At 45.6% G+C, this 121,896-nt stretch overlaps 1 protein-coding gene and 1 long non-coding RNA gene across 10 annotated transcripts; one reads left to right on the forward strand and one right to left on the reverse strand.

Annotated features, from left to right (window-relative positions):
* Nucleotides 1-10,610: 10,610 nt before the first annotated feature.
* IRF2 (interferon regulatory factor 2) lies at nt 10,611-93,137 on the reverse strand. Of its 7 annotated transcripts, XM_067022546.1 has the most exons (11): nt 90,907-91,215; nt 89,495-89,540; nt 55,866-56,029; nt 50,082-50,177; nt 41,358-41,457; nt 39,952-40,128; nt 39,587-39,633; nt 30,487-30,604; nt 19,629-19,793; nt 13,578-13,624; nt 10,611-12,110 (listed from the first exon to the last, which is right to left on the reverse strand). In XM_067022546.1, exons 4-11 carry the CDS (start codon nt 50,166-50,168, stop codon nt 11,802-11,804), a joined length of 1,050 nt encoding a protein of 349 aa, XP_066878647.1. In that variant the 5' UTR covers nt 50,169-50,177; nt 55,866-56,029; nt 89,495-89,540; nt 90,907-91,215; the 3' UTR covers nt 10,611-11,801. The 7 variants fall into 7 exon arrangements, with proteins under 7 accessions (XP_066878647.1, XP_066878646.1, XP_058905345.1 ...); XM_067022545.1 differs by lacking the exons at nt 89,495-89,540; nt 90,907-91,215 and adding an exon at nt 92,910-93,091; XM_059049362.2 differs by lacking the exons at nt 55,866-56,029; nt 89,495-89,540; nt 90,907-91,215 and adding an exon at nt 92,910-93,137.
* Nucleotides 93,138-93,309: 172 nt separating this feature from the next.
* Nucleotides 93,310-104,281, forward strand: LOC131747497 (uncharacterized). Of its 3 annotated transcripts, none has more exons than XR_010838465.1 (8): nt 93,310-93,398; nt 96,312-96,446; nt 99,795-99,857; nt 100,152-100,257; nt 102,677-102,822; nt 103,104-103,269; nt 103,529-103,689; nt 103,805-104,281. It is a non-coding gene; the product is annotated as an uncharacterized lncRNA (long non-coding RNA). The 3 variants fall into 3 exon arrangements; XR_010838466.1 differs by having other exon boundaries at nt 93,374-93,554; XR_010838467.1 differs by lacking the exon at nt 93,310-93,398 and adding an exon at nt 93,576-93,962.
* The last annotated feature ends 17,615 nt before the right edge of the window (nt 104,282-121,896 follow it).

Here is a 121,896-nt window from a genome sequence, read left to right on the forward strand (position 1 = left end):
CAATTCTAAGATGCCCTTGATTTTAAGATGCTCTAGCAATGAATAGAAGCTTTTCAGTGGGAGAAAGAAATAAGAGAAGTTAGAAAGAAAGAAGGAGGGGGAAAAGAGAGGGAGAGTGGCTGAATTTACTATGCATAGTCTTAAATAACTTCAGTATTCATTTACCCATGCCGCCTTTGCTTTCCTATACACCAGCAATCAACAGTGGAGTTTGGAATTAAAAACACAATATTGTTTACAATTAGCGTCCCCCAAAAAGAACTACTTAGGTGTAAGTCTAACAAAATATGTAAAGATTTATATAAAGAAAACTACAAAACTCCAATGAAAAGTATCAGAGAAGAACTAAATAAATGGAGAGATTATTCCACGTACAATACATGGATAGGAAGACTCAATAATGTCAAGATGTCAGTTCTTCCTAACTTGATCTGTAGATTCAGTGCAATCCCAATAAAAATTCCAGCATGCTATTTTGTGGATATTGATAAACTTATTCTGAAGTTTATATGGACAGGTAAACGATCCAGAATAGCCCACACAATACTGAAAAAGAAGAACAAAGTTGAAGGACTGACACTACCTAGTTTCAAGACTTAACTACAAAGATATGATAATCAAAACGTGTGGTATTGGGAAAAAAATAGACAAATGGATCAATGGAACATAATAGAGAACGCAGAAACACACCCCAATAAATATAGCAAACTGATCTTTGACAAAGGAGCAAAGGAAACACAATGGAGAAAAGATAGTCTTTTCAACAAATGGTACTGGAACAACTGAACATCCACATGCCAAAAAAAAAAAAAAAAAGATTCTAGATACACACCTTCCACCCTTCACAATTATATGCTGATTTTATTACCAGAGTTTAGCTGTAATTTATTTCCTAATCAGAGACTAAATATTTTTCCAAGTCCTTTTGGACACCAACAGTTATTCACAGCCTTAGGAGATGCTGCCTCGAGTCATGCTAAAGAGCTTGGCGCACTTGAAGTTGACAATGTAATTTGAAGGCATCACAGAGAACCCTAGGGGTTTGATGGCATTTCCTCTTTGTTTAAACATAATTCAGTTTTTCCTTTTTTTAAAGTTAAATGTTATGCAGCTTCTATTGAAAGTCACTAGAAACTTTTGAAAGATTTTGAAGCCTAAATAATAGTTTTTTCATGAAGCATGAAGTGGTCACACCAATTTTCCCCGGTTTTGAAAATTTTCATAATTTACCCTGTGTGATGGGGCAATTTGTAATGCTTTTGCTTCGATACAGTAAAGCAGTGTAAGCTTTGTGAAGACATTTTCTGTGACCATTAGGGACACAAATCAAAGTTAACCGTGTGTGGTGCCACCAATGCAAATAACGAAACCGAAGTGGCAAAGTGGAGGGAGAGAGACTTCTACACCGGCAAAGCCTGTGGCCATAGGCAGTGCCAACCATACTGGCACCTCACTTGTCTGCCCAGCAGCAGGCAACCATTTTGACAGGGCGTGCGCTACAGTTCCCAAGTTCATAAATGTTAACATATGGGAACATAAAGTGAGTGTTAAGCTAGAGAAAATAGGGCAGTGTCCAAAAGTTACAAGGCCTGGAGAATTCTGCAGAGCTGGAGCTGTGTCCACCAGCTCAAAAGTTGTGTCTGGGGGCTTCTCTGATGGCACAGTGGTTGAGAGTCCGCCTGCCGATGCAGGGGACGTGGATTTGTGCCCCGGTCCGGGAGGATCCCACATAACGTGGAGCGGCTGGGCCCGTGAGCCATGGCCGCTGAGCCTGCGCGTCCGGAGCCTGTGCTCCGCAACGGGAGAGGCCACAGCAGTGAGAGGCCCGCGTACCTAAAAAAAAAAAAAAAAAAAAAAAAAAAAAAGATGCAGGTTCCTGGAAGGAATTTACACAAAGCTCTGGGAGAAAGGGTCACCTTGTGAGGGCTCAGTGCCCCCCTCACCCAGAGGGTTAATTTACTGAGACCACAAAAGGAGTATATGATCAATTTTTCAAAATGATCCATGTTCATTGCATTTGAAAAGAAGGCAATCTTTATTATTAGGACATAGTGTTGAATATATATGCATAAGATCTACCTTATTATTTATTAAATTGCTTAAAACACTTATATCTTTATTTTCTTTCCACTAGAACTGCTATGCTGAGTGTGGTGTGTTGAAGTCTCCTTTTACTAATGTGTTTTCATCTATTGCTATTCTCATTTCATGTAATTTCTGCTTTATATTGGTGGTTGCTGTATTATTTGGTGCATAGATGTTTATAATTTATCTTCATTGTGAACTGCGATTTTCAGGCTTATATATTAATAGCATCCTTTTCTCTCATTTAAAGCTTTTTTTTTTTTTTTTTTTTTTTGTGGTATGCGGGCCTCTCCCTGTTGTGGCCTCTCCCGTTGCGGAGCGCAGGCTGCAGACGCGCAGGCCCAGCGGCCACGGTTCACGGGCCCAGCCGCTCCGCAGCACGTGGGATCTTCCCGGACCGGGGCACGAACCTGCGTCCCCTGCATCGGCAGGCAGACCCTCAACCACTGCGCTACCAGGGAAGTCCTCATTTAAAGCTTTTCGGCCTGAATTCACTGTGTCTAATATAAGAATATAACCTTTCTTTCTTATTGTTTTTATTTTTCTGGTATAACTTTGCCTGTTTATTTTTGGTCTTTTGAATCACTGTGATTGAGGTGATTAAAATATAACGTTGTCTCTAAAATATAACGTTGCCTTGTAAGCTAATTTGATAATTGGCTCATTTGTCACTACAACAAGAAAAGAGAAGAAACCAGTAAAGCCTGTTCCATGTATTGATATGACTCATGTTTAGTCTCAAGGCTGTCATATTATTTTATGTTATAATCACTGCATGTTATGTTTACTGTATTTCCTTCTTTGTTTGGCACATTTTCTTTGCTATTTCTTTTTAAAAATTTTTTTTAACTTTTTATTTTATTTTGGAGTAGAGTTGATAAACAATGCTGTGTTAATTTCAGGTGTACAGCAAAGTGATTCAGTTATACATATACATGTATCTATTCTTTTTCAAATTATTTTCCCATTTTGGTTGTTACATAATATTGAGCAGCGTTTCCCTGTGCTATACAGAAGGTCCTTGTTGGTTATCCATTTTATTTTATTTTATTTTTTAAAAAATTTATTTATTTATTTATTTTTGCGGTACGCGGGCCTCTCACTGTCGCGGCCTCTCCCGTTGCGGAGCACAGGCTCCGGACGCGCAGGCTCACGGCCATGGCTCACGGGCCCAGCCGCTCCGCGGCACGTGGGTTCCTCCCGGACCGGGGCCCGAACCCGTGTCCCCTGCATCGGCAGGCGGATTCTCAACCACTGCGCCACCAGGGAAGCCTGGTTATCCATTTTAAATACAGCAGTGTGTGCTATTTCGTACATCTTTCTTGTTTCAGATGACCTGCCTCTGCCCTCTCCTGGGTAGTTCCTGTCATTCTACTGGATCTGCTCTCCAGGCTCAGGCCAACCACTAAGAAAGAGCTAGGGACGTAGGAAATAAACCTCTGCGTAGAAAGGGGTGTGGGTCCTGAGATGACAGCTTACGTACCCTCAGCCATTCTCTCCTCAGGCTACCCACCCCTCAAGGGTGATGGAGTGTCTTTACACTCCAAGGGTGATGGGCTCAAGCAGCGGTCAGAACACTACTGAGAACAGCACCCACCATCTTCAGCATCTTACTGATTGCATTCTCAGGCTAGACTGTCTTCCCTGAATCTAGTGTCTGACACACTCTTCTTGCTCTTTGTGCAGGAGGCGTCTCAGCTCCAGTGTTAATCCGTTGTGGCAAACAGATGCCCTGGAAGGGAGTTCTCCTGCCCTCACATCTGGTCTATGTCTAGCCTCTATCAAAGCATCTGCCACACAAGCCCCCTCATCCTGTGCGTGACCTAAAATAACATTCTAGGATAGGGTAGGAGTAGAACAAGAAACACAAAAGCCTAATAGTTTGTTTGTCTGATTTATATGTGTGTTGAAATGCACCTAATTTCAAAATTGCTGAGTCAAAATGTCATGCATCCCATGAATCTGGTGGGAATTACCGTGCCAACTGGCCTATGATGAAAATTATATTGCTGACCCAGAACGAAGCAAATTAGGAGCAGCACAATAATCAAAAGTTAATTAAATTCCACCTGGTGGTTTTAGAAAGCATTTAAAAAATGCGTTTGAGTCCATGTTGTTAAAAATAAAAGTCACTACCAGCAGATTTTGATCCCCTTCAACTTCTACCAGGAAGGAATATTTTCTTAGTTCCTTCTAAGCCCACTCAATAATAAAAATAGCTTTGCCCAATAAAGAATGGCCCAGGATCTAGGGGTGAAAAAAAGACCCACTAATTTTAGCTACTTAGAAATTGGGGTCGGGCTTCCCTGGTGGCTCAGTGGTTAAGAATCCGCCTGCCAATGCAGGGGACACGGGCTCGAGCCCTGGTCCGGGAAGATCCCACATGCCACGGAGCAACTAGGCCCGTACGCCACAACTACTGAGCCTGCTCTCTAGAGTCCGCGAGCTACAACTACTGAGCCCACGAGCCACAACTACTGAGGCCGCGAGCCACAACTACTGAAGCCCGTGTGCCTAGAGCCCGTGCTCCGCAACAAGAGAAGCCACTGCAATGAGAAGCCTGCGCACCGCAACGAAGAGTAGCCCCCGCTCACCGCAACTAGAGAAAGCCTGCGTGCTGGAACGAAGACCCAACACAGGCAAAAATAAACAAATAAAATAAATTTATTTTTAAGAAAAACTCATTAAAAAAAGAAAGAAATTGGGGTCACATGTCTGAGCTCTGAGATCCTCAGTGATAAATTCTTGAATTAATGTAAGTCTGGGAGCGGCTGGGTAATTTGGAAGCAGTGCTCCATAATATGGATCCTAGCTATTTTATATCCAGATTACACGCTTGATAAAACTGAGTGCATACAACACAGCCCAGACTCTAATAGCATGATCTTAGTTCTTACAGCATTCTTGCAAATACGATGTTAATACCCTATTTTGTATACAAAAACCCTGCTTCTTATAGATATTAAGAGATTTCCCAAAAGTCATCAGCAAGTGAGAACTGAACCCAGGTTCATCTGATTTCAAAAACCCCATCTCTTTCCACTCTACCATGTTGCCTTCCCATATACACTAGGGCGTACAGGATGAAGATTCTGTTCTCTGGATGTTCTTACTTTGGAGTTTTCACTTCCTTTGTTGTTATTGGCAGAGTGGATTCCTTGAGATGCATGCATGTCCCAAACAGGCACTCAGCAGTCTCCACGACCATCTTTTTCTCGTCTGGCTTCCTCTAAGGCCAAAGCTGGAAATCGAGAGCCATATTTCCTGGTCTTTCTTGCCCGGGGCTTCTAACTGTGAATTAGGTTCCCCTAGTTATCTGCGCTTGCGTGAGACTAGGAGTCAGGATGGAAGCAGAAGCCATGTTCCCGCGGATTCTCCTGTAACCACTGGCCAAAGTCACTGTGCGACACTGGGACTCTCTAAAGCTGCATCCTCAAGGCTCTGTCACTCATTTAACGGGTGTTGAGAGATAGTTAGGGCGGGGCTGACAGGGACCTCCTGGCTCTCGGATCTCAGCTAAGGCAGCACAGCTAAGGCAGCACGTCCTCACGATCAATGCCTCCAGGGCCAGCCTCCCAATCTCCGACCTTCACAGTTGGCAGAGGGGGAGGCAGCCCTGCGGTCGGCCCTCCAGCCTTTGCAACCACGCAGACACCTGCTTCCCCCTGGTCAATGCCTCTCTGCCGAAAAGAGCCAGAGTGGGTTCTGTTTCCTGCAACTGAACCCTGCGGATACACGCTGTTCCCCATCTTTCCCACTAACTGCTGGCCTTTGCAACTGTCAACCCTTCAATGGATCCTTTAAGCTCTAAAATAAGAGCTTTGAATATCTCCATCACTCCCCGTCTCCCTTACCCAGCTTTAGTTCTCTCCAGACTATTTATTGTCTCTGAAAGATTATTTATTGGTTGGATGCCCACCCCTACTAGAATTTAATCTCTATTCAAACAAAGACTTTGTTTTATTCACTTCTGTACAGCCCTCTAACACGCAGAACATTATTAACAAACAGTGGGAATAAATAAATAGTGTTGAATGAATGAGTCTACTTTTCTTAACAGAACACGACCACCAAATTAATATGTTAGTAGTAGAGTCACCAACAGTATACCCTCAATAACGCCTCCTCATGAAGCCCTCACCTGGGTTCAGAAAATCCTCAATGAACACAAAATGACATACGTTCTCTGGATCTCAGCATTAAATTTAGGGTGACCAACTCCTTCTGCTTTGCTGCAGACTTTCCCAGTTTTAGCACTAAAATCCCACATCCTGGGAACCTCATCAGTCTCGGGCGGACGAAGACAATTGCTTTCCCTAGTTAACTTCATGAGGTGCTCAAGAAAGGCATTTGGAATTATATTATTTTAAATCAATCTTGCAAATAAAAGTTTGCAAACACAAATCTTTTAAGCCAGCCTGTGGTTTCCTTCCCATGTCACAGCTGTCTTGCAAATGATCCCTGAAGCCCTCAGGATGAAATCTGAGCAATGGCCTTGGCCTGCATTCTACACATTTACTAATATTCCTGTTTGGCTATATGTTGAATATGCTACAGCTCAGCATGTGAAATATAATTAATAGCATATTTCATAATTAAATTAAAAAACATGATACAGGAGCTTCCCAGAAGAAAAGCTATAGCACTAGATCCTTCAGGGAAGGCAAGAGAAATCTGTTTACAATCTCGTTAATTCTAGGGATGAATAAAGGCTTAGCTATCACGAACCATGAAGAACTCACACTCTCTAGCGCTAACACTATCCTGAAACTTCAGACAGCGCATTCAAGTGTAATTTGTGGATTGAAAACAATGTCTTTGATCTGGTGCATTAAAGAGAACTGGAGAATATGAGCATTTTCAGATCTACGACAACGCAAGCTTCCGGTAGATGGATCGTCTTGGAGATTCTTTTGCCCTGATGATTCACGGTGTTGAATGTTTGGATGTTTAGACTTAAAAATATTCTTCTCAACCAAAACCAAAACTTAGTGATGCAATCACCCAGGAGTTTGTTTTGCACATGCAAAAACAGCTGGGTTACTAAAATCAACTGTTGCACACGACGGGTGGCGTTTCTCTGGCCGTGTGTGTGAGGGGTTAACAGAGCCAGAGTTGCACAATCCAGCACAATGCATTCCTCAGAGCCAGCAAGCTCTGTCTGAACGTGTTTACAAAGCAGATACAGAGAAACTGACCAAGTCTCCCAAGGGCAGCGTGTTTAGAGGAGCCGAAGCACTCACTCATGCTGCTTTTCTTCTTAAGAAATTGCCTAAAGGACTCCAGAAAATGCTCTTTTCTGACTGTGTGAACTGACATGTCCTACTTCTTGATCCTTCCACCGTATGACTCAAGTTCTTGGATAGACTTCACATTTTTGCTCACACCGGCTATTAGGCTGGCCACTTCCTTCCTTCCTTCCAGGCACTATTTTCGGTAGCAGAGCCCCTGCACCTGTTGTCAGTGTGGCCACAGAAGAAAACCTCAAAAACCCTTGTCTGTCCACCCAGCACGGCCAGCACTGCCCAAGCCAAGGCAGGGGATGGTGCCAGGGTCCAGAGGGCCGGCAGGGGCCCAGAGGCCTGGCAGCCTCAGGAGGGGACATCTCACCCACCATCTTCTTGTGTCCCCTGACCCAAAGGTTTGCACAACCTGGGGCGCTCCTCTCCTGGTCTGTGGCTGGCCACCCTCCAAAGGGAGACAACCCAGGGGCCTGGCCCTGTTCTTTGGACACTGGTATGCGGATCCCAGGGGAGCAGGAGGAGATCCTGGGGGTGACTGCCTGACTTCCCCAGGTGGGATGCAAATGTGCCTGACACACTACCTCGAGAAGCTTCCAGTCCCACGGACTGGGATCTCCTCAGGGAGGGGTCTACTGCAGCCTGGGAACAAGACGGAGAGCTGGCTCCCAGCCCCCTTGGCTGGTCAGGTTCATGTCCCACTGGCTCTGACCATCCTGGCCCTGGAGGCGCCAGGGTGTGGCATTTCAAGATGAGGTGGCCGGAACACCATCAGGTAAAAACCGGTTTCTGCCTCCTTTCTCTTTGTAAACCAAAACTGCTCCCGAGACACAGGGTACCTGACACTGCATGCCAGGACCCATCTTGGCTACCTGCTTGCAAACGTCTTCCTAGTGTGCTTTTTTTGCCTTGCCTCGGTAGAGATTCTGCAGAATAGCGGGCTTCTTATTCTCACCTTTTATCTGGGTCTGTGTGTCCATAGCTAGAATAACAGGGGGGCTTTTAAAACCTAATGAATTCAATGTTCAAAGAATGGCCTCAAGCAAATGGAATGTCTAATGTTCCATTAGGGCAGGAGGCCATCTGGGGCTTAACATCGTTTTCATTCACATGCAAAATACTTCCAAAAGCTCAAATTTGAAAACTCAGAACCCTGAAACCCAATCACATACCTTCCTCATTCCTAAAATTTTGATCTCAGTAGTGGTTGGTTACCTGATAGTTTAGTACACTTTAGATCTGGGAGGGGAAAAAAAAGAATACTATTTTGGGGTTTTGATAGCCAATGGATTTGTGTGCATTTCTTTTCCATGTGTATTTCTTGTTCTCTATAAATACATTTAAATAGACTAAACACCTCCTTTGGCAGTTACTTCATCAAAACATGGAAAAAATGTTACGGTTGAGCATGGATTTATTTAGAGACTTGCAAACAGCGTTCTGGAAGCCCTTTGTGGTTCAGGATGTGCTGGGTTCTCTCAACCTTCTGAGTGGGCGGGAAGTTCCTGTCACTGGATTCACAGTTCACATCTGTACCGGCTCCTTCTTACCAAGGGGTGACCTAGGTGCTGCTTGCAGAGAACAAGACGCTGAACCTACCAGTTACACACACACACACACACACAAAGGGGGGTGACCTAGCTGCTGGCTGCAGACAGTAAGACGCTGAACCTGCTAGTTATATACACACACACACACACCCAAGCCCATCATAAAAGCTATCAGCTCACACAGACGCCAGACGAAAGCAGCACGTGTCCCCAGCACTTCCTGTAACGGACAATAAGGTCTGAGGCTGCAGTCCCCGAGTCACCCCATCTCATTTGTTTGTCTTCCTCAGGCCAACCCTAGGCGTGGGCTGACTAGCTTCTTTTCCTACACTCCTGGTAAGTAACACTGAGAAACACGACAGCCTTTCTCAGAAATAATTTCAACATGATTCTGTTTTCCGTGGCCTGCCTGGCAATGGATGGTCACCTTCAGTCCCTCAGGGGTGCATTTCCAGTTCCCTCGTCATCTCTCACCTGGTAAGATGCTGTACTTCCGGTCATAACCCTGAAGGAGGAAGCGCGTGAGGTGGCGTCTGGGCCCCGCAGAGCTGCTGACAGGGGTGAGGAAGTGAGGGGGCGGGGTTTCTCCAGGCCACGTGATTAAGAGCCGCCTTCCGTGATTGGTTTCCAATTTATTCTAAAACAGGATGACTAAGTAGAAGGATTTAGATACAAGTCGCAAAGAACTGGAGCCGTTTATTCAGGATCCGGGAGAAGGGTAGGTTTTCAGTGAAGAGCACAGAAAGCGAGGCTTTCCGTCCAGCGCAGAGGTAAACCCAGAGTCACCGAGGCGCTCCTCGCGGAAGCAGCCAAACATCAACCCTGGCATTTCAACCACACAGCACAGCAACTAGTAAAATGCTTCAGTTAATTTTTGTTCAGGGCTGGATAATTTTATGGCCACGAATGATATCTGCAGCCACCCACAGAGAGAGGCATTAAAATTAGCCCTTTGTCCTTTCACTGAAGGAACCTTTTCAAATATTAACCTAGCAATCCCCTCCGTAAGCCCCCAGAGGTAGTAGGGAGGCGGCTAAGTCTTCGTAGGCTGACTTTTTGGACACCGTGGAAGTATGAGGGGTGCGGCCTTCTTTCCCAAGGTCAGAGACTGGGTGGTGGGGGGAGTCTGGGGTGTGGAATTCACATTTGTCACTAGAAAAGACATGCCTTAAGTTCTGAGGGCAGGGCCTAGGTCTGAGGCCCCAGGTCTTAGAAAGAAGACTGGCTTTGACCAGAAGCCCAACAAATGTCTCCTGTTCTCAAAAATGTCTTATCTGTGAGCCGGGTGTGTGACATAAACACAGAATTTTAGTCCTATGTTTCAGAACAAGAAAAACACAGATATGGGTGGAATTTGCTGACAGTAGAGAGTAGTGGAAAGGGGAAAAAAAGACTCCTCCAGAGTCACACCGGCCTTGGATTCTGACTCCCTTTGTGACCTTGAGTAAAGGCATTTTCCTTTTAAGTCTCCATCTCCTTCCTCCCTGTGAAACGGGAGACAAATCTCCATCCTGTGCACAACCTGAATGAGTGACCGGGTGAAATCATCACGTAAGACACGCAGCACAACGTCCAGCTCCGGGCGAGCACCGAACAGAGGAAGCCATCTCACAACAGAAACCTCCAGGGTCGAAAGGGGGAAAGTTCTGGTCCAGCAGAAGAAACGATATCGCAGCAGTCCAATGCCATGACTGTGCTCTAAGGGACACACACACAAAGCCAGGCGTGATGCCCATTAAAAATTTAACTATATATCATATTCATTTATTATCAATCCACAGGATAATTTGATTGCTACATGAGCTCATAAAAGCTTTTTCACCTTTACAAAATTAAAAAAAAAATGTGCCACAAGGATGTAATAACAACTGCCGATAAACAAGAAAAGGAATCTTAAAATTATAAATTTGCTGTAGAAAAGATAAAAAACAATTATATTTTCTTTAGAATTTTACCTTGAATAAAATATTCCCCGGTATAAAAAATAAAAAAGCTTGCTCTGGTTAGAATTAGAGTATTTTTCTCTTCAAATCTGGGAATTTGCATAATCTCTCCATGATAGTTTTCCTTTGTACCGCGCGTGGCATTCAAGCATAGCAGATTAGAAAGATTTTCTTTTTTCTTTTCTTTTTTTTTTTTGTTTTGTTTTGTTTTTTAAAGCAGTCTTTTAAAATGGGACATCTGTGGAGAAGTTCATTTTCTTCTCCTCCTCAGGGATGTGGAACACAGCCTTTGAGGGGAGGAAAAGGAGGAAAGAAAATGAAGGGGATAGAAGGGCGGGGTGGGGGGGGATGAAGGGGAGGCAAGCGAGGGGAGGGGGTGGGAGGGGAGGGGAGGGCATGCAAAGGGAGAGGAGATGGAAAGGGAGGGTATGCAAAGGGAGAGGAGGAGATGGGAAGGGAGGGGCTGAGAGAGGAGTGGAGGGGTGGGAGGGGAGGGGGGGTGCTGACTGTGCTATGAAACAGAGCAGGGTCACAAGAAGGTCTATCTGTAAGTGCTTTAAGATAAGGTGCAGAAGCAGACTGCAACGTCGCTAGTACTGCCCTATGTACATATTCACAAGAATAAAAAATTCCAGCTAGTTCACATTTTCTCCTCCATTCAGAGGCATCCGTTCCACCATGCTGGCCTTGACCGCAGGCAATGCAGCACCTCACCGCCCGTGTGGGTGTTGGTCCTATGACGTCCTTGAAGTTGAGGGAGCAGCCCTGGGAGATCCAGCAGGCTCTAGAGATATGCGTCTACCAAGGGGCTGGAGTCCTGAGTTAAAAAGAAGCTCCAGTACTGGAGTTGGACACAGCAATCAAAGTTCTATTGTCAAGGCTTTTTCCCTTAAGATTCATCTAAAATAGGTGTCAGAAAGAAAAATATAATACAAACAAACAATAACAAGAAATCCCCACAACCACCAGGGGACGTCGAAGGCTTAACAGCTCTTGACGCGGGCCTGGGTGATGTCGGAGGTCTTCTTGATGACGCTGGCCCGGGTCTCCCGGTCTGGCCGGCTGCTGCTGGGCGCTGGGGTCACGGAGGGGGCGAGGGGGAGGTCTGGGAACGGGGGCCAGGAGCTGTTGTAAGGCACGGGACAGCTCTCCTCTTTGATGGTGACCTGGAGGTCGGGCTTGTTGGAAGTGACGAAGGTCGCCATGCTGGGTAGCAGGTACGTGCTTCGTGCCCCCATGTTGCTGAGGTACTGTTTGCCTTCAATGTTCCTCTTCCGCCAGTGTGGTCGGCCCTTTCAAAGAAAATAATTATGATATACATTTCCTTTGCCTTCTCTTGAATGGCTTTTAAAAAAATGTGCCCCTCCTCCCATGTGCTGGTGTCTGAATTTCGTAAGAGGCACGGAAGAAACGAGAATCTTAGTGACTCCACACCCCTGAACTGAAATCCATTCCCAGCCATGCATGCCCCAAGCACAGTTTCTCTTCCCTTTTTACTCCATGCCCATTGGCTACCTCCCAGAAAATGTAGCCAAGACTGTTCTATGAAGGCAGGAAAACAAGGCAGCAACTTGGTTTCTGGTTCCCCTCTATACCGGCTGCCTGGCCTCATGGTTAGGTAGCTTTGGGCCAGGATGGCTGGTGTGTCACGGGTTCCCCTAAGTCCTCACAGATGGCCCGATCTGATCTTTGAGTCATGCTGCATTTTCAGAGTGCGGGAAGCGAGGAACCCAATAAGAGACAGGGAACGCCCCTGGACTGCTTTCAAACGGGTACAGCTTAGAGCTCCAGAGGGCATGCAAATAGCTGGCTTCAAGGGTGGCATCATTCAGAGAAGGAGCTAGGATTCTGACCTTGAAGAAACAGGTTCCGAATGTACGTGCACACCCACACCTACTGTCTTTTCAGAATTCCTGGACTATAGAGTATTTAGTACGTTGGGAAATTACTAATTCAGACAACCACTAGTCAGTCAGTCTCTGTCTGTCTCACTCACTCACTCACTCCAACACAGACACAAAGCAGGCTTCGCAGGAATGCTTCCCTTCACAGTTCCAGCCATTTCCTGCCATTGTCTGAGCCTAGCCAAGAGGAGGGAGATCAGAAGCAAAGCCCCTTGGAATCTGGACTGAACACATACCTGGCCTGTGGGCAGGGATCACAGGGCAGGCGGGGGTGGGGGGGGGTGGGGGGTGGAGGGGACACTTCCGGTGTCTGGGGAGCTACTTTTGCTTTGCCCTTTCTTTCTTTCTTTTTTTTTTTTTTGTGGTACGCGGGCCTCTCCCGTCGCGGAGCACAGGCTCCGGACGCGCAGGCCCAGCGGCCATGGCTCACGGGCCCAGCCGCTCCGCGGCATGTGGGATCCTCCCGGACCGGGGCACGAACCCGTGTGCTTTGCACTTTCTGACACTGACTTCTCATCATCGCCTTGGGCCACTTGGACCTTCTATTTCTGCTTGTGAATTAGGATGTTTACGGTGGGAAGCATATCAGTGTTTCTTGGCCTTTTCCTGCCGTCCTAGCCTCCTTTCTCACAGTAACATCTTACTCCCTTCCCTCCACTTTACTTCCCAAAGCTTCATTTTGTAAGTCAAAACCCAAAAGCTCCGTAAATTTTATGTGATGTATATTTTACCATCACCAAAAAAAAAAAAACCTCCAAAAGTGAAACTCATGGTCCAAAGAAAAGAAACTTCACTAGCGGCAGGGAAACCAACATGCCAGCCGGGAAGGCTCTGCCCCGGTGCCATCATGCTTACCTCCGAGCTCTCTTCATCACTGGGCACACTATCCGTAGTTTCGCTTTCTGTTCACAGAGAGAAAAACACAGGCCCATCATTCCTGCCACTCAAACTCTTTCGAGGCTCAGGCAGTGTTTTAAAAAAATACATCAGCACGTCTTTCTTCAAAAGAGAAATGCATCACTAAACTCATAACCTCCGTCAGACGCCTGTGCCTGGGAGACGCTAGGGCGGGACTTAAGAGTTGAAGGGTGGCTGTTTTTCCAGGGCCAGGCTATGTTTATTCATGGCCTCTCCTCCCAGGATGGGGTGCTGGGCCCCCGGCTGCCCATCTGCGTTCTACCCACCCCCGCCCCCCACCCCTCCGGCCCTCTGCTGGCTCCACGTCAGGCCCTTGCCTCACAGCTGCTCCATCACAAGCCGCTCACTGGCCTTCTTTTCCCATTCATGGCAGTTGGTTCACTGAAGTCCCAGCCCAGCCTCCCCAGATGGGCCCCATTCTCCTCAGATCCCTCCTTTCCCTCACGGCCCTTCAGTACTTATATCCTGGGTTAATAAAGTGGCATCCTCCCCCTGGGTCACTGTGGGTGCACAGATTTTAGGGTGGCTCCCGTGAGCCTCAGCTCCTGGTGTTTACCTTCTTGTGGGGTTGCCTCCTCTGGAGGGCAGGCGGGGCCTGTGACTTGCTCTGAACCAACAGAACACAGTGGAGGCGATGAGATGCACGTGGTTACGTTATGTAAGCCTGCAAGCTGTCTAATGAGGAGACCATCTCTCTTGCTGGCTTTGAGGAAGCCAGCAGCCATGGCGGGGAGGCTCACGTGACAGACAACTAAGGACCGCTTCCAGCCACCAGCCAGCAAGCAACCGAGGCCCTCGGTTTGACAACCTGCCAGGAACTACATTCTGCCTCAAACCATGGGAGCCTGGGAGCAGACCCTCCCCGATCCCATCCTCAGATGAGACAGCAGCCCTGGACCAGACCTCAACTGCTGGTCTGTGCAGAGAATGCCCTGAGCAGAGGACCCAGCCAAGCCATGTCTGCTCTCCCGACCCTCAGAAACTGTGGGATAATAAATGTGTGTTGTTTTAAGGCACTAAGTTTGTGGTTACAGGGGGCAGGAGAAGCCCGGAGAAGGCCCAACCCTACTTGTCAGGGCCAACTGGCAACGCCAGGCACAAGAGAGGTTTCCACACGAAAACAAATGATACACAACAGCAAGGGGAAAATGCCCCTCCTCACTCAACCTTCAGGCCAGCCCAGGACCCTGAGGAGGTAGCAATCGGCGCTGCCACTCCCAAGAAAAATGCGGAACAGAGATGTTGAGAAAGCAGCCAAAGTCGTGGTGGACTGAGTCAGCACAGAGGAGGGAAAACAAAGCAAGCTTCTGATTCCAGGGCCCCGGGCGCTGAAGCTCTCCTGCTGCCCCAGCCTCTGGTGAAACTTCAAGATCCCCTTTCCATGTTTATGGCCAGCTTTCTTAGTGCTCTGAAGTCAAGGTGTCTCTTCCCTTCCTGTAGGTCTAGGCCCCTCCGCTCCTGATCACCCTCCATAAACACCATTATCTTCTGTCCCTCTCCCCTGCACGGAAAAACCAGATGCCACCGGGCTTGCTCTGGGCGCTGGAAATCGGCAAAAATGAGCAGGTTAGACCAAGGTACTGGGATCCCACAGCCCGAGTCACAGATGCGGGAGGGGTGGGAAGGCACAGCCTGGGGAAGACTCCTTTGTAAGGCCTGGCACGAGCCATGAACAGAATCAGAACGTTAATCACCCGTAAGCACCCAGTTTTCAACTTCAGGGAGACAGTCAGGGACAAGACCAGTTCACATGCTCTGAACTTCTGTTTTCAGCCGACCCAAACGTTAGCTGGAGAGCACCGTTTCTAAAGGAAGACCAACTGCCTCTGAAGTAGTTTTGAAAACTCTCCATATAAGCAAACTGGGAGTTCTCATTTCCGTGGTTTAAAAGAATGGCCTTGAGCGCCTTCAGCCTAGGAGCAGGAGATGCTTGAAGCTCTAGCCTGAGGACCCCAAACCCTTCCCTCTAGAAGAACAGTGGCGCTCCTGGCTACCCCAGGGTCACTGGCTCAGAGTGCTTTGTTGGGGGCACTCATGCCCATTTTCCTCTGTTTTCTTGGTTTTGCTCCACCATGGCCATTTTCAAGATCGGTTCTTATAGAACAAATGAATTCCTGCCAGCTCCTGCTTCCAGATCAATGTTACCACCCACACAGCAATATCAGTGGTTTCACTTTTCCTTCTGATTACTTTGGATTTGGTTTCGTATTTGCTTTGTGTAGCATGGAATTTAAAAAAAAATTTTTGTTGGAGTTGCTTCCCGAACACGGTCTGAGGTAAGTTGCAAGTGTTTACAGAGTTAATAACAGGGTACCTAAGCAGTTTGTTTCATCTTTCTGATCTCCGTTTCCCGGAAGGCAACTGGGGTGAGAGGGAAGGAAGCGGTTTGGATTAGATGACCCCAAAGATGCTTCTCCCAGAGCTGCAGTTTTACCATGAGGCTAGGCTCAGGCTCAGACTCCGCTCAGCCCAGGTTTTTATCGTCAGATCATCTCAGAACATGATGGGGAGGGAGACGTCTTCTGTCACAGCCTTTCTGCACTACGACATCCTGGTACATTTTCTGGAAGGCTCTTGTTCAACAAGTTTTATTAATAAGATTGACAAGGATTCCTTTCCCTCAATCATTTCCTTAATTACTTTCCCTAGAAGCCTCAACGAAGAGGTTCCAATCAGTGTCCTCTTACAGCACTTTTATCTTTGCCGCACCCAACAAAATGCAAGCCTCCTATGGTTTCCAGAAGGACCCAAAGTCTTTCCCGCTGGTCACGGTCAGAAGGAAATCTCCCTTCTCTCAGTTATCACCGTCAATCCTTCGTCTTACACTTTCTTCTCCATACTCTCGTCCAGCCTTCCCCAAAATACTACTGTGGCTTTCTTTCACTAAACCACCCACAACCTAATAAAATCCTGGTGCCACGCAGCAGGCAAGAGGCCACTCCGCGGTAGATCTTTAAAAATAAAAATGACTCGTCTCTAGAGTTTCCCAAAGTTGGGCCTTGGGACATCCCTCCACAGGACATAGTTTTATATGTCCATATAGACCATGGAAAAGACGGACCTGCAAAAATGAATGTGGTTTTTGTAATACTACTGGGTTATATTTCAATGATCAGTAGGGGGGAAAAATAGCCAACAACAGCTTCCAAATACCGGTTTCTAAGTGAATGAAGTGGTTTGAGGAGGCTGAAATTCAGTTCAGTAGTCCACACAAAGGGACTCTGTCATGAAAAACAGGCAAACAGCCTATTCTCGTGGGGAACGTAAAGTTAGAAAGTGAATACCACCAAAGAGCTGCCTTTCCTAGTAGCAAGCTATGGAATACCTGACTGAAAGATTTTAGCTACCCATGGTCAGTAACAGATAAGTTTCTTATGTGTCATAGGCTCTAGAAAAGTAGCAGCGATGACTTGTCTTGACTCTATCCAGGAAGCTTCCGTCCACAGGGTTCTAGAAAATTCAGACAGTGCAAACAATCAAAAGAACTAAAGGCCAGGCTGAAACACCAGGCTCCAATCAAACCCGCACTGCCCGCCCGCCTGGCACTGAAATCCTTCTTTTCAGATCTTGCAAATGTCCTGAAAAGGGTAATGAAATTTTCATTTCTCTCTGCATGAATCAGCTGTTCTTGGGATTCTTCTGCTAAAGCAAAATGCCAGTGCTGGCAGAACAGCAAGAAGAGGCCTTTCCAGAATCCCCAAGAAGACTTCAGAAAAGTCTGAACTCAATAGATAAATAGAAAAGTCTATTCTAAAGCTCCAAGCCCTTAAGAAAAAAACAAAAACAAAAAACACTTGGGGTGTAATAATGCCTGCAGCAGCATGATATAGAGGAAAGTCCCACATTTTCAGCCGTTGTCAGTGAAATGTAAGCCCAGTGGCTTAGTGTTTCACGTTTCAGTTGTGTCTCAACTATAAAATTAGGGCATAAACATTCTGCTCTGCCTCCTCTGGCTGGTCCTTGAGATTCTGGGAGGTGGACCATTCTGAATGGCAGAGCCGACACGGTCCTGCAGGGCAGCTGTGCAGTCAAAGGGCTAAGAGCAAGCCTTTGGCACCAGCCACATATGGGGCTGACTGTGCTACGGGCTGTCCGTTTCTGGACGCGCTGCTTCACCCCACTGACCTCAGATACCTAATATTTTGTTGGGGGGGCCTCTCACTGTTGCGGCCTCTCCCGTTGCGGAGCACAGGCTCTGGACGCGCAAGCTCAGCTCCGCGGCGCGTGGGATCCTCCCGGACCGGGGCACGAACCCGCGTCCCCTGCATTGGCAGGCGGACTCTCAACCACTGCGCCATCAGGGAAGCCCAGATACCTAACTTTTAAAGACAGAATGATGACGGCACCCAGGCTGACGGGGCTATTCTCATGATAATTAAATAAGCCAATCGATTTCAAGCACTTAGCACAGTACCCTGGGTACAACAAACAAGCAACAAACAGTAATTATTACAAGGCCCGGCAGATAGCCAAGAGAGACTGGTGCACGCAGGAGTTCAAAATATGTTTCATGAATAAATAAGTGATGAGAAGCTTATCCTGTCTGACAGATTATAGGCTTCTCGTAGCCAAGGTTCGTTCTCACTTTCCTTTTATGTTCCCAGCACGAAAGAAAGTCAGGACCTTGAAGACATTCTGCAAAGTGAAATAAGCCAGTCACAAACGAACTAATACTGTAGGATTCCACTTATACGAGGTACCTAGTGGCCAAATTCAGAGAGACAGAAAGTAAAAGGGGGCTGGCCAAGGGGCTGGGGGGAGGGGGAGGGGGAGTTACTGTATAATGGGCTCAGAGTTTCAGCTGTGCGAGAGGAGAAAGTTCTGGAGACGGAGGGTGTTGCCAGCTGCACAACCATGTTAAAAGTCACTTAATGCTGCTGCAACGTGCACCGAAAAAATGGCTAAAAGTGGTAAATGTTATGCTGTGGGTATTTTACCACAATTGAAAAAAGTAAGTTACAATGAAAGAAAGTTGGGGTTCAGGAAATACGAGGTTAATTGAGGGGCGGATAATTCAAAGACAACTTGTCATCTGAATCAGTCTAATTCTAATGCTGACTCTGTGCCACTCACTGGGGTGGCGTCCTCACTGAAGGACACGCTATTTGGCAACACATAAAGAATTGCTGAACAATGTATTAGAGCAACTCTGGTTACCCATGATAGGGCCTCTGCTTTTTATTTGTAATATCTGCAAGCAATAACCCTGACTCAGAACTTATATTTCATAATTATAATTGAGCCACCAAAAGTTAAGTGGAGATCCTTGGGAGGAGGGCATAAGGTGACGTAACGTTGGTGGGAAAAAGGAGCCGTCACTTTATCCTGCAAGGATGGAAGAACCCACTGAAACCCTGCGGCTGTCGGGGCCAATTCCTGCCATTCTGCGGCCGTTCCCTGGGGAATCTGCAGTGGGCTCAGTCCCTGGCCCAGCTAGAAGCTGTATGAAATGGAAAAGGAAGAGGAAAATACGTGGAAGTGACAAGTAAACTTGGTGAGCGACACAATGGAACTTGGGGTCTGAAGGTTTAGTTTGAGTCCTGACCCAAACACTTACTGGCCGTGTGGCCTGGAGGAATCCCTTCTTTTCCAAAAGGAACCGGAAGACGTGAACCCTAAGGTCCTATCCAGCTGGGTGAAACTCAGATTCCATTAAAAACATCCTCCCGAGTTTCCGTAACTTGCGCAAATAAAACAGACTCAGATGAACGACTTCCCCAAAGAAGTCTTCTCATTCGTTAGTCATGCATCAACGTGTTATGGGTGATCAAGCAAAATGCTCTGAGTCTCCGAATTGAGACCAAAAATATCCAAGAAGATGTTGGTTGAGAACATTAAAGAAAGGACTAGTTCCGGACAGAATAATCCTTAGGACACAGGAGAGGTTCTCTGCTATGCTGGTGAAACCAGTGACCCTAGACTAAAGGACCGCCCTCCCTGGTTCCTTGCTCAGTTCCGGAGTTTCCGACCGCCCCCCGCCCCCCTTACCTGCGTAGGAAGACACGGGGGAGATCTGCAGGGGGTAGAGCTCGCTCATGCTGACTGGCTGCTCGTCACTCTCAGTGGTCACTTCCACAACCTGGCAGATGTCCGGCGGGTTCGTGACAATCTCTTGATGCTCAATGTTGCTGTCCAGATGTGACTGTCCTACGACTTCAGAGAAAAGACACCCATCATGCGCCAACATCACCTGCCTTCACCAGCCTAGCACACACTCCCGAGAAAGAGTCATCCGCCATGAAACAAGAGCAAGCCTTAGCTTTGGGTTAACGTCCCTGGAGAAGCAACTTGCCAGGGCTATTTCCAGTGTGCCCGCCAACGGTGCTTACACGTGGCAACATCCCAAACTCAACCCAGCCACAGCCAAGGCTGCAGGACGAGAGCTGCATCCAGCCCCAGCCCCAGGGCCAGAGAGATAAACAGTGCTTTGAACCTGACCCATTTCTGTTCTCTGCTCTTTCTCTAAAGGAAGCTGCTGTGCTAGTTTCTGGGTCCTGGGGTCCAGAGAGACATCATCAAACCTTAAAAATGAGGAAGGACCACCAAAATCCACCCTGTTGTGTCATTTCTAGCTGTGGGATGCTCCGTTCATACCCCCAGCCCTCCTCCTCCTCCTCCTCTGCAGACAATGCATGTCATATCAAAACAACGGAAAAGAATGCTTTCCCAATTCTAACACACCTTCGGAGCCTCAGCTCCTCAAAACGCTGATAATATGAATTCTGACCACCCTGCCTCTGAATCCTGTCTCAATTTTTTTTTTTACTTAAACCTTTCAGTCTGAGATCATTGTAGATTCACGTGCAGTTGTAAGAAATAATACACAAATCCCGCGTGCCCTTTACCCGTGTGCAAAACTATCATACAGTATCAGGATATTGACACTGACAATCGATGCATCTTGTTCAGATTTCCTCCGTTTCACTTGTACTCCGTGTGTGTGTGTGTGTATGTGTGTGTGTGTACTTAGTTCTGTGCAATTTCATCACATATGCGGTTTCATGTACCCACCCCCGCAGTCAAAACAACAAAGAGTCGCATCATCACAAGCATCTTCTGTAACTGTATCCACCCTCCTTCAGCCTCCTCCCCTTGTCTCTAAGCCCTGGCAACCACTCACCTGTTTCCCATTTCTATAATTTTTGTCATTTCAAGGATGCTTCATAAATGGACTCACACAGTAACCTTTTGAGATGGGCCGTTTTCACTCAGCAGAATTCCCTGCAGATTCATCCAAATTTTCGTGTGTATCAGTAAGAACTGTAGGTTCTTTCAATTGGAGGAACCCAATTCAATTCACCCACTGAAGGAATTGTAGGTTCCTTTCCACTCTTTGGCTATTACGAATAAGGCTGCTATGAACATTCATGCACAGGTTTTATCCGAACATAAGTTTCCATTTCTCTGGGACAAACGCCCAAGAGTGCAGTTGCTGGATCACATGGTAATTGTATGTTTAGTTTTACAAGAAACTGCTAAACTAGCGTCCACAGTGGCTATACCGTATTACGTTCCTACCGGCAATGTATGGACAAGCTAATTTATGCACATTTTCGCCAGCTTTTGGTGTTGTCACTACTTTTTGACTTCAGTCATTCTGATAGATGTGTGGTGATACCTCATCGTGGTTTTAATTTGAATGCCCCTAATGCCCTGTCTTACTTTCAAACAGAGCTGACCTTATAATTCTGCTGACAACTGATTGGATGGAATATCCCTGAAAACTGGCACCCATAAACAAATGGGACCAACAACGCTTTCCCAAGGGCCTCTCTCAAAGCACTTTGCCCTCATAATCAATGTTTTACTCACGCCTGTATAAGTTATTTTAACATTTCAACACACGAGAATGACAGGGAAAGCATCATTGTCCTGTTATAAATGAAGAGTGTCAGGCACAGAGAAGTACACTAGCTCATCCGAAGTCACACAGCGTGGATATATATGGGCAGTGCTCTACGTCCCCGGCCACCTGTAAGATGTTGATTAGGTGGGAAGGCGGCCACATTCCAGTCTCCTTGAGAAGTTAGCATCATGGGTCAGTTCCTGTTTTCACTGCTTAAAGTATAATATTTTGATTACTCAAGTATTTCTGTTTATACGTGGGTTTCTGTTTTAATTGCCTGAAGCGGGGTGATGAAGTAACTAGCATTAAGGTAGGGAGAACATTACCTGATTTCTACTCAGGTAAGGTTTCAGAAGGCAGTGAGAATTCATGGATTTTCTAGCAAAGAAAAGAAAAGCACCAAAAAGGCTGGGAAAGGAGATTTGGGGATGTGATAAAAGACTCCACAAAGCCACAGCATACAGAATGGAAGGGAAACTGGATGCCGTGTGGGTTTTCCTGGAGGGGATAAAATTAAAGAAAAGGAAGGCAGGCTAAATATGGCAGGCTGACTCCCAAATTCTTATTTTATCCTTTGGACTATACTACTTGAGCCTGAGAGCATCAATTATGCAGCTCACCAGGCACAGACTGAGCGCTGACACTGACCTCTCTCAAGTTTCTTCTGCCTCCTCTCCCAAGTAAAATAAGACGGCAGGAAAACAAGATGGGTCCTGTCCTTTCCCAAATTGGTGGGTGGAGATAGAAACCGAACAGGACGTGTGTGTGCGTGCGTGGGTGCGTGTGTTGGATGAGGGGGTGGACAAAACTGATACCTTACATACTAAGAAAATGAAGACCTTATATAGATTTGATTTAAATCAAGGCCCCTTTAACTTCCAATCCTCCAAAATTCATTTCTCCCTTGCACCGTCATTCCCGGGAGTATAAACTATGGCAGCCATTCAAGCATCCTCCTAATTATGTCCCTTTGTTCTGACCAGGAATTCTCTCCCTGAGTGTTTTCCCCCAGAAGTCCCAACTCAGCCATTCAACTAACAGAGATTTCTTGAGCATCCTCTTTGTACAAGGCACTGTTGTCAGGTAGGAAGGGGAGAGGAAGTGTAATCTAGTCCAGGATCTGGTTTATAAGAAGTCCAGTGGGGCTGGAGGCCAGCACACAATGATCTAGAGAATAAACTGAGGACAGTAGTGAAAAGGAAAAGCGGGGAGGGCGGAGGGCCCGTGATGAAAGTTCAGGAAGTGGGGTATTTTTTTTTTTCCAGTTCCAGGAAATCAAAGGCTTCGGTGGGGCGGCAGCGCGGTGGGCGGAAGGGGAGGGTGAGTAGCAGGCAGGAGTCAGATGCCTCTGCTTTCGGGGGGCCTTTTCCTGACCCCCCGGAACAGACTGCCCTCTCCTTCCTGCAGGCCCCTAGCTTGCTGTCTCCAGGGCTTGGCCAGAACGACAGCATGACACGACGTTGTGCTGTGCCTTCACGTCCGGCCTCGCGTGCCCAGTTAACGCAGTGTCCCTTTATTTAACTCTTTATTTGTGCGTGTCGTCTCACGGCCACCCTGTGGCTCCCGAGAGAGTTGAGACCCTGCGTTAGAACTTTTCGTCTCAAGTCACAGCACACGTTCACGGCTTGTGGCGGAGAGGGGCTCAGTGAATCTCTGCTGAGTAAAGAGATGAATGAACAGAGCAAGGCTCCCAGACCGCAGCCAGAGGCCTGCAGGAGTTCAGGACCACTTGTGAATACCAAATGGAACGACGAATGTTTTCTAGAAAATTTCAAGACTCCTGGCAAGCGGGCTTTTTAAAACCTGGGTGAAGGGATGAAGACATAGCATGCCAGAGCTGCCAGGGGCTGGAAGGAGGGAGAGGAAACATTTGGGGGTGAGGAAAGTGTCCTATGTCTTACACGTACTGGTAGTCACACAACTGAGGATGTCTGTCAAAAATCATCAACCTGCACACCTAAAGGGGGTTAGCTTTACGGTATTTCACTTCACATACATGCCTTAGGACAAAAAGTAGATAAGCATCTCTATTCAAATCTTAAGTGTATCCCGAATGCTGGTGACCAGGGTAGAAAAATAAGTTTTCGTTTTCTGGGCTACATCTGGATATCCAGTTAATAAGATTACATGATCTCTAAGGCCAGACATTGCCCTAGGAGTATGTGGCTTTGTGCCTGGCACAGGGACAACCACCGCTCTCCATCTGAACACGACTGAGGGCACTCTAGAAACTTCTGAACTCGTAAGTTGCAAGTCCAAGAGAGAAGCTGGGAAATCCCAACGTGTGAGATGCTCTCTGGAAGGGCTTTACGCACCAGCCCTAATCCATATCTCTCTCTTTCTCCATCAACGGAGATAGATGAGAGCTGACTTCCCCTGAACCACCAAACTTTGCCCTAAGGGACAACACAGACAGTGCCGCTGACTCCTAACAAATGAAAAGTCACAAGAATAGCAAGCTTAGCAAACTGCTACAGCACATAAAGTCAGAAGTAGGAGCCCACTAGGTGCTAGAGTATCATGACTGATAGAACCGATAATAACAAAACCTAGCATTTCCTGGGCCCTGAACTTTGTCTTTCCCACCTGCCAGACCTCACAACTCCACCGGCAACACACAGTCGCCACCCCATTTTAGACAGGAGGAAAAGCATCGTGGAGAGTTAAATAACTAACAAAGAGTTCAATGACTAATTCAAGGTCAGACAGCCGGAAAGAGGCAGCCTCAGGAGGCAAATTCAGCTTTCCCTGTCAACAGCACCGTCTCCCTGAAAGAAAGAGTTAAGGAAGTTCAAACTGAGTTTCCCTGGGCTTTCTAAGCCCCTCTTAGGATAAAACCTTTCAAATCTCACCTTAATAAGACTCTGGGCTCATAACCAATAGTGAAATTGCTTTTCAACAGTTCTATATTGGGTGCCAAGGAAATTCCTGAACGGTTAGGGAACTAGAAATCCACTAAGCTTCTCCAGATTATGAAGGTCAGTGCATCGGGAAAAGAGTCCCCCGCAGGCATGTAATTTTATCTGGACCTCGGTGCTGAGGACTTACAACAATATTATTCATGGCTGGTTACTGATGAACCGGTTTGATTCCTAAAAAGGTCATTCTTACCTTATTAACAATTGTTGACAATGCAGGGCTCCACCTGAGCAAGCAGTTGCCCCCATGCCTCAGAGAAAGCTCTTAAAAGTAGACTATTAGGAACGGGAAAGTTCTGTGAAGGTGGGCTGCTCCTATCACTTTGCAGCTGAAAAAAGCTGAAACCCAGGGAGGTTGGGTAAATTGCCAAGGTCACTCAGGCAGCTGCAGGGTCAAGATAAAAGCGTATAAAAGCCGGCCATCTGCATGCTGCCATGGAGAGGAATTTCTTCTTGCCCTGATCTGAAACTTCGAGAATTTAAACTGTGAATACCAGCCCTGATGACGCAGCACAGATGGAGGCAATGTCTCTTAATCAAATATATTTTAATATGATTTGATAATACCACAATCATAATATTAATCTTACCACCTTCTAACCACACAGTGAGTTTTCTGTTACACCCACATCTGGTTCTCACAACAATCCTGTGTGGTAGGTGGGATCAGTTTCATCATTTCCACTGTATTTAATTTTTTTAAAACATTTTGTTTCGATGTGGACCATTTTCAGTCTTCAATGAATTTGTTACCACACTGCTCCATGCCTTGGTCCCTTGGCCGCGAGGCATGCGGGACCCTAGCTCCCCGACCAGGGGCTGAAACTGCACCCCCTGCATTGGAAGGCGAAGTCTCAACCACTGGACCTCCAGGGAAGTCCCCTCGTTTCCACTCTAGATAACGAGGAAATTGAGTCTCAGAGAGGGGAGGGAGTTTGCCTAGGATCACGTGATAAATAAAAACCTGCAGGGGCTTCCCTGGTGGCGCAGTGGTTGAGAGTCCGCCTGCCGATGCAGGGGACACGGGTTCGGGCCCCGGTCCGGGAAGATCCCACGTGCCGTGGAGCGGCTGGGCCCGTGAGCCGTGGCCGCTGAGCCTGCGCGTCCGGAGCCTGTGCTCCGCGACGGGAGAGGCCACAGCAGTGAGAGGCCCGCGTACCACAAGAACAAAAAACAAACAAAACCCCCCCCCCCGCAGAACTAGGTCTAGAACCCCAGTCTTTTAACTTCTAATCTGGTGCTCTTTTTGTTTTCTTTTTTTAAATAAACTCTGGCCATGATTCGGTTTAGGTATCCAAGGGCGACGGTGGGAGACAGAAGTCTCTACCGGGTTAGTACTTTCAGAGAAGGGGCCAGACTGCCTCAACAGTGACAGGTCGCCGTGGGTGCAGGGTGTGGTACACACACTGCATTTCCACAAGGAAACAGCATCACGTGCTGCTCTGCTATAAAGGGGGGCAAATAATATGTTCTAGTAAAAATGCAGTTGAGTTCATCACCGTGTCTCGAGGGTCAAGGGTCTGGCAGCAGAAATCTGGCTAAGACCTCATGGGTTGGCAGCACACCCTTCCCGATGGACCTGCCTAACGCCCCTTCCTTACTCTGCTGGGTTGACAGAGCTATAGCGTCCACGCCACAGTAACAAAAGCCACAGCCCAAACCTCTCTTTCTCGCTGGAAAGGCACATGGAAGTCCAACTGTTCAGAGTAATTCGAGTTCAAAAACAAGTATAAAAGAGGTGGACAGGGGCCAGGACACCGGGGACATGCGGGTCTTTGTCCTGGGGGGTTGGGGGCAATGGTGACATGGTAAGACTGGCATTTTTCAACAAATGATTGTGTGGAGAAGGGGCAGCACAGAAGCAGAGCTGAGGCAAGCGCGAAGGTGACTGGGAAAGTTGTCAGCTTTCTTGGGTAAATAAAAACCTCTTAAAGGTTGAAAAACCCTCCATGTCCACCGCCCAGGGTTACCGGTGCACGTGGTGACCGAGGGCAGATCCCATGCAGCCTCACCTCTGTGACCCTGGCTTTTCCAAGGTCCAGTTCACCAAAGAAAAACAAGATGTACTATCGGCTGTGTCTGGGTTTACTGTGAGATCTGGGTTCACACCTCACACGGACTTTCCTATTGCTAAGAGTTTTCTAGGGGTCCTGATAAAACTGGATGCCTTGTCGCTGGCTCCCGTTCCTGAGGGGTGAACCAGCGTGGAAAGCCTTCACTCGCTCCTTCTCAGGAGGGGTGCCTTCCATCTAAAGAACCATCCCAAATCTACTTTTTATCTTGTAGATGGAATTTTTCATATCTTAAGCACCAGAGGAAATGCCAAAAAACAAAAGCAAACAAACAAAACAGGGAACAAAGGATCTGGAGAAGTTGAAGACAGTTCTACAGTCTGGCGTCACCTTTGACCATCCTCAAGTCCTTATGAATTCTGGTACCAGAGGCTGCCAGGCTTGAGTTCTAACGGTGAGGCCCTGGGGGGGGACCCTAAGTTTGGTCTCTTAGTTATGAATCTGTTTTGCTCCTTTTTTGAAAAAGAACTTTTTTGTTGTTCTGCTCCTGTATTCAAGTTTCTAAGCTTGGCTGAAAAAAAGCTACTCAAGGTTTACTTTAGATAAAGTTGGTCAAATTTGGAAGCAACTACCAAGAAAAGGTACGTCCTAGAAGGTGCATTTTGGGCCACCCAAATCGACAGAATGCAAATTACATTATTTCCTAACTGTCTAGGTCTAGTCACCTAAGGCCAGCTTGATTTACTTCAGGGTCATAAATAGCCTCCCTCCTTTCACAGCAATCTTTGCTCTTCTTGAAGGGTGGGGTTACCTTTTATCAAGAAACACAGTGGGGTGATGAAGCCTCGCCTAGGCCAGGAAGAAAGAATGTCCGCACCTGCTAACTTCTCACACTGGCCTGGAGGCGATTTCAATACTGCTCAGCAGAGGCCCTGCTGACCTGGGCAAGAGGCCAGCAGGGTATTATCAGAACAATCCAACATGTTGCTGGCTTCTTCCGCTTCCTAAAAACAGAAGTTGCCGCACACACAAAATAGTTCAATGTGAAAGAAAAGTAAAAATAAAAATGAGTCTTTTTCTCCCTCCCCTTAAAGGGACAGCAGGGAAGATCTTTGGAGGTGCTGACCTGTGCATTTAACCGGGAGGGAGAGATGAAACGTGAGAAGACCTGGTTTAAGTAGTGAGATGCTGCCCTCCCTGCTTGGAGTGCACAGCCTGCTACATCTGGACGTACATTCAGCCGTTCTGGACAAGAAGGCAAGACCAGGACACTGCCCATTGACCCTAAGCGCGTGCACACTCGTGCGTGCGTGTGCGTGTGTTTTCCTGCCATGATTTGCCACAGAAATAAAAGTAAAACACAGCAGCAATCCAGCAGGAGTTCATCTGTCAGGGTAACAGTACATTCCGTGCTTTACACCCTTACTGGATTCACTTACCAAACAGCACCCCTCCGCCAGAATAAAAATGTACTGGGTGGCTGGCCTCCACGGGATTAAGATATTGATTTTCAATCTATTTCCCTAGTGACAGAGCCTACTGACAACGAGAAAAATGCTCTCATAGTAAGCACTCGTTTCAGCTCCCATTTTTAATCTTATAAACATGGGCTTATAAGAGTAGAATGAAAACATCTTGAGGTTTTCATCTTGGTGCCTGGATACAAAACTGGCCGGAACTCTGGGTTTAGAGACGAATGGAAAGCAAGAAGAAATGGTTTCGTTTTTAAATAAAGCATTTTTCAAAAAAGTAAAGAGAGACCGAAAGAGAATCTCTCAAATATGCCACAGTGGCCTTGGAATCAGAACCCCTGTGCTTCTCATCTCGGTCCACACATCGTGAGGCTGGGATGGCTAATTACTGGTCGCTTGGGAGAGTGTAGACAAAGCTCTGAGAAGGTTTTAAAATCTGAGCTAGTGCTACTGTTAGCAATAATCACAAATTACCCACTTCTTTAAAATACTTGCATGGATCCACTTCATGTATCATTACATACCTTCACAAGGGTCACTGACTAATTAGAAAGAGATATTCAAACGCATTGTAATGCCATCCATTATGATTTTACTGTTAGGAAGAGAATCATTTAATCCAGGAGGTGGTTCTCTAACCAAACCTGGCCTTCGTCTCTGCCCCAAGATAATGACTCATTAAATTAGTACCAACACCATGTAGCGCCAATCATACCATAAGGGCGATGAACAATCGATCTGGCAGAGAATTTACATACTGAAGGCTCAACCAAAATGTTTAAAAAAAAAGGTAAAGAAAACTGGTCCAATTCTGGCTTTTGTTTGGCATTTTATCTGAGGCTGAATTCACCTCCTTAATGAACGGGGGGCCCCGAAAGCCAACCAGCTGCCTCGAAATAAGCTGAATCTTAAGAAAGCATGCCTGGGAGATTGGCAAATATCTTCCTCTTTAAAAAGGGCTCAGTGGGCAGAGGCTTTCGGAGGACAGCCTGCCGAGAAAGGGAGATAAAAACCCAGGTGCCGGGGAAGCAGCTCTCAGCCGTGGAAAAAAGGGCCCAGGAGGGAGGAGAGCTGGGCTTCCGGTCAGGCAAGTGGCCTCACTCCAGAGAGGAAGTGAGAAAGATGCTCCCTCTCCGACAGTTCGCTCGGCTCAAAATGACTGTAGGGCCATCTGTCTCTCTGCAAAAGTGCCCCATTCAGACGTGAGCCCTGCGAGGAAGGCATGGCCATCCTGACATGAGATACAGCACATGCTGAGTCTCAATCCAGGCTTCATTCTTTCTTCACGCTGCACGCTGCTGGAGACACCTCAACGCGCAAGGGAGACCCTGCACATGTGACTCTACTTCCAAACTCCACAGCCCAGGGGAAGCAGCAGCGGCTGCGGCCTCCTGTCCCTACTCAGCTGAGAACCCACAAATGAAGGTCCTCAGATGTGAGGCCTGCTCTTTGAACAGGATTTTTCCTGTTCTTACCAGCATCAGCAGCCCTAATTGTTTACAAAATGGAACAAAATGTAATGAACCAAAAGGTATTGAGGGCAGAGGAGCCGAGGTTCTGGATTCCAGGGCTGGAGTCAGAACACAAGGTCAAGCCTGGGCCTCCTCCACGCTTGCAGAGTCCCCACCATCCGTGCTTGGCAGTATCCCAGCGGGACTTCACTGACATGTAATTCACACTTGTCACCCACCTGCCTAAGAGCCTCCAGGGGTGGTGTTTCCTTGGTGTGTGTACGTAAAACATTTGGGCACTTTACTATCTGCTATACTTCAATTTTTAAAAACTTAAAAAAAACCCCCAACCAACCCACACTCTCCAGGCGTCTGGGGATAAAACCCAACCTCCTTCCCAGGGTCTTCAAAGGTCCCCAAAGGTCCCCATGAGCCCGCCCCGCCTCCCTTCTCCCAGGAGCACTGGCCTTCCCGCTAGTCCTCCAAGCGTGTTCCTGTGTCGCGACCCGCGCTCAGGTCCTCACCCACCGGCGTCACCTCCTCTCTCCACTCTCTTCCTCTGGCACATTTATCACAGACGGTAACGTTGTTGTTACGTGCGGTTTTTGTTTATTATGTGTCTTCTTCCATGAAACTAGGGATTGGGCCCGCCTTCACAGCGCTACGTCTGGTATAGAGAAGGCACTCAGCACTCTTTGTGGGATCACAGGGTGCCCTCTGGCCACGTGCCTCTGTTTCCCCATCTGTGAGATGAGCATCACCTCCGTGGCAGGCCCATCAAGGAGCAGATGCTGAGAGGACTCATGGGGACAGTCTCCCCCCTCCTTGTTCCCAAGTTAAATAAATGACACTCTTGTCCATGTGACCAATTATTGAAAGATTGAGAACCGCTAATCGTTAGCCGCTGGGGGGGAACATCCCCATCTCATCTACCTATTTTTTTGAGGCAGATCTGCCTCAGTTCCTTTATCTAATGCTCAAAGGCCTTTATTCTTCAGCCCTGAAATCTGGGGGCCTGAGCTTGCATTTTGAGATGGTTCCAAGACCTCCTCCCACTGACTACGTTATTTCAAATCACGTTTTACAAATTCTCAACCCCAGGGAGCTACTCGTGTGTATAAAAAAATGAGATGTCAAAACAGTTTACCTATGATGTTCACCGTACTATCCACTTCATTTTTTATAGCTGAAGTCAGGGCCGCATACTCAGGAGAAAGATCACTTACTCCATTACTAAGCCCCAAAGATGACTCAACTGGTTCTTGCTAGGAAGAAGAAAAGAAAAAAGAATTGAGAATACTTCCTTTTCCCTCCCTGTGCTTAGCTTAAATACTACCCTCTGTCCACTTTCTTTAATGCCAAGGTCATGTTCGTCTCCCAAACGCATTCCCTACGTGTCTTAAATCAGCCTGGAGCTTAAGAAGCACATTTCTGCGTAGAGTGTCCCGCCAAGGGTTCCCTTTCTTTCCTTTTCCTTGGAGGAGATGGTATCCGTGCACCTGGCTTGCCCTCCTGAAATGCTTACCCCTGAGCAAGGTAGCCCTGGGGTTAAACGGAGCTGTGTTACCGCCTAGGTAAAGCACCTTGCTGCCGAGATCCCAACTCATCCTCCTCTGAGGGAGGGGTGCATGTAAGACTCAGCTCCTGGCTTTCTCTCCAAGGGAGGAATCTTACCACCTCTTTTATAACTTCGGAGGAAAAGCTCTGTCTCAACTATCAGCTCAAGGACGAAATCCAGAGGACGTGGTGGATGAATTCTTCTTGAATAGGGTTTGCTCTGGATTCTGGCCACTTGAGCATCCTGCCCCAGGGTCGGCGGGCAGGTGGCCGGTCACACGGGCCAGACTCATAGCCAAAGCCCCCGCCACCCCGTGGCGTGCAGTGAAACAGCCCACACCCATGGCTCCACAGGCATGCCTTCCGAATGCCCATGCAGCCCAAGAGGCTACACATTCATATTAATGAAAATAGGAGAACAAACTCCTCTTCCTAAGCTTGGCTCTCTATTCTGCTTTCTTCAAGTGCATCAGAGCCCTCCAGCCTCTGAACGCGCCAACAGCTCTGGGAGAGCCAGCGCTGGAGTACAGACTGACTTTCAGCGTTTTGATGAGCGAGCTTCTCCTCAAGGGGAGGTGACACTGGCGTCTATGACAGCAACAGAATCAGACAAAAAAAGCCACACGTGACAACTCCTGGGGAGACCAAACTGGAGAGGAGGGTGGAGGGGTGGAAAGAATAGAAGACAGGAGCAGAAGATCATGTGAGGTGGATATGACTGTGCTTTGAAAAATTTAGAGTGGATGCTCCAAGGCATGCAGGGTGTTCTTATCAATTTATGTGCTGCTTGGAACCAATGACAAACCCCCTCAAATCTTAGGGAAGCCACCTAGGGAAGGAAGGGGAAATGACCCCCTCCCTCTCAATCCCACCTGGCAAATTCCCGCCGTGATAACCATGGCTTCAAAGACATCACCTCACTGTATAGCTCAGTTCTCAAAAAAAACCAACCAACAAACAAAAAGCACACATGGCAGGGATGACCAGATGTACCAAAGGTTGAATCCAGGAAGGGCCCAGGACAACCCCTCTGGGTGGAATGTCTGTCCCTTTCTCCTGCAGAGTCTCTTTCACAAATTCCAAAGAGTTTATCCTTTCTGGGAAGAAACTCCCTTGCCTGTGACTTGAGTCACCACTTTTCTCTTCCTTTAGAGGCAAACTCCTGACTGTGCACCTGCCTTCCCACCATCACCTCCTCGCTGCACCACCGTGAAGCCTGCAGTCTGTCTGCCACGCCACTGGTGGACTCAAACTCCCAGCTCCTGGGGTAGGGGTGGTGAGACAGCCTGGATTTGGAGTCACATGAGCCTGGGGTCCAAGTCTTCCTCTAGTTATAGGACTTTAGCCTCTCTAGTGGTCTCTTAGGATGCTGCGGACAGCTGTAAACTGGGGACTGTAATAGGACCCATGTCATGGGAATAATGGGAAGATTAAACGAGATAAATATGCACCTGGCACCTATTATTAAATAAGCACTCAATATTATCTAAGGTCACCAACAAAACTCTACTATCCCCAATCCAGTGACCTTTCTGCAAGTCTCTTTCCCTCAACCCCACACTCTGACGTCCAACAGGAAGGCCTGTACTCTCCCTCCTTGGCAACACGATCTATCTGTTTTTCCACCTTTCTGACGGCATCCTTCTCCCTGGCTTCCTCAACGGCCCCCTTCCCACCCGTCCGCATCATGCCCCACGTGTCGTCTTCTTCCCCTTCCATCTCTTCAACGCCCCAAAAGGAACTAAGAACATTTTAAGGAATTATGGAAAGAACTGCTCGTTTTCATGGGTTTCTTCTGTTGCCAAGTTATTATTCACTCATTCTGCTTCTAGGCTTCTTATAAAGGTAATGAGGCAGTCAGACTTGCATATATTTAAAAACCTAAATTATTCTGATTTCTCAGTTGGAGACTTCAAAGAGTTTCACACGATCTACAGTGTAATTAGTGGCAAGTGATACTTCTATCACACTACACTTGAGAAAACTATGACTCATAGACGAAATTAGTTTCCCAAGATCACACTGCTTTTACTCTGAGGAGATGCAGGAACTGAACTCACATCTCTGGTCAGGCAACATGGTCCAATTCCAGTAGTTTCTGTCTTAATGAACCCTTGGATCCTGTACTAATTCCAATGGAGACTGAAACGGAACTATTTTCAACACTGTTCCTACTCCCCAGATCCCCCTCCCTTGCCTCTTGCACCCCTTCTGTAACGAAACAGAACACTCTACCGCTGGAGGCCGAGTTGGACTCCACTGAACATTGTTTTACCTCCTCCCATCCCCACTTCCAAAATAACCTGCCGATCTCCAAGTGTTCAGTGCAAACCTTCTCACTGGTTTTATTTATTTTTAAAATTTATTTATTTATTTATTTTGCGGTACGCGGGCCTCTCACTGTTGTGGCCTCTCCCGCTGCGAAGCACAGGCTCCGGACGCGCAGGCGCAGCGGCAACGGCTCACGGGCCCAGCCGCTCCGCGGCACGTGGGATCCTCCCGGACCGGGGCACGAACCCGCGTCCCCTGCATCGGCAGGCGGATTCTCAATCACTGCGCCACCAGGGAAGCCCTCTCACTGGTTTTAGAAGGACAATATGGCAGATTGTACAGTGAAATGTAGCCAGCACCTCCCTGAAAGGTCCCTGTAGCATCCAGAATGCAGAAAAAACAGGGATCTTCACTATACTCAGTTGAAATTTTTGAAATGACTAGAATAGGAAGATTGAAACCTAAACTATGTATTTTTTTTTTTTTTTTAAAGCAAGGAACCCAAATTAAGAAAATGGGTGAACATTTGTCTACGGAACATGTACAGAGATCCTGCAGGTCACGAACGGCCTCTGCCCACAGCATCTCCTGCTTCTCTGTGATGCCCCACTCCTGCCCTGTCCCCCGCCTGGCTGTACCATGACCTGGCCTTGGTGAATCCTGAACTAGCCTCCTCTTTCTGTTCCTTTCTTACTTTAGATCTAGGCTCTCCTGTAAATCACCTTGCCCCAAAGAAAACCAAAGAACAGATTGTACTTGGGTTCAGACCGCTCCATGATCTATTAACTCTGCCAAATATTTATGCCCAAGAACCTTTCTTCTCATTATAGAATCCAAGGTTTGTTCTATAAGGGATTTTAGGCAATAGCAAACCAGCACAAGAGAGCGTTCAGGGGCAGGGGCAGCCTTCCTTAGACCTCTAAAATAATATTCCTTTGGTTGGTCTCAAAGCCATGCTTGCTGGAGGGGCTTGGGGGTGGGCCGCACAGAGGACGACCAAGGCCACTCCTTCTGTCTCGTCCTTGTGCCACAGCCCTTGTCTAGCTGTCCCCTCCTTTGAGGTCAAAGATAATGGCCAGAAGACCATTTCCCACCCCCAACCTCCAGAAATGCCCTAATTCATCTGTGCAAAGCCAGTCTCCTCAAAGCCAAATTTAAGGGCATCTCTAGGTCTCTCTACCAACAAAAACCTCAGGCTGACAGCTGGGCTTCATGAAAGTCAAGTTGGCCCGGGGAACTGCACACTCTATACCTCGGAGAACAGGAGTGCAACTGAAGCAGGCTGCGGCCTCCTGCCCAACCCGAGGAACACCTTCCTTCCTTGGAACTAGGCCGTCTTCATTCTCCTCGCTTTCCCCACTGCAACCTCCCCTTAGACTTCTTTCTTTTCTTTGCCTGGCTTTTCTCCTCGTCTTCTCCTTGGGTCTCCGTGTTCAGTTCATGTAGCTTCCCTCCTGGGGAAGGCATCTGTTCCCACGGCCTCCAACATCGTTCTTGGGCAAATGACCGCACACCTGGCCTCCAACACTCACCCGAGCTCGGTGCCTTGTAGATGCAACTGTCCGCCTGGTGTCTGCTTTAGAGGGCCCTCTCTGCCCTTTCTAGCCCATCATGTCCACAGTTAAACTTACCCTCTTCTCCACAAAACATGCTCCGCTCCCGACATCCCCCCCAGGACGCGTGAGAAGTCAGGGCCACCTCTTAGCTCCACACCTGGCTTCCTCCTCCGCCTCCTCTTCCAGAGAAATGTCTCCTCCTCTCCATTCCAACTGCCACCATCTTCATCTAAGCTCTCTACTGCAGTCTCTCCCCTCATCTGCTGCTTCCCATCACGGTGAGAAAAACCTCTCTTCAATATCAACTCCTCCATGCTCCAGATCCTCCCCAGGGCGTTCAGCTGTGCCTTATCTCACAAAAGCATCCACGGAGGTTATTCAGCCAACCAGTTTGCAGACTGTGCTCTGAGCAGTCCTCTCAAGAGCCACCAGGAGGAAAGGGAGGCGCCAGAGTGGGCCGGGCAGGCCCCTCACCTGCTCCCTCCAGGGCAGCTCTGATTTCATCTCCTGAAAGTTCAGGTGGGTTGCCGGCGTGAGGCTTAAAAACTGAAGACCCCTTGCAAGCCATGGAAAGATCACTCCAGTATCAGCCCTGACAGGTGGTCGGGCATTCAGCCTGTCTTTGGACAGTGACAGAGGGCATATTGTTTTGTATTCCAGCTCAGGTCACTGTTGGCGGTGAGAGCTCTATTAGAAAGTTCTGCTCAGCCAATACCTGCTTTTCTGTAACTTCCACCCAGAGGCCTGCACTCAGAACTAATACAGACCAGTCCTAGTCTTTACCAAGTGACCTTAGAGACAGTCCCTGATTATGTTTTCCATCATCACACCAATGTTTTAATCTGGAAGCACTTCACAGTTTCGAAGCATGCATATGTCCTCTGCAAACAATCCTCTGAGGCAGGAAGTAGTAATTCCGAATCCTCCCTACCTACATGCCTTTGTTTCCCCTTGTACCCTCACTCAGGCTCTGGCTCTAATGAAGCTGGTGTCCTAACTCATCCAGCGAAGACCAAACAGCAGCTCTGATCTCCAGGGCTTCATGTCTGATCTGGTGCTGGGGAGTGTCCACCAATATACTGGAGAGTCCCCCAAGGCCTGGATCAGAGCCCACAGCTTCCGAGAGGCTGAGACGCACTGAGGGCAATGAAAGAGCACAGGTTCTGAGGTTGGACTAACCTGGAATCAAACCCCAATTCCATAAAGTGGAGCAACTCTGGGAAAATTACTCAACAAGTCTGTGCCTCCATTGCCACATATGTGAAAGAGAGAAAACCTGCCCATTGCAGGAAGAATTAAATGAGATAATAATTAGAGCTGAGAACCAGGTAGGGGCTCCAAAATGTCAGCTACCACCTCGCTGTTTTATCCACCTCTATCCTTACTGATCTTGGCCTTGTGACATTTTCTGAAACACCAATATGCTCTGATGATGTCCCATCTTGTACTGCTCACCACTGTGTTTCTGACTCTTATTTCCCTAGACAGCCAGTTACCTCCACGCAGGCAGGGCTTAGCTCAAGGAAAAGATGGCTCACTGAGTGCACAGCATACACTCCCAAAGAGAACATCAGGGGATACAGGGGCAGCATTTCTGCACATATTACATGGTCAATGAGCCTTGGGTCTCCCAGTTTCAGGGACGCTATTTAGGGAGGAGACAAAGAACATGGAGATAAATTGCCTGAATAGACCAAGAAATATTCTGACAGTGGGCCTGCATGCTCTAAACGTCCTTTGCTAGTTAAAACTTCAACTTGATCAACTCTACTCCAATGAAAAAAATTAATTAAAAATAAGATTAGGATTTCTTCAGGTATCTTAAAAAAATTCAACTTGAATTAAAGGAAGATTGGGAAGAGCTTGTTTTAACAGCCAATTTTCATACCTAGTTACTACTTGCAAGATAAATTTTCTCTGTGGAAGAACCAACCCTAGTCTATCCAGTTGCATATATATATATATATATGCACAGAACACAAAACTCAGAGCTTAGGTGTTTGACAAACAATAAAAAGTAATGTATTAATAACTCAGTAAGGATAAGGTCCTTTATATATATAATTCCAGACAACCTAGAGAATTAACTTTGAACCACTCTACAGAAACATCAACACTATGCAGTCATGAACCACAAAATTTGGGGAGCCCGCCCGCCTCATCCATGTTCCGAGGCTTCATCACAGGACAGATGCGAGTAGATTTAAATTCAAAAGTTAGGCTGCTCTTATTTCCAATGGATCGCCTGCCTTCTGCTGAAGGAACAATGTCTCTATGAGGGCCGTGTTTCGGATACTGACCATATCTACGTCACAGGAGGATTTCTCACTGTACTCTCTGCTGGGACCCACGTGGCCGCACCTAAGAGGAAATCTCTCACTTGCCTCCCTGGGTCAGTGCGGGCCTGGCCATGTGGAAGACATTACCATCGGTGATGTGACTACAGATGTCCTTTACTTACAAGAACACCATGTGTCACCAACTCTAAGGTGCACACTCCTCACATTTCCACACCCCTGAAATGGGACGTGCCTTCTAATCACTTCTGTGTCATGATGTCACTGCAAGCAGTTTTTTCTTGCTTTTACAGATACATAAAATAATGGTGCATCTTCCAATCGCTGGCATCTGATATTCAGTGAAGTCTGGTGGTTATGTTTGAGCAAAGCTGGTTGAAAAGTGAACATCTGTCACTCCATTTTCATTTCTCCATTAACGGAGATTGTGAAATTAAATCTGCATCCTAACCCCCCCGCTCCCTCCTCCCCATATATTACATTTATTTATGAATCTATTTAGTCAACAAATACTCATTCATCTATTCAGTGGTCAAATATGTATTAATTATCTGTTCTGTACCAGGCACTGAGCTAGATGCTGTGAAACTAGTAGCAAATATGATACAGTTGTTCTTAAGATTATAGCAGATTCTTCAAAATCACATATTTGTGGAAGTTACACTTTTCTGACTAAGCAACAATAATCAGAATGTAGGCCCTAAAAAAATCCAAACTGTGGGGAACTTGATACAACAAAAAACAGGGTTTTTTCATTGCAAGAAAAAAATAAATTTTTTAAAAGTAATCTAGGGGAAACTTATAGGCTAAAAAAACTTAAGAGACATATCCAAAAATCACAACATGTAGACCTTATATGGATCTTGATTCAAGTAAACAGACAGTATCAAAATCATGACACTTAAGAGACAAATTGGAAACCTGAACACTGACTGGATATTTGATGTTTTTGAGGAACTACTGTTTATTTTTTCAGATGCAATAATGACACTGTTATTTTTAAAGTGTCTATCTTTTAAAGATATATACTGACATAGTTATGAAAGAAATAAGATGTTTGGAATCTGCTTTAAAATATTGGGCTGAACCACATGAAATTGTTTTTGTACGTCAAAAATGGTTGAACATCTGCAGTTTCATATTGGATGCATGGAAGTGCAGGGAGGTACTAATGAGATAAAATGGCCACGAGCTGATTAACGCTGAAATCGGGGTGACGGTCTATGAAGTACGTCTGACTCACTTGCCTCCTTCCTGTGTATAAAGTTTTACCATAATAAAAAGTTATAACAAAATGAGGCCTATACTATGCTATATTTAAAATAAGTCACCAACTAAAAATACTGGAAGTGGAAACTGGAGGTCTCACTGCTAAAACACTCTAGCTAAAAAATTTATTTTCCATTGCAGGGGTAAATGTGTCTGAAACTTTAACAATTTACCTAAGTTTTCCCTCTACCTTCACAAGTCAAACTGAAGTAGATTTTTTTGGTATTTTTTCCGATTATTTTGACTAAGTGGCTTGCTTTTAAACGTTGTGCTGTCTGGGCAATTTGTTTTTTCCTTCAAGAGTTATTCTAGAGTAGAAACCAGAATGCCTGGCATCTCTTTTAAGTTCAGTTCTAAATAACCGTGTGAACTTGGCCACATGTTGCACTGCCCTTGGGTCCATGTCACTCAACTCTCTTGAGCCTCTGTTTCTTCATCTGCAAACAGGGCGCGGTGAAACAGACAATCTTCTCTCTGATGGTCTATCAGTCTGGACTGTAGTGTCTGCTCTTTGCTTAGCAACTTGAGCTCACCCTCGATTTTGCATGGGCTATTTGGCAGTTCTCTGGCTATCGAACAAGGGCCACCTAATCTACACACAAAGACCCTCACACTGCAGTGGATTTCAGAGTACACAGCCCACTGAAAAGCTCACACACACAAACGCATTCCTATGGAAAACTTTTGGAAGTTATGAAAGCTGGTTCTATAGTGGAGCAGGAACAAACTATTCAGATCCACACAAATAGAGGGCTTGAACAGACCTCTGTGTCCCCAAAGTAATGGCTTGTCATGGAATATACGCATACATACATACATTCATACATACATACTGGGTTGGCCAAAAAGTTGGCCAACACAATGCATATATATAAATATAGGTAATACATTCTAATGTAAGTATATACTATTTAATATACTTTAAAAAATATTTAATGGCCTGAAAATATACTTAATATTATCGGATAGTAGCTGGTTGCTGGAGCTTAGCTGGAACGAAGTGACATGCTGGCAACTGTTGCGGGGGCCAGATGGAGGCTTGAGACTGTCAAGCTCAGCATGGATTTGTGAGTTCATTCAGAAATTGCTCAGGGAAGTTGGATGAAGTGAGGGATGTGTGTACTTGAGTCTACAAGTGGGTGCATGCCAAAGAGGAGACGTGCAAAGCACATGAAACACAACAGCAAAAGGAGCAAGACTGACTACTTCACAGAGATCACATCACTTATTGTTCTGAGACAGAATATGAATCATTAGTTTGATCACAACTTCAGCCTCCTCTCTGAACAAAGGTTACCTTGACGTGCTTCACTCTGTCTTCTTTTTCGGTCTTTGGTTTCTTTCCTGTGGCGACAAAAACAGTCCTGGATTAATTCACGAAGAACAGAGAGGCATTTTCCCTAAGTTACATTCTTTCTGAAACTCTCAGTGAGCTGATTGCTTCAATCTGTACATGGCCGAGATCCTCAATGCTTCTGTTACTGCTCTGGGGGGGCCCTGGGAGTCCTTTTCCCCAGCCAGGTAAGAGCAGAATTATCATCCACAATGGGAACAAGGGTTGTATCCTTGCTGTGACTACGGATGTGGAAATAAAGAAATCACAAAGGCACTATAAGGTATATTAAGCGATCATTGTTTTAGTCAGTAAATATCTTTATCTACCTTTCTTAGAAGGTCGTTCAGATAAAGGCAACATTCGGTAGACTCTGAAGGCATTGTTTCCTTTCTTTATGCTTTTATCCTTGACTTCTTCAATGTCAGGCAAAGAGTTCATGGCACATCGAAAATTCGCCTTCCATGTTTTTGGGTCAGGTTTATCTACTCCTGGTTGATGCTTTCCTAACAAAATAGTTGAAGAAATTAAGGTTAAGAAAAAGAGGGGAAAAATTATTTCTAGAGTAAAAATTTCTGGAAACAGGATTGCTGGCAGGTAGTACAGAGAACCGTTTGAATTCTAGGCCACACCTCCAGTGAGCAAACCTCCTGGTTTATTTGGGGCTGAGAAGGTTCTTGGGATGCAGGGATTTTTGTTTTAAAACCCGACAGTTCCAGGCAAACTGGGACAAACTGGTCACCCTGGCTCTACGAAATAGCTTGAGAGAAAATTATAATGGTAGAAGAACGGAGAATCAAGGTAAGGGAAAGACAAAGGTAGGAGGCCAGTAGACGGACAAGCACAGGTAACTGGAAGGTCGCTTTTCCATCTGACTCTCAAACATTAAGTAAAAGTCCGTTCCTGCAAATAGCTCGCTAGTTAAATTTTGTTATAATATAACCTTGACTACCTTTGGGGGAGATAAATTTGACCCAAGTTTATACAACGCAAAACAAATAAGTTCTATAGTCCCCTGGGGTACACGCATGGGGAACTTCATCAGAAAACCACATTTACAGGAAATTTAAGGACTAAGTTTTCTATAGAATGGGTTGAGCATCACTTCTTTTTTAAAAAAATACATTTATTTATTTGTTTGTTTGTTTGTGGCTGCATTGGGTCTTCGTTGCTGCACACAGGCTTTCTCTAGTTGTGGCGAGCAGGGGCTACTCTTCGTTGTGGTGCGTAGGCTTCTCATTGCGCTGTCTTCTCTTGTTGCGGACCACGGGCTCTAGGCGTGCAGGCTTCAGTAGCTGTGGCGCACGGGCTTAGCTGCTCCGCGGAGTGTGGGATCTTCCCGGACCAGGGCTCGAACCCATGTCCCCTACATTAGCAGGCGGATTCTTAACCACTGTGCCACCAGGGAAGCCCGAGCGTCACTTCTGAGTGATGCAGGCTGTACCCTACGTGTCCTAGATGTGCCTGGGAACAAGTCTCAGGCTTATCAGAGCTATTTTCATGAAGTCGTAAGCCAGGAGATTTTATATATGTAGTAAAAATAAAAATAAATGATAGCTAACAGTCTACAGTATAACTGAAATTGGCCAAGAGAGTGGAATTTAAACATTGTCACCAAAAAACAGTGTACACTTTAAATATTTTGCAATTTAATTCGTCACTTATACCTAAAGGCATGAAAACAACCACAAAAAAGCAACAGTGCTGGGCTCTATAAACAATGCGGGGTTAATACCTGTATGGATGGCCCAGTTTCTAAAGAGCGGTGCATCTTTTTCCACATCCCACCCGTGTCTAGCTGCATGCATCCAGGGGATCTGAAAAATCTTCTTTTCCTGTAAAAAAAAAAAAAAAGAAAAAAATGTAAATAAGCACTGCAGCCCTGGGTTTCAGGCCACCATTGCAGAGGATTACAGCTAGTTCTAGCTAGTAAGATTCCCTGCTAAGTATCACTGGGTTTGCTGAGTATCTACCGCAAACCAAACCCACTTCCCCACTGGGCCCCAAACCTTGACAGTCTACCAGGTGAGATTGAGAGGCAAGTTGAGTCTGGTAGGATAAAAATAAATTCCAAGGTCAACGGCGATGATTTGGGAAATGCCAACGTGCCTCCTTTCCTTTATAGGAACACAGGTAACTGGCCACTTACTGAAATTTCTAATGTTTACTCTTTTTTTTTTTTTTTCTTTTTCTGGTACGCGGGCCTCTCACTGCCGTGGCCTCTCCCGTTGCGGAGCACAGGCTCCAGACGCGCAGGCTCAGCGGCCATGGCTCACGGGCCCAGCCGCTCCGCGGCACGTGGGATCCTCCCGGACCGGGGCACGAACCCGCGTCCCCTGCACCGGCAGGCGGACCCTCAACCACTGCGCCACCAGGGAAGCCCTAATGTTTAGTCTTGTGATCTACTCCCATCACTAGGTAAAGAGGAACTCCTTCTGCCTTAGGTAAATTAAAAATTAGGCAACTCTCCCAATGAACACTCATGTTGCTGCTAAAGGGAAGTTGGGGGTGCCTGAGGCCACGGTCACAGAGTCTAATTATATCAATCTGCTCACACAGCCAACAGAAATAAAATATTTTGTTCTAATCCCTATGTGTCTACTACCCTGCATGAAATAGCAATAAAGACAAACAAAGATGTACCAATTATATATGAAGATGATACTCCTTTTCTGGAGAAAAGTCCCTCAAGTACAGTTCTTCTTATAGCAGACCCTCTCCGTCTCTCTTATATGCCAAGAGGTAACTCAAAATTGCTTAAATCAATCCTGGCAAACATATGATTAGAAACCAGTGCTTTGGAAACAAAGTCACACTTGTAGTAAAACTACTTATGTGAAACTTCGTTCACTTGGCATGTTCACATGGTCTCAGTTTTGGTTTTTGCAACACCCTAACGAGCTGCAAGCTGCGTGTATGTTATTTTTTCCGCTTTACAGTTGAGGAAACTGAGAAACAGAATTAAATTTTCTAGCCGAGGAATTTATAGTAGTAAGTATCTAAATTCGAAACTGAGGTCGTGTAATCCCATATTCAGTCACTTATTCATATCACCCACTGTCTCCCAGGGTTTAGATTTAGAAGATTTCCTGTCCTACAACAGATCTGTTGACTTGGACTCCATGGAGATTAAAACCCAGGAAAACCGTATTTTTTTAAGCTCTCAAGGTAGGTCTGATAATTTCTAGGTATGCGGATCTCTGCACAATACGCTTTCCCACCACTTCGGTCTCACACAATGAAAGATACAAACGGTCCTCACCCACCCAAAAGGGACTTGGCCCTCCCCATAGAACACATTGCAAAGCCTGAACCAAAAATATGTCAGAACGTTTGAGATCCCCCCAGAACTGTTAAAAGGGAAAATTCTATGTATTTAAAACTTAGTCAGTAAAGCAGAACTGAAAGCGAGAGATTTTTCATAAATCCCTCCTTGTTCATGCTGTATCATCCACCGAGAGAGAGCAGGGTTTTAGGTTGGCCAGATTCAAAAGGGCAGTGATCAGAAGAGGGCTGAGAGCAACTTTATTTCTTACTGTAGATGAAAATAAGAGGGCAGGGGCTTCCCTGGTGGCGCACTGGTTGTGAGTCCGCCTGCCAATGCAGGGGACGCGGGTTCGTGCCCCGGTCCGGGAGGATCCCACGTGCCGCGGAGCGGCTGGGCCCGTGAGCCATGGCTGCTGGGCCTGTGCGTCCGGAGCCTGTGCTCCGCAACGGGAGAGGCCACAACGGTGAGAGGCCCGTGTACCACAAAAATAAATAAATAAATAAATAAGAAAATAAGAGGGCAAAATCACTTAATGCAGTATCTGACGTTCACATGAAAGCGAAATACATGCAAATGAATTTACCTCAGGTGAAAGAATTTTTCCTGAACTACACAACCAGAATCTAAAGGTTAATGCTTAAAGATATAGATCCTTAAAGAATCTGCTGTTGTACTTTCTGCTAGGACAAAAGAGATCTGGGGTGACACAATCTGAAATCTATCTCCTAAGACACAAAGTTGATTTTATAAGGAGATCTTTTCAAGCATTTGCGTGTTTGCAGGCACACACACACACACACCCCTCCCAAAACTAGTCTCCCAGAAACCATGCTCAAACCTTGAAACCACAAAAGTAATGATGACTGAACCTAGCAATTATCCACCATGGATCCTCTTTAAATGGGTAAAGGATGTGAACAGACCTTTTTCCAAAGAAGATAAATAAATAGCCAATGAGCACATGAAAAGATGTTCCACATCAGTAATCATCAGGCAAATGTAAATCAAAACAGCAATAAGATACCATTTCATATCCTCTAGGATGGCTAGAATTTTTTAAGAAAATAAACAGAAAATAGTAAGTGCTGGTGAGGATGTGGAGAAACTGGAACCCTCACACATTGTTGGTGGGGATGTAAAATGGCACAGCCATTCTGGAAATCAGCTTGGCTGTTCCTCAGAAAATGAAACACAGGGCTTCCCTGGTGGCTCAGTGGTTGAGAGTCTGCCTGCCGATGCGGGGGACGTGGGTTCGTGCCCCGGTCCGGGAAGACACCACGTGCCACGGAGTGGCTGGGCCCGTGAGCCGTGGCCGCTGAGCCTGCGCGTCCGGAGCCTGTGCTCCGCAACGGGAGAGGCCGCAACAGTGAGAGGCCCGCGTACCGATTAAACACAAATTACCACATGATCCAGTAATTTCACTCAAAGAATTACAAACAGCTGTCCATGCAAACATTTATACATGAATGTTCATAGCAGCACTACTCACAATGGTCAAAAGACTGAAACAACCCAAATGTCCACCCACTGATGGAACAGATAAAGAACGTGTTATACATGCAGAAAATGGAATATTATTCAGCCACAAAAAGGAACGCAGTATGATACGTGCTACAACAGGGATGAACCTTTAAAGCACTGTGCTAAGGGAAAGACGGCTTCCACCAAAGGCCACATGTTGAATGAGTCCATTTATATGAAATATCCAGAAAAGGCAAATCCAAAGAGACAGACAGCAGATCAGTGGTTGCCACGAACCAGGGAAAGGAGAATGAGGAGTGAGTACTTCACGGTACACTGCTTCCTTCTGAGGTGATGAAAAAGGTCGGGTGGTGACGGCTATATAATATTGTGAATGTACTGAATACCACTGAATTGCACATTTTAAAATGGTAAATTTTGAAAAAAACTACATATAACTTTTAACTAGTTTTTCAAATTGCAAAACTATGTTGAAAGATAAAGATGTCAAAACTCATTTTAAACCTGAAAGAGATTCTGACCAGTAAACATTCTGGTTCTATGGGACAGGGAGGGCGTTGCTCTGTGTAGACTCTGTGACATCAGGCTGTGCCGTCAGAATCCCAAGCGCCAGGTCCCCACCCGTGGTGTGTACACACAGCATGTATGGAAGGACTAAATGCAGTAGCGGAGCTACTCATGTTTAGACACATAGAGACCTCTGCCCACCTGCAGGCAGGAGAGAGAAGCCCGGCTGGGGTTGAGAAGAGGAGATAATCTTGAGCAAAGCAGAGCAAACATAGCTTGGCCCCAAATGGAAACTAGTCCTCTTATCTCCCTGTGCCTCTTCACTCCCCCAATATTTAGAAGATGTTCCAATGTCGTTTGCTACTTTTGTTTGGACTTCTTCCTTTGGTCTGAGATGGCCTGATATTTACACAAGCACAAGCCTGCTCTCAAAGTGCAGAGCAGGAAAAGGTCGGGAGCTACCTGATGATCTCCCAGGCTTGGGGCGGGGCCTTGGTGCCCGGTCCAGGCAGATCTCCGGTAAGAAATAAGAATGTCAATAACCAGGGTTGGGGAACTTCCCTGGTGGCACAGTGGTTAAGAATCCACCTGCCAATGCAGGGGACATGCAGCCCTGGTCCGGGAAGATCCCACATGCTGTGGAGCAACTAAGCCTGTGAGCCACAACTACTGAGCCCGCGTGCCACAACTACTGAAGTCTGTGCACCTAGAGCCTGTGCTCCACAACAAGAGAAGCCACCGTAATGAGAAGCCCGTGCACCTCAAAGAAGAGTAGCCCCTGCTCACCGCAACTAGAGAAAGCCCGCGCACAGCAACGATGACCCAACGCGGCCAAAAATAAATAAATTAAATAAAACAAAACAAAACCAGGGTGGGAGTCAGTCGAAGCGACGAGAAAAACGGTGAACCTGAATGCGGCCGCCTCCTCCCCTCCTCAAGAAACAGCCCAGGGAAACCACAAGCAAGCATGAGGACAAATCCAGAACTGACCCCGTCTCTTCAACAAGCCAATGGAGAGACGGAAAAAAGGGAGAGGACACAGTTCATAGTCAGGAACCAAACACAACCTGTGCGTGTTCTTTGGATTCCGATTGAACAGATCAATTGTAAAAAGATATCTGGGGAACACTCAAGGCATTCTGAATATGAACAGGGCAGTAATGACATTCTATTTTATTTATTTATTTATTTATTTGTGCTAGGCGGGCCTCTCACTGTTGCGGCCTCTCCCGTTGCGGAGCACAGCCTCCGGACGCGCAGGCTCAGCGGCCATGGCTCACGGGCCCAGCCGCTCCGCGGCACGTGGGATCTTCCCGGACCGGAGCGCGAACCCGTGTCCCCTGCATCGGCAGGCGGGTTCCCAACCAATGCGCCACCAGGGAAGCCCAGTAATGACATTTTAAATGACGATTACTTACGATTAATTTATGATTACCTAATTGATAGTGGTATTGTGGCTCTATAAGAAACGTTCTTGGATCTTACAGATGTACAGTGTCAGGGAGCTGCTTTACCACACACCCCACAGATCCTTTTTAAATGTTAATGATTGTTCAACCTAGATGTGAGTTTTAAATCTAGATGGGAACTTAATGCGCTATTCTTCCTAGTCATTAGATCATTTAAGCACACTATGTCTATTTGCAAATATTCATAATAAAAAGTAACTGGCCCAAGCCACGACCCCTTTCAAGAACTAGTTATACTAGTTATAATATTGCTTTGCCAAACTTCCTCACCGCTCCTCCAGAGGAAGCCAGAGGACCCGTTCCATCACCCTCCACCCCTCATGTATTGAAAGGAGGAGGTGGAAACAAATTTAAGGCATTAATTAACCACCTATTTGTCTCTTACTAAGAATGCACTGGGTTTGACAGTGTCCCCATTTGAGAGACACGTGACAGCTGCCAACCCAGTGTTCTTAAATCTAATTATCTTAACAGAACAAAAACAGAGTCGCTGATGTTTCTTCCCTTCAAGTGCCCATCATTCATCCATTCATTCTCAGCATGATGTTACTTCCTGAGTGTCGGGCACGAGGCCTGGCACTGAGCTCGCAGCAACAATCAGGACAGCCCTGGTGCCCACCCCCTGGCACGGCCAGCCTGGAGTGCCTCACCGTGAGGACAGACACTCGGAACATGGCTAAGTGAATGACAAAGCGCCGCAGACAGCACAGGTTTTCCAGGAGTCACTACGGGCTCCAGTGGGAGAAGAGAATTTGGAACGGCCTCAAACCACTCAAAATACGAACAGGGATTTTCTTAGGCTTATGAATGGGCAGAAAATAATAGTAGGGTCTGAGTGACATACTTATGTGGACCGATGAATGCCAGCCAGCCTAAGCTGGCACAAACCTGTAAATAGATGCCCTGGGGAGGTGTGGGTGAGGAGAGGAAATGCCCTGAGGTCCACCTGAGGTCTACAGGGACAGGGAGGGCTCTGTCCGCACTGGGCGCTCAGGCAGTTCCACAAGCTCCTGGGACAGCGCCGTCCTGAGAGGTGCCGTGTGCTGTAGCCACAGCACACCCTCCTTCCTTCAGCCTGGCCCACACCCAGCCCAGCAGAGGACAAGGGGACAGTCTCCTGTCCCTCTGTACCAGCGAAGGGATCTCACGAGCCAAGAGCCAGGTGTATGAGGCTCGGCAGGAAGGGGCGCTGGAGACGGGTCAAGCGTGCACTTGCAGCAAGAGGCATCCATGCACTTTCCGGTCCTCTATCCGAAAAACACGGGCACAGTGGCCCGAGGAAAAGGTGTCTCAGTGGAGAGTACCGGTGAGGAAGCTACCCTGCGAGGATGTGTAAGTTTCCTACAGCCGTCGTAACCAACTGCCACCCACTGGGTGGCTTAGCACCACAGAAACAGATTCTATCACAGTTCTGGAGGCCAGCAATCCAAAACCAAGAAGGCAGCAGGGCTGCATTCCCTTCAAAGGCTCTGAGGAGAATCCTCGCTTGCCTCTTCTGGCTTCCGGTGGTTCCAGGTGTTCTTGGCTTGTGGCTGCATCACTCCAGTCTCCGCCTCCTCTTCCATGGATGTGTGTCTCCTCTTCTGTGTCTTGTAAGGACCCTTGTCATTGGATTGGCCCAACGGGATAATCCAGGATGATCTCATCTGCAAATCCTTACATTAATTACACCTGCCAAGACTCTTTTTTTCCAAATAAGTTCACATCCACAAGTTCTGGGGGTCTGGATGTGGACCTATCTTTTGAGGGGGCCACCATTCAACCTACTACAGAGAACAACAAACCGTAGCACATCAAGCACCCACCTGGTGCAGGAGACGCAGTGCCACCGCATCAAGCCAGCCAAGATGGGTGGGTGGGTTTTAAAAAAAGAAAAAGCAAAACCAAACTTACTTCTCTTCAGAAATCAGCAACATCTGCTTTAATTTCACACCCTAAATCAATAATAGACAATGTTACTTTGTTCTTCAAAATAGAATCCTACTAAACCTACAAGCCTTCCTTTCCTTGTCTGCAAAATGGAAAAAAAATAACAGCATCTACTCCATGGTGGGGATTATGTGAGGGAATGCACAATCTTGCTTAGAGGAGTGCCTGCACTTCATAAATTAGTTTTATTATGATCATTATCACTATCATTATTCTTGTTCTTGAGGACCCTATGTCTCTTCAACTCTCCTTTGACTATCATCTCCCCTTTACTGACACCTCTGCATGCACCACTGCTGACCCAGCAGGACAGGGGGCAACCCGATTTCTTGTTTGTTTCTTTGGAACAGGCTAATTACAAAGCCCCTCCAGGATATAAACCTAAAACACTATAGATACTGCAAGCCTACAAAAATATATTGTTTGCCATTAGACCTTAAAATACATGACAGGTCACGTGAAGTGAGCATATGCTTTACTTAAAGTATTTCTGTTTACTTCTACCCCATCTTGTTTCAGAAGGGACTCAGATACATTCAAATACATACACTGTTACACTTAAAATAAGTGAAAAAATAGGTAAATGAGGGGAAAAGAACAAAAAGAAGTAAGATTTGAGAGATATCTGAAAAAATAAAATGAAGCAAGGAGTAATATTAGTAAACAAAAATATTTTGTACACTGCAATATTTTGTACACTTGTTAGGAGCGGCCGCAATCTGGCTCTAAGCTCTGGAGCACGTGACACAAAGGTAAAGGCTGACCTGCTAAATTATTCATCGTGTCCTTAAGATTCAAAACGCAGGGGGGAGGTAGAAGAGGAAAAAGACATTTGCTCAGAAGAACTGCAATATTCCTGGTAGTTGGGAGAGCAATCTCTCTCTTGGGCCATCTCAAAGAAAGCATGATGTATTCGTTGCTTTTCTAGATTATAACTAAATGTTTTCAGGTGGTCTTTATTTTTACATCCAATGTCTTCCTGGTTCCTCCCATGAGAGGCAGGATCAACTAAACTGAGAATTTTCAGGTTGATAAAAGTCAGGAAGTATTTATGTATAGACGGGGTGTAAATGATGGAATACTGCTTTTTTAGGACAGGTAGGCACACAAACAGTATCTCATGATAAAAATAAAACCATTTTTTAAGACAAAAACAAAAGTTTTCTTTACATAAAGAATACTGAGGGCTTCCCTGGTGGTGCAGTGGTTGAGGGTCCGCCTGCAGATGCAGGGGACGCGGGTTCGTGCCCCGGTCTGGGAAGATCCCACGTGCCGTGGAGCAGCTGGACCTGTGAGCCGTGGCCGCTGAGCCTGCGCGCCCGGAGCCTGTGCTCCGCAGTGGGAGAGGCCACAACAGCAAGAGGCCCGCGCACAGCAAAAAAAAAAAAAAAGAATACTGAAAAGAAAATCAATATGTTCCACTCCCAACAGAAAGCTCTACAGTTTCCATGTCCTCTAATCCTCGCAAACCAGAAACAAGAAAGGAATTTAGAGAAGGAAAAGGGTAAGAATTACTGAACAGAAAAATAGCAAGAAGCTTGCCATCAACAGTCATCCACGAGACCAGAGCCTGACCTCGGGGTCGAGGCTACAGTCTGAGAGGATGACAAGTCTTCCTTCTATGATAATTTCATATTTTCACGATCCTTTTTGCTTGGTTGTTTTTGGTAAATAATAAGCATAATATCTTGAACATGAACAGTTTCACTTGCGGTGATCCACAGGCACCGGCTTCGAAAGCATCTCTCTCACACAGATACACGCACCCACGCGTGTACAAGCAGACGCGCGTGCGCGCACTTACCTTGTTTAGCCACTTTAGCCCTGGTATCGTGTTTGAGTTGATCTGTTCTTCCAGCCATGGGCGCATGCGCATTCTCTCCACCGGCATGGTGCCCTTCTGCAGAAGAGAAGCACGACATCAGGCATTTCTGCTACCCACTGCCATGTCTGCACCGTGAAGTCTGACTCCCCTGCCTGACCCTCTTCTATTTTCCTCTTCCTCAGTACTGCACAGCTGGGCTTCCCTGGTGGCGCAGTGGTTGAGAGTCCGCCTGCCGATGCAGGGGACACGGGTTCGGGCCCCGGTCTGGGAGGATCCCATGTGCCGCGGAGCGGCTGGGCCCGTGAGCCGTGGCCGCTGGGCCTGCGCGTCCGCAACGGGAGAGGCCACAACAGTGAGAGGCCCGCGTACCGCAAAACAACAACAACAACAACAACAACAAAAAAAAAAAAACACCGCACAGCTTAGGCGTACATGGGGGCTGGGAAGCTCTGAGAACGTATCAGGGGCTTTGCCCTAGAGCCCCGGCCCCTGCTTGAGCGTACTGTTCCTTCCCCAGGGGCCGTCTCGGTGGGGCGGTGGTGCAGGCCACCCCTGCTCTCAGCTGAGAGGGTCCCATGACGCATAAACTCAGCCAGGCACAGGGCCCGGACACCTAACGCTAGGCTGTGTTTACGGCAGGCGCCTTCAGTGTATCAGGTACTCAGAGGACCAGGGTCTGACACATACCTTTGGGTATTATCCTTCCAAGAGCCAAGGGTGGACCGAGTAACCAAGTCATTCCTTGAGGGTATCTGGGTTACAGACACGCGTCGAAGCCCCGGCATGGGCCCTTCCAAGAGCTTACGGAATCAATTCACGCGGTTCCAAGGCCTTTCACCCACTGGCCACCCCTCCTGATGTGGTCTGTCTCCCTGCAGAGTGCACCAGCCTCTAGCTCTGGCTTCAGCATCGCTTTGACGTGAAAGCGTCTCTTATTTGGAGTGTTCCCTCAAGGGTCTTTGCTCACTGCCACCCGCCTCCTCTGACCTGGGGTCACCTTTCCTCCACCAGCCCACCTTTCTCTCCCCTCCTTCCAGATGCATTTCTAGACAGTCTTTCCCTTGTCCAGCTAAATATACCCAGAGCGGGATCACTAACACAGTGCAGCCTATGACTCATCTTCAGCCGGTTTACACGGAAGTTTAAATCCGATGCAGGATTCAAAAGCAGAGACAATGGCGACCAAGAATCCGTTCCACAGGACTTCGTGCACACTGGGACACGATCCTCTTTTCAACCCTTGGCTGCCTCATCTTTCCTTCATTCATTTTCTCCTCCAAAAACGAGCTCTGAATATTCTGTTCAGATGACTTCAGGCTGAGATGGTCAAAGTCTCAGTAATCTCCTCCTCCGGCTCACAAAGGCCTTCCCTTCTCCTCGCACCAGAGGGCAAGTGCCACTAGCAGCCACCTGGGGCCTCGCCCTCTGCCTGTAGAGCCTGATTCAATTCTAGAACTAAATTCTAGCCCCTGCCTTTCCCTTGGACCTCCGACCCACTTCTGACCGACTCGCTGTCTCAGACACCGCCTGCCCCTGACTCTCTGCTCCTTCCCGGGCCTTGCCAACCCCCAGCTGTCCTCCAAGACGCAGCCTCCGCCCTCCTCCACCACAAGGCCTCCCCAGGCGCTCCAGCTGAAGGAATCTCTCCTCCTCCATGCCCCACAATACCCACCAGCCCGTACTGCTCATTTGAAAATCAAACATTGCTTCAGGGCAGCGATTCCAATGTTCTCTTTATTCTTACGGTACGCGGGCCTCTCACTGTTGTGGCCTCTCCCGCTGCGGAGCACAGGCTCCGGACGTGCAGGCTCAGCGGCCGTGGCTCACGGGCCCAGCCGCTCCGCGGCACATGGGATCTTCCCGGACCGGGGCACGAATCTGCGTCCCCTGCATCGGCAGGCGGACTCTCAACCACTGCGCCGCCACCAGGGAAGCCCGTAACTCTTATCTTAAATGTAAACTTTTCAGCTGTGCTCAGCCTCTCCTCCTAACCAAAGTGTAAATTCACTGGCAGCCGGAACTCTACCTCTTCTAGGTCTTTGGATAATCCTACAAAGCCTAAACGCGGCCATCCCCACCAGAAATGTGCAATACAAGGACCAGGCCAGCTCTGAAGATCAGCCGAGGTGTGGTCACCATTGCAGGCTGGCCCCGTCCACTCATCTGGTGGCTTTAGGAGTGACAGGAACTGCAGGGACAGTCCAAAAGGACATGGACCGGCCACAGGGAGCCCCCACCACAGCTGCTCGGAGGGGGTCTCAAGTTGTTCCACCCACTCACTCTTTCATCCACCCACTCGAAGATCATATATCAAGAGTGATGTTCCAGGAATAGGCAGAAAGAAGCCAGTCCCTGCCATCTAGGGACTCCCGGTCTAGGGGGAGACAGGGGAGAAGATAATTCCCACAGCCCACGGAGCATGCTGTGTCCAGGATGATAAGGAGTCATGGAGAGTTCTGGGAGCGTCAGGAAAGGCTGTCCACATCGATCCAGTGGGGGAGCGAGCTCTGTGAGGTCTCCGCCCAGTCAACCCGGTCAGATCCTCCTTCTTGAGAAGATCGAAAGACACAGAACAGGGCTTCCCTGGTGGCGCAGTGGTTGAGAGTCCGCCTGCCGATGCAGGGGACACGGGTTCGTGCCCCGGTCCGGGAGGATCCCACGTGCCGCGGAGCGGCTGGGCCCGTGGGCCATGGCCACTGAGCCCGCGCGCCCGCAGCCTGTGCTCCGCAACGGGAGAGGCCACAGCAGTGAGAGGCCTGCGTACCACACACCAAAAAAAGTAAATAGGGCTCCTACCCCGTCTACAGGTAAAGGAAGGTGAGGGGGGTAGGCAGTGCAAAGGTCCTGGGGCAGGAGGACCAGCTGCAGAAGGCAACCAGCAATAGGGATGATGCCAGAGACAGGCTGACCCTGCAGGCCTGGGAAACCACGTCTAGGATTTTGGTCATCAACCCAAGACTAAAGAGAAAACTGGAGATTTATACCAATGATCAGTGTTGTATGATCAGTGTTGTTAATAGCAAAGATAAGAGCTGATTACAAAACCTAGACCAGTGCTTTGCCAACATTAACGCACATACAAATCTCAATTCAGCAGGTTTTTTGGTGAGCCCTGGGATTCTCTATTTCTAACAATCTCCTAGGTCCTTGGACCACACTCTGCGGAGCAAGGCTCCAGACTCACCTGGCTCTTCTGCGACTCGCTACGAAGTCTAGTCATCCTGGCAGACAGGCCTCCTCTACCAGTCTCAGTGTGGCAGGTTCTGCTGCATCATCTACCCGTTGGCCCAGCCCCTATTTACATCCTGTGTGTTTCTAACAAGGATGCAGCTCAGCCAAACCTCAACATTTATCGCTCACCTAGCCAAAACACTATGGAAATCACACGTGTAAAAACTGTTCTGAATCAGTCATCGGGGCTGTCATTAATTACAAGCAGATTTTTAGGAAAAGCAAATATAGCAAATATCTGATCCGAGTAGGGAAAACCCTATTATCAAGGGCCTCACTTATTTCAGGTTCTATGGTGTTGCCGTTTTTAATAGCTACGACATCCCCGATGACACACAATGAAAGGAAACCCTTTTACCTGGAGGCGCGTCCTCTCTCTTACTTGATTTTACAGCCTGCTGCCCGGCCCCCTGCCACAAACACACGGGACAGGTAATGAATTAGCAGCGGTCTTGCCACACAACCCAGAATAAAAGGGTTGCCATTTGACATCGATTTCTCATGACTATCAGAGGTCAAGTATGCATCCTCTGGTGAAAGACAGGAAAGGTACAATTCTACATGCAGCTAGCACCAGAAACTCATGCCTACGTGCCATGTGTTTTCTAGCTTCTATCAGTGAAATTCAAGAGGACAGACTGGTCGTCCTTCTTTAAGGCAAGTTTCCCATGGGCAGCAACACCCAGGCCAGTGTTGCTTGAACAGAGCTGAAGAAGGCATGGAACTCGGTAGAGAAGACAAAGAGGGGCTATTTTTGCCAAGAGGACCAAAATACACCAGAAATTGGAACGCTCGTGTTCCAGTCCTGGCTTTGTCATTACCACTGTGTGTCCTTGGGCCAGTCACTCAATCTCTTTGGTGGATACTTTGATCATCTAGAAAAAGGACAGGTTTCACAAAGATAATTTATGAGCTTATCTGTGATTCTAGGAATCCGTTTGTAACATGAAGGCTCATAATCTGATTTATCTTTTTTGTAAGCTTCATTTCTTGTACACAGTGCTGTTTTTAAAAGTGAAATCCCTAAATTTATGGTTCTATAAACCTAAAATAGGAAGCTTCTACCCTCAAGCCTGCCTTTGGAAAATCAGCTCTCCTTACATCTTTGGGATTTGGGGCTGGGATCATCTTCAAAACCATGGCATTGGCTACAAATCAATTCAGTACATGGCAAGTATTTAGAATATTACTGGCACCAGGGCTGCTGCATAAAGGCACATGAGCTGTTCACTGTGATACACGGGACATAAATCGCATCCCCCATGAAGCTGGCAATGCTAACTGTGGTCCTGATTAGTGTCATTAACAGTGATCTTGAATTCTAACTGAAATAATTGAGGTTTGGGTCTTGGAATAGTAACAGCAAGGGCTACTACTTACTGAGCACGTCCTATATGCCAGGCATGAAAACCAGGGTTCTCTGTGAGTTTCTCACTTCTCTTTTAACCCTAGGAGGTAGGGACTTTATTACCCCATATTTCAGATGAGGGGATCGGTTGGGGAACTGCCCAAAGGCAACCTGCTGGTCAGTAGGGGAGCCCAGACTCTCGTTCAGGTCTGTCTGCAAGCTCCAGGCTCAGAAACCATAATGGCTGCCTTCCTCTCACTTCAGAAACTTTATTCAGTTTTGATGGTCTTTTAACTGTTCTTCTTATGGAGATATTCCCACCCCTCTCTTTTTTGCATACCACTGACGTATCAATCATCCTAAAATACCACTTAAATCATGTTAGTGTTCTGTATTACAGACTTCTAAACATCTCTGCTAGATTTTAGATAATAAAATCCTTGGCTGACAGGGTGCTGCTTCTGGTAATAGCACGGTAGGTAATTCAGACCTAACTCTCCTGATGAATAACTAAGAAACGTAAACAAAGTGCGTGTTTTTTGTTTTGTCTTGTTTTTTTAGCTGCATTGGGTCTTTGTTGCTGTGTGTGAGCTTTGTCTAGTTGAGGCCAGCGGGGGCTACTCTTCACTGTGGTGTGCGGGCTTCTCGTAGCAGTGGCTTCTCTTGTTGTGGAGCATGGGCTCTAGGCATGCGGGCTTCAGTAGTTGTGGCACGTGGGCTCAGTAGTTGCAGCTCATGGGCTCTAGAGCGCAGGCTCAGTAGTTGTGGCGCACGGGCTTAGCTGCTCCACGGCATGTGGGATCTTCCCGGAACAGGGATCGAATCCGTGTCCCCTGCATCGGCAGGCGGATTCTTAACCACTGCGCCACCAGGGAAGTCCCACAAAGTGTGTTTTTAAAAATATGTTTAGAAACATCAGAGAACTAAGATGGTAGTAAAGAATTAGGAGGGCAAGATCTGGGAGAAGAAAGAAACCCAGGATGGTGAGCCTGATGTTTGGGGCAGCTCTTCTCCTAGCCTAGGGGCATCTGCTGAATCCAGAAGAGGAGGCTTTAGGGCATCAAAGCTGAGCAGAGCTGTTGACACATTCAGTGACTAGGGGGATAAGAATTGAAGATAAAGACCCAGGTAGGAAAAGGGACGCAAGCTTTGTAAGGGATAAAACTAAATGGAAATAGACTAACCTTAAAGACTCAATCCTTGACCAAATTAAAATGATCTGGAACTACCAGAAGTTAATTTAAATCATATCTTGAGGAAAGATAACATTATCCAAAGATTCATATTCTCTCTGCTGTCTTTCAGGTACAATGGCCAGCGTTCAATCAATACAGCTAGGAATACAAGGCTAAAAGACAACAAAATAGAAAACCAAGGGAAGTAATGAACAATAGAAATGCACCCATAGGGATACATACACAGATTTTATACAGATATAATGAATATACACATACCAAATGTTTCCAGTCGTAATCTTTAAAACAGCTATGCCTAATACATTCAAGGAAATAAAAGACAAGATGGAAAATTTTTTCAGAGAACTGGAAACTATAAAACAATAGAAATTCTACAACTAAAGTATAAATAATTAAAATTAAGAACTCGATGGATGGGTTTACCAATAGATTAGACGTCATTAGGGGAAAAAATAGTGAACCAGAAGAGAGGTCAGAACAAAACAGACAGAATGAAGCACTGAGACAAAAAAGTGGAACATGTAAAAACAAACCTAAAGTCCATAGACTGTATTTTAGACCTAAAAAGGTCTAAACATGGGTAGCTGGAAGTACCACAAAGACAAGAGAAAGAATGAGGCAGGAGCAAAATTTGAAGAGACAGTGATCAATGACCGTCTAACCACAGGTTTAATATTCACTACAGACCCCAAACTGACAACTATAAATAAAACCACACCTAGGCATACTGTAGTACACTTGATAAAAACCAAAAATATAGAGAAAAATCTTAAAAACAGCCAGAGGAAAAACAGGCTCATAACCTTCAAAAACCAAAAATCACAAAACCCAGAAGGCTTACAGTGACTACTCAACAGAAACAATGGAAAACAGAAGACAATGGAAAGATGCCTTTAAAGCACCCAAAGAAAATAATTGCTATTTTTAAATGTTATAGACAGTGAAAATTTCCTTCAGGAGCGAAGAGGAAATAAAGGCATCTTCACTCAGAGGAAAACGTAGAGAATTTCTACCAGAAGCCCCACAGCGCAGCAGTTCCCACTTACAGCGTCACAGGAGATAAGCCACAACCGGGCAAGAGGGAAAGCAAAGGGATGGGAGCTAAGTTGCGAAGCACAGGGTCTAACTTTGAGGCTGTGTCACAGAAGCCAATGACAGCAGTGCTCAGTGCCATCTCTTCTGCAGCTGCATCATTTGTTTTAAACATGTCTGTGCAGGCTCCTGTCACCTAACAGTTCTCCCCACATAACCATGCGCCACCCCTTGTATCAACCTACATAAATGTTACCCTCCCAACAAAAGCCAGCTCAAGTCTACTTTCATCCATTAAACCTTCTCTCACAACTCTAAGCACTGGACCCTATCCTCCCGTGGATGTGCTGTCTGCAGTATCCAGTCATCCAGTGTACCAACAAATATTTATTAAATACACGTTATTACAAGGAACTGTGCTAAGTGCTGTGGAGGATTCAAAGACGTGTAAGACAGGATCGCTACCCTCAAGGAATTAATAAATTACCTGGGGGCATGAGACATAAATCATATAAAGCTAACTGGTAATACTATAATTATAATAATAAAAGACTGCAGTAGAGATCCGAAGGCAGTATATGATTAATTGCCAACTAGGTGAACTCGTTCCTAAATCATTATTAGATGGGTTTGTAAGCGAAGGCTTTACGGTAAAGGAAGAGCTTATAAGGTAGGGAGGAATCCTTTAGGCAGAGAAAAGGCTGCAAGTCAAGTCAGGCAAGGTAAAGGCTGGTATTAATGGCCAAAGCAGACCTGAGGAAGATGTCTTTGCTGATGTGGGCAGAGCAACTAATGCATGTACCGACATGGGAGAAGCTTCATAAGAGCCAGCCAGTGTGTGAGAAGCACAGACTGGATAGAGTTTACATATATCATCACTAACCCTCACAACAGCCCTACTCAGTCAAATATTACTATCCTCATTCTAGAGATGAGGAAAAGTGTAGCTTGAAAAGGTAACTTTAAAAAAAGAAAAAAGTGTCCAAGTCACACAAGCCCCCAGATGGGGAACCAAGATTTGAGCCCAGGTTTTTCTGGAGGGTCTCCAATGCCCAGCTAGATACTCAGGTTGTTTACAGGGGCTACTAAAAAGTTCTGAATGGCCTCGTTTCATCATGAACCAAGCAGCACTCTATGCAGGAACACATGGAGGCAAGGAAGCCAGTAGCCAGAGCTACAGCTCCATCCAGGATGGTGGCTATGGGAACACACAGGAAAAGAAAAACACACGCACAAGTGGCAGTACATTTGTAGGAATATAATAGCAATTTTTAGTGGTGATTTTTCCTGAATATGCAGTAATCCTTCCCAAAATATAAGTTCCTCTTACATAACATCCTACACTCCCCACACTGATTTTTGTGTACCTTTTTGAAAAAAATAAGAACTTCAGTTCAAAATTATGTGAATTGAGAGGAAGTTGTAGTTGAGAACTGAGTATCACCACCACCACCATTATCAACATCATCTTTCTCTTTATCCCTGTCACACTGGCTCAGGCCCTTACTAAGAATGAGATAATACCAATGCTTTTCGTGCATTATTGCATTATTTCATTCCATCTTCAAACAATCTATACGAGGTGAGGTATAGTACCTTATCTCCATTTCTACAGATGAGGAAATGAAGCTACTTCCCAAGATGCAGAGCTGTCAAGTGGTAAAGCTAAGATTCAAATCCAGATCTTCCTGACTGGAAGAATATGCCAGAAACCTCTAAAACAGTTTTTTTTTTTTTTTTCCAAACATCCAGTAGTAACCCATTAGAGGGTCAGGAAATCAATTTATTGGATTAAGATCCGAATTACAGGATGAAGATCAGCACTTTAATTTTAATGTATGAGAATACAGAATAGAAACTATGAGAGTTCCCCAAATAAGAGTAAGCATTGTTTCATTAAACTTTTGTTTCAATTTTATATTATTATATTGGTACTGTGGCCAAAAAAGTATAAAAAGCATCGTACTGTGCTAGACTGGTTCCCAGCTGTGTGTACAGATGTGTGTGAGCATGTGGGTGGTGGGGGGAGGCAGAGGTCATGGTGGAAAGTAGAAAATGGAAGAGAAGGATATAGAAGAGAAGAAGCAGCAAACCCTTGCAGCGGTAACTGATTCCCAGGAGACAGAAGTGAAATGTACAAGAGAAGTTCAACGGCATGTGCTTGGCATGAAAATACCATGTTCAGAGCTAAGATGGAAGGACTCTGTGCATTATGGAGGGGGTTTGAGACTTACCCATTTGGCTATACTTAATACTTCTCTGCCTACAATATTCAAATCACTCTACATAGTCTGGTGGGACCGTAGGGCCAAGTCAACAATTAGCAGTCAGGAAATCAGAAAGACATTCAACATTTGGATGGAGGGCTCGACACAGAAAAAAGCTTGCCTCTCAGCATAATATTATCCACACCAAGGCAAAACCAATTTTAAAGTTTTGTTAAACTTCAGGAGACTTAGTAAGCAATGGAAATCAACTGTATGCTATCCATTGTATCACGGATATAATTTCATTCATTTACTGTTTCACTTTATTGAACGTTCAAAAGACACATGTCATAGATTCATTTAAGTATTTTAGTCTCTAGCCCAGTGTTTCTCAGGTTTTAAGCAATTCAACCATGAGTTCTCTTATTATATGGATTTTTTAGGAACCCAACCTTGAATGATGTGGCAGGATTGCTATAAATAGCTCAATATATCATAACCCAGTATGGCTCAGTATATCATAAGCATACTTTGCTATACTTTCTTTTCACCTATACCAGCATCCCAAAACTGCCTGTGTAACGTTATTACCTGGGGAATCAAAAAAAAAAAAAAAAGGTTCCCTGGCCCCATCCTAGAACTACTGAATAAGAATCTCCAGGGTTTAAGAAACAGTTATTTTTAATTATCCTAGGATAAGTTTTATGCAGCTAAGTGTAGTTATCACTGCCATTTAGTACCATTAGCCAATGGCCTTCCAGGTCTCATATGTTTCATGAATATCTCCAGTTGAGTCATGGGAAAACAGGGAGGCCAATGGGGAATAGATTTCATCATGAACGGAATATAAATGCATATGCAATTAAAAGTCTAAATACTTCTAAATACCACAGAAACAGTTTCCCATACTGAGAATCATCCCAACTATAGTTTTTGCATATTTGCCATTCTACCCACAATTTTCTTATTATGCATGTTTTCTATACCCTTTTAGGAGACATTACCATAGCTCCTTTTCAAAAATTTCCCTGTCTCTGACCACAATCTACCCTGGTAGATTGAAACACTATGAGTTAGCCTCTGAATCACAACCATAAGCTGAAAGAGAAATTGACTTATGGCCTCCACACGTGTGCTCGAAAGACACCAAAATATCTCTGGCTTTCAGTACTGCAGGTGAGCCAACGGTCATTCTAGAAAACAGTTCTCAACGCAGCCTGAAGAGAAGAGAAGTTCTCCACACAGGGAGTAAGCCTTAGAAATATATGGCACACGTCGCATCTGTGCACTTTTCCAAGAGAGGATCCATCCCTGCCCTTCAGGCTCCACTTCCCCACTTCCTCTCCCTAGTATGTCCACTCTCTGGTCCCACTCTTCCCAAATACAGCTGGTCAAGCACTTTACTACATATGGGTCTCTCCCTCGTGTTTGCTCCGGTGGCAAAAATTCCGGACTGGGCTGAACAGTACCCAGTCATAATAATAATAATAATACCATTATAGATTTATGGTTTATCACCTCACCGGAGCTTTCAAAAAGTCTCTGCAGGTCTTTTTTTTTTTTTTTTTTGCTTCTCCCTCATCAATGCTTCCTGTTCCCCATGGGAGCACTTTCAGATTTTTCCAACCTCACTTCCATACTCATCAGTCCCAGCAAAGGATCTTGCCTCCAGGTCCAGAGAAAAAAACAGAGGCCACCACTCTTCTTTCTGAATGTCTGACTCCCTTCCTTCTTCAAACTTATCTGTGACCTCCTTTTGTCCTTCTTCAGAGCACTCTGCAACAGGGAGTGTGGAAGGTTTAAGAGGAGAAATACTTTGTATGATCATCTTTGGGTCCATCCATGTTGCTACAAGTGGCCTAGAGATGATCAAACTGAGCGAAGTAAGTCAGACAGAGAAAGACAAATCTCGTATGATATCACTTATATGGGATCTAAAACAATGATACAAATGAACTTATTTACAAATCAGAAATAGACTCACAGACACAGAAAAGAAACTTATGGTTACCAAAGGGATAGTGGGGTGAAGGGAGATAAATTGGGAGTTTGGGATCAACATATACACACCACTGTATATAAAACAGATAAACAACAAGGATTTCCTATATAGCACAAGGAACTATATTCAATAACTTATAATAACCTATAATGGAAAATAATTTTTTTAAGTATATATATATATATATATGTAAGCTGAATCACTTTGCTGTACACCTGAAACTAACATGATATTGTAAACCAACTATACTTCAATTTTCAAAAAACGAGAGGAGAAATACTGAGATTGGTTTCAGGTCTTCTGAATTTGAGATTCTTTGGGATAGCCCAAGAGACGTTGGATGGGCAATTAGATATCTGAGGCCAGAGCTCAGGAGAAAGGTCTTGCCTGGCAATAGTCAGGCACTCCTTTATAGACTGTTCAAATGCATCTCTTCCACAAAGCCCACCCTGGCCAATTCACAACTGCCCTTGAATCCATGAAACACACCGCCTCTAACATGCATCTTAAGCTGCCTTCCATTCTTTGCTGCAACTTTATGTGCCTTTTTCCACTGAAACAAACCTCTGCTAACATTGCTACATATGTGAACATGTAGAACTAGCTAGCCTTGCACTCTGCACCCAGCAGGGAGCCAATAAATGCAGACCAGTCCCACCCAGCGATACTGGACATGTTCTATATGCACACAGCTCAGCAAGGTAGCCATGGACACACACTGCTACCAAACACCCAAGATGTGGCTGGTGTGAATGGGGAGCCATTTGTTCCCAAAGACAGACACACAGTCTCAAGGCAGGTTCTAGTCTTCCCGTAACACAGTGAGTTGTCCAGTGTCAGGTAAAAACAAAGTATCTTCAGAAGACACCCCTGTGGGGTTCCTGAAAAGGCAAGTTACCTGAAACTGCGCTATTCTGAGTTTTTAGTCAGGTCAGTTTGAAAAGGCCTGACTCACCCTCAGCAAGCTGAATTAACTTTGGGAAGCCAGCCTGATACTACGTGGGGAAGCTTCTGTGTGAGCCATCCCTCTCCCTGCCTAGACCTGCGAGCCCTGGAAAACAGGGGCTGTCCAGAGTATCCCCTGCCACACCACCGTGACACTAACACTAGATAACAAGGATGAAGAGTTAGGCAAGTTCTAAGCTGGCCAGGGGTATTACTTCACTTGATTCACAGCAACCTTGTAAGGTAGGTACTACTAAAATCCCCATTTGACAGATGAAGAAACTGAGGCACATAAGGTTAAGTAACTTGTCCAAGCTCACAGAAGGTGGTAGAGCTCAGATTTAAACAGGAGTCTTAGGCCCTTACTAGCCTGTGGAGTATGAGGCCAAACTGGGGGCTACATAAAGAGGCATTGAGAGCCCAGTGCCTCCCAGTCTCACCCGGCACCCGCCCTAGGAGCCCTGCGGCGGGAGCGCTGCTCAGGCTGTACTCGCAGGGCCTAATGAATAGAAAGCAGCGTCCCAACCTGGTTACCCAGTCCACCCCCTTCAATGCACACTTCCTGCCCCTTTTAGTACCTCCCTGGCTGGTGGAAATCAGCAAGACGCACTGCATATCCTGTCCAGCTGGAGCTTTATTTTTGTAATTGGTACTAGGAAAACAGTATTTCTCTATTCCCTTACTCCAAAATATAAATATTTTTCCACTCTCCACCCCTTTACCTCCATCCCCTCTTTAGGAAGCAACAGGAAAGAATTAGAGGGTTTTTTTTTTTTAATTTGAGTCACTGGGTGTATTCTCCAGTTGTTTCATTTTAGTCTCTGCCTCTGCCATAAAACAGGGTCACCTGGCCCCAGCACTGGCCACCTGGGTCCTAGAGGGGTCCTATGAAACCAGGCAAGGAGGAAAGTGTACCCTGCCCGGCTCTGCTTATTACTGATTAACCTGGAGAACTATTTCAGGAACACAAATAAACCCCATGGAAGCCGAGCACCATCTCAGAGTTAATTTCACAGGAACACTTTTGTAAGGTACTGAAAACCAATAAAGTGCTAGGCATTATGGGTATTTGTCAATTTCCACACCCTTCCGTATGTATGAAGAGCAATCGCTTGCCCATGAGGCCCTTTTTCTTCTCCCTCATTTTTAGTTTCAGGACCTCTGAAAAGTGCCAAACCCCCAGTCCACAAATTCCACCCCAACCAGCTTCAATCTCTCAGCGCCACTGTGTCCTACACGCTCTACACCAGCTCACTTCTCTCTTGGAATTCAGGGGCCAGTTTTAAATCTACCCTTCCAAAAAAGCTTTCCCTGACCAATGCAGATTCAACTATTACCACAAGGATCATGTTGTTCACACTGATATGACAGCCCCAAGAAATATCTAGATATTAATGATAATCGATCTTGTCTGACTCAGCTAATTAATTTGACCTGGAACTTCTGAATAAGTGATTAGATCTCCACAGGGCCTAGCACTGTCCTTATTTAACTTGGTGGCCAAGATGCAGGACATCATTGGAGGTCTGACTGCCACTGTGACTCTGGGACAGCATGGCCATCCACAGGTAGACGGAGACTAGGGATGGCCTCGGCAGCTCCTGTGTCCACAACCGCTGGGCAAGGAGTGATCTGTGGCTACTGCCACTTCTTTCTCACCATACCTTATGTGAGACGAGGACTGGGTAGTTGTGCCCTTAAGTGAGAAGTCGATGTGCTATTCCCCTAAAACTTCAGAAATTCCTTAGTCTCTGCCACTATCTCCACTCCCGTAGGAGCCCTCCAGGTCTGGAGGGAGTATCTCCATCGTTAACTAAGGCCATTCCCCAGGGCAATGCTTCAGGAACCCAATGCAGAGGGTAGCAGAACCCAAGATCCTTATGCCTCGGTTTTCTCATCTGTAAAATGGGGATAATTTCCTTAGGGTTTGTGGCAATGCTTAAATAAGACATGCAAAGCGCCCAGTCTACTATCTCGCCCTCAGAATGGGAGAAAAATATTTGCAAATGAAGCAACTGACAAAGGACTAATCTCCAAAATTTACAGGCAGCTTATGCAGCTCAATATCAAAAAAACAAACAACCCAATCCAAAACTGGGCAGAAGACCTAAAGAGACATTTCTCCAAAGAAGGTATACAGATTGCCAATAAACACATGAAAGGATGCTCAACATCACTAATCATTAGAGAAATGCAAATCAAAACTACAATGAGGTATCACCTCACACCCATCAGAATGGTCATCATCAAAAAATCTACAAACAACAAATGCTAGAGAGGGTGTGGAGAAAAGGGAACCCTCTTGCACTGTTGGTGGGAATGTAAATTGATACAGCCACTATGGAGAACGGTATGGAGGTTCCTTAAAAAACTAAAAATAGAACTACCATATGACCCAGCAATCCCACTACTGGGCATATACCCTGAGAAAACCGTAATTCAAAAAGAGTCATGTACCACAATGTTAACTGCAGCTCTACAATAGTCAGGACATGGAAGTCACCTAAGTGTCCATTGACAGATGAATGGATAAAGAAGATGTGGCACGTACATACAATGGAATATTACTCAGCCCTAAAAAAAAACGAAATTGAGTTATTTGTAGTGAAGTGGATGGACCTAGAGTCTATCATACAGAGTGAAGTAAGTCAGAAAGAGAAAAACAAATACCGAATGCTAACATATATATATGGAATCTAAAAAAAAAAAAAAATGGTTATGAAGAACCTAGGGGCAGGACAGGAATAATGATGCAGACGTAGAGAATGGACTTGAGGACACGGGGAGGGGGAAGGGTAAGCTGGGACGAAGTGAGAGAGTGGCATGGACATATATACACTACCAAACGTAAAATAGATAGCTAGTGGGAAGCAGCCGCGTAGCACAGGGAGATCAGCTCGGTGCTTTGTGTGGATAGGGAGGGTGGGAGAGAGATGCAAGAGGGAGGAGATATGGGGATATATGTATATGTATAGCTGATTCACTTTACTATAAAGCAGAAATGAACACACCATTGTAAAGCAATTATACTCCAATAAAGATGTTTAAAAAAAATAGTGGATATTTGATCATAGTTTCTGCAGACACAAATTTAAGGTCAAGAATGTTTGGTGGAGCATTATTTACAGCAGCAAAAATTTTAAGTTGACCCAAATATCAGACAGTAGGAGGATGGTTAATTAAAATGTGGTAGGACTCAAATAATGGAATATTGTAACTATGGAAGAATATTTCATTGGCATGGGAAAATGCTCAGAATATATATGTTGATATAGTTAATAACATAATTATATATTCTATGTATGTATTTTTATATATTCTATACAAGTAATATATAAGTTAATATAGCTCAGAATAGAATACGAGGTAGTAGTTGAAAAGAAGCAGGTCGGTTTTCAAGCATCGGGGCAGTAAACTTCTAGGGCAAGCTGGGCAGTGGTGGCTTCCCCGGGCTGCTGGGTCCCAGAACGGACACTGGTCCCTTCTCGGCCAGTGCCGATGACAGTCAGGGCTCACCCTGCCCAAGTGCTCCAGCGACTCTTCAGAGACAGCCAGCAGCACCGCCTAGCACGGGACTGACAAGGGGCACCAAGACACTGTTATTTGGAACTGGGCAGCTAGGGGACCGGGGGTCGGGGAGGGGGCACCCCAACCCCAGGCAGCAGCATATCAAGCTTCCTGAACAGTTAGAGTAACGGGCTGCAATGCTTTCCAGCGAAGGTATCTTGAGGGGTGCAGTCCCCGTGGGGACTTGTAAAGTCCCACGACATGACAGTGAGTGCCGTCCTGTGCTCTCTCCAAGTCCTGCTTTTTCCAAGAGTCCTGATGTCAGCAGAGTGCCCTAATCTTAGTTTAGAAAATAAGAATATGGCAACAGGGAACATTCTTCTCAAAACTACTAAGAGAGTTCCTTCTACACCCTTCTTTCCTCCCTCCCTCCCTTTATGAACGGTTTAGTCCAAAAGCACATTAGGTGCAACTGAGCAAAGCAGAGGCAATGGAAGAACAAAAAAACCAGAGCATCACGACTGAAATATCCTTGCAGAAAATGCATAATCTGAATCTAACCATGAGGAAACCACCAACAAACTCAAAGTGAAAGACACTCTATGAGATAACTGGCTTATAATCATCAAAAATGTCAAATTCATGGACGTTAAGGAAAGGTGACAACGGCATGACACCTCAGCCTGGATGGGATTTTTTTTTTGCTACGAGGGACGTTATCGAGACAACTGGCAAACCTGAATGGGGTCTGTGGGTTAGATGGTCCGCATGTCAATTGCCTGATTCTGATGGTCACGTGGAGTGTGCCCTTGTCTGCAGGACAGACACGCTCAAGGATTCAGGAGTGATGGGACTTCAGGTTGGCAAGTTACTCTCCAGAGGTTCAGGAAAAAAAAAATTCTTTACAAATATTTTTGCAACTTTCGTAGCAGTCTTAAACTAGCTGCAAAGAAAAAGACTCGGCACGAATCGGCACGAAAGACAAAAGTGAAGCATGGCAAGTGATTTACAGTCCAGAGGGAGAAACGACAGCATTTCTGCAAATACGACAAACTGTAGCAAATTCCCCTTGTGGTTCTTATATTAAACTGTTGATAGTTTTTTTCTTAATCCAGGCACGGCGACTGTATTAAGTACATGCATCAATCACTTTATCCATCCATCCATCAGGGGCCGCACAATTAAGCGACAAGGATCTGAACAAGGAACCTCGAAGCTTCATTTCCTCTGGAAGATGGTCCACAAATCATTTAAAGTATCGGGTGTGTAGAAAACAAAAAGTGAGATGACCCAAAAGCCCACCTGCATATTTTATTTCACTTTTTAAAATAAATTTATTTATTTTGGCTGCATTGGGTCTTTGTTGCTGGGCACGGGCTTTCTCTAGTTGCGGCGAGCGGGGGCTACTCTTCGTTGCGGTGCACGGGCTTCTCATTACGGTGGCTTCCCTTGTTGCGGAGCACGGGCTCTAGGCGTGCGGGGTTCAGTAGTTGTGGCTCGCGGCCTTAGTTGTTCTGTGGCATGTGGGATGTTCCTGGACCAGGGCTCGAACCTGTGTCCCCTGCACTGGCAGGTGGATTCTTAACCACTGCACCACCAGGGAAGTCCCCTGCCTGCATATTTTAGAAGGCTCTCAGATTTTAGCATCAAAGATTTACCTCCAGTTAAACTTCTGAACTAATATTTACATGAAGTTATTTAGATTCTAAAACATGAGGTTGGCTTCCAAGTGACACTGCTTCACCCCTAAGTTAGCAGCGGGAGAAAGAAGTCATAAGCACCGGTCCCTGGGCTGCCAGTGACGCAGGGTTTAGATATTCAGTCTTCAGAGGCCCCACGCCACAGGATTCTCTGTAGGGCATTTCAGGCCAGTCTGAGTTGTCACCAGAGCCCCCAAAGCTGGCATTCCTGGCATAGTTTCATTTTCTTTCATGATAATAGTTCCGGATCCCACAGCTTTTCCACCACTTGGCTCAAGAAAAGCCCACCATGAGTAAGGGTTTTGCTTTTTGTTTCTTTTTTTCTTTCTTTCTTTTTTTAACAGATCTTTATTGGACTATAATCGCTTCACAATACTGTGTTAGTTTCTGTTGTACAACAAAATGAACAAGCCATATGCATACATATATCCCCATATCCCCTCCCTCCCACCCTTCCTATCCCATCCCTCTAGGTCATTGCAAAGCACCGAGCTGATCTCCCTGTGCTACGCTGCTGCTTCCCACTAGCTATTTTACATTCAGTAGTGTATACATGTCGATGCTACTCTCACTTCGCCCCAGCTTCCCCCTCCCACCCCATGTCCTCAAGTCCATTCTCAATGTCTACATCTTTATTCCTGCCCTGCAACTAGGTTCATCAGTACCATTTTTATTTTTATTTTTTTAGATTCCATATATATACGTTAACATACAGTATTGGTTTTTCTCTTTCTGACTTACTTCACTCTGTATGACAGACTCTAGGTCCACCCACCTCACGACAAATAACTCAATTTCGTTTCTTTTTATGGCTGAGTAATATTCCGTTGTACGTATGTGCCACATCTTCTTTATCCATTCATCTGTCGATGGGCACTTAGTTTGCTTCCATGTCCTGGCTACTGTAAATAGTGCTGCAGTGAGCATTGTGGTACATGACTCTTTTTTAAAAAAATTTTGAATTTTATTTTATTGCTTTTTGTTTCTTATTTACAACTCTTCCTCAACTTGGCGAAAACGGAAGCCTGAATAACCTGCAGTTCTTCTTGCTCTCACTTGGCTGATCATTTCAGTTACCGCTCTGGCCTCCAAGTAACAAGCAGAGCACGTATTTACTGTTTCCCAAGAGAGTAACTATAACACTGGAAGAACAGAGAGTGAAACCAGCGGGTCCAGAACAATTCCTTCCTTCAGCAAAGCCGGCACCCAGCAGCCATTCTCCCCACCACCTCCCAGCCCCGGTCTGCTATCTGCCGGGCAGCCGGAACGCGCTCTCGTAAAAGCGTAAACACGATCTGTTTAAAGCCCGCTGTTGTCACCCACACTGGTTCCAGCTTCCCCTCCCCCTGCTGGCCTTACTCCCTGACCCTCCGGCCAGCAGGGCAGCCCAAGGCCTCTGTACCTGCCGTCCTCAAGGGCATCGCCTTTCACTGGCTGACTCACACTGTTCAAGTCTTAGCTTCAAAAGCACGTCACTGGCAGGCCAGGCCAGGCCTCAAATCTGTCTGCCTTCCTAGACGAGAATCTCCGTAAAGGCCCAAGACCAATTCTATCTGCTCGCCACTCTGTTCCCAGGGCCGAAGAGTATGGCAAAGACTGATGCTAAGTTAATAAACTATGACCTGACTGTGGATGCCAGGCATCAAAGATAATGTGAGGGGAACAGAGAGGGGGCTTGCAGCCTCGTGAAAGAAGGCTGGTACACAAGCAATTACGATAAGGAAAATGATGATTTGCCCTTAAAAAAAAAAGTGTATATATAAATATTATGGAGAATTCGTCTAAGAAAGCAGTGGATATGTATTTTTTACATTTAAAAAATTATTTCTTATAAACACTGCTTTACATTATTTTTGGCTTTCAAGATATAATCTGGAAGCTTACTTATTTCAAAGTTGTACATATGGAAATTCACAAGAAACTTATTGATGCCATCAGCATTCCGTTACCCAGAATGCATAGATGGTCAGTATGGTGGCCAATCAGTTATTGTCCAAAATGGAACACTTTTGAGCGTGAATGGGGCCTTATTAATAATTATACCTTTCCTCTAAACAGATGTAAAGAGAAACTGTCCCTGGAAAAACCAGGATGAGGGGATGTTCAAGTCACGGGAGATGACTGCTCTTTTATTCAAAATCCTTGGACCAGATGTTTCAGAATTCAGCAGCCTGGGGGTTTTAGATAGATAATATGGTGCCTAAATCATACAGAACATAACACCCCCGGCAATCTCCAGAGCAGAACCCCTTAATCTAACACAGTAATATTTCTGCAATAAAACGTGAGCATTCACACTGATTGGGATTAGTAAAAGCTATAAATAGCTTCATGCCAATTCGAGGCAGACTCTACTGACAAGTGAGTCATGATAAAAACGTTCAGTTTTCAGGGCTCTTTGGATCGCAAAAAAGGGATTTGGGATCTGTAATTAATTTCAAGTTATTTCTATCCTTGGAATATATTATTGTTCCCATGTTATACAAGAATATCAGCATCTTCTTCCTTAAATTGTACTTACATTATAAATTAATCTGGCATGCACTCACTGTGCTTGAGTTAGTGAATAACGGCACATTTTTAGTCCTGAAACGGAAAACTTTGATGCAGATTGCTTTTGCATATTCAAAAGTGAGGAAGTACTTTTGCTGAATATTTTTTTTAATTTGACATCTGAGGTAGCCATTTAAAAATTATTACTGCCTTTACAGTAGTTCTACCTAGCAATATATATACATTTTTCTTTACCAATCTAATACAAAAAAGACTTACTTATAATATAAAAAAAGCTTTAAGTAAGATTCAAAATTTCTTTAAAATATCCACCCTAGGGTTCCCTTACAATAACATTTGTAATGACATCATTACTCTTCCTACATTTTAAATATTTGATTTCGAAAATTAGATTTATTACAAAGAATACTTTCACGGGTAGCAAGTTAAATCACGTTTATTTGTTGCTGTTCACTATAGTTTACGCGCGAGAACTGCGTCATCTGTTGAGACGGGTACGTGCACCCACCCTCCCACTTCTTATAAGCCCTACCGCTCTGTGGAAACCATCATGCAAAACAAGAAGACTAAATACTTCAGGTGGCACAAATGTAAATTCACTCAGGGAACTGTCTGGAAAGTTTAACTCTTACAATTAAAATAATTTTGAATGAAAGCACAGGTATATCATTGCCACGTGAGACGTCTAATGTACACTGAACTGTTTCGGTTCTGCGGGACTTGGGTAGAGATTCAATTCCGAGACCCTTGCACACACACTTCCTCCAGGCAGTGTGAAGAAAAACATAGCAAGGCTAACGACGGTCAAGGTGAAGGAGCCCCAGAGACCTCCTACCAAAAGGGCCAAGGCATTCACGCCAGAGATTACATTTACGTGCACTGAATTGAATTGCTTATAAATACATGCATTGAAAAAGTCGAACTTGCCTCCAAAAAAATGCTCTCCTGATACCTCCAGCAGGTAAAGATGGTGGTGGCACGATGATGGCAAGGACTAGGATATGTACTTGGTATTAAACTCTACGCTCTTTCTACATTATCTCCTTTAACCCTCACAACAACCCTATGAGGTAGGTACTATTATTATTATTTCCATTTTCAGAGGAGGAAGCTGTGGCTTAACCCCTGCCAAAGCTGATTCTCCGTCGATTCTCCGTCGCTGAGCTCCTTTATCACGAGACCCCAGCATCCAAGACAGGCTTCAGCCTTGAGTGGACAGGATTCATCTACACGTGCCCTTTGGGTTCTCAAACATACACGCTAGAGAACGGGTGTGTTTCCCAAGCTTATCTTGGACACCATACTAGTTCTGACAGTTGCTTCCTCACATCAGGAACATTTTAGGTACGTGAGCGTTTAAGTCCTGCGGGCCTACAGATCCGGAAAGAAAACACAGGGCCGAGTTGTGGTGGCATTTCCCTACGCTTTCTGTTTTGTTGGGTCTCTGTTCTGAGGGCAGAGCAACTAAGAATACAAATCACCCCAAAACAAGGATGGAACAAGAAGACAGTGAGCTGTCTGGGGCTTTTCCTAAAAGAGGAAGTCTTCTGACCTTGTATGACTCCAGGGCTGCACGGGTGAAAATACTGCGCGTGCGTGCGGGTGCGCGTGCGCGATCCGTCTCAGCAGATCCAGCAGCATAGAGAAGCAAGGGTTTAAAAGCTGAAGTCCTTGAGCAAAACGCTGCAGAACCTTCCCACCTCTATTTGACGTGCCCCCCGGGGAATGCTGGCAACCACTTGAGCCTCCCAACAGGTAGCCGTGATGGGTCCTACCAACACCTCCGTGAGGGAGAAGGAGGCAGGAAAAGGGGTCATAAGGGCAAGATTTTAACAGTCTCCTGACTGTCAAAGCCTGCAGTCAGCCGAACAAGGGGGCAAGGAAGAGCTGAGGAAAGGGGCTGGATTTCAAAAGATCTCTCTCTGAGAACACTGTCTGATTCGTACAGTTTCTGAAAGAACGTAAAGACCAAAGTATTTGCCTCGGGAAAATCATCCCGCACCTCTCTTATCTGATGCATCGAGAATAAGGGTTAAAGAAGAGCTTCTATCCACACCCAGGGACTCACAGAAGGAAGGAAGAGTCTCATCACAGCATCCCTTGGTTAATTTCCTCACAAGGGCTGCACGGCAGTAACAGGGCAGAAAAGGCAACAGTGTGAACTCCAGCCTGGTTCTAAATCCCAGCTCTATCACTTATTAGCTGTGTGACCTTAGTCAGGTTATCAACCCTATCTGTTCCCAAAGGGCTTTGCAAGGATTCGATAAGGAACCCTGTAACCCATCTAGAATAGTGCTTTACATCTCATATGTACTATGGGTTGCAGTACAAATAGGTACAAATTTTCCAGACGGTAGCTTGGCCATAGGTATCAAAAATTTTAAAGGATAACTTTTGACCCAGCCATGGGTCAAATGTTTCCTTGGCAATTTAACCATGTGTGAAACATGTTTTCTAAAAAAATAAACAAACAAACAAAAACCACTACAATGATCTAAATCTATATGTATGTTATATGTACAAATGTAATATTCTTCCTTGTAAAAAAAAATAAGATGAGAAAACTGTGTGAAGTCACACAGATAAATTACTTTCCAGATACAACTAAATTATGAAACTCTAAGAGCATTTTTTTAAAGTCCATCACCTTTTAAAAGAGTATTTTCTAGAAGAACTGATGGAAGGCAGTAAGGACCTAAAAGGATAGACTGACTTTTAAAAAATATTTCATGAATTTGAAATCATGCTGGGACCACTGGGTGTGTTTGGCCCCAGACCCAAGTACCTAGATGGCATCAGATTCTGCAATTCAGCAAAGCAAGAATCATGGACAGATTTCAAAGCATATGGACTCAGGCTCATACTGCATGTTCAAACCTTCTTTCCATATGGAAAATGGGAAAAGAAGCGACCCTATTTTTCCCTTAATCAGCATGTCCTCTGAGCACTGCCTTTGCAGTAAAGCAAAGTCTGAAAGGCGAGACTTCTCCTTTTGGCAGTTAAGTGGGGACTTCATTTCAGACTGTCCCTCCTTCCACGAATAGATGGGTGTCCCTGGAGCCATCCAGCTAAGCCAGCAAGACAAAAGCCCGGAAAAGACATCTTGGTCCTCAAGTACACAGGGAAAGTACAGGAAAAGTTAAATAAGATGGTGCATGTGAGAAAACTATGGACCACAGAGTGGATCACTGAGACACACAAAGTAGCTTGGGAAGGAGAAACATGGCAGAAAATGGGCAGGACCTAAATTCTCTGAGTATATCCCCCAAGTTACCGCATACTATCTGCCACTGCCGTAGGACTCTCTGTGACCTACGATGGGTATGTTTTGTCCCCCAGGGAACACAGGAAAGACAAGGGGACGTGAGGAAAAAGGAGATGGCAGTGCCTTCATTACTTAAGTTTGAAAAGTCAAATAACAGGGATTCTTAGAAAGGCCAGCACACTGGAAACTTCTAAGAAAACGTATTTGCATAAAATGGCAAAATTATTTGCTACCATCTGATTTCAAATGCATTACTGGCCGATGACGTTGAAAACTGATGCTTCCCCTAAGACAGTTGCCTGAGAATAATTTGCTCTGAAAAAGGCTGGCACTGAAGGGCAGTGTCTATCTCTTGGCCTGGATAAGAATAAATGACTCCCTCCCTCATTCCACATCCACAGGGTCCCTGACAGCTTACCTCTTGCTGCCATTTTTCCTCTGGGGGTTTCCTCTGAGTTGTCCCCTCAGCCCGTAAGCTCTCAGGAAGGTTCCTACTGTGGCTTCTTCTTTTCCTCCTGCCTCTCCTTCTTCCCCTTTCTTCTTCTTCTTCTACTACTTATTATTATATAATATTATAGAGCCATTCAATTCAGCTCTTTTCATTCAAATCAGGTTGAGATCCAACACACAAACTATAACCGTATACACGAATGATTCTATTCCTACAGTAAGGTATCCTGATTACCAATGAATTCCAACTGGAAATGAGAGCCAGCATTGCTAGCCACCCTAAATACAATCAGACCTCTGAGTCAAGAACATATCTCTCGGGCTTCCCTGGTGGCGCAGTGGTTGGGAGTCCGCCTCCCGATGCAGGGGACGCGGGTTCGTGCCCCGGTCCGGGAGGATCCCACGTGCCGCGGAGCGGCTGGGCCCGTGAGCCGTGGCCGCTGAGCCTGCGCGTCCGGAGCCTGTGCTCCGCAACGGGAGAGGCCGTAACAGTGAGAGGCCCGCGTACCGCCAAAAAAAGCAAAAAACAAACAAAAAAGAACACATCTCTCCTCTACAAGCTGCATAAATGCCTTCAAATATTTTTAAAAGATACTTACTGCCACTAAACAAGTTCCAAACGGTACCTGAAAATTGGATTTGGCATCCACTGCGTTGTTAACATTGCTCCCTCTCTGCCAGCCCCTCCCAGGACCACACTGGTGCCCTCCCCCTCCTTGCAGAACCAGAAGGTGCTTGCAGAGAGCTCAGGTCTGGTGTCAGGCACACCTGACTGGAACCTCACCACTCACAACCTGTAACCTCTCCGAATCTTAGTTTCTGCGTCTATAAACAGAGACCTCGATAGCGACCTGGCAGAGCTACTGTGAGGAAGAAATAGATAAAAAGGCAGCTTCTAGTAAAAGGAAACGTATGGGAGGACTGCTTTGGTCTCCGCTAAGACCTCCCCAAAGAAATTCCGAAGACTAGAGCCAAGTGCCTCACCTCGTAGCAGGGTGGACCCAGCCAGAGTCTCTCACAAGGAGCAGGAGGGTACCCGGGGCCCATGTTCTGGAATATTAGCATCATCTCCACCCTGCACAGAGCTGGCCAGATCAACGTTCCCAGACATCTCATCACCTGACTCAGAACCCTGCCGGGGCTCCGCAGTGTCCACTGAATAAAATCTGGACTCTCAGCCCCGTCCCACCTTTCTGACTTCTTATCCCACCAACTCCTCCACCTTCTAAACTCAACCAAAGCTCACAGCTCCATGTACCTGAACATAGGCATAGCTCTGGCTAAAGTCCTTGTGGGAAGGAATCACATCTTACTCACCTTCAGAACTCCCAAAATATCAGGGACAGCTCCTTGCATATAATGGTATGTAGTCATTATTTATTGATAAAAAAGTGGATGAATCCCTCCTGGAGAACCCTCTGGGGGCAGGGAATGGGGAGGAAAAGGCAGATGACATGAACTATATGTTGTGATGGATAAAACTTAATATGAACAAGTAATAAACAAGCAGGGGGAGAATGACTGCAAAAAAGCATGCAACCGAAAGAAGAAGAATTTCACTATTTTTATGACATTTTCCAGGTGAATCGAGTTAAGCATGTTAACTTTTGAATCCATTTATTTAGCATTTCATTCAAAAAACCTGATGGAGCTGAGTCCTGTGAAAAGCTCTGTGGCAGGTAGAAAGATGATGGGGACACGATCTCTGTCCTCAAAAAGTGTACGTGGTAACGATGGAGGCTGGAACATAAACAACCGGCCTGAAAACTAGGCACCATGTCCTAGTTGATATGAGAGAAACAAACCACAGATGATAAAACTTTCCAGGATGTAGCTGATGCTACGATATACCCCGATTCTTGAACCCAGGCTTTCAACACAACTGTTTCTTGGCTCATTCTCTGCCTCGGACTCACCCCAGTCATTTCATTAACCTCCCAATCAAAGGACCCTGCATTTTAGATAGGTGAGTTTTTTGGAAGGCATTTCGGGGGAGTTTTACTATGTTATGTCAAAGCCCGGAAGAGGGAACACTGGAAGGCTTCAAAGAAGAGGGGGCGTCTGAAGTGGGCCTGGAAAGGTAGGGGATTCTCAGGCGGAAAGGAAGGAAAAACATTCCAAACAAAAGGAGGAATAACAAAGGCAAGAAGGAGGAAGCGTGATAGCAGGTTTGAACCGTTAGCAACACGGAAACGCTGTGCCCCAGGAAAACTGGGCGGATATGGTAGAGAAACGGCTGAAGGCTCACTAAGGCTGGCTAGTTAACGGGGAGACATCTGTCCTTGCACCTTAGCAAGGGTCCCTGCCGACTGATGAGGGGAAACACCCTGGTACACTCCAGGGCACATGCATACGTGGCTAAGGTGCCGCCCACCTGCTGTCTGGTCCTCCTTTCTCACTAGAAAACCCAGCCCATGAGCCCCATTAGCTCTAAGGTCCTACCAAGGAGTCTGTCTGGAGAGGAAATTACAAATGCAGAACTAGGTCAATCATTACGATTTAATTCATCCAACACTTCTTGAGTACCGGGTAGATGCAAGTCACTGTGCTGAGCCCACACATAACGGCACTCCAAAATTTATAATCAGGTCAACAAAGCAGTCGCTGATAATAAATGGAGAGCATGATACATTGAAATATAACCCAGAAATATCTTGGGCCTTTGAATAAGACTCTTCAAACCTAAGTGAAGAGCCCAGCAAATATCCAATAAATGCCATCAATGCAGCCACCAACCAAGTTATGGCCTTCATACTGGATGGTGGTGCCACTGTCACCTGGTCATGCTGGGGGGATGCAGATGGGAAGAAGCCCCACCTGGTGCACCAATACTCCCGGGTCCCTCCAGGCTTCCTAAGTCCCTGTAGTTGAGGCTTGGCTCTAAGGTTCCATAAGCCAGCCCTTCCAGGGTCTTCCACGGTGTGTCTCGGAGAACATGGCCAAGCACACCGCATGTCCTACCGCAACTGCCAGTCTCACTGCCGAGATGACAGCCAGATCCAATCACTCTCGGAGCCACGGGGATGCCTTGTCCTCAACACTTCCGCTGTGCGAAGCTGTTGTTTGGGGGCACCTTGCCATCGTCTTGGTTCCCTAACTTGGGTTTCTCATCTGTATTAACGGCAGCCGTCTCTATCTCCTCCTCACTTCTTAAGTATTGTAAACCTATTCATAATAACTTCCCTCTCTTTATAAGCTAAATCAAAACAAACAAAAGAGGGTACAAGAAATATTTCTGTACCTGTGTATCACTTCCTCTTACAAACGTATGAAAGCATCTCCAAGACAGGTCTGGTTATTATCAAAAGCACAGTCTGGTCCTTCCTGCAATGCCCATGTGTCTATGAATGAAATGCATGCGTCATTCTTATACCTTCTCATAGCCCGTCTTAAGTGTGGCAGGCTCACAGCTCTGCCACATCCAACTGCTAGGAGTCATTACGTATCATCTTCTAAAATGTAAGGGAGGTAGATGTTCCAAATTCTCAATAACCCTGCCTCCCAAAAGCTTGCTCTATGCTCAGAATAAAGCCTTTCCTTGCTAGAAGACACAGGAACACATGCACTGAAGGAACTTTTCGTGGCCACCAGGAACGGTCCCTGACACTCCCTTGACCTGTCTGTTCCCATCAGACCAGAGAACTCTCCATCCTCCAAGAGTGTAAGGAATCTCCAACCCTTCAAGGTTTCGCTCTTACTGCTCTTTCGACCAAAGATGCCCTGAGCCACCAGTTGAGCCTGCCCTCCTCCTACCACAGGTGGGAGTTCATGGTGAAGCTCATCCCTGGTCAAAGATAGAGCTCCTTCCTCTTCCCTCCCGTAGCCTTTTGCTGCTGTGCTTCTATTAAGCACATATTTCATTCTTTTTGTTCCTACAGATGGTTATTTCCCTGCCTGTCTCTCTAAGTAAATGATAAGCTCTGTGAGAACATGAAATTGTCAAGTTTGCATCTCCACGCACCAGGCGTCAGACCAGCAGTCCAGAAACATCTGTTTGAAGGAATTAACTCTTCTGAGAGTTGTATTTAAAATACTTGTTTGCAGAAAGGAGTCTTCAACTTAACTTCATCATCACATTTCTTTTCATATTACTTGAGGCTAATTTTACAGACTTTTTAAAAGCCTTGGGGGACGTCCCTTCCCTGGTGGCACAGTGGTTAGGAATCCGCCTGTCAATGCAGAGGACACGGGTTCGATCCCTGGTCCAGGAAGATCCCACATGCCACAGAACAACTAAGCCCCTGCGCCACAACTACTGAAGCCCAAGCGCCTAGAGCCCGTGCTCCACAACAAGAGAAGCCAGCACAATGAGAAGCGCACGCACCGCAACAAAGAGTAGCCCCGGCTCTCTGCAACTAGAGAAAGCCCGTGTGCAGCAACGAAGACCCAACGCAGCCAAAAATAAATAACTTTATTTTAAAAAATAAAATAAAAGCTTTGGCCCCAAGCCTGAAGGGAATACAAATTTTTGCAGTTATCTATCTGCTTCCCAATTATTTACAACTGACTCCTAGTTATAATCTGTATGTTAGCTTGTCAGGCTACCTTATGCAATAAAGACCAACTTCTCAAAAGAATTGAGTGAAGTGAAAAATTTGAGCAGAGCATGAAAGTAAAGCAACAATTAATTTGCTCCTGTAAAGTTGATATTTCACTGCATTTTTCACCTACTATAGCTCTTATAAGGACAAATAAATGGCTTCTCATTCTGTTGATTATTCACAATAAATACACAAATGCTTTTATTCATTTTTCCTAAGAGATCTGTTATTACAGCAATATTTTTTTCATCCACTCAAGTAGTAGTATTGAACCATTACTGAATGTATTATGTTTAAATTCTCATGCCCCCAAATGTTATCCAGAGGCTGCTTTTACCCACTTTTATCCCGAAATACCACAATACTAGGGCTTTTTGATGAGCCCCAAGTATTGAAGGTACCGTATGAGAGGCTGCTACGATTAATTCGCTACCATATTCAAGCACTGCTATGTTTTCCCTCTCACCAGAAATTTTAGGATTCAAAATACAACAGAAAAAAATTAACTCTTTACTACAGAGTTCAACAAAATGTACCAAGTACTTAATCCAGCCACATGACCCTGAGCAGGTTGCTTGATTTTGCCAGCTGTAAAAATGAAGGAACAGACTATAATCTCTAGGAAAACTTCCAATTCTAGTACTCTATGAGAAGGTTAAGTACTTTTAGCTGATTCCCCATTTTCCACTCCACTCTGATGTACTTAATTCAGTATCATTTAATTCCTCAATAGGTGCTTTATCAGCTCTATAACATCTCAAAATTTGAAAAATGGTTTTGTGCCACATGCTACACATACTCTAATGATGGAGAATACGTTTTCAGACCATACTTGTATGTCACTTTGGAACCCACAAAAAGAATGACTCAATCCTACAACTCAACAACAACAAAAAAACAAATAGCCAATTCAAAAATGGGCATAGAGAGGGTGGGAGGGAGACGCAAGAGGGAGGGGATATGGTGATGTATGTATACGTATAGCGGATTCACTTTGTTATAAAGCAACAACTAACATAACAATGTAGAGCAATTATACTCCAATGAAGATGTTTTTAAAAATGCGCAAAGAACTAGAATAAACATTTCTCCAAAGAGATATACAAATGGCCGAGAAGCACGTGGAAAGATGCTCAACATCACGAGCCATTAGGGAAATGCAAATCAAAACCACAATGAGGGCTTCCCTGGTGGCGCAGTGGTTGAGAATCCGCTTGCCGATGCAGGAGACACGGGTTCGTGCCCTGGTCCGGGAGGATCCCACGTGCCGCGGAGCGAGTGGGCCCGTGAGCCATGGCCGCTGAGCCTGCGCGTCCGGAGCCTGTGCTCCGCAACGGGAGAGGCCACAACAGTGAGAGGCCCGCATATCACAAAAAAAACAAAAACAACAACAACAAAAAAACCACAATGAGAGCCCACCACACACCAATTAGGATGGCTATTACAAAAATTAAAAAAAAAAAAAATTAAAGAAAAGAATTTTTGGCAAGGATATGGAGAAATTGAAACCTTTGTGCATTATTGATGGGAATGTAAAATGGTGCAGCCGCTGTGGAAAATGGTTTCTCAGAAGGTTAAACCTAGGATTGCCGTATGATCCACTGGATTGAAAGAACTGAAAGCACGGGGTCAAAACAGATACTTTTACAGCAGTGTCCAAACCAGCAAGGTTCACAATAGCCAATGGTAATGACAAACCAAGTGTCCATCAACAGATGAATGGAGAAGCAAAATGTAGGAATATTAATCAGTCTTTAAAAGGAAGGACATTCTGACACATGCTCCAACATGGATGAACCTGGAAAACATTCTGCTAAGTGAAATAAGCCAGACACGAAAGGACAAATATTGTCTGATGCCACTTAGATGAAGCACCTAGAGGAGTCAAGTTCATAGAGACAGAGAGAGAATGGTGCTTGACCAGGCAGAGGTAAGTGGGGGTCTTGTTTAATGGGTACAGAGTTTCTGTTTGAGATGATGAAAAAAAGTTCTAGAGAAGGACAGGTGGTGACAGCTGCAAACACTGTAAATGAATTTTTTGCCACTGGACTTTATACTTAAAGATGATTATAAAAGCAAATTTTCTGTTAGGTAACTTTTACCATAATAATTTAAAAAAGAATGACCAACACGCATTTATGAATTCACTACTTGCTGTCACTGTTTCTTTGAGTCCTACCGTGGACAAGTCCTTCTTTACTTCCAGGTAACTTGAAGGAAACTTACTGACCCCTCCCCTCCAGACACACAGAGAGAGAGAGAGAGAGAGAGGGAGAGAGAGGACAGATTTTCAAAATTAAATAAGGGCCAATTTCCCCTTCATGGGGATGCCATCTCAAGCCTCGTGAGGGAAAAGCCTCTCTTGGATGGTATGTGAAGAGAGAGGTTCTCCCAGCACAAACCTCCAGGAAGGGCTTCGGGGCCGTCTGTTATCAGCAGCACAGCCAGCTACATCTCCCCTCAAGGAAAGGGAAGTAGAAAGCGGAGATAACTATCGAGACTCAGCCACTTCGTGACAAAAGACACCAGACAACAGCCAGCCAGCTGAATTCGACATGCCAAACTGAGAGGGGGGGGCAAACGGTAGAGAAACAGCCAGAACAACAAACCAAGATGCTGTTTTATGCCTATTATATGACTTACGAAGACTCCGTCCTTTAGGAAATAAAATGTACACAGTTGGCCCCCAAACTTGCCACGTTAGCACTGTCACCTCCCCTACAATCTGAGACAACCCGTGTGGCCCATCGATGGGTGGAAGCAGACCTCTAAAAGGGATGCTCAGACACCCCAAATCACTGCTGGAACTGAGGTCTCAGCCGCCGGGACCAAGGCGCCTCACCGCAGGGAGCACAGGTCATCTACCGAGCTCACTCAATTCCAGGCTGAGGACTTCACTACCCTTCTCAGACCCACTCCCTCCACGTGGAGATGAGTGCACACCTGTTAAGTAAGCGACAACTGGATGAACGATCAGACTTGTCCACTGCCTCCTTTCAGGGCCCCGACTGCAGCCCAAATTGCACCCTGACTTTGAAAGAAAAAAAAAAAAAAAAAAAAGCAAAAAGCGAAAAACACACACACACAAAAGTCTTGATGCATTCAAAGCACCTGTAAGAGAGGCAAATAAATAAACCCTCTCCTATAATATTTTAAACTCACCCGGACTTCCTGAATCACCAGCAGAGCCACACCCAAAAGTGGAAATAGCAGTTCATCTGCATTCTCTCCTGGGGCCTTTGGACTTTGCTTTTGTAAAGGGACAGAAGAAAGGGGACCATCTGGGTCGGTGCTCGGAGCCACCTAGAGCACCCCACGTGCCCAGGGCATCCTCTGGGGGCGCCAGCTTCTTGCTTCACTTCTCTGTCCCTCATCCCTGAGGACCTTAACTTTCCAGGTCAGCTCAACAGTGCACATGAGTTAAGTCTTCCCATACAAACAAAATACCAACATCCCCACAAAGAGTCAATAAAGATTTACCTTCAGGATTACGATTTTCAAGGGAGATTACACTTGCCTGTTCTTCTGTCAGTTGCAAATCCCCAAACCTACTAGAATTCACTTAAAACCAATCTACAGTGTTTTCATTGGAAGAAAGCAATCACGAAAGCTCTGACCTGCTGAGCAGCTGGGAATTTCTTTGCTGAAGGTTTGGTTTAGTCTTTATTTTTCTAGCTGCTGGCCCTGCTAACATGATTCAGTGAAGGTCGTATTTAATCTCACAGAGAAAAGCTACCTAAGCAGTTCTTAGGTAGGCTTCAGTAAAAATAAATTGCCTGGGCTCTGTGGATAAATCTGTTGCTTCTACCCAACAATTCCAGTCAAAGAGAACAAATGAAGGCAACTGTTAAGATACCAGTGCTTGATTTCAAAAGAACGTCCCTGCCACATAAGTTACGGGCTGAGTGTTTGTTAATAACGAAGTTATTGTTAATAACTCACCCACCAAGAAAGTAGCAGTTCCCAAATGTATACCTCCGGTTTATCAGCAAATACAGCTTATTTACATGTACAGGAAGGTATTACTATCAGCACTGGGAAATAAATGTCCGAATAGACTGATAAGACTTTTGTTAAGCCCTCGGTAAAAAGGAGGAAAACCGAACAATTTTTTCACCTTCTGGATGTTGACTGCCTAATACAAAGTGACAAATCCTATTGCAAAGTGACAAATCCCGATGTTTATGCGCTCAACACATATACCATTAGGTTTCTAACACAAAGGAGATGTAGGCCATAGGTCCCAAGCTGGAATTCAGCCTTTGAAGCTAACCTTTGCTTTAGGGCTGAAAATCAAATCAACAAATATTTATCTAGTGCTTACTGTGTATCAAGCACTAATGGAGAATGCAAGGAAATTCGACACAATCACGGCTCTCAGATAACCTGCCCATTGAGGTGTTGCAAACGGGAAAATCCAAGGAATCGACCTTTTTCACAACAGTTCAAAGAGTGGAAAAGATTCAAGATGTTCGTGACTAATCGCCAAAGTAATGGCACACACAGTGTGTTGCTTCTGAAGAGATTCAGAGCATCTTATTATTTTAAGCTGATGAGATCGGGTAAGGTTTGTGGGGGGAGGAGGCACAGTGAGATGCAGTTATAACCAAACCACCTAGCTCTGCTTTCCTCTGTTTTTTTTTTTGGTTTAGCCTTGTATTACAATGTTTCCCTGTATTTCTCTTCACACCTTGCTTCATTTCCTAACCCTGCACCATCCAATATGGTAGCCACCAGCCACGTGACTACTGCACTTGAAATGTGACCAGACTGAATTAAGATGTGTTGAAGGTGTAAAAGATACATTGGATTTTGCAGATTCAGTACGAAAAAAAGAACGTAAATTATCTCATTAATACTTTTACATCTGTTTTATGTTGAAATGATAATGCTTTGGACACACTGGGCTAAATAAAATAGTATTAAAATTAACTTCACCTACTTCTTTTTACTTTTCTAACGTGGCCACCAGAAAATTAAAAATTATACCTGCGGCTCACATTCTGTTTGTATTGGACAGTACTGTCCTAATCAATACTCATTTTTCTCGGCTGCACTCTGGTATTCCGCCTCTGAACTCCTTCCGTTTACGCCCAATGCTAGTTTCATAACAAATGCCCAAAACGTCTCCCGTATCTATAAAGGGATCAAAACTATTCCAAATTTTTTTTCAGACACAAATTCAGGATTTGGAAGCTTCTTCAGTTATGGAAACTCAGAAGTCACACTCTGATTGAGTCACACGAAGTCATTCTCCCGTGGGGACTTGTAAAGGTTGCTGTGTGGTGAAAATAAAACTCCCCTGGATTCCTCCGTGCTCCTGTAAAACAGGTGAGCCACCTGAGACACAGGAATGAACACAACATAAAGATAGTGAACAAAAGATAGTGAAGGTTTGCATTCACTTCCCCTAGAAACATTTTACTCTTCACCTACCATGAGAATTGGATCTGTAGCCATTTGTCTAAATTAATTGCTCTGATCCAGAAGGATAATCAAACTTCTCTTATCTCCTCAAGAGGGCCAAATGGTTACAGCCTTGACTGGGTCCCTGGGTTAAGTCTGCAGGGTCCCAGAAAGACCTGCGTCTCTAAGCATGTACATTTCAAAAGGGATGGAGCCCAGACCTTAGCCCAGACCTTCCAAAAGGTAAGCATGAAAACCCTGGATCCTTTCCATGCTGGCTCAAAGGAGCAAAGGCGCTTGCTTGCTCGGGCGCTCTCACACTCACTCTCTCTCCCTCCCCACCCCGCCGTGCCCCCTCCTTTGGCAGAGGAGGGGGATGGTTGCTCTGACCAAACCACACCCACATTCCATCAGCTTTCATGGCATCACTTATCACTTCAGGGACTAGGTATGGGAGACCAACACGGCAGGCAACATCTCTCTGGCCGTGGACCTGATTGTAAAGCTGAATAAAGAACTCTTTCCTCCAACCCCCATGTCTGGGGCTTCTGCAGTCTTCACGTACATAGAAGACGTATCTGTGAAGTGGGGTAACATCTCAGACCCTCCACATTTCTTGGGAAAACAGTGTGTCCCAACCTCACCCTGGAGCCATCAATCTCAGTGTCTTCAAGTAATAATAGATGAATGGGGAGGAGGGCGTCTCTCAGCACTGGCTGGGAAAGCCCTGATTCTAGAGCCTGGCTCTGCGCATCAAGGCACAAGGGGCCTGGGAAGGGCCAAGTTCATGCGCAACATCCTCCCGAGCAACATCCAACTTGCTTGTCCTCCGCCTACGTTTACCAGACGTGAGGTCAGAGTGCACACTGCGGAGCCGCCTTGAGAATATTTTTCTGGTTATAAAAGTAACTGTGGGGGCTTCCCTGGTGGCGCAGTGGTTGAGAGTCCGCCTGCCAATTCAAGGGACGTGGGTTTGTGCCCCGGTCCGGGAGGATCCCGCGTGCCGCTGAGCGGCTGGGCCTGTGAGCCGTGGCCTCTGGGCCTGCGCGTCCGGAGCCTGTGCTCCGCGATGGGAGAGGCTACAACAGTTAGAGGCCCGCGTGCCGCAAAAAAAAAAAAAAAAAAAAAAAGTAACTGTGCTGTTGTATTAAATTTGGAAAATACAAGTGTTTCAAGGGGGAAAAAAAGAGCCAAACATCCATAATCACACCATCGAAATGCTTCCTCCCAGTTTTTTCTTAAAAAACACGTTTTAAAAATAAAATTAGGGGGCTTCCCTGGTGGTGCAGTGGTTGAGAGTCCGCCTGCCGATGCAGGGGACGCGGGTTCGTGCCCCGGTCCGGGAGGATCCCACGTGCCGTGGAGCGGCTGGGCCCGTGAGCCGTGGCCGCTGAGCCTGCGCGTCCGGAGCCTGTGCTCCGCAACGGGAGAGGCCACAGCAGTGAGAGGCCCGCATACCGCAAAAAAAAAAAAAACAAAAAAAACAAAAAACATGTTCCACAAACATCTCGCCAGCATTAAATACAAAACATGAATTTCATCGGCTATACTCAGCGTGTGGATATTGTGCCATAACTCCTTTAAATGCCCTCCTACTGTTGGGTGTTTGGGGTGTTTCTGAGTTTTCACTATTACAGAAGCTACCAGTTAACATCCTTGTACATAAATCTTCACTCCACCTCTCGCTACCTCACATATGTAGGTTCCTCGAAGTGGAATTACGGGAGGAGAGAGTTCAACATTGTTAAGACATTAAGTGTACACAGCCAAACTGAATTCCAGACAGTTTATTTCAAAGTACAACGCACCGACTACACGATGAAGTGCTTAGGTTCAAAACCAGTGGCCTGCAGTACCAGCGATGCCATCCATGGTTCAGTCTTAACCTGTGTCTTAACCTGTGTCTCCTTTAGGGGTACACAGTATCGGCCGATTCTGTTCTCCTGACTCCCTATGTACCTCCTGCAGCCTGGTAAAAATAAAACAGCAGCGAGGAAGAGCAGCGTGGGGAAGGAGGACAGCCTAAGAGCTATGACAGTATTACTGACCCATTTCATCAACATGCATCTTCCTCGAGGGGACCACGGTTGCCTCCAAAGGCAATTTAGACTGAGCCTGAGGCCTCAGGTCAGGGCACCAATTCCTCCATCCTCTCCGGCTCCAACGCTGCCTCTAATGTGGCTTCAACCATGCCCAAGTGGTGACCACTCACAGCTTCCTGTTTGCTTGTCTAAAGTTGGCCGATGCCTAGCAATTTGCCCCGCCCCAGATAAAAAGGCCAAACTTCAAAGTCAGAAATGGAGGGCCCTCTGGCATTTCAACTTGTCCTGCAGTCACTATCAGTTAACTACCAATCTGTCCCCTCTACCTTAAGATGCCTTCGATGACATTTGTGGCAGACACAGGGTCTACCTGCCCGACTCCCTCCTGTCTCCCACTCAAGAATTCAGGAGGCATTATTCTACTCTCCACCTTAGTCTCTTTTTTCATCACCTCATTCTCCCAACTGTCACCTTCCAACACCCTCCACACCCACTAACATCCTAACCACGTGTCAGGACACTCTGGTCCACCCGGTAACTTTTCTCATCATCTTCAATAATTGTAGGGTGAGGAGAACAGGAAAAGCTCTCTTCAAAAACAACATGTTAGATATTACTTGAAACAAAGCTATTTGTATGCACTTTCTTCTCACTCAAAATGTCAACCTCATGAGATGGGAGAATCAGTTGGATTCTAAGCTTACGGGGCCAGGACAGTGTCTTCTATCTAGAAGGTATTTCTTTGGTTCCTACAAAAACCTGACATCCATAAGCTCAAAAAGAACAAATTAAATAGGAAGCTCATCTTTCCTTTGATCACATTAGGTGTGTGAGTATCAAATGCTCTTACACAGATAGCAACAGATTGCTAAGGACGCTGGAAAAGAAATTATTTATGAAAATGACAGAGCAAGTAGTTAACTCTCAAAAATGTTTAATCAAATGGGAGGAAGACCTAAATAGACATTTCTCCAAAGAAGACATACAGATTGCCAACAAACATATGAAAAGATGCTCAACATCACTAATCATCAGAGAAATGCAAATCAAAACTACAATGAGGTATCACCTCTCACCAGTCAGAATGGCCATCATCAGAAAATCTACAAACAATAAATGCTGGAGAGGGTGTGGAGAAAAGGGAACCCTCCTGCACTGTTGGTGGGAATGTAAATTGATACAGCCACTATGGAGGTTCCTTATAAAAGTAAAAATAGAATTGCCATATGACCCAGCAATCCCACTACTGGGCATATACCCTGAGAAAACCATAATTCAAAAAGACCCATGCACCACAATGTTCATTGCAGCTCTATTTACTATAGCCAGGACATGGAAGCAACCTAAGTGTCCATCGACAGATGAATGGATAAAGGAGATGTGGCACATATATACAATGGAATATTACTCAGCCATAAGGAGAAACGAAACTGAGTTATTTGTAGTTAGGTGGATGGACCTAGAGTCTGTCATACAGAGTGAAGTAAGTCAGAAAGAGAAAAACCAATACCATATGGTAACACATATATATGCAATCTAAAAAACCAGTACCGATTAACTTAGTGGCAGGACAGGAATAAAGACGCAGACGTAGAGAATGGACTTGAGGACACAGGGGAGGAAGGGTAAGCTGGGACGAAGTGAGAGAGTGGCATGGACATATATATACACTACTAAATGTAAAACAGCTAGCTAGTGGGAAGCAGCCGCATAGCACAGAGAGATCAGCTCAGTGCTTTGTGACCACCTGGAGGGGTGGGAGACCACCTGGAGTGGTGGGATAGGGAGGGTGGGAGGGAGGGAGACACAAGAGGGAAGAGATACGGGAACATATGTATATGTATAGCTGATTCATTTTGTTGTACAGCAGAAACTAACACAACATTTTAAAGCAATTATACTCCAATATGAAGACGTGAAAAAAAAAAAACTGGATAGGCTTTTATCACACAAAACCCTAAAGTAACATATTGTGTTGAACTAAATTGGTCTTGCCCTTGATATAAAAATGCTTAGAATCCATCACCAGAAAGAAGAGCACAGCCTTCGGTTTCTCATAAACATGGGGCTACAAGGCATGCACACAGGGCATGGGACATACGGAGACATTTTTCGCTTGTCTCTTGCTCTTTCTTGCTTATCGAAGCTGAATACTAAATTGATAAAGGGGGCTATAAGCCAAAACAGAAACAAACAAAAAACAAACCCATGACTGTGTGGCCTTCCTAGAGACAGACATACTCGTGAAACAAAGTCCTTCTTGCTTGTTCAGAATGGAAACGTCAAAGTATCACAACTGTACCGCGAATTCCATTTTTGTATGACGAGCAAGGTCAACATGGGCAGAGCCAACAGGGAGGGACCAGAGATTCCCTACTCAAAGCACTGCCTAAAAGGTGGGTAACAAGGTCCATCTGCTTGCTTTCCGGCATAGCCTGGTCTCAATGAAACAATGAAAAGGTCTGGCCCTGGGAAGAGATCCTTGACTCAGTGGTTCTCTGCCTTTGCTCTGGCCCTCATACCTGAGTGGTAGGGATCCAGGATACACTGGTGAACGTGAGAGGCTTACTGTGGGGTGGGAGGAGGGGGTCTAAGGTCGGCAGAGACAAAGAGAAGAGGGGGCTGCAGACAGTCTCAAGTCTGAAGGTTCTGTGTGGTTTCTAAAAGCCCCCTCTCCTCTCCATGATTCTGATACACACATAAGTCCCACCCCTCGAAGATGACAGAACCATGCGGCCCCATTTTACAGATGTGAAAACTAAGGTCCAGAAAGGAAAAGCGATTGGAGAGTTAATGAAAGAGGTGAGTCAACTCTGGTCCGGGAAGGTGGGTAACTAGTTTTTGGACCTCAGAAGGCCCAATAGGTCTAACAACTTATCTAAGAAATGGCTGCCTACAACGTCGAGTTTCTCTACTTTGGGCTGGAATTAGATCAACTAGATTTGCTGATGCTAGTTCTCTCAAGTCAACCAGGAGTTGTGACTGCAAGTCTAACATGTTTCTGAGTAATAAAAATGGGCATATGAAGTCTTCCTAACTACACACAATCTGTTTCAGGGACCATTTGTCAAAAGATGGAGCTGGGGAGAGGGGAAATCATTTTAAAAGGCTCTCTCAAGGCAAAACGCTGGTGACTGTGGGTCCTCTGGTCAGAGCCCAGCCTCAGGTGCCTGTGGACGTGACTTCCTGCCTGTGTATTTCTCTTGGTATTTTATATAATAAAATACTGACTTCAGGTTTAAATCTGGACCCTATAGATAACTTACCATTCTTTGCTGAAAAAAATCAACATTTAATCAAATCTCGTCACTCCCGAGCCCACCAGCACCCCTCCACCGTGAGGGCCACTGCTTGACCCTGCCTTGGGCAGACATTACAACCAAATACTGATGAGACTCAGGCCAAAAGTAGGGCACGAATGGGGCCAACAGGGACAGAAAGCCCTAACTTCCTATCCCTGTGTGAGAAGGAACACTGTGTCCCATACAGACCAAAAGAAGAACTGACTTCATTGTGAACTATGACTATTTCACAGCAATTTATGTTATTTTTATATACCACTTTATGTATTTTATATCTATTGTAAATATATTCTTTCTATTATATTTATTTTCACACATGCTGTCACATATCATTTTCACGTATATAGTGTTAGGTACATAGTAAGCATTCAATAAATGCAAGTTCACTGAGTCCCTTTAAAAATGTTACAGCAAAAACTAAAATCAGTTAAGGGCATACAATTAATAACGGATAATAAATTGAAGAGTCTTCAGCAATGATGAAGAAAATTCAGACCACAGCAAAGTGTGCTTGGGAAGGTTTTTCCTTGATATGAAGAGGGAAAACACATTGGTCCGATCATTTTTATTTCCATATCATTTGGTCTCCATGGACACCATTTAACTTCTCTTCTGATAGAAAATAAACTCACTGACACTATCATATGTCACTGTTAAATACTTTAATGCTTTACATAAAAGTTATGCTGTGTTTAATTTCTTACCATTATTTTCTTTCAGAACAAGTAAAATCTCTTCTTGCAGAAAATTCTATAAGAGAAAGTCAGTGCTTAATCCACAGTCATGATTCCCTGGCTTTTCAAGTTAAGAATAATCTGATAAAATTCAGAAAGTGAATGCCTTACACATTTGTAGATTGCTATAACTTACGCAACCTTCTTTCATAACAGTATCTCATTTGTTCCCCAAAGCAACCCTATCAGATATACAGTTAAGTATTATTATCACCTTCCACAGTACTCACCCCTAAAGGTAATTACTGTCTTTATTTTTTAGCTGGGCATTGTCAGCTCACCAACTAGAATGCAATCTCCCCACTGGGTAAAGAAACTGTCTTCCTGTTCCCAGCTGAACCCACAGAACGTAGCACTGTGTCTGGGGCATAGTGAATGTTCTAGGAATAGTTATTAAATGAATAAACTCCCTTATCTGCTTTAAGCCTTTTTTGGTATAAAGAACATAATAGAACCATGTCCCAGATACCCCATTTAGAGTTCAGTGGTCTGTTCTCTATCAAAAGGAAACTGTGTAAAAATGCTCTAAAAACAAGGAAGCTTATATGCCATAATACTAAGAATAAAAGTACAGTGTCCTTGGAAATATGAGAAAATCGATGCATGTCAAACATCCAAAGTTTCAAATTTTCCACTACTAGGTTTAAACATGTTTAACTAGTTTTGGTATACTGAATATTTGCCTAATAAAGCGGGAAAGTAGAGGAAGAGAAAAGTTCGGTCGTGGTTCACTGAGCTGTCAGGACTTTTGTTTGCCATAATTGGCTTCCAATTTAACCACAAACGCTTACTCTTGATTATGATGACATTTTTACAGGTAAGTCTGAAATATGCAGTTATCTCTAACTTTTGAAGGTCAAAAGAAAAAAAAAACCGACTCATTAAGAATAAAGTATGTAAATGTTTAATACTAAGAATCAGTTACGAATCATAACAGACAAGAACCCGGATCTAAGAGGCCAAAATCTAACTTCTTACACAACAGGCTAAGTTATAAATTATAATCATTCACTAATTACAGTGAAATTCTGGACTCTGCCCCATCATTCAATAGATTTTTCAAGGTTACCCCTTAAAATTACCACGTTGTTAAGTCCTAAATATTCCATCTGCTGAACTTTCCTTAGAAAACACAAGTTTTTCCAGGATTTCACCCTTTCCCTCTCCAAGGAAGGAATGATAGGGGGGCGGGTGAGAAAACTGGAAAATCCTGAATCTGTGTGCATGAAGTTAAACAGGGGTCCCCCTCCAGGTCGTGGCAAGGAGCGTGCATCTCCCTAACATCAAGACCATCCACCTTTCCCATTCAGTCTGTCACCAGGCCCCTGTCTGCACCTGCCCCTAAGCACCAAAAAGCGCAGGCTGCTAAATCCCAATGTTACCTGCAGTCGGTCTGAAACTAATAAATGAACGCAGGCTTGACAGCAACCTTGGTGATTCCTGAAAATCCACAACAGGAAATATAACTATCCTCCACCCTCCATCGCCATTCATCAAAAGCAGACCGAGTCACAGCAACTGGGAGGCCGGTGGCAGACGACAAATGCCAGCACCCTTCCTCAAGTAGGACGCTTCTGCGTTTTCTTAACCAAGGACAGGGCGCGCTACCCGTTGCCCGCACTGCAGGGAGGAGGCTGAAGAGGCAGGGAGCAGGTAAAATGTCCCCAAGTTCCGAACACTGTACTCTGGGGGCAAAAACGACTGAAAGCCACGCCGCTCGCATGCGGCAACCTCGACTGCTAGTGCCAGGGGTCACACTCACAGCGATGACCAGCGGTCCTGCCTACACCGACTGACCTCAGCGCCTCGCCTGGTGCCCGGAAGGCTGTTTCTGCGCCCGGCTCGGGCTGCCAGCCTCCTTTCCGCTTCTCCCCCTCGAAAGGGGTAAGGGGGTGAGGGCGGCCCACACAGCCACACCTGGGGTCCAAACAGAGATGCCGGCGCGTCCCAGGAGGGGGGATGAGCTGCATCCTGAAACCCTCTGAACTTGGAAAGGCTGCCCGAGCCCTCTCGGGGCCGGCTTCCAGGCCGTAGCACCCCGAGCGGGCGGGCGCCACGATCGGCCACGGCTGGCGTCGCTCGGTGGGCGAGCCCGGCCCGCGAGGCGGAAAGGAAGTGGCTGCAGCGGCTTTGCACCAACCACGTTCGGCCGGCGGGCGAATGCCACTCGGCGCCCCGAGCGGGGTCGGAGGGCGCGGGGCGGGCACTCCCGTCCCCACGCCGCCGCCGCCGGCGCCCCGGGACCCCCAGGGGACGCCGGCCCCGGGCCTGCCAGCAGGGCGCCGCTCGGTCCCCGGAGGCTCCCCGCCCCCACCTCGCCCGCTCCGTAGCCAAGGCGGGTCAGGCCCAGCGCGCGAGTACGGCCCGGGGGCGCCCGCGGGGACCCGCAGGCGCCCGGCGCTAGGCCGCGGCCGGGCCGCTGACCCCTGGGCGCGGCGCCCTCCCGGGACGCGCCGCCCGAGCCCCCCGCGCGCCGGGACAAGTGCAGTGACAAAGCCCCAGGGCCAGGCCGGGCGCTGGCCGGCGGGAAGGAGGACGCGGCGTCCCTCCCGGGAGGTGGCGGCAGCGGCCCAGCCCCCAGGAAGCCGGGCGCGCCGGCCAGGCCCCGCGCGCAGCCCCGCTCCGAGCCCGCCCGCCGGCCCCGGCCGCTGGCATCCGACGCCCGCGACTCTTCCCCGAGCCCGGCGGGCGGGCGAGCCCCGGGACCGCCGCCGGGCGCCCCATCAAGTTTCCTTTGGCCGCGGCGGGAGGCGCCTCTCCCGGCCCGGGCGCGGGGCGCAGGCTGAAGGTGGACTGCGGGTTCCTGCCTATTTACGCCAGAGGCTGCCTGGAGAGAGGCACCGCCGCCGGGCAAGGAGAAGGACCCGCTCCCCTCCTTCGGACCTGGTGGCGACGGCCTCCGTAAACATACACACGCACACACATGCACGCGAGAATTTTGTTTTAAAAGGAGGCCCGACTCCAGAGGACCTGCACCCCCCCACACACCACCTGGGGCGCAGAATCACACAGAGCAGGTCTGTGTCCATGGAGCCACCTCTCCGCATCTGCAAATCCAAAAGTGAAATTAAACCTCCACCAACCTCCTCCTCCACCTCCTCCTCCTCCTCCTCCTCCTCCTCCTCCTCCTCGCAGCCTCAGCAACCCCAGTAGCTGCAGCAACAGCAGCAGAACCTGCTTCCCCTAAAATCAGATGATCCATAACAGCGCCGACCGTTCTTCCAAAATCACTATTAATATTTATGAACCTGAGCATTTTCCGTCTGCAAAACATCGTGTCAAACCATCAGGACGCGCGCACACACATATCCCCTCCAGTCCTCATAAACATGCCCTCGAGAAAAACACACACGCACAGTCACAACTATTATTTGAAAAATGTTACCTCTCAGTGTGCTTTTTCACGCTATCAATACAATTCCGCAAGGCTTAAGTGTTGCTAGGATGTGTGAAATGGAAATGAAAGCCCGTCAGATGAATAATCGCAGGAACAAAACTAAAAGTTACTCCCCGGCTTGCCTGAGAACAGTCCAGATCGAAAGCAAAACAAGGAGAGGAAACTGCGAAGCGCTGAGGCTGGAAATCCCCCCACCCCCCGCCCTCCTGGTGCCTCGCTCCCTCCCTCCCTCCCTCCGTCCCTCGCTCGCTCCCCCCTCCGCCCTCCCCCCTCCGCCCTTCCTCCCCAGTGTTTGTTTCAAGCTTGTGCAACTGGGAGGTGGAGGCGGAGGGAGGGCGCGAGCTGCCGGGCCTGGAGGTGCGGAAGTTCGCCGCCGCTGTTCATTGGCAGGCAGCGCCGCTGTCATCATTTCTCAGAAAAGTCAATTTCATTTTCACTTACCCACGTCGCGGCAGCGGAAGCAACAAGCGGCTGCGCGTGAGTCTGCTGCTCGCACACCCGGGCGCTCACACTCGAGTGGGGGTCCGGGGGGTGGGGTGCTGGGCGCAAGGTTGGGTTCCGGCCGTAAGCTGGCGGCGGTAGGAGGGGACAGCAGGTACCTACCTGACTCTGCATCCTAAGGGTCACCTGAAGGTAGGGAAGGAGGGAGGAGGAGGGCGTGTCGGGGAGGCAAAGCTCTTGCCATGCAGTTTGATGGGGCAGGTGTCAGCGGTGTTTAGAGCCTGTTTTCTGAGTGAATAAAAATTCACTTTGTAACACTGCCCACTTCCAAGGAACACAAGGAGCAATTAACCGACAAGAGAGCATTACTTAGATGCCAGTGCGATAACTGGGCCAAGTGACGCGCAACCTTAACTTTATTTGAACGCTTATCAGTAGCTGAGTGTGTAACCATTTGAAGGGCAGCTGTCATTAGGGACACAGCCTGGAGCTCCGTCTGGGGGCGAAAAGGAAGCCCTTCCCCTAGTAAGTCACCAGCAGCGTCCTCCCAGACCGAGTGTGCAACAGAAGTTCCCTCCCTGCAGGATGAGATGGGCAAAGGTGAGAGCTAATTTTCCTGAAAGATGTCTTAATGTGGCTGGTCCAGGAGAGGGGTTTTATACTGTAGTACATGCAGCTAGGTTCAAATTTGGCCTCTTTAACTTACTAGCCGGGCATCCCCAGTCAAGTTGCTTAACCTAACGCCTCAGTATTCAGTGCCTTGAAATGGGGATGAGTGAGAGAGAATGCAAGAATACAGGGGCAGCACCTGTCACCTTCAAGGTGTGTTAGCTCAAACTAATACAGTTCACTTGGGACCTGCCGTTTTGGGGGTCCCTTGCTTTAAAGTATAGATTCTCACCTGGTTATACCTGTTTCTTCCCCCACATGCAGTTTCATTGGCCTTCTCCCAAACTTCTCTCCCCGACACAGAAAGTCCCTTCCCGAGAGGCCAGAGCTACATATATGTAAACACTTTTCTAAAAACATAGCTCCAACACCCTCTTTGTCACAGAATTGTGGAGTTCTATGGACTGGAAAAAGCATCTCAATGCTTTTGGTGAGGAGACAGCTGAGGGTTTAGGCTTCTGTTTTGTGGCTGTGGTCTCAGAAATAGATTTCCCATGCACCATTATTTCTCATTCCCTCATAGAATACTATTTGACCCAGCCAGTCACTTTCTTATTTCATAAAGCAATGACTATCATAGGTGATTAGAGTAACTGTATACAAACTCTGTAGGACCCTTGTCACTCTTGACCACCCATGGGCCCAAGTTAAAAACCTAGTAGTCCTTAATGTTTTCCTTCCCCCCAACACACATCCGATCAGTAGTATCCTACTGAGCTGATCCCAGATCTTTCTGGGCCCGGCCCCTCCTCCATCCCCTTTGCATCGCCTTTATTCAGCTATGGCAGTGGCCTCCGAACTGGGCTTCTTAACTCAGGCTCATACAGGTTGACAGCCAAGTTAAGCGGAAAATCAACTTCAGGTGAAGCACAATTCCAATCCAAACTCCACCCCTCAACAATCTCTCCACAGCCTTCAGAATAAAGTCCATATTATTTGACAAGACATAAAAAGCCCGTTATAATCTGGCACCAAACTTCTTTTCCAGCCCCATCTCCTGCTACTGTGCCCCACAAGCTCTCCACCCCTCCCTGTCAACCCAGCATCCATTCCTTTTGGTAAAACAACAGAGCCATCCTCTTCGTTGTTTTTAATCCTTAGCATGGTGTCCAGCACAGAGGCACTCAACTACCTGGGAATTAAGAGTTACTTGCCCTGGGTTCTCAAAAAATATTTTAGACTTTATCAGAGTGTTTTTAATATAAATGTAATCGATATTTATTGTGCAGAATGCAGGAAGTACAGAAAAGTTGAAAAGAAAAAATATGACACCTGCAATCTTACCAGTAAGGAATAGACCTGGTGATATGTTTATGTATTTCCTTCTAGTAATTTTTTTTTTTTGGCTCCACCACACAGCATGCAGGGCTCTTAGTTCCCTGACCAGGAATCGAACCTGTGCCCCCTGCAGTGGAAGCATGGAGTCTTAGCCACTGGACCGCCAGGGAAGTCCCTCTAGTAATTTTTCTAAAGGGCCATTTGCAGTCCTCATCTGCTCAGCGTCTCTGTGTCATTTAATAATTCCCATCTTACTGCCCGATGCCTATGTGACATCCTTCTCCTGTTTTATTTCTCGGTTGGCTCCTCTTCTGCTGCCAGCCTCCTAAATTATGGTGTTCCTAGATATTCTGCCCTCACCCCTCCTATTTTCTCATTCTACATGCTTTCTCTTTGAGTGCTGTCACCCACATCCAAAGCTTCAGATATCACTATTTGGTGATAGCTCCATAATCTATAATTTCTAAGCTCTGGATGCATTTATTCTAGATGTTCCTTGGGTACAACAAATTACTTATGTCCAAAACTAAACTCATAACATCTTTCCCTACCACCTTGTATTTGTCACTTCATTGACCAGCCAGGAAACTGGGAGGCATCACCAACTCCCACCTTTCCTGAGCCCCTGGAGCTCCCTGGGCATGGGTATCGTTTCCAATTTCCAGGCCCCTAAACTCACAAAACATAGACTGAATTTCATTCTGTTCTTATGCGCTTGAAGACATGTAAATATGACCCCCAAAATCCACTGTGTATTGATATACATCATCAAGAAATATTTTAGCCCTTTGATGAGATGCATACAGTCATAAATCTCTGTGGGAAACGGATCAATATAGCAAAATATAACCTTTTTGAAAGTTTCTGGAAAAAATAGCCTTTGCCATACCAAAGAAATCTGACCAAACACCTGGTCTAAAGCAACAGATGTTGTTTGAGCAGTGTAGTATATTGAAACTACAGTGAGCCCCTGAGTGAGGCATGTTTATGTTTCACCTGCAGAATGGAACATCCTAGGACCGTTTAACTGGATGCATCAGGACTCATTTCTTTTCAAGGGAGTCGAGAAAGGACAGTGATTACTTGGCCATGCAGCAACTGACCTCTCCATGATTGAAACTTAAAGATACATTCAAGGTTAGCCCCTCTCGAATGGGTTTTTAATTTATTTTTCTAATAAATGAGAATAGTTTGATAAAATAATCATTCAAGCAATAATCCTTTGAGTCAAGTAATAATAATTTATTGAATCATTTATTGAGTCAAGTAATAATCATTTATTGAATGTCCAAGAACTTTTCTCATGAACAAAACAAATGAAAATCTCTGCCTTCCAAGAAGTTTTCTTACAGTCTAGTAAATTGGAATGTTAATTTCCATTGTATCATCCTAGTAATGGCTCGGACATCACCTCCATCCATAATCGCAGTCTTTATAACTGTACGTTAAAGTTATGAATGTAGAATATGATGGCATGCTCACTAAAGGGTTAAGGATTTATAGCTGTGATTAAATCAGTGCCCTCCTCATCAGTCTGTCAGTTGATGCCCTAATTTTCCCCACAGTATCTCTGGTACCACTTCGGTCCTGGCCACCAAGGCTCTCTTCCATGCTGCTATAATTTAGCAGAGGTTATAAAATCACGGAAAATGAGTGTTCCACACTTGCCAGAGCAGTTGGCCAATACAAAGCAAAGAATATCATTGTGAAGTCCACACTGAATAAATATGCAGCCACATTAGATTGCAGTTGAAACAGTAGAACTGCAAAGATGGTGAAAAAGCCATCAATCAAAGTTCAGGGACCATAGGCATCAGTTGGAGAAATTCTTATCTATTACCTCATGTAACAATTTCTTCCATTTTGCTAGAAACTCTAAAATGAGGTGCATTTTGTTGGAATTATTCTCTGAAAATAATGAATTTAAATTGAGTAATATATTGCCCAATCCTTGGTAATAAATATTAATTTTGTCCTGTTCTTCTGATGAAGTAAGGGAAGAAATACTCTTTTAAAGTGCCAGGATGTTTGTGTGTGTGTGTGTATGTGTGTGTATGGGGGGCAGAGAGGGAGAGAGAGATGAGTGAATTTTTCTTGTCCAAAAGGAAGGCTTTCAACTTTGAAAACTTCAAAAAATTTTTTTTGCTATAATTTCTCTGTCTCATCCCAATTGGCTTTGAAATACTCATTACTTCTCTAAGGTAATAAACTATAAAGTAGTGCTTTTAAAGTCAGAAGGAAAAAGTGCCTATAGCCTTGCCTTGAGGTTCTTTAGAAAAAATTACTATAATAGTTTCAAGTATTAAAAATATTTTAGGGACTTTGCTGGTGGTGCAGTGGTTAAGAATCTGCCTGCCAACGCAGGGGACACAGGTTCGAGCCCTGGTCCAGGAAGATTCCACATGCCACAGAGCAACTAAGCCCATGCGCCACAACTACTGAGCCTGCACTCTAGAGCCCACAAGCCACAACTACTGAGCCCGCATGCCACAACTACTGAAGCCCGTGTGCCTAGAGCCGGTGCTCCACAACAAGAGACGCCACTGCAATGAGAAGCCCGCGAACTGCAATGAAGAATAGCTCCTGCTCACCGCAACTAGAGAAAGCCCGTGCACAGCAAGAAAGACCCAACGCAGCCAAAAATAAATAAATAAAATTTTTAAAAAATTTTAAAAATAAATTTCCAGTTTGTAACATAAATTCAGCAAACCACATAATTGACTGAATCCGAATATTTGAAGAATTTTTGTTACAGCTTCCACCATTTCCCTATAAGCTCCTCATTCACAGCATGTGAACCTTGATGATGTTCGGTCTGTTCTCTTTGTCCCCAGACTTCTGAGCATTTTGAATAACACACCTTATCCTATTGGAAAATGTTTGGAAATTTGCCAATCAGAAAGACAGGAGAGTCAGAAAACAAAGGATTGACAGTATTTTTAATACTCCTACTTCCTCAGAAAGTTTCACCTCCACTACATCCAAAAGGTGCACGACAAGTCACACATACACCTCTCAGCGCTGCCCCCTTCTCCTGAGATGCAACTCCAAGACATTGCCTAGCCGTGCTCCTGACAAGCCGGTAAGAACAAGGCAAGACCAACCCCTGCTCTCCTGGAGCTTACATTCAAGTGGGGGTGATGTCAACAGACAGACAAACAAACCAAGAAAATAGTTACAGGTTTGTATCCGTGTTCCGAGGGAAACAGACATGACTTTGGATAGAAGATACTGGGGGATCTAGGTGGTCAAGGAAGGTTTCTCAAGGGAAAAATGACATTTAAGCCAAAACCTGGAGGAGAGGAGACTGTATTCGTTTCCTGGGGCTGCCATAACACAGTACCACAAGCCAGGTGGCGGGAGTAACAGAAACGCGTTGCCTCACGGTGCTGGAAGCTGGAAGTCCAAGATCAAGGTGTCCACAGGGTTGGCTCCTTCGGGGAGTTAGGGGGGGAAGGATCTGTTCCTTGCCTCCTGGCTTCTGGTCGCTGACCAGCAATCCTGGGCATTCTTTGGCTTGTAGCAGCACCACTCCATCTCTGCCTTCATCTTCACGTGGTGTTCTCCCTGGATGTGTGTCTGTATCCAAACTTCCCCGTTTTATAGGGACACTAGTCTTATTGGATTAGGGGCCCACCATACACCAATATGATCTCATCTTAATTCATTACATCTGCAAAGACAATCTGAGGTATTGGGGGATTAGGATTTCAATATATGAATTTTGAGGGGGCCACACTTCAACACGTAACTGGTATCAATTGTGTGATGAAGCCCCGAGCCAGGGGAAAGACTGAAGACAAAGGCCCTGAAAAGCAAAAGGGTCTGGCATGTTCTGGAAACCAAAGGAAGGTGAATGTGACTTAAGAGTTCTGAATGAGCATAAGAAGGACACAGGCAGGTGGGCAGAGGCCAGATCAAGAACTTTGGACTTTATTCTAAGAGCAACGGGAAGATTTTGAAGGGTTCTGTGTGGTTTTAAAAGGTCACGCTATACATTTCCCAACTGTCTCCTCAACATCAATGAAATGCAAGGATTTCTTAATTTGTGGGTTTCTCAGAAGAATTTGTAAGGGTTCTTGCACTGACCTCTCAGTTCATGACGTGATGAATATGTTGAGGAAATATCCCCAATGCATTGGGGATATTTTGAAACAGTTTAATCTTCTTTTTCATTTCTTTTTGGTATTCCTAAGGTCTTTCTTTAACTTTCCTTCTGATTTTCATCTCCACAAATAAATGAAGTAAATTTTTACTTCATTCTTTTTACCCTATCCCCATAGAAACTTCCCTTAAAAAAAAAAAGACGATATATTCAACTGTGGATTCCAGGCACATGCTACTTTCCTCAGACTGTTTTGAGTGAATGATGATAATTTTCAGAGCTTGTGTCACCACAAAATCAACATTCATTCCAAAATTTAATGGTTTCAAATGTATTTCTTTTTTTGATTTCTAAAAATTTTCAAATTTCTTTTCCATCAGAAACCTCTTGTGTGTAATAAACAGTTTCCAGAAAACTGAATTTTTGTTGGCAGAACAATCGGCGTAAGTAAAACTTCACGATTTGCCTTGGATGTTTTGTAATTTGAAAGCAAATGTTGGTTTAAACAGCCCACCACGTATTTTCTCAATGTCCAGCTGTGGATGCTGGGTTTTTAGCACCACTACTTTCCGGACAACCAAAAAAAAATATCACTTTCTTTCCTGTTTTACATATTGAGGTTCTGCGTAAAATTTCATTTGGGGAAAAGGTTCTGTCGCTTTAAAAAAAAAAATGGAAAAAAGATCAAAGCCACTAATACTACTGGCAGTTACTTTTGCTTCATTTTCCTATAACAGGAGATAAGAAAGAAAACACAGCAAACCATAAGTGAAGAACCTTAAGAGTGAAGGAGAGAAAGAAACATGCAGCTCCAGGAACAGACGCCCCAGGGAGTGTTGATGGGTGAGTTCACGCTGGGTGGCTGGGCGGAGCCAGCCTCGGAGGAGGGGCCAACATTGTAGGTTCACCCTCACTTGAGTTGCTCAGATTGTCTCCATATTTCCTTGTTTTTATTTCCTACCTTGATGAGAACGTTTCATCTTCTCAGGGATGCAGAACCAGCAGATTCATGACGACTCGTTTCACAATGTATGTGGTTGATGTCATGTTTCTATGACACTTTTGACCAAGCCTTTTCCCTCATTGAGAAATTAGAGGAACACTACCCTAGCCCTGTCATCTTCCACAATGCTTACAAATACTTTACCACATATACACTCTTACTGGTATTTTTGCTTATGATGAACTTAAGTAAGATAGTAGGAAATTTATGCTCCATTGACGGTAAAAGGAAAACAAAGTTTTATATGTACAGTAAGGTCACCCTAAAGATGTTCATATAAGTAAGGTGAAAAGGAACTACAATAAAACATTAATAGTGGTTGTCTTTAAAGGATGGAACTATGGGTGATTTTTTCCTTTTGAAAAAACATTTTTAAGAATAGATTTTCCTGGGCTTCCCTGGTGGCGCAGTGGTTGAGAGTCCGCCTGCCGATGCAGGGGACACGGGTTCGTGCCCCGGTCCGGGAGGATCCCACATGCCGCGGAGCGGCTGGGCCCATGAGCCATGGCCGCTGAGCCTGCGCGTCCGGAGCCTGTGCTCCGCAACGGGAGAGGCCACAACAGTGAGGCCCGCATACCACAAAAAAAAAAAAAAAAAAAAAAGAATAGATTTTCCTTTTATTAATGTAAACATTTTAATATATTTTTATAGGTGATTTCAGAAAATTATTTCTTGATATGCTTATGATTTTTATGTAAAGGACTTGTAAGGTTTATTTATTTATTTTGGGGGGGGGCTGCGTTGGGTCTTCGTTGCTGCGCGCTGGCTTTTCGCTAGTTGCAGCGAATGGGGGCTACTCTTCGTTGCAGTGCCCGGGCTTCTCATCGCGGTGGCTTCTCTTGTTGCGGAGCACGGCCTCTAGGCGTGCGGGCTTCAGTAGTTGTGGCTCGCAGGTTCTAGAGCGCAGGCTCAGTAGTTGTGGCGCACGGGCTTAGTTGCTCGTGGCACGTGGGATCTTCCCGGACCAGGGCTTGAACCTGTGTTCCCTGCATTGGCAGGCGGATTCTTAACCACTGCACCACCAGGGAAGCCCGACTTGTAAGTTTTAGCCAGTTTTATCCATGGGACGTCAAAAAACAAAGCAGTGGTTAATACATCTTATATTTTACACTACATTCTTATAAGAATTTTTAAATCTCTGTGTAGAAGATAGTTTTTTTCCTACAAATGCTAATATAGTTTCTCCCAGTCTTTAATTTTATCAAAATATTCATTTTTAATGACTCTCCAAACAGGACTCTCCAAAGGAACATATAAAAACAAACTAATGTGTGTCCAGATCAATGGCTATTAATAAGTGATACATTCCATAATCATTATTAATATTTAAATAAGCTTTTGCTTTGATTCACATCATGTTTTAAGTATGCCGTTTGAAAAAGTTTGACTTAGGAGAAATCTATAACAACTAAAGAATCTCTTCTACTTGTAAAGTTTCATTTCATTTGTATGCAAGAATATTGCTATATTCTTAGCAATCAAATTCTTAGATCTCAAACATGAATGAAGACTCTAAGAAAAATATCAAAATTTTATGTTAAATTTTTTCTTTTTTTGCCTTTCTTCTTTCTGGCACTTTCACATTTAGTCATCATATTTCCTATATTGCTTGTTCAATTTCCACATATAACAGGATTAGCAGAAGGGAGAGAAAACAACTCATTTGAAGGCAGTAAAGGGTAGGATGTCTCTCTCTTTCTGTCTCTGTCTCTGTCTCTGTCTCTCTCTCACACACACACACACACACACACACACACACACACACAGAGTAGAGGAGGATTCTCTGCATGCAGAAACTCAATTCAGAACATTTTTCCCACAGAAATAATAAGAAACCATGATGGTAAAAGTATATAGTTTTGGGGCTTCCCTGGTGGCGCAGTGGTTGAGAGTCCGCCTGCCGATGCAGGGGACACGGGTTCGTGCCCCGGTCCGGGAAGATCCCACGTGCCGTGGAGCGGCTGGGCCCGTGAGCCATGGCCGCTGAGCCTGCGCGTCCGGAGCCTGTGCTCCGCAACGAGAGAGGCCACAACAGTGAGAGGCCCGCGTACCGCAAAAAAAAAAAAAAAAAAAAAAAAAGTATATAGTTTTCCTTCATTATGGGTTAAAATAAGAGTTTGTGGGCTGGCCCGGGAATACACCATTTTATAACATTGTACACGTGGGAAACTTGCATTCTGAAATCTAGACAGCTGTTTTCAAAAGACACTATGAGGGCTCAGTGCGTTGTGTGGACCTGCGGCTGCCCACCCCCCACAGGACCGTGCTCAGCAGTTTGGAGGCGACGAGGAAGAAAGAGGCCTGCTTCCTGATCTTGAGGCATTTGCAGTCCACGTTGGGAGACAGGGCTCACAGTGCAAAGATGATTATTTCAAGATAGAAATGGCATGTGGCCCCACTCCCAGGTAACATTTTAATACATTCATTTATCTGTTCATTCAGCATCTGTTTCTTGACTTTATAGTAATTATCTCTCTATTTTTATAGTCTAAATGATATTTTCTAATATAAATAATACATGATTATAGAAGAATATCAGAGCAATACAGACTTCTCTGTAGTGAGAAAATCAGAAAGAATTTGAATGCTGATGACTGAATGAGTGAATAAATGGGTTGATCCATTCTGTGGGATGTTATGCCCCAATAAAAAAGAACAAATTAAGAAGATCTGTTGTTCTGGACAGGGGACCAGGATGTATTATAAAGAATGAAGATCCAGATGCAAAGAAAGGTTCATATTTTGATCTCCTTTTTGCAAAGACAACAGTGGACACCCCCCCAAAAAAGTTTGAATTTAAAAGAATAAAGGTGTAGATATGAAGCTGTTAATATTGGTCACCTTAAGGACAGGTAAGCTACTAATTTTTTTCTTTATTTATTTTGGTACTGAGGATGAAGATGATAATTTTAAAACAAAATGAAAATTTGGAAATACAGAGCAGATTAAAGAGAAAGATTAAAATCACTTTGATTTCTGATTTCTGTTTTGCTTGGTATTATATGTGTGTGTCAGAGAGAGAGAAGGAGAGAAAGAGAGAGAGAAACTGCCCTTGATAAGTAATCATCAATCAACTTTTCTTGAGTGTCCACTATGTTTATGTCACTTCAGGGCCCTTCTGGTAAGAGTGCTTTAACCCAGAGCCACCCAATAGACCCACGATGGAGACACTTTTAAGCCGGCTGGCGTTTCACTTCCCTATAAGATTCTCCTGCTCTCCCTGTGGGAAAGGCCCATCGTGGCCCTTTCTGTGTATATGTGGTACCTGAAAGGTAAGGTGGAGTTTCCTAAAGTGTAAAATGGTGGGAATAAAGGCTGTTGCTCTCATGCCAGCTTGAGCCCTGTTCTTGTTAAGGGTTCTCTGCTTCACCCTGAATTCTCCTACAGCATCTTACAGAACCAACACGGCTTCCCCTCCAGGCAGGTTGGATGTATTCACAGGAGGGAAGCAAGCAGCTGCTGGAGTCTGGCCCGCTGACTACACTTTGAGAAAGTGCTGTGTGCGTTTCTGTTCAACATTACTTGTATGTCCATGCTATCCGTTCAGTGGCCACAGGAAAAGGAAGGACCTTAGTCCAGTTTTCTCCGTACCTATTCTGAGGATTATTCACCGAGTGATAGGTGTCCATTACATCAACATGACACCTTCATCAGTCAAGCACAAAAATAAATGATTCCACATGGTAAACAAGGAAGCATAGTAAGGATACCAAAGACCGGCTCAGGCTTCCTACAGGTAGTGGGATTTGAGCTGTACCTTAAACAATAGGTTAAAAATAAATGAGCAATTAAAACAACTATACCCCAATAAAAAAATTTTTTTTAAATAAAATGCTCACACAATAAATAAATAAATGAGCAATTAAAAATAGATTTGTGTGTGTGTGTGTACTTAATAGCCAGCTTTAAAAATCCTTCACAGAAGCTTTTAGACTTTAAAATGTCCTCTCATCCCACACAGAACACCCATCTAACAAATTCATCTGGTCCTACAGTCCAGGCCAGTTCTGTGTTTAGGCCAAAGGGATTTTGTTGAATTATACACTGAATATATTGGTATAGTTAGGAAACTAGTTTTTTCAGTTAAAAAGTGGATATGGGGGCAGAAAGTCTCCTACATCGAACATGTGGAAGAAATATGTGCATTTAAGAAGATCGCTAAGGCAGCTCTTTGGCCTCTAAAACTATAGGCTGAGAACTATTCCATGGAATGAAAGCGAAAGGTGACAGTCACCAGATCAGTGCCTGCAGATGTGAATTCCTTGGACGCTCTTAGGTTAGGGCGTGTATCAGCGGGCGGGCTGATGTAATGTAGTGGATCTGTCCATGGCCACGTTTAGCATGTACAGAAGAGTAGCCTCAAGTTATTTGTTAAATCAGCATTCCGCTCACAAGTTACTTTAATTACATGGCTATGATGATTCCATGATACCAGACAGCTGGTGAAAACTAAAGAAGAAAAAATCTAATGCTCAGATGTTTAGCTTGTGGTCGCGTAGGCAAACCACCTGTGCACTAAACTAGTATTTTATCTAGATGTCTCATGACCTCTATCCCTTTTTCTATATACTTCATTTCTTCCTATTAGCCGGTATAAAGCTCAAATTAGATTAAAATTTAATCTATCTCCAAGTTCAGGCTTTAATGAAACAAAAATAAAGGAATTATAAGAGTCCTGTTTTCTGCTACAAAAATGTGGAGACTCTGGTTTCAGAATGACAGAGTAAAGACATACCCACCCAACCACCTTCTCTCAAAATTCACCAAGAAACATCAAGGAAAACAGGTAACAGAAATGCGTACCCATCATTTGGAAACTAGGAGATGTCTGTGCCCACAGTATATGGAGAGAGAATTTGGAAAAATGAATATCAAAGACTAAGCAGAGAGAAGGAAGGTCGAACCTTAGTGGCTGCAAAGGGAGTTGAGAAGTGAGCTAATTTTCCATACAGAACCCAGAAAAGCGCAGGAATGGGAAAAACTGGGCAGGGAGCAGCAGGATGAAATTGATCCCTCCAGTTTTCCACCCCCACCCAGTTCCCAAGCAGTTTGTTGACCTCTCTTCTCCCTCCAGACTCTGAGGTGAGCAGAGGTGGAGTTCCATCTGAAGCAAGAGAATTGAGGGAGTCTGTGTGTGGAACAGTGAAATCTCCATTTCTTTTCTACTGCTCAGACCCAGAACACCAACATCCAGAATAAAATTTCAAGAGAGGAGACTAGAGGGTGCTACCCCAGAGAAAATGCTTGTAAACAGTGATATTTGCAGGGCCTCAGTAAAAACAACAACTGGTCCCCTGATCTGCCTCAGTGAGGACCACCAGTGTATAAGACCAGCACATGTATGCTGAGCTTCTGGTCAGGTGAGCTTTTTGATGCCTTACTTTTTTATTTATTTATTTATTTATTTATTTTGTGGTACGCGGGCCTCTCCCGCTGCGGAGCACAGGCTCCGGACGCGCAGGCCCAGCGGCCATGGCTCACGGGCCCAGCCGCTCCGCAGCACGCGGGATCTTCCCGGACCGGGGCACGAACCCGTATCCCCTGCATTGGCAGGCGGACTCCCAACCACTGCGCCACCAGGGAAGCCCCTTGGTGCCTTACTTTTAAGAGTGAACACTCAAGGGCCAAGAGATACTCTGATATAACCATGATGAAAAAAAAAACAGAACAAAGAACTCAGAGGAAACAAAGATGGTGCGGGAAAGAAAATGTCAAAAAATGGTAATATCATTAAAGATGTGAGAGAAGATATTACATCTACAAAAAAAGAACAAAAAGATATTAAAAGGAACAATTAGAGAATACAAAAGGGTTCCTAGAAATTAAAAATGTGACTTTTTAAAATTCTATAGAATAACTGGAAGATAAAGTCAAGTAAATCTCAATATAAAGCATAATAAAATAATAAATGGACAATAGAAAAAAATAATAAAAAATGGATACTCGATGCAAGAGATCCAATACCTAGTACAAATTTTAGAAGATGAGAATTGAGATAACCATGGACAGGAAATTAGTAGAGGTATAAGAAAATTCCTCAGGAAATTTTTTTTTTTTTCTTTTTTTTGGTTTTTGTGGTACACGGACCTCTCACTGTTGTGGCCTCTCCCGCTGCGGAGCACAGGCTCCGGACACACAGGCTCAGCGGCCATGGCTCACGGGCCCAGCCGCTCCGCGGCACGTGGGATCCTCCCGGACCGGGGCACGAACCCGCGTCCCCTGCGTCGGCAGGCGGACTCTCAACCACTGCACCACCAGGGAAGCCCTACATATTAATATTTTTAATGAGGACAACTAAATAGATTAAAACTAAATGTATTTTCAGAGCACCAATAAGGCCAGTGATCTCGATAAACCTTAATCAGTAGAAAATTTTAGCTATTTCATGTGGCTCAACAAAAATTTGAATACACACACACACATATAACCTATCACAGAGTCATTAACAAAACTTAAGTGTGTGTCCACTCACTTTTCATGATATTATCTGACTTATTTTTAGTAGAATGGCTCATTTTTCTGAGAGTGGTGAGAGATTTGGACCAAACCAATATTCCAGCCTTTTTATCAGCAAAGAAAGAAGGAAAGTGTAGGGAACGTACATTTACTGAGAACGTGGTATGTAGCAGGTGCTCTGCTTAAACGCCTATCCCCCTGATAGGCCACTCCCTTTGAGGCTAGGGATCTAATTCCCACTCCAGGATTTTGTCGTCTCTTCCGGGTCTGATGGAGAAGGCTCCTTACTGGTATCTCTGCTTCTACTTTTGTCTCCTGACAGCCCACTCTAGACTCAGCTGCACCAGAGTGTTATGAAAATATATCATGTCACACACAGCACACTCCTGCCTAAAGCCCCTCAGGCCTTCCCCATAGCAATTAGAATAGAATCCTCTCTTGCTTCCATGGCCCACAAAAGCCCTGCATGGGGTCTGGCCTGCGCCCACCTCATTCTCTCTCACTCCATCTGGGACTCCCCTTTCTCCCAATCGCTCCCCATGCTTTAGCCCTGGGGTCAGCAGATGACAGCACACGGGCAAAACCCAGCCGACTGCCTGTTTCTGTACAGCTCCTAAGCTGAGCACGGTTTTCACATTTTCAAATGGTTGGGGAAAAAAATCAAAAGAAGAACACTATTGTGCCGTGTGGAAATGATAGGCAATTCAATTATCAGTGTCCGTAAATACGGTTTCACTGGAACACAGCCATGCTCACCCGTGTACGTATTGTCCAGGGCAGCTTCTGTGCTACAACAGCAGAGTACTTGCAACCAAGACCGACTGGCCTAAAAGCTTAAAATATTTACTAGTTGGCCCTTTGCAAGAAGCGTTTGCTGAACCCCGCTCTCGTCACACTGGTCTCCTTCCCGTTTCTGAAACTCACCCTGTTCAGTCTCTCCTCAGGGCTTTCTAGTTCCTGTTCTCTCTTCCTAGAATGTTCTTCTCCAGCTCTTTGCATGGCTGCTTCGTTCCATGAGGTCTCACTTAACATGGGCAAAACCAGCAGAAGGCCATACACTATCAGACTTCATCTCTTACCTATAAGAGGATCCCTGGGTAGAGAGATTGGATTGAAGGTTCCTTCTTTCCTTTCTGGCAGCAGCGAGGAAAGGAGAAGCTTTCTGGAGACCAGGCTCCGAACTGCGCTGACCTGGTGATTCCCTCCTGCTGTCGGTGTGAATGGATGCTCCTCACCTGCAAAGCAGAGCCTAAGGAGCTGCAGGAAGGGATGGTGAACTCCATCTCCCAGGCTCCAGGGAACACAGGAACCTTCAGAGACCCTCCCCAGGGCCACTGTAGCCACAGCCCTGTCAGATGATAGCCAGAGAAGTGGTGTGCACTGCCCAGAACTCTTGGCATACTGTGTGAACAGGGGAAGGAGGCTGAGGTGTTCTTTCATCACAGCGCCGTGGTCCACAGGAGAAGTCAGTCGCCCTGTGGATAAAAAGGAACCTAGGGGCAGGACAGGAATAAAGACGCAGACATAGAGAATGGACTTGAGGACATGGGGAGGGGGAAGGGTCAGCTGGGACGAAGTGAGAGAGTGCCGTAGACATATAAACACTACCAAACGTAAAATAGCTAGCTAGTGGGAAGCAGCCGCATAGCACAGGGAGATCAGCTCGGTGCTTTGTGACCACCTAGAGGGGTGGGATGGGGGGTGGGAGGGAGACGCAAGAGGGAGGAGATATGGGGATATATGTTCATAAAAAAAGGAAAAAAAGGACCTGAATTTAGTGTGAGGTGGAGTCAAAGTGCACAGCGCTTAGACCAGAAGGCCTTCTCTCTCCACATCAGCTGCAGGATCACAGACAGTCACTCTCCCTCTTCTGTGAAATACAAACTTGTCTAAGTCTCTGAGAGATTCTTAAGGGGCCAGTGAGAAAACATTTGTAAAACTGCCTTGTAAATTATGACTTAAAGGAATATAAAGTCTCTCACTCACCCTCTCTTAATACCGTGAAACGAGAACACGAAATTCTACCAAATACACACCGCTGTGACAGCCCCACAATTAAGCCTATTTGGTTAAACTGGTATGTTCTTAAGTGTATTATTTTGTTCTTAAAATATAAAAAGAAAAGATGTGTATAAGATTTTAAGGGATGTTGGCTTAAAATGCAACTACATTCTGTGAGATGGAGGGCGGGCGTTGCTGGACGCAGCGATGAGAAAGGGAGATTCTGAAAAAGAGAAGGCGCAGACATAACAGATCGCAGCCAGCCAGGCAGAGAAATGCACCAATACCTCCCCTCACATTTATGTGGCAGTTCTAATTTGGAAACAGTATATTTCCCAAAGCAACTCAACTAACAGGGCTCGGGGTACGAATGGTTCTCATGGAACTGAGTGTACTGAATTCCAAGGGGAGCATTCCGACAGAGGCTACAGCGGGGGGAGGAGGGGCATTCACTCTGAATTGGGATTTAGAGGGAAATACAGCAATTCCAGAGAGAGTGAGGGCCATGCTGTGCTAAGGGCTGTTTTAACAGAAACCAGTCTGTCTGGGAAGGCTCGCGTGAGGGCCCTGGCCCTGGCGTCGGGAGACGGGGGCCCAAGCTGATGCTCTGACGTGCTCTAGCCCTGAGAAGCTGCTCTCCGGGAGCCCATTTTCTCTGTAAAATTGGGACAACGTGCTCTCCCGTGAGGAGTAGAGATACTGCATGTAAAGCAACTTGCACCGTGCCCTGCTCAAACGAAAGCTGCTATTACTGTGCTAACCTGCAGTCGCTGCTGAGACGCACACTTCGTTAAAATCATATCATCTTCACTAGGCTGCGAAGATACCAGTTTGAAAGCTTAGCTGACATTAGAGGCTGACAGATTCTACCTGCAATGCCTGGAGATGATTCACAATGAGAGCATGACGAGAACAGAAAGAAGCATCTGCTGCCACAGGTGCCAAGGTAGTGGGGAGGGTCCTCCCTTGGCTGAGGTGTGGAGTGAGTCTGGGGTCTGACTCAGATAATTCCTGCAAGGCCAGAGCCACAGGAATTGCTGAGAATGGGACGCGGGGCCCAGGGAAAGAACTCTAGGCTGGAAAGGTAAGATTAGCGAGCAGAACGTAGGCCACGGACCAGGAAAGGCCCGAGCAACTGGTATATACAGCTAGATGGCTGACTGGGCTCTCTGGAGCTGGGCTGTGGCCAGGAGCTCTTTCTTCCACTGCCACTGCAGAACTAGCTGCCCGTGCAAGTCAGTAACCTTTGTCACCCATCCCCACCCACTCAGACCTGGCCTCACCTTCCTGAATGGATCCTTGCCCAGCTGCCTGTCACACCCCAGTGGTGTCCACAGCTCTGCTCCTTTCCTCACCTGCAAAGAACAAGAAAACAAAGAAGTGACCAGAGGCTGGGCCAGGTGAAAGGCCAGCAGCTATAGGTGAGCAAGGAGACTCCAGGCCCATAGCAGTCTGGAAGATCCCCTTGGTACAGGTGGAAGAGGCAATTCCATGTGGCAAAGGCCAACCCTTTTGCCTCCTTACAAAGCGATCTCTCAGTGTGGATCTACAGCAACTCCCCAAGCATCTTCAAAGTTTGAGGCTTGGAGGAGCCAAGAGAGCAGCACAGGATCTGATGAGAGTTGGACCTGAGTTCTAGTTTGTACTTGCTTTCCTCCGCCTCACGTGCATTTCCCTGCCTGACTGGCACCACCAGCTGGCAGGTAGGATCACCGTGCAGTTGTTCAACACTACTGGGCAAATGTATAAGAGACAAGAGACGGTTTAGGATTATCGACAAAGAACGTATAAAATGGTGGGTGTGTTAAAGATGAATACTGGGTATTTTTCAAGACTTTGTATAAAATCTTTCATATACAAATAGACTGTGGATTTCCAAGAAGAAAATAGAGCATGAAGTATTGCTCAAACGTGACTGTACTACAGAAAATGTCATGGGCTGAATTGTGTCCCCACCTCCAAATTCATATGTTGAAGTCCTAAACCTCGGTACCTCAGAACGTGACTGTATTTGGAGATGGGATCTTTAAAGAAGCGATTAACTTAAAGTAGAGTCATCAGCGTGGGCCCTAATCCCATGACTGGTGTCTCTATAAGAGAAGATTAGGACACAGAGACACCAACAGAGAGATGACCATCTGAACACAACGCAAGAAGGCGCCGTCTGCAAGCCAAGGAGAGAGGCCTCGGAAGAAACCAACCCTGCCAACACCTTGATCTCAGACTCAGAACTGTGCGAATATACATTTCTGTTGGTTAAGCCATCCAGTCTGTGGTACTTTGTCGTGGCTGCCCTAGCAGACTAATGCAGAAAACCTGTCAGCATCTTAATGATCAGTTTGGTATATGCTGGAACAGCGTTAATCATCACTTTAATAGTTTTATTAAAATTTATTCTGGGGGCTTCCCTGGTGGCGCAGTGGTTGAGAATCCGCCTGCCGATGCAGGGGACACGGGTTCGTGCCCTGGTCCGGGAGGATCCCACATGCCGCGGAGCGGCTGGGCCCGTGAGCCGTGGCCGCTGAGCCTGCGTGTCCGGAGCCTGTGCTCCACGGCGGGAGAGGCCACAGCGGTGAGAGGCCCGCGTACCGTTAAAAAATAAATAAATAAAAATAAAAAAATAATAAAAGAAAAAAAATTTATTCTGGACGTTTTACTTGCTAGTTTTGTAGTTTCACTGGTTTATAAATACTAACTTTCCTACCTTTACGTGTGTTATTTGCACATGATTCACACACATCCTTAAACGGCCAATCTCTGCCATTACAGAGAGACAAACACTTGCTGTGTATTCTCGGGCTATACCCCTAACCCCTGGCCAGCAGCTTGGAGACTGTGGTGGTTTTGTACGATGTCAGTGTAGCTAAGCGGGAACTATGGATCCCAGAGAACCTGAGCAACATTTGGAAGGCAGAAGTGAAACGGGAGCAGTGTCTGCAGGAAGTCAGAAGGTCCGTGTGGGGTCAGGTGCCGTGGCAGCTCCCAGCACAGCGGCGCCGCCACTGGCTCAGCTGGCGATGGAGGGCAGCAGCTCGGCCTCCAGGTTCTCCAGCTGCGTATTCAGCTTCTCCAAATCCTAGTTAGGTTTGCGTGTAACTCCACAGCGAGGTGCACCAGCGCTTCTGCAGGTCACCTTCATCGCCGGAGTTGGAGGATTGGAGGCATGAGAGACCGAGGTGGGACACACGGGTTCCCATTCATCCATCCACACAGCTTCCAGTTTGCCCCTGCCGTCTTCACTTCTCCACTTAGCATCCTTCCCCCCCTCCCCCACACCTACCCCATGAAGCTCGTCCATCCCGCTGACTCAGGCCCAGGTCTTGACTCAGCATGGACAGATTGCACAGACTGCATAACCAGCTCCCGTAATCATGTGTGTTCTAATTCCCACAATACATTCCTTACTTTGCTTAAAGTGGTTTTGCAACTCTGACCAAGCTTTAACCGATACAGAATTTGGAACCAGAGTGAATGACACTGTAATAAAAAAACTAAAACACGTGCACTGGCTTTGGGACTGGCCTTGAATGTCTGTCGGTGGAGGCTCAAATAAACATGAGGAAAATATTCTTGGAATCTGGAAGGAAGGAGACATTTTTATACAGTGGTGGGAAGTTTAGCAACATTGACATCCATGGTAACTTGGGAAATAGAAACTGTACCGATGAACCATGTGATCTAGCCACAGAATTGTCCAGGCACAGTGTTGACAGTGCCACCGGGCCTCTTCCAACTCCTACATTAAAATGAGAGGGTATAAAGATAAGCTAAAGAACAAATACTTTAAATATAAAGGTGACAGGTCTTGCTGAGTTTGAAAATAAAATTGTTTCTCATTCTCAGATGACAAGCAAATCTCAAATTAAGAAATGGCTTCTTCTGGGCTTCCCTGGTGGCGCACTGGTTGAGAGCCCGCCTGCCGATGCAGGGGACGCGGGTTCACGCCCCGGTCCGGGAAGATCCCACATGCCGCGGAGCGCCTGGGCCCGTGAGCCGTGGCCGCTGAGCCTGCGCATCCGGAGCCTGTGCTCCGCAACGGGAGAGGCCACAACAGTGAAAGGCCCGTGTACCGTAAAAAAAATAATAACAATAAAAATAAAAAGTAAACAAGGGTCTTCCCTGGCGGTCCAGTGGTTAAGACTCCACGCTTCCAGTGCAGGGGGCATGGGTTCAATCCCTAGTTGGGGAACTAAAATCCCACGTGTCTTGTGTCCAAAAAATAAAATAAAGTGAAAAGTAAACAGCAAGAAAAAAAATGTACTAACTAGACTGATGCATACTGATCTTACATCTCTGCTGTTAGAACAGTAGCATTCAAGTGAGTTACTATCTATTAACAATGCAAAATTAGGACATTTGGAGATGGGACCTGAAATTTGAGTATATTATTACAAAAGACGTTATAAAGATGACTCTGCTTTTTATGGTACATACAGAAAGACTGAGAGAATGTATTGAATGCTGGAAGTTGGCTTGCTGACCATCTGTTAGGATGTTAATCATTAAGGAACAAAGCGTACTATACCATTAAATAAAGCATGCTGAAAGAAGACAATAGTCATGATAAATGTAGAAATAAGCAAGAACAAAATAAGCAACAGCGTAGAAGCCAACAGTCCTCCCTTTACAGAGAGACACCAAACCAAAGACGCATATTCTCTCCTACCTGCAGCCCTTGTACAATAAACCATCACTGTATGTAGAGGACAAAGGCAGGTTGTGACCTGCATCTCCAGTTTTGGGTGAGGAGAAATTATTCTACCAATCAGAGACAGATGCCAAGAAGAGAAGACAACTTAATCTAGTTTTACTCCTGGTAGCACCCTGGTTTGAGAGGGCCTGTGACACAGCATTCCAGACAGTGTATTTGGGCAAATGGGTTACAGGCGGGGCCAAAACATTGCGTCCCTCATCCCTTGGGGTGGCCACGTGCAGCTCCACACATTTATCCCAGCATGCAATACACAAATACAATTTTCTATCATTATCACTCTCTATATGTGTCCAGTGGGATGGAGAACGTTGGGAGACTGTGTTGTGGTTGAAATGGTTCTTGATTTATGAGGCCTTCATATAGGAAACAAAATTCTGTGCATAATCCACCCTGATTCCAATCAGTTAAGGAGAAGTAAAATCCCCTTCAGACTATCTCACTATTCCCTTGGGATGCTCCCTGCCCTCACTAACCCACACTCTGCTCCCAAATTTACACAGAGAGAAGTTGCAGAAGGGTAACAGGGGAAATGTTCAGTTGTCACTGATCAGCTTAGTGACCTTGGGCAAATTACAAAGATCATACAGTGAAATCCCTTCCACGTATAGATGAGGAAACCTAGACTGAGGTTAAATAGTTAGAAATATCAAAGGTGTGCCTAGTGGTAGCACCAAGACAAGAACCCCTATTTTCTCCAGTCCCAGTATGCGGCTGCAACTGCCCTTGAACCAGACTACTGCCCTACATGCCTCAAGTAAATTATTCATTTAAATAAAAGAAAAAAGCACCACGTGCACTGTCACTATGGGAGATCAGCAGAGCTGTGATCCAAGGATACTGGCTTCCACCAGAATGGGACGGGCAAAACGGGCAAAGAGCCTTGGTATGCGCCTCACACTTAAAGATCAGGGTTCTGCTTTGCTGATGCGGAAACCCCAGAACTGGCTGCATCATGGGAGGACAGACTCATACCAGCTATACCCAAAGAACCTGAAATCTAAACCAGAATGCTAGTTTACTACTGTATTAGGGGGAATAGGTCTTTCCAGACTGTTTACTCCAATCTCAGCGGCCCCTTCTCATTTTCCAGGTCCCTTAGAGGCTGCTTGATGAACATGAAATCAAACCACAGGGATTCCCAGGCCCCGGAACACCTGACGAAGCATCCTGGGCCATAACAGGGCATTTCAGTGACTGCCAGTTACTTCCTTCTCCCACCCCTTCACCTTGCCCCCACCCCTACTGCCGAATTCCTGCTTGAGAGGGTGGTGTTCAGCCATCCACCCCCTATTAACAGTCATTCTTTCCTAGATAAAGCAAACACAATTGATTCATTTTCCTCCAGGTTAATAACACCTATTATGTTCAGCCTCAGATAAGTTAATACAGATGTCCTGATATAAAGCACTGATTAGCTTAAGGCATCTCTATCTCCTTAGTCAATAATTTACTGACTACATTCATTATCTTTTGATACTTCCTCATTGAGTCCCGGAGGTTAACTTTATCTCAGAGTTGTGTCTTGTTGTTTCTCCATGTACTAACTACAATATCTGCTACAAGCAACGCCTAGCAACTAGCTAGGGTGTCAACCAAAGAATTCTCATGGACCATCTTTTGAGAAATCATGAAGGGTAGCACATGTTATAGCTGCTCGTTTCATATTTTCACCCTATGGCACATGGGGCTGATTCTGCTGCACTGAACCACACTTTTCCATAACTTCTCTAGTTAGTCTCACCCCCTTTTAGTCCATTTTCCATTTCTTTTTTTTTTTTTTTTTTTTCTTTCTTAATCTTCCAGCTACCTTTCGTCTCCATACTTATACCAAGGCCCGCACACAAGTATCGGCTGTACTGACAAACAGCCTCGGTGCCTTCCGGAAGGCAGCAAAGATTAAAGCCTTATTTTTGGTGCAGAACGCCACTGCCAGGTGTCAGCCCTGAGACCTCGGAGCCTCAGTTTCCTCACCTGCAAAATGATGACAGTCACTTTTGTCACCTGTTTTCTTCACAAGATTGCTGAGAAATTCAAATAAGATAATGCAGGTAAGAACACTGTGAAAGGCCCGGCAAGCCACACAAAGGTAAGGAAAACATGCAGATAATTGGCAATAAAAATAATTAGGCATTCATGTTCATTCATTTATATGTGGCTTTGCTCCTTTTTTGCATCAATTAAATCAAGAGAAATGTCAGGTGTGATTCTTAGGGACCAAGATTATGGTTTTTGTTTTTTATTTTTATTTTTTTGCAGTAGGCGGGCCTCTCACTGCTGTGGCCCCAGCCGCTCCGCGGCACGTGGGATCCTCCCGGACCGGGGCACGAACCCGCGTCCCCTGCATTGGCAGGCGGACTCCCAACCGCTGCGCCACCAGGGAAGCCCCAAGATTATGTTTCTGCTCGGCAAGAGAAATATGCCCTCGAGTGCCTTGGGGATATAGTTAATTTGGTTTTTCTATGCTTTAGAATTCAAGCCCTATCTGGAATTCTCATGCCTTTTTATCCTTCTAAGCATTCTGATGCTAATGTAGGAAAGTTCAGAAACGATGACTATTCTAAATATGTATTACTTTATTTAATGAGTATCTTCATTAATACTTATGGCTCATCACATGACTGGCTTTTTCAAAAGCAAGAGTAGGTGGGTGGCAAGCCAACCCTTGTGCCTGCACACACACAAAATTTGGAGACCCAAATAAGTAAATTTAATTAGAGATTGCACATGGCATGATTGTGGGGTGCAGGCAAATTTACCCTGCCCTACAGCAGGAGGGCTTTGGCCTGGTGTGTAACATTTCAAAGGCCCTTGTTCATGGGCACCATTTCTCCCTTCTGCATAGATGATTTTGCAGCTGCTGTCAGGTGTAGAGATTTCATTTTCAATACTGAATGTTCTCCAGCTCCTGTAATAACCTGCAGCTGTTTGACCACACGGTGCAAGAGGCTGAATGTTGTGCATTGTCCCTGGAGCTGCTTCAGACCAAAGCAAAATATTTTCCACTTCCAAGAATCAGTGAAGGGCCACCTATCAGTGGAATTTAAAATATTTCTCCAATTAAGCTCCAGACCTACAGAGTCAGTTTTGAATGTGAGAAGAAAGGGACAGCAAGTCAGCAGAGTTGCTCTAAAAAGAACTGTTCTTGAGATGACAGAGTTCTCTGTTTGGAGCAGCCTTCGGCCCTCTTTCTGAATAAGGAAACACCTGGGTGCAGCAGGGGTGCAAAGCCCTCATTCCCTCCAGGCAAAATGAGAGAGAAAAGTCTGTGGATTTTTCAGTGCTGTTATCTAAGGGTCAAGAAGTGAGTGCCTAACTAACAAGCAGCGTATGTAGTGGATAGACAGTACATGTTAGTTAAATGAATTAATTAGTGAACACCATAATTTTAATAACATTTTAACATTGCAAAGCTCCATCAGTCTGAGTTCGAGTTTTTTCCTTAAAATTCTAAAAATACATGCTTGTGAGGTTGTAGCACTGCTCCAGGAGGGGCACCCACAGATGGGTGAAGGGAGAAGGTGCGTATCTGCCTAGCAAGCCAGATCAGTGGACCCAAACCTGGCTTGGCACTTAACGGGATCAGAGAGATTCTGGCAGATTTCACTTATATCCCATGTCCTTTTCTATCTGGGCATTTCAGGAGCAGACATTAGACGCTGGTTTATTGCTCGGCTATTACTCTTTTTTTTCTTTTTAGATTGTTCAGGATTGACCACACTAGAGTCGGTCATATTCCAAATACTTGCACCAAGTATCTGTAACAATAAGTGCATACCTAATGGTATTTAGTTGTGTTCTGGAGGAATTTTGGGTAATGATTATAGATTCTAGAATTAGGAAAAGAAATAATGGGTGTGATTATCATTTCCTTCTGTTATCTATTCAACCCCTCTGTCTTGCTTTTCCTTCCGTCATAAAAATAGAATAGAAACAAAATGTCAAGGTTTTGTTTTTGCCACTGGATTGTCATATGTATTCATTTATTTTTTCTCCTCCACAGAAACAAGATGTCCTTGACTGAGGGGACATTTACGGCCTAGAATACAAGGTTACACAATAGGGTTTGGTGCACAGAGATACTGAAGCTGACCCCTTCTCTCTCCTTGTCCCAAACTGAGGACCTTACTCAGAAGAGACTCTGGGATTTGTCATACTGTAATGTCCACAGGAAACAAGCTGTGGGTCTGAGAAAGCCAACCATGCTGGGTTTCTCATGTGAATGCTGGATAGCATTCATCTGTGTTCCCTTATAGGGACACAGTAGTACTGAAGCCTGCAGAGTTGGACACCAGGATTCCCAAGAGCAAATGCCTTAACTCAGAGCTGTGACTCAGGGGCCCCGGTAGAGGTCTTCATCTTAACTGTGTTTGCCCAAGAACTGAAGGGCCTTTTACAGTAGAGTCCTTCAGCCACGAAGGGAATTACAATTTGGGATCCTTGTAAGATACACTAAGAGGATACAGGAAAGAAGGAGGGCGATGGAGACGAGAAAGGGAACCTTCCTTCATTTATGCCTATGCATCGTACCTAACCTCACAGCCCCACCAAAGTCACGGGCCACAGCTTCCGGCAGCAAAGCTGCGGGATCCAGGAGTCTCCCGGGACAACTCCTGATGAACGGTTATGCTGAACTGTTGATCCAACCTGGAGCAACTTGCCTTTCCTTCCCTCTACACCTCCGACATCTCTGAGCTTCTTTCCAATGACATCACTAGTTTGAGGGCAGTGCAAATAAAACCTAACCACACTGCTGTGCCTCTTTTTATTACAAACTTTTTCCTCCCAACACCTTTTAGGGTGCGGTGTGTAAATGTACATGTGAACTTTTTTTTTGTCGGAACCTAGAAAAATGATGAAGCATTAAGGATAGCCTAGGTCTGGATATGCAAGAGCAGCAGATCCTTCCGCTTAACCCCATGCAAAAAAAAAAAAAAGAGATTCTGTGTATTCCAGCCTCTGTCACCCTGGCAGCACCTCCTTCAGGTCACCCCTGTGAGCTCGGACTTATGACCAGTTTTCAAAGACCATCCCTGAGCGGAACCGAGAGGCTAAGGTACAGTTTTCAAATGTGGAGTTTCCTCTTCAGGACCTCCCGACTCATTTATGTCCCAGCCCATTTGGGGGAGGACGGAGAGAGAGTCACTTGCTAAAAGGCTGTGTGCCCACAGCTGGCCGCGCTGAGCTGTTTCTGAAGCTCAGAGCAGCTATGACTCATGCCTCCCACAGTCCGTTAACTTCTCACTCCTCTTACGAGACCAGCTACCCTTCTCACTCTGACTCCTACAAACCCACTTATTTTCAAATTTGCTCAATAACCGTGACATTCAAACCCAACCTGCCCGTTGCACAGGATGCTGAGAAAACACACAGGGGAAATCGAGGGTCTGCAGTAAAAAATAATGACCATAACGTGAGGACTATTTTCTTGGACTCTGGGTGGTAAGGAATAGGTGCTAGGAAGAGACTCCAGCACGTTTTAGGACATGTGCCCTCTTGCCCAATCAAGTTAAAGGAATTCAGTCATCCTAAATGGTGATTTTCAGGAAGTCACACCAGATTTTAATTGAATTCACAGGCTCCTGCATGATTAGGAACAGAATACTTTGGGTACCCAAACAGGATTGAGCTGGTTAACAACAGAGCTAAAATGATTTTCTGCCTCAGAGTAATGCTCAAAGTTATTATCCCTGTGACACTTTCAGGCCCTGTTGCCAAAGTCACAAAAGTTAAAAAAAAGAAAATTTTTTTTTCAGAGAAGGTTCAGGTCTTTCCTCCATGGCTCCAGCTGCCAATGCGATTAAAAAATGCAACAGGGCTTCCCTGGTGGCGCAGTGGTTGAGAGTCCGCCTGCCGATGCAGGGGACGCGGGTTCGTGCCCCGGTCCGGGAAGATCCCACGTGCCGCGGAGCGACTAAGCCCGTGAGCCATGGCCGCTAGGCCTGCGTGTCCGGAGCCTGTGCTCCGCAACGGGAAAGGCCACAGCAGTGAGAGGCCCGCATACCGCAAAAAAAAAAAAAAAAAAAAAAAAATGCAACAGGGGGGCTTCCCTGGTGGCGCAGTGGTTGAGAGTCCGTCTGCCGATGCAGGGGACGCGGGTTCGTGCCCCGGTCCGGGAGGATCCCACATGCCGCGGAGCGGCTGGGCCCGTGAGCCGTGGCCGCTGAGCCTGCGCGTCTGGAGCCTGTGCTCCGCAACGGGAGAGGCCACAACAGTGAGAGGCCCGCATACCGCAAAAAAAAAAAAAAAAAAATTGAATAAAAGAGAAAAAGACAAAACTCTAAAAATAAAAACCAATAAGCTCACAAAATCATACAGATGAGCAAACTTTCTAAGCAAATACAGTGCTTTGTATTTGCTTAGGAAAATAACCAAATGTTTCTTCATTTGGACCTTCTTAAAAGAAGTACTGTGGCTTAAGCTGGCAAACTAGTTTTTCTCTGGGATCCATAGACTAGAGATGGGAAGATAAACCCTAAATCTTAAAGAGAACATTTTGTAATGAGAAATGCCTATTTGCTCATTCTTTTCCTATGTCAATTTTTTTAATTTCCATTTTTCATAAAGAAAGTAAATCTAACTGAATCATTCCTCTGCTGGAAACCCTTCAAGGTCTCCCGACTGCTTACCTGAAGAAGCATGATACACATTCCCTCAGGGGTATCTGAGATGATTTTAAGTGATCCATGGATAAATATTTTCTAAATTTTTAATTGTAATGCATTTATTGTAAAGTGTATTAGAAAAATAAAACGGGTATGACTAAACTGTGATTTCGGGGATATTACTGCTTAGGCCAAGATCAAGTAAAAATGAACTGATTTTAATATTAAATAATATCACAGAGACAACACGGATACGGCAAAAATGTAAAGAGAGCGGGAAAAGAGCTGTTTTGGAAACAGTGGCTGACCAGATGGAGTTCAGGTTTTCCCACATGGCACACAAGGTGCTTACCTCTCCAGCCTCATTTCTTGCCACCTCTTGCTCAGCATTTTATGCTTCAGCAACAGACACCAAATACCACTGGTTTTCCACTCTCCCATCGGTGTCTTGCGTTCCTAAGCCCACCTTTTTCTACTCACCTACCCTCTGACCTCCAAATTATCCTTTAAAACAGCTTTCAGGCAGACCATACACCCGTACCTCTGCTCTAACTGCACTTGGCCACAATATCTGGGAATGATCTCTTTGTGTGTTTTTAACCCACAGGACTTTGAGCTCTCAGGGCAAGGACTGTCTTATTTATCTTTGTATCCCCAGCGGTAACACGGTAATTATTAACTCAGTAATTTCTTGCGTAAAACCTAGAGTCGGTATGGAATAAGTTTAGTCATAAAATGGTAGTGCTTTTATTGAAATCTCTTCTATGTGCAAGGCACGGTAATGGACAATTGGAATCAAAGACGAATGAGAATAAACTGTTCAGGGAGGTTATAATGATCTCATTTAACCCTCAGAATGGTTTTATGGGTTAGGAATTATTCTCTACCTTACAGATGAGAAATCTGAAGCTGAGTAGCAGCAATATAGCATAATGGCTAAACGATTGATTTCTGTCATTAGAAAGCCTGTGTTCAAGTCCATTTAATAGCTCTGAATGGGTTACTCAACCCCTGTAAACCTTGCTTTCCTCTTCCATAAAAGGGAATACTGATAACAATACCTATCTCTTAGGGTTGTTTTCAGGATTAAATGAGATAAGGTTGATAAGGCCACTTCAACAGTGCCTGGCACATAGTATTTATTAAATCTGCATATGTATATATCACATTTATTAAAATATATATACAATAAGTATAATATAATAAATTTAAAAGACTGTTGTGCTGCTTCAAGGTCTGCCTCAAAAACAGAAGACATAAGTAAATTATATCCAAAAATAATTTAAAAGCAACTTAAAACTTTATATCCTCTTTTGAAAATGCCATAGAAATTTTCCTTTATAATACACAACAAAATGTCTATAACATCCTCCTCATCCATCAAAAAAAGCCCTACTGATCACAGCATTCAACTACACCCAATCTTTTTTTTCCGTGTCTCAACCCCGTCCCCCCAAAACAGAACAAATCTCTCTCTTCAAACACACCCTATGCTGTCTGTTTTACTTTTTGCCCATCTCATTTCATCTTCCAAACCCTTTATCTTCTTTCCCCAACTAACTTTCTACCTGTTTATTGTAAATCAATTTTGCTGTGAACCTAAAACTGCTCTAAAAGATAAACTCTATATTTTAAAAACATCTTCAGAGCCTTCTCGGTGTATATGCTACATCACAACTCTTTAGCACAGTCTGGACAAAATCGAC

This window comes from Kogia breviceps, chromosome 20 (genome assembly GCF_026419965.1).
Source record: "Kogia breviceps isolate mKogBre1 chromosome 20, mKogBre1 haplotype 1, whole genome shotgun sequence".
In the NCBI taxonomy this organism is placed as follows: domain Eukaryota; kingdom Metazoa; phylum Chordata; class Mammalia; order Artiodactyla; family Physeteridae; genus Kogia; species Kogia breviceps.

What these genes read in the sequence shown, in the direction of transcription:
- IRF2 (XM_067022548.1), bottom strand. An exon ending in GGCTAAAGTGGCTAAACAAG is followed by an intron (nt 41,458 to 50,081) that starts GTAAGTGCGCGC and finishes TTTTTTTTACAG; the next exon opens with GAAAAGAAGATTTTTCAGAT. An exon ending in CCCCGTGTCTTCCTACGCAG is followed by an intron (nt 13,625 to 19,628) that starts GTAAGGGGGGCG and finishes CTCTGTGAACAG; the next exon opens with AAAGCGAAACTACGGATAGT.